This window comes from Schistocerca gregaria, chromosome 3 (assembly GCF_023897955.1).
Source record: "Schistocerca gregaria isolate iqSchGreg1 chromosome 3, iqSchGreg1.2, whole genome shotgun sequence".
Lineage (NCBI taxonomy): Eukaryota > Metazoa > Arthropoda > Insecta > Orthoptera > Acrididae > Schistocerca > Schistocerca gregaria.
The window spans coordinates 240,272,003-240,416,181 of record NC_064922.1 but is presented as its reverse complement, the minus strand read 5'-3'; the positions used below and the strand labels follow the sequence as shown (position 1 = coordinate 240,416,181).

At 43.6% G+C, this 144,179-nt stretch overlaps 1 protein-coding gene across 1 annotated transcript; it reads right to left on the bottom strand.

The window, feature by feature from the left end:
- Window positions 1-41,777: 41,777 nt before the first annotated feature.
- Window positions 41,778-136,242, bottom strand: LOC126355324 (mediator of RNA polymerase II transcription subunit 15-like). The gene is made up of 3 exons (XM_050005618.1): window positions 136,183-136,242; window positions 120,090-120,201; window positions 41,778-50,115 (listed from the first exon to the last, which is right to left on the bottom strand). The coding sequence occupies exons 1-3, from the start codon at window positions 136,240-136,242 to the stop codon at window positions 49,268-49,270; spliced, it is 1,020 nt and encodes a 339-aa protein (XP_049861575.1). The 3' UTR covers window positions 41,778-49,267.
- Between the last annotated feature and the right edge of the window lie 7,937 nt (window positions 136,243-144,179).

Genomic DNA, 144,179 nt, shown 5'->3' with positions numbered 1-144,179 from the left:
TGGTAATCGACATCAGAAATAAAATTAATCTGTCCAAATTTGTGAAACCATCGTTTGTCTCATTAAATGTTTGTTGCGGTTATTTTGTGCAGTGGATGATTCTACAAAATCTTCAGAAGTATATATCCAAGCATATAATTTATTTAATAATGCAGTATCTCCATAAAGATCATCCACATTTGAATTAAGATTTTGCAGCTCTAAATTTTGAACTATGTTAACAAAATGGAAAAATTCAGCATTGCTTTTTAAATTTATATTGCTTAGTGTAAATAATCAGTTTGTGACACTTAAGTTCTATCATTTATTTAGGTACTCTAAAATTTTGTCAATGAACAATAAAAAAGTTCTGTGAATTTTCCTGGTCACTACAAGTGAAGACAACATGTTTTTTTATGTACAAAGAGGACAGCTTGTTTTCTTGTTGTTAGTCCACTTTAAGATAATCAATGACACTGCACACATCCAAGATTGTTATACAGTTGCCTTCCACATAGTTTACAGTTTTATTACATGTATTAAAAATACTGTTACAAAACTGCATGCACGTGTCACTGAAAGATTCACGTTTCTATGAAGAGGTTTACAGAATCTTTGCTTCAATTGGTTATTATCATCCATCGTCACAGATGAAAATAACAGGCGTCTTGTAGACGATAAACTAATAACTGTCATAACTAAGAGTATTGTGTTCATAACGTCGCTATGAATACAAATTTGTTAACCACGCCTATAAAACAAAGTAATCGTTCAAGAACACAAGAATGTAAATATTAGAAAAATTTTATGAATAACGGACGTCTGCCTACACTCAATAATTATAATTTTCCGACCTATACAGAATCACAGTGTAACTAAAATTCAGGAATTAAGAAAATCAGCCTTCATTTGCAAGGTAAAATTTTATTAGTTTACCTAGATTTCGATGCCCCTAATGGTATCTTCTTCAGAATATAAATTAAATTATTTTGAGGGCCAAATGTTGACCATGTCACTGAACAAAATCAAAACAGAATAAAGACGCGTAGTCATAACATTACGTCTGTCAAAACTAAAACCATTAAGACAAACGTAGACGGAGCTAGGCCAGCCAGGATTAAGAGTCACACGCAAGCAACAAGGAAAACTCTGAGGGATGATTTTCTTAATTTCTGAACAATTCACAGTTCCTGAAGAGCTGCATTAAAGATTTATAACTAAGATTACCGCAAAGTAAATTACCAGTAACGCTGAACGTGGCTAAGGACATGATGAAGACTGATACACAAAATCTATACGTATCAGAAAGTCAGCCCCCCACCCGGATTTTTCTCTCTGTATGTGAAAGCTTATCTCAGGAACTGGTGTAAGTATTTTATGCAAATTTGCTGAATTATGTTGAATTAAATTCTCCGCTGCCTTCTTCAGTCTGTACATGAAGGATAATCGCATGCATAGGCATGCGTATTCAAATACACGGATATGTAAACAGGCAGAATACGCCGCTGCGGTGGACAACGCTTATATAAGACAAGTGTCCGACGCAGTTCTTAGATCGGTTCCTGCAGGTACAATGGCAGATTATCAAAATTTAAATAAGTTTGAACGTGGTATTATAGTCGGCGGACGAGCCACGGGACACAGCATCTATGAGGTAGCGATGAAGTGGGGGTTTCCCGGTACGACCACTTCACGAGTGTACCGTGAATATCAGGATTCCGGTAAAACATCAAATCTCCGACATCGCTGCCGCCGGCAAAGGATCCTACAAGAACGGAACCATCGACGAGTGAAGAGAATCGTTCAACGTAACAGAAGTGCAACCCTTCCGCAAATTGCAGCATATTTCAGTTCTGAGGCATCAGCAAGTGTTAGCGTGCAAACCATTCAACGAAACATCACCTAGATGGGCTTTCGAAGCCGAGGGCCCACTCATGTACCCTTGATACATAGCTTTAAGCCTCGCCTGGTACTATCAACATCGAAATTGAACAGTTTAGAAACATGTTGCCTGGTCGGACGAGTATCGTTTCAAATTGTATCGAGCAGATCGACGTGTACGGGTATGGAGACAACCTCATCCATCCATGGACCCGGCATGTCAGCAGGGGACTGTTCAAGCTGATGGTGGCTCTGTAATGGTGTGGGGCGTGTGTAGTTTGAGTGATATGAGACCCTTGATACGTCTAGATACCGCTCTGACAGCTGACGTCCATTGTGCACTCCGACGGACTTGAGCAATTCCAGGAGGACAATGCGACACCTTACACGTCCGGAATTTCTGCAGTGTGACTCCAGGAAAACTCTTCAGATTTTAAACACTTCCACTGGCCACCAAACTCCCCAGACTTGAACATCATTGAGCATATCTGGGATGGCTTGCAACGTGCCGATCAGAAGAGGTCTCCACCCCCTCGTACTCTTACGGATGCAGGATTCATGGTGTCAATTCCCTCCAGCACTACTTCAGACATTAGTCGAGTCCGTGGCACGTTGTCTTGCGCCACTTCTGCTTGCTCGTGGGGGCCCTACACGATATTAGGCAGGTGTACCAGTTTTGTTGGCTCTTCAGTGTATATGTTCTGTTACTTGCTAAGCCAGGGCAGATCGCTAGTGAAGTCATTAATGAAAAAAAAAAAATTCTATGGCACAAGTTCACCCAGGTTTCGATGTGAGTCTTATGAAAAAGAGATTAACTTCTGGTATTAACATTTGTAAACCACTTCCGATGGCACGTAATAGGAAGCAAAGGACTAGATTAGTAATTCCAGACGGGTCGTAGTGAGGGGGAATTAAAATAATCGAATTGCAATACAACAGTATCCTTCCTAACATGTATTCTTTTATACATTTCATTAATTATTTTACTTGTTCTGTTGGACAGAAATCGAAAAGAATATCTTGGAGTGACTTGGAGAAACAACTAGAAATCGAAATTTGAATAGTCGGAAGGGTACTGGTGTCTCGGATCTCCCAGTACGAGACCAGTGATTTAAACGCCATGTTACCTCGCTCGATTACAGAAATGTGTGCTCAAGTGCTAACCGTACGTAGACGACAGTGAACTGTTTCATAGTTGTTACAGACAAGTATTCACGTGATGGACCATGAGGTCGAAACTCAACCCCAAATTGATTTCAGTGAAGTTCAGGTACCATACGAGACGAAAAATGTGAGACAGTAAAATTAAGTACGTTATCTCTGACTCATAAACTGTAAATGAGAGAGAAAAAACTGATTTACAGATATCAAGACGAAGAAATCGTAAACAATTGTACTACATTATTGCAACATTAAGCTCAGAGTTCGAATACTTTACCACGAGTCAACGGAGCAGGGTGTATTCGAAGATTTCATTCTGCAAGCTCAGTTGTTTTCAGGAAAAGCGTTAACAACAATGTATGTGCGGTTCGAGAGAGCCTGAAATCAAACAGCAAAGTTTCTAACATACTCTGTGGTCATAATATAGCCAACGGGAATACGTGCAAATGACTTTAAATTCAAACAATGGAAAATCCAGAATGGAATGCAACGATACGAGAGAAGGAAAGTTGCTACTCGTCATATAGCGGAGATGCTCAGCCGCGATAGGCACAACAAAAAGATTCATACAATCATAGCTTTCGGCCATTAAGGCCTTTGTCAGCAGTAGACACACATACGTACACGCACACGCATACACACTCACGCAAGCTCAACTTGCACACACATCTGCAGTCTCAGAGAGCTGAAACTACTCAGCTCTCTCGTACTGTGACTTTAAATTCTGTATTATGTCTTATGCTATAGAACAAATTATAACCAATCCGTCTTGTATTTTCTTAGTTATAGCTACGAAGGGGACGGTGCGTTAGACGAACTGGCATACCATGGCATGAAAAAAGGTCAGGTATTTTTAGTACGAGTATATGCAGCCACCATGGACAACAGTGTTGGGTTACGATGACAACGGTGACCATAATAATGAAAATGTTAATTATAATAATAATGCTTTCTAATTTTGGACCGTGCGACTGCTGCGGTCGCAGGTTCGAATCCTGCCTCGGGCATGGATGTGTGTGATGTCCTTAGGTTAGTTAGGTTTAAGTAGTTCTAAGTTCTAGTGGACTAATGACCACAGCAGTTGAGTCCCATAGTGCTCAGAGCCATTTGAAACATTTTTGATTTTCTAATTTTGGAAATAGTCTTTCAAGACGAGAATAAGCTGTTTTCACTATCGCAAGTCTCATCTCTAGTACGCTAGAGTGCGTTAGGAGTGAATTTCGAATTTGCTTGCTGTTATGAAGCTGGCAATCGAGGCAGATTTCTGCTTCTTTTAGATGTTATACAATTATACGACTTTGTAGGCTTGGAACTTTTTGATCCAGGTATCATTTATTCGACAGCAAATCAGACTGTATGGGTGGACGTTTCAAGTTCTTTGCCTCCCTCGCGAACGGTACGATCTTGGTTTTCAAATGAGTTTGAAGCTCATGGAAACGATTTCTGTCGCATCGCGGGAAGGAATCCATGGTCTATGTGGATATTTCAGCTGCATATCTTCTAGACGGCACAGTAGGTTTACAAATACTACAACTCAGTGTATTAATATCACCGTCAAAGATGACCAAAACGTGCTATTTCAGTTATAAATCAGTGTCGTCAGTCAAGCAATAATGCATTCGACGGTGCAATTTCCGTCAGGTTGTCGGTGGGTGCAGTTACGTAGCGACTGTTTTCTTTAGAACCGAATTAAGAAGAGACCGGGTTCCTGGTTTTTATCTACATATAACCTTCATTCTGATAAATTATAGCTATCACTAGTCGTAATTTCACTACTTCATAAGTGAGCCCAAAAAACCTGTTGTTTTAAAACGTGGAATGGTAGTAGAGACTTTCTAAAGAGTTACGGCGAGACCACGGGGCCACTGATGGGAGTCGCTGTTTCGACAGTAGTCGCAGGCCTCAGTCGGACCAATAGCTGTTCCACAGTAGCAAACCTAGCCAACCACAGTTATCAGACGGCAGTGTGTTCAATGCGTCTTCGTACCTGTGAACAAAATGTGACCTGACACACGGAGATCACAGAAACGTTACACGCATTTGAATCTGAAATGATTTAAATTTGATGATATGTCCAACGAAGTTACTCTTTACTCCAAAATACGTAGAAGTTAATGCATGAATTCGTAAGAATGATTATTACAAAATTTAAAGATCTATTTTAGGCTGGCTTTTTCCTTGATATGTAGCAGCTCGCTTTTTAGACTGTGCAAGCGTGTGTAGCAGTTTGCTCTGCTATTCTTCAGCGTCGCAGCATTTTGCAACATATAGTATAATTCTGCAAACTTTACTGAGAATCACAGCTCTCTTTCCACGAACAGCACAGATACAGAAAATATCGTCCTTGTGAAACACAATTAGCTCTTTATTCACACGATGTATTGAGTGCTATCGACAGGGGCTCTCAAATAGATTCTATACTTCTATTGTAGATTTCCAGAAGGCTTTTGACGTCGTTCCTCACAATCGGCTTCTAATCAAACTGCGTGTCTACGGCATATCGTCTCAGTTGTGCTACTGGATTCGTGATTTCCCGTCAGACAGTTCACAGTTCACACCAGATGGTGGAACGTCATCTAGTACAATAAAATTGGAGTTCCACAAGGAACTGTTATGGCCCCTCTACTGCTAATAATCTATATAAAAGATTTAGGAGACAATCTGAGAATAACTCTTTGACTATCTGCAGATAATGCTGTCTTTTACCATCTAGTCAACATCAAATCTAATTTCAAAAAGATTTAGACAAGATATCTTTTTGGTGCCATTACTGGGAGTTGACTCCAAACAATGAAAAGTGTGAAATCCTCCACACGAGTACAAAAAGGACTCAGTTAAATTTCGGTTATTCGATAAACCACACAAATCTAAAGGATGTCAGTTCAACTAAATACCTACTAATTACGAACAACAAAAATTGGGAAGATCTAAGGGAAACTATTGCAGGGAAAGAAAACCAAGGACAGCGTTTCACTGGCAAAACAGTTAGAAGAGGCAACGGATCTACTAAAGTGACTGCCTACACTATGCTTGTTCGTCCTCTTCCAGAGTATTGTAAACCGGTTTGGGATCCGAATCAGACATGAATGACGGAGGACATAGAAAAAATTCAAAGAAGGCAGCTTGTTTTGTGTTATAGCGTAAAAGGCAAGAGAGAATCACGGATATGATGCGCAAGTTGGGCTGGTTAGTCATTAAAAGAAAGGCTTTTTTTTTTGTTGAGGTGAGATCTTCTCAGGAAATTTCAATACCCATGTTTCTCCTCCGATTGTGAAAATAATTTGTTAACGTTCACCTACAGATGGCGAAAAGATCAACGTAGTAAAATAAGAGAAATCAGAACTCATACTGTTCGAGAGTGGAACGCCAGAGAGATAGTGTGAAGATAAACTCTCTGCCAGATGCCTAATTGTGAATTGCGCACTAGTCATGTAGACATAGATGTATAACAGCGGTAGAATGAGACTTCCTGGCAGATTAAAGCTGTGTGTCGGACCGAGCTCGAACTCTGGACCTTTGCCTTTCGTGGGCAAGTGCTCTACCATCTGACCTAGCCGAGCACGACTCACAGCTTTACTTCTGCCAGTATCTCGTCTCCTACCTTCCAAACTTTACAGAAGCTCCCCTGCGAACCTTGCAGAACTAGCACTCCTGAAAGAAAGGATATTGCGGAGACATGGCTTAGCCACAGCCTGGGGGATGTTTCCAGGAAGGTCCCGAGTTCGAGTATCGGTCCGGCACAGTTTTAATCTGCCAGGAAGTTTCATATCAGCGCACACTCCGCTGCAGAGTGAAAATCTCATTCAGGAGTAGAATGAGTTGAAGGTGTCACCCTCGACGAAGAAGCATCATCTGACTGATCACTCGTTTTCAACAAAGCAAATAGCTTCACAGGTTCCAATTCGGCAAGGCAAAGTTAATCCGGAAAGAACTGTCTACAACATAAAAGCACACATTATCGGAAACCAAGGGTGGTAGCTAGCGGTAAACAAGGGAATATCGCTCCGAAGTCAAAACAGTCATTCGCCTTTTATTGAAACAGCGATTCCTATCAGTTAAATCGCCCAACTGTTTAGAAGGCGAAGAAGTAGTATGCTTTAGCAGCAGTTTGATCGGTTTTGAAAGGGAATAAATCGTCGATATTGATAGCATGGCACTTGTACGGCGAGAGTAGTTTGTCTCGTGGTTGCCGCAATGACTAAATGACTAGTATGTGGCCTGCGTAAGAGAAAGCTCATTGATTAGTAGCAGCTCTGGGCAGGCCTCAATACCCGCTGCTTTTAAATAGGACTGTCATCCCTCCTTTGTTGACGAGCCAGAAAAATGACGTTGTTGGGTTGGCTACAACTTACTTTTGTTGATGATTCTGTCTTCATCTTTTGCGATGTCCATTTTACATGCTACGAACTAAAAATATTGACCTTGCACCTCTCACAATAAGCTTATATTTATTCGAAGGCATCACATTTATACAAAAAAACTTTGATCTTGCACCTTTTACAATCCTCTTATATCTATTCTAATGAATCACGCTTATACACTAAACGGCCTTTTACAACAGCTGTAGCTTGACACTATGATTAACGAAATATCGCATTCAACGATGCCGGAGCCTCTGCGTTATATTCGTTGAAAGCAGATGCTTAAAAAAATGCCTCTTCGACTTCTACGTTCTGAAAACTAGTTACCGAAACTTCTAGGAAAAGTCTGATAGTAACTGCCTCGCTGCTTGTGGTTTTCAAGTACGTACGATATATTTTGCTAAACTTGTTTACATAGATATCGCACTAAAGCTGTTTTTTATTTTACTACTTGTTGAACCAGTGGACCATCATAATATTCGAATATCCTTATTTGTGTCACAGTTATGTCAGAGATTATTTGCTGCAGCATGACAGTGATCTCTGTTCTACCTGGAGGTTGATCTCCGATCTCACTGGACCGAACTTTGGCGTGCCTGCCGATTCTTGTCAACTGCATAGTCTGCCATGGTTTAATTAGGCAAAAATAAAAAAATGCCGCCAGTCTGTACGTGATAAAGAATTCTTTACGTATTTCTGACATAAAACTGTATATCAATATGCGATGTAATACGCTGATGTGGGAGCAGAATCGAAAAATATTTCGGTTTTAGTTATCATGACCTTTCAAGGCAGCCATGTAAAAACTAGACAAGAAACGAAATTAGAGTGTCCTTGACCGGCACGCTTAGACAGCTGGAGTTCGACACCCAGAAAGCACAGTCACCATAACAGCCGCGGGCAGTCGTTCTTGTTACCTACAGCGACAGAAGAGCGGGAAGCGACGCTTCTGAGTACGGCACCCGATGAGTACGAATACTGACATTTATACTGATTTGTTACAGTTTTTACAACAGGGAATCTATGTAGTACCATAAAAATCGGTAATTCTGTAAAGAGACACCACATTTGTCATTCATTAGTTTCCTTAGGATGCTGAAATGTACGAAACTGTGCGTTACAGGACTGCTTATTTACGATTCTCTTGCAACCCACAGATATTTACTCAGTAATTTCGTTTTCCTTTAATAACAAAAAACTACTAGTAAACATAAGAATGACCTTTTGCCGAAAGACGTTGTATATTTACCCAGCAAACTGGAATTTTGTTCGCTACACTTTCATTCAAATCAGTGAATTTGGAATACAGGAAATCTATACGGAATGTAATACTTAGATTATTTAATGTGCGAAATAAGCCACCACAGGTCTACCTCAAGAGAAAACGACACGGAGATGATAATAAATCGTCAAAAGCAATAAAACAGTTTCCCAACACAGAAGAAACGAAGGCCACAATTGTTGCTAAATTTGAGCCATAAGCGGTAAGAATCTTCAACACATTCGCTTTTGAAGCAAAAGTAACTACCTTTACAAAATTATTCGTCAATTAGAAAGCCGAGTGAAGCCTAAGAATTGGGGAATCATTTGACTCCGCAAAAAATGTTTAAGTGTAAAGCAAAGTGCCTACGATAATAAACAACAGATAACAACAGAAACATAGGCTTCGCATGCATGAAATATATGTTTACATTCTCTTGCTTTCAGCGGAGTAAGCTGCAAACATACACATATTCGAAAGCATTTCTTCTTGAGTAAGTTACAGCTTATGTCATTGTATCAGTGTGATTTAGCTGGTTTTACATGTATTTCACGATGAATCACGATTCTTGGTAATTTACTATCGCATGGAACGCTCAATTAAAACAACTTTTCCGTTAATTAAATAGAAATAATTAAAAATGAACATTATCCTTACGAGGCATATGACTGCTTTCTCGCCGCTTGGAGCGCTAGCGTCGCTCCAGTTGTCAAACGCTAACTTTCACATCAGAGAGTGTCGTGACTGTATTTATTAGACTGTGCAGATAGTACAGAGATCACTGCAGCATGAATATTTTGTCTGAGAATACTTTTCAGTTTTTCCGGAAATTGTGTGCTCTCTCAGATGTTTTATACAACATAGGTTGGCATATCAATACCAGCTCGAAATATATTTCCACATGATCTCATTCTGTTTAAAAATATTTTTAATTTAAATTAGATTAATATTTTAGTTTTTTCTGCAAGTTCACGACACAAATGAGTTATCACAATGGCTTTTCTATCATGTGAGGTACGTGTTTTTCTTCCATGGCTTTCGTGGTACCTAATTTCAGTTATCAGAGATATGTTCAATTAATTTTCATGTAATTTGTTATGGAAGACAATAGTAATTTTCTTATACTTTACATTGTTTAAATAAGATGCTTGTTGGAATTGATGTACTCTTTCAGGATCCACTGTGGCACCGACTACTCGACGATTTTTAAAATATACAGTGCGTAATGGCTGTGTTTAAAGTGACCTTGTGCCATTGTGCGGATATGTCTTGCAAAAGTATTTCACCATCGGAATCTTCTACCACCTACTCAAGGAGAACCAGTGGTGCCCATGAGGTAAGAATAAGTTTATCAAGCACTGTTGTTGCGTTGCTACAAAACATATTCGTTTTCTTAATAGCTTTGTAGACGGTATTCATGTTCTTGATTAAAATAAGGTGGTAACTGTGAACAAGGATTGTACGTCTTCTTTTAAGCTAAAGTCCTTCTATTTTCGAGATGTTCAGTTATGAGATAGAAAATTAGAGCAAACTAATTTTAATTGCTTCTTTCCTGCCGCGACTGAATTACAGTAGCTCATAATCAGGATGCATGCACAATATTCTAGACCTGCCTCTGTCCTTCACGGAATGTTTTTCGGCGATCTTATCATTCTTCTGTCAGTAAAATCCGCGTTACATGACAAAAGCTTACAAACATATGAAGTCGGCTGAAATAATTTATTCTACGGATCTCCTGTAACATTTTCCATATCACATCTTTATTAGTCGCTTTACCGTTGTTATAACTGTAATAACACCCCTATAATTGTAACAACTCTAATAACCTTTGAAAAAGTTACAGTCATCTTTTAACCAAAGTGCTCCAAAGCAATTGCGTGGATGGTTTCTTTTCAATGTACGGAGACACTTATATTACCTCAACTACCACAATGCCAACTTAGAAAATAAATATTCGAGTAACGTCATCCAAAGATGATTCCTAACTATCTACCACAGTGTATGACGGGTAGTTGACGGTTTTGGTGTGTGTCGTATGGGAATCATAAACTGGAATTTTCATGTCAGTTTATCTCTATGCAGAAATCGAGTTTCACTGGAGTTCAGAAAAAAAGTATCTTCTACAGAACATTGGTGACATAGGAAGTGTTATCGTACATCCATCTTTATGCATTTTGGAACCGTATCACATAACGCGTCTTAGCACGTATTTCAGTCTTTTCAACTCATGTATAATATGCTTTCAGTACAGCAAATCTCAGAGCTTGCTTCTCAGTACTTTCATCAAAGATTGTGAAGTAATCCATAAACACAACGTAGATGCTACACTCCAATTAGACTGTTTTGCGTCATTTGCGTTATTGTGAAAACATTAAAAAGTATAGAAAGTACTTTTGCTACCCACGAATTTCTTAAAGCCAAATATTTTCGATTTGTCAAAGTATTAGTATCTTCATATACAACTTAACATCCATCGTTTAGAAGTCCGATTCATAGAATTAGTAGTCTTGATCACGGCTGTCTTTCTTTTTGCCTCTCAGTTTTCTTTCCATTGATTTAGAATATTATTTTGTAACTGGCATTGCTTCAAGCTCTATAACAATCTGCCTTCACTGTGTCAAAATTGGTCCATAACCATAATAACGGTTCGAGTAGCTTTTTCTAATCTTTAATACACTCCTGGAAATGGAAAAAAGAACACATTGACACCGGTGTGTCAGACCCACCATACTTGCTCCGGACACTGCGAGAGGGCTGTACAAGCAATGATCACACGCACGGCACAGCGGACACACCAGGAACCGCGGTGTTGGCCGTCGAATGGCGCTACCTGCGCAGCATTTGTGCACCGCCGCCATCAGTGTCAGCCAGTTTGCCGTGGCATACGGAGCTCCATCGCAGTCTTTAACACTGGTAGCATGCCGCGACAGCGTGGACGTGAACCGTGTGTGCAGTTGACGGACTTTGAGCGAGGGCGTATAGTGGGCATGCGGGAGGCCGGGTGGACGTACCGCCGAATTGCTCAACACGTGGGGCGTGAGGTCTCCACAGTACATCGATGTTGTCGCCAGTGGTCGGCGGAAGGTGCACGTGCCCGTCCGTCGACCTGGGACCGGACCGCAGCGACGCACGGATGCACGCCAAGACCGTAGGATCCTACGCAGTGCCGTAGGGGACCGCACCGCCACTTCCCAGCAAATTAGGGACACTGTTGCTCCTGGAGTATCGGCGAGGACCATTCGCAACCGTCTCCATGAAGCTGGGCTACGGTCCCGCACACCGTTAGGCCGTCTTCCGCTCACGCCCCAACATAGTGCAGCCCGCCTCCAGTGGTGTCGCGACAGGCTTGAATGGAGGGACGAATGGAGACGTGTCGTCTTCAGCGATGAGAGTCGCTTCTGCCTTGGTGCCAATGATGGTCGTATGCGTGTTTAGCGCCGTGCAGGTGAGCGCCACAATCAGGACTGCATACGACCGAGGCACACAGGGCCAACACCCGGCATCATGGTGTGGGGAGCGATCTCCTACACTGGCCGTACACCTCTGGTGATCGTCGAGAGGACACTGAATAGTGCACGGTACATCCAAACCGTCATCGAACCCATCGTTCTAACATTCTTAGACCGGCAAGGGAACTTGCTGTTCCAACAGGACAATGCACGTCCGCACGTATCCCGTGCCACCCAACGTGCTCTAGAATGTGAAAGTCAACTACCCTGGCCAGCAAGATCTCCGGATCTGTCCCCCATTGAGCATGTTTGGGACTGGATGAAGCGTCGTCTCACGCGGTCTGCACGTCCAGCACGAACGCTGATCCAACTGAGGCGGCAGGTGGAAATGGCATGGCAAACCGTTCCACAGGACTACATCCAGCATCTCTACGATCGTCTCCATGGGAGAATAGCAGCCTGCATTGCTGCGAAAGGTGGATATACACTGTACTTGTGCCGACATTGTGCATGCTCTGTTGCCTGTGTCTATGTGCCTGTGGTTCTGTCAGTGTGATCATGTGATGTATCTGACCCCAGGAATGTGTCAATAAAGTTTCCCCTTCCTGGGACAATGAATTCACGGTGTTCTTATTTCAATTTCCAGGAGTGTACTTTTTTGCTGTGCGTAATTATCCTCTGTCACAGAATGTAAGGTGACTTGCAGAGTATAGGTGTGGAAGTGAAGAAAGCCATTCAGTATGCATTGTAGCACTGTCTGAAAGATGTATGATTTCTTGAGTATTTGAACAGTCATGTCATTAACTGTTCTATGTACGGAGTAGGTATGTCTGTTGAATGAGCATAAGGAGCTGCACATTTGACCAACAGCAAACAAAAATAGTCTTGTGATTCCACCACAGCTTTAGTATCGGCGTAATGTCATCCCAAAATGATTACTAACAATCTACCACAGCGTATTATTTATTATTGAAAGCTACGGTGAATAACTGTTGCAGCCATGGGTGCAAATCTAAATAGTCGTTGGAGGAAAAGTTACTTTTCCACAGGTAAATATGAGAAAGATCTTAATTAAAGTTCTCACAATAGTAAGACGCAACTTTATAACGGGCGAACCTTACGCCGTCCCATAGTCACGTGACATTGGAGCTGCTAACAAAAATTCTGTTCTGCGCATTTGAATGCTAACAAAAGCTGGTTTACCCGTATGGCACATACCTAAAACCTTGTGCTTTCGGGTCCTTGCAGATGCGCAGAACATAATTATGTCGCCAACTTGTATATAGCCTCCAATGCCACGTGATTATGGTACAGCATAACGCTTGTCCGTAAGCGGTGTTCGATTCTGAATCTCATTAAATCGCTAGTACGCCGGCCGGAGTGCCCGTGCGGTTCTAGGCGTTGCAGTCTGGAGCCGAGCGACCGCTACGGTCGCAAGTTCGAATCCTGCCTCGGGCATGGATGTGTGTGATGTCCTTAGGTTAGTTAGGTTTAATTAGTTCTAAGTTCTAGGCGACTGATGACCTCAGAAGTCAAGTCACATAGTGCTCAGAGTCATTTGTACCAATTTGAAATCGCTAGTACAAAGACATCTCTCACAAAAGTAATGTGAATTTTGTACACACGTTTTATGTTAGTAATTTAAATTCGATATTTAAAGCGATCTTGGCTAAAACTTTCGAAGAGGGAAATGAAAGGGCTTTTCGCTTGTTAGTGACAATCTAATTTTTTGTTATACGAAATGAAGGGATGGTCACCGCTATTCTTGGGATTTACATTGCACGGGTCATATTGGTGAGTCTGTGTTATAAAGACTATGCTGCGGCGGCATTGCAAAACGAATTCCTAGCACACGAAAATGAAAAAACAATTTGATATTTATCGTATATTGAAATATTTTTAGACCCGATATTCTTCCATCTGAACTTTTTTGTTCCATATGTTTAATCTTTGATCATTCATAGAAAAACTAAAATATTAATGGATCACACCTGTGTCGTTTTTTGTGGGGTAGGGGATTTAAAGTTAGCACTTTTGGATTCAAGTTAACAATTAAACTCTTAGAGTGCAGTATTTTTAAATCACTATAAATAATAGATCACTGACATAACTACGTATTTTCGAACGCTTAAATAATGCATTTAACGTAATTCCGTTTTAATAAACGGCAATTTATGTATTATAAATTGATACAAGACTTTTATTTACATTTTGTTTTCTATTATGGTGCTGCTATGTTTTCTTAAGAACTGGACCCACAATACCGTTGATACCGTGTGCCAATCATGTTTCGTCTATCCACGCTAGGTATCTTCAGTGGCCTCTAACATACAAGAAAATGTTTTAATTGTACATATTTTAATAAAAAATCTGCAGTGTTTTTTGACAGTTCATTTCATTATCTATTTACAAATACTTTTGTTTTTTTACATTCATTTTTATGTCCTTTCCATCTATCCGCATAGTCCTCTGTATGTACTAGATACATGAAGTACAGGTTTCTTCCAAATAATATCTCGCATTTAAACATTTCACTGCACGTAACCTATAAGTACCACCCTGCACATGTTCTTGCTCACAGGTGCAAGAGCTGACTTACTGATCATGGGAGTTGTAGAGGGTAAGAATAGAGTATCAGAAATATGCGATATTAGTTATATTGCTGTCTCTGTGTTAGAACCAGAATTATAGTCATTTATCTTGAAACGGATGCATGTAAATATCACACAATTTTCTAACTTTGAAGACCTACAACTTTCTTCACAAATCTCATGTACCTCTGCAAACTGGTAGGTTTCCGTCTCTTATCTGGATCAATGAATTCACTAAATTTGAAATACATCTGAATAGGGCGGGTTGAGTGATGCGTTGAACTGACATGGAATTACCCTATGATGTATTCCCAGTGTGTAAAATCTTATGAGAAGTGATATTTCACTCTTTTAGTAAATGCTTTGCGTTAGGGGACTGAAATGTAGCAGACGATGTTAAGGAGCGTAGTTGCCAGGTTTGTGCAAAAATTACACTTCAACATACACTAGCTGATTAAAAGTATTCTAACACCCCAATATGATGCAGAGTTGAAGACTAGATGACACGAGAGGTGGGACCACCACTATAAAAAGCAGACAGTATTTAGTTGTCAGCAGAGTAGCAGTAACATTAGAATGTGTCGAGTCGCATAATTGAAAAATGCAGCGCCTGAAAGGCAACAGAATAGTACCAGAACAAATAACTTTTCTAGAAAGTACTCAGAGTACAAAGAAGGCGAAAGGACATTGGTTTGGGCGTTGGTTGGAAATGTTACGTAGACTCAAGATACCACGTGAGCTCATTTGTCACAAGGGTGGCAATGCATTAGCGGTGACCGTATATGATCATACTCGAGGCCTGCAGGGCGGTGTCCGTAAGTGCCAATATGGAAGGGGCAGCGTGCCTGCCGCACAGATAAAGGCCGAGGCGGCGTAGCACATGAGATAGAATTCAGTACAGACAGTAGTCCTAGAGGGACGTCTGTATACGTCAGGTCCGAAGAGTGGACTTGTAGTAATCGCTCTGGCTTTACTCGCGTCCATACTTAGCCACAGTCATCCCTCCATGCGATTTTGCAATCAGGAGTAGTGTGTACTTTCATTCAAATCATTGTAGTTATTGAAGGTTTGCCTTTATGTTCGATTATATCCCGACCGAGTTCCATAACTCTTTCAAATTTCTAGTTAACCATCTCCACGTTAGCTGACTGGACGACTTTTTCCAGTCTCCAATGTCACCGAACGTCTAGATCGCTCACTTGGTGACGATGCGATATTGAAGTGGAAACGTGAAGGAATAAGCATAACTAAACCAAGACCAGGGCAACCCTCTTGCACTGACGGACAGAGACTGTCGAGCATTGTGGAAGGTGGTTCTTAAAAATTGCATGGACTCAAGAGGAAGAAATCACTTGTGAGTTCCAAAATGCTACCAACAGCCCGGCTAGCACAATGGCTGCGCGTCGGGAGTTAAAGAGAATAGGGTACAATGGTCCTCATAAGCCGCACATTTCTACAGTCACTGTAGGACAGTAGACGACTGGAAAGGAGTGATTTGAAATAACGAACCGCGCTACATCCTATTGAAAACCGATGGAAATTGTGTATTGTGTATGAAACTGGGGACGTGGAAACGACGGCGAGGCTACGTCCTGCAGTAGCCCTCAGTGGTTCACAACCCCACAACAGGCCGCAGCAGTCCACCCACCCCACCGCCGCCCCACACCGAATCCAGGATTATTGTGTGGTTCGGCCCCTTGTCAACCCCTATCCCTCCCCCTCCCTACCTGGCAACGTATCATACCAGACGAGTGTAACCCCAAATGTTTGCATGGTAGAGTAATTATGGTGTACGCGTACATGTAGACAGTGTTTGCGCTGCAATCTGACATAGTGTAACTGAGGCGGAATAAGGGGAACAGCCGACATTCGCCGAGGCAGATGGAAAACCGCCTTAAAAACCATCCACAGGCTGGCCGGTAAACCAGACCTCGACAGTAATCCGGCGGGCGGTTTCGTGCACGGGACCGGCACGCCTTCCCGCTCGGGAAGCAGCGCGTTATACTGGACGGGCCACCTGATGGAAAGGTTTGGGTTTGGCAAATGCATGGAGAACTTTACTTGCCTTAATGTGTAATGCCCACAGTGTAGTGCGGAGGAATTGGTGTTACACTATGGAGGTGTTTTTCGTGGTTAGTGTGTGGTCCACTTATTGTCATTACGAAAACTCTAAATGCGGAAGGATATGAACACTTTTTACAGCATTTTGTATTGTGTACAGTAGAGGAGTGGTTCGGAGATTATAATTGTGTGTATCAGTATGGTGACACACCCTGTTATAAAGCAGCATCTCTGAGTCAACGGTTTGTGGACTGTGACTTTCTTGAAATGGACTGGCCTGTCCAGAGCCCCGACCTGAATCCGTGGAATGTTTGTGTGCTGAGTTATAACAACGACCTCGCTCCAGACCCCAGCGTCCAGCATTTCTAACTTCGCTGCTTCCGACTCCTGAGGAAGAATGGAGTGCTATACTCCCACATACGCCCAGAAACCTCATTGAAAATGTCCCCAACAGCGTTCAAGCCGTCATAAAGGCAAAGGATGGACGCACCACATATTAATATCCAGTAGTAGGTGTCCACATATGTTTGATCAGATGACGTAGTCTTCATGATTTTGGTATGAAGCCTAGTGTACTGGGTAGCAATTTTTCCCTAAAAATTTCTTAACATTTAAGTTAAATCTACATACTTACTCCACAAGCCACCCTACGGTGCACGGCGGAGGGTAGCTTGTACCACTGCTAATCATACCCTTTCCTGTTCCACTCGGAAATGGAGCGAAGGAAAACCGATTGTGTGCATTCTTGTGGACCTTGCTTCCTCATATCTTGTCTTTACGGTCCTTAGGCGAGACGTGAGCCTCTACGTTCATGGCAGCAGAATGATTCTGCAGTCTGCCGCAAATGACGGTTCTTTAAACTATCTGGATAGTGTTACTCTGAAAGAACATCTTCTTCGCTCGATAGATACCCACCTGAGTTCACTCATCATTTCCATAATGTGGAAAGAGAAAAGAGAACATGTCCTTTTTTCTGGACGTGCGATAACCCTAGCTTTGGCACTATCCCCATTCTACATCAGTACAATGGCCGGCATATAGTATTGAATACTCGGTGTAAGCAAGTTTCTCTTTTCGTGTTGGTAGAACTTACCGGTAACAAATATGCACCTCTGTGAACTGCCTCACTCACGCAGTACTTCAGAACTGATCACACAAGCGTTCTTTCCTCTATCTTCTTCACAGATGAGCTACACGTTTCAAGAGTGCTTCCCATTAAGGGAAATCGACCACTCACCTTCACTGCAACCGCTTGATAATTAATCGACTGTACTGTGTCAAGCAGTAGAACACTAACACTGTATTAAAGCATTATAGGATTATGCGCTCAAAAACTATGACACTCAGTTTGATGTAGATAGTATTGTTGAATAATAGATAATGGAACAGTGGGTTACCAAAACGATTATCTAACGAAGGATGGTATCAGTAAGTCACCTAAGATTAGAATGTTATTTAGTAGACTTAGAACACGAACTAAATTACTTTTGTTACTATGAGATGGAACATCTGCCCTCACCAGCATACAGTGTCTTGTGATATCTAGTGAGAACCAGCAGACATTATGAGAGTCATAAGACAGATAATCATATGATTTAGACAGCTGTGATTATTCTGCATTTTAAAGGACTAGCTACGGTCGCAGGTTCGAATCCTGCCTCGGACATGGATGTGTGTGATGTCCTTAGGTTAGTTAGGTTTATGTAGTTCTAAGTCTAGGGGACTAATGACTTCAGATGTTAAGTCGCATAGTGCTTAGAGCCATTTCTACCATTTTTAATGGACTACCCTGTCCGTTTTACAATCCATAACAGATTATCTGTACCAAATTGACCAACAGCCGTCGTTTTATTACGATTGTTATACTCGAGCGAGAAACATTCAAACACACAGACTGACAAACACTGTGCAAGGTAGTGCAGTGGTTAGCACACTGGACTCGCACTCGGGACGACGACAGTTCAAACCCACTTCCAGCCATTCAGATTTAGGTTTTCCGTGATTTCCCTAAATGGCTCCGGCAAAAGGCGGGATGGTTCCTTTGGAAGGACAGGGCCGATTCCCTTCCCCATCCTTGGCACCATACGAGTTTGTGCCCCTTCTCTGATGACTTCCTTTCTCAGACTGACAAACGAGTCTGGAAACCGATAACTGAGAAAATACAACACATATGGTTGACCTATATCTTCGCATAACACGTGTCCAGAATTTCCCAGCTGTCAAAATAAAATTCAAACACAATTTCCTAACCATACAATGAAATTTCTTAAATATGTAGAAGCAGACGAACATTGCTTACATAGAGTATTCTGTACTGTATGTCGGCCATTGTACCGATGTAGAGGGGGATAGTGACAAAGCTAGGGTTATGGCACGTCCAGATAAAAGGACATGTTGTTCTCTTTTCTTCGGATTTTGGATATGTCTGGAACGCTTTTTAAAATTCCATAAAATGCCGAGCATTTTTCTCTGTATGAATGTAATATTTAAAACGTTATTATTAATTTTTATTAGCTTTAATTAATTTTTCTCCTATTATGAACGTATGCGTCTGATTGTGTTAACAACGACAAATAATTTCAATTACAGCCACCTTGAAACATGAAACAAACGTCTCCAATCGGTGCATTACCAACATAAAAGACGCGGCTCGTTGGACAGTTGTAGTTGGACCGTGGCGTGAGTAGGAAGGAAAAAATGCTGCTGTCATGTCTCTTTCTGTTGGATAGTATTTCTGTAGCACAAATTTCTGGAGAAAATCTGCAGTTAACACATTTGTACAGTGAACTGAGTGACTACTGGTCCGTAACTTTTATATGTTTACAGTTACTATCTGTAGTTGCTTAAAGTGTCTCCAAAATCGCTGGGCAGTGAAAAGAAGACGAAATGTACATTTTAGAACGACGTTTTGCAATTGAGGCGAAATATGAATTGAGATAGCTATGTGCGTATTTGTTAAAAGGAGCAGTAGGCCTAATTATTAAATATTGCAAGTTTTGTTTCCTTTTTGTAGAAAATAGATCTCCATTTCAGAAGAATTTTCAGGTTGTAGAAGCAACTATAGGATTCCACATAGTACGCCATAATCAGTGAAATGTATCTCAAAATTAAATAAATTATTGTTTCAGACTCTCGGACTACTTAACACGCAAACTGTGGTAGGTGGAAAACAAAATAAAAAATTATTTGTGCACTTGCTCCTCATTTTGTGACACTGGTATACAAGAAGCATTTAATGAAGGTATACCGTATTTCGGTACGGGTAGTGATGCCATTAACCATGGGTCTGAAATTATTTCTTGTAATTATACAATATTTTGATTAGAATAATAATGGTACTAAGACGAAATTCTTTAGTAAAACACTGATGCTCAAGAAATAACCAGAGACCTTAGGAAAATACAAAGATTCCTAAAAATGCATTGCATTTTATGAGGCAATGCAAGTTGTAAGTAGGCTGTTTAGGTTTTCTTATTGGTAACGCCGCTTAGCGCTCGGTATGAAAAATCACTGGCTGTGCTGTGAACAGTGTGTGTTTAGTTTGCATTGTTGTCTGCCATTGTAGTGTTGAGCAGCGGTAGCTGGATGCTAACAGCGCGTAGCGTTGCGCAGTTGGAGGTGAGCCGCCAGCAGTGGTGGACGTGGGTAGAGAGATGGCGGAGTTTTGAAATTTGTAAGAATTGGTGTCATGAAGTGATATATATATATATATATATTATGACTACCAAGGTAAATACATTGTTTGTTCTCTATTAAAATCTTTCATTTGGTAACTATACCTATCAGTAGCTAGTGCCTTCCGTAGTTTGAATCTTTTATTTAGCTGGCAGTAGTGGCACTCGCTGTATTGCAGTAGCTTGAATAACGAAGATTTTTGTGAGTTAAGTGATTTGTGAAACGTATAGGTTAATGTTAGTCAAGGCCATTCTTTCGTAGGGATTTTTGGAAGTCAGATTGCGTTGCGCAAAAAACTATTGTGTGTCAGTTTAAGCACAGTCTTGTATAATTTTTCAAAGGGGACGTTTCAAAGTGTGAACTCCGAGCGTCCATACTCCTCCAGAAGAAAATAACATATTTCCGTTATTGAAATGTAACTTAAGTAAAAACCTCATGGGAGTTGTAGTTCTTCCAAAACTAGATGGTTAAGCAAATTTCCTGCTCTAGGGTGGTTATTAAATTGTTCCCTACTGTAAATTCGTACTCTCTCTCCCCACGATCTAAGTGTGTAACATTAGTGATACAAGCATTCTTTGAAAGCGAATCCGTGGAACTGCATCTTTGGTCCCTTTACTGTGCGACGTTTATATTCCATTACAATATCTCAGCAGAGGGAAAAGCTAATCAGTGTGGAAGCAAATGACAGTTTTCGCTGTCTTCGTTTCTCTAAACGAGAGACTGAAAAAAAGAGTTCCTACCGATAAAAGTAAAGTAACTGTCTTACAGAATACGAATTTTTGCATTCCCCTGAAAATGTGCACAATTTCGATGAGGTCTGTATTGCTTATAAAGGCAAACCGTCCTACCTTGCGGAAGTATTTCAGTGTTTCCAGCTGATGAAATTTGTAAACATAGCAAAATTAACTTACTGGCTATTCTAAGCTGTTTCATGATTTCTGCAATTTACAGCGTTACAGCAGCTCACGTATTTGTGACACAAACTGAACGTCACGTCATTTCAAGTTTAAACATTCACACACTTTGTTATTTGTGACTGAAACCAAATTTTACGTAACGGTATTTCGATGTTAGTGGACAGAAGTCTCAAGACTAGATCCAGTACAATAATTTTCCTTATGTAATTTCAATTTGAGACTTGCTTTTTGAAATGTCACTAAATTTCAATTTACAAGCATTCAAGTCTGGCTAATCTCTAATAATGCATTTGATGATATTCTCAGTATTGTAGTATTAGTTTACATCTGGATTGACTGCCATATGGCGGAGTGTTCTCTAGTGGGGATGGCGGTTATGACTGAAACAACTTATTTTCGATTATTTTTTTCCACGCCAGTTTAACCTGATTGCTAAAACTGATCAACGTAACCGGTGGTAATTGGTTGAATACTAGAAAAATCCACCAGTTCTCTCGTATTGATTCTAATTTTTTAAAACTATGCTAAAAATCTTGTTGTGTTTAGGGATCATATCAGTATTTGGGCGTTACGAACTGGTGTCGAAGAAGTCTGTTTTTGATGTCAGTTTATCCATTTTCAACAGTTACAAACAGATAAAGGCATATTATATAGACGTCGACAGCAGATCAGATACTTGTTGTTTTTATAGTGCTTTGTGAATGAATAGTTGATAAGTCTTTAATTTATTATTGTTACCTTAATCTCCTTCCTCTTTTATTATTTAATAGAAGTGGAACACAAATCTTTAATCTTTCACAGCAAATGAAGCATTGTACTTTATTATTACATCACTTCGCAAAAATATTTCCAGACTAGGGTTGGTGCCATTCTGCAGTGCAACGGATGTCCGGCGTCGACAGCGAGAAACTGCCGTGTAGACCAGGTGGGGGCAAGTCGTACACTCCACGTACATGCATACCTTAAGCCACGACACACGGCAACAGTGACATATTTTCTTAGCAGTGCTGTCCTAATTATCGTGACATGTGTTTGTTGCACGTTTATGTCGGCAATGTTACTAAAACAGCAGTTTTCTGTAATAACAAAGTATTTCAAAATAACGCACATTTTACGGATAAAAATTGCTTTTTAAGAAGGTTTATTTAAAGGAGAAAACTTTTGGCATTGTTGCTGCGCCTAATTGATTAAAAAAAACACTTATTACAACCGAGATTAAACAAATACCGAAAAATGTCCGTTATTCGGAAATAAAATATCAGGAACTAAAATAGCAGTTTTAATCAGTCGATTTTTTCCATCCCAGTTCTCTAAAGGTCTCTTGTGGTAACCACTTTGTTTAGTCAAACGACTGTACAGAAGAAGAGATTAGAGAACCTGCAAGAAAGTTACGTTATGTGGCTAAATTGAAATCAGGCGGCAGATAATGCCGAACGGATAATTCGGATAATTTTGAGCATCATAGAACAATGTTCACAAGGAGACAAGTTGTTCACGTGACAGTGAAATAACAACGAATAATTAATTTATGTGAGGATTGAATACCTCAGTTCACTTCAACGTATTAAAACTGCAGCTTTTCATCGCTCTACCGCATGTAAAGCAATGATGTACAGTCTAATTTAGGTACTTGCTTTTAACTATTTGATAGATAGCAACACGTTGTACTTTATTTTATGAATGCGCTTCCTTCATTTTGCGTCTGTTGTAGTTAATCATTTGTTTTATCTGTAATCCATAAGCGTGATGAATGGTCGCAAGATATGTGAAGGATAGCTACTTACGGAAGTGCATTTGTGGAATGACAACTGAGATGCAGCAGATCTTGAGTGTTTACGTTCCTCAACCTTTTCTACTCCTTTTCAGGAGAAGGAAATAATGCAAGCAGTAAAATGTTGAACTTGCGTAGTAGTCAAGTTTTCAACCGATCTCAGCTTAGGAACGACAAAAAAAAAAAAGAAAAAGAAAGGCTCTGCGCACTATGGGACTTAGCATCTGAGGTCATCAGTCCTCTAGAACTTATAACTGCTTAAACCTAACTAACATAAGGACAAATCACACATCCATGCCCGAACCCGCCACATGAACGTGCGACCGTAGCGGTCGCGCGGTTCCAGACTGTAGCGCGTAGAAGCGCTCAGCCACCACACCACGAGCATAGGAACAGTTAGCTGCCTGTTTAAAACAGCTTTTGAAGCACATCTATCGCAGTTTTTAGCGACTCTTTTAAGTTTACTGTCAGTTCTGCAGTTCAGTGTTACTCTCTTCTGTGACCTCTGCTAGCTTGTACGGTGAGGATAACAATTTCATTAGGTTAATTGTAGTACAGAGCGTCCGCAAAGTCTCACCGCAACGGCAAGCTCCGCGTCCCTCGCCTTGTGGGGCCCGGAAGTTGGCATCACATTCGTGTCGCTGTAAAAGCTAGAAGCCGGGATTTACTGTGTAAGTAGGCTGTTTAGGTTTTTTTTATTGGTAACGCCGCCGCCACGTAGCGCTCTGTATGAAAATCACTCGCTGTACCGTGTGCAGTCAGTGGCTGGTTGGCATTGTTGTAATACTCCCCATTTTGGTGTTGGGCAGCGGCAGCTGGATGCTAACAGCGCGTAGCGTTGGGCAGTTGGAGGTGAGCCGCCAGCAGTGGTGGACGTGGGGAGAGAGATGGCGGAGTTTTGAAATTTGTAAGAATTGATGTCATGAACTGATATATATATATATATATATATATATATATATATATATATATATATATATATTATGATTATTAAGGTAAATTCATTGTTTGTTCTCTATTAAAATCTTTCATTTGCTAACTGTGCCTATCAGTAGTTAGTGACTTCTGTAGCTTGAATCTTTTAGTTAGCTGGCAGTAGTGGCGTTCGCTGTATTGCAGTAGTTCGAGTAACGAAGACTTTTGTGAGGTAAGTGATTTGTGAAACAGATAGGTTAATGTTAGTCAGGGCCATTCTTTCGTAGGGATTTTTGGAAGTCAGATTGCGTTGCGCCAAAAATATTGTGTTTCAGTTTAAGCACAGTCGTGTATAATTGTTCTAAGGGGACGCTTCATATAGACCAATCTTGTATAATTTTTCTAAGGGGACGTTTCAACTGCTACTGGCTGTAGTTACGTTGGGAGATGGGGTTCAACATTATTACAATTAAAACAATGAAACAAATAAATTATACTGATTCAATTAAATACACTGTATTTACCAGTATCACATTACGTGCTGGAAAAGCCCAAATTGCTACAAGAAGAAATGCACAAATTGGACAAATATATTATACTAGAACTGACATGTGATTACATTTTCACGCAATTTGGGTGCATAGATATTGAGAAATCAGTACCCAGAACAACCACCTCTGGCCGTAATAACGGCCTTGATACGCCTGGGCATTGAGTCAAACAGAGCTTGGATGGCGGGTAGAGGTACAGCTGCCCATGCAGCTTCAACACGATACCACAGGTCATCAAGAGCAGTGACAGGCGTACTGTGACAAGCCACTTGCTCGGCCACCATTTACCCGACGTTTTCAATTGGTGAGAAATATGGAGAATGTGCTGGCCAGGGGAGCAGTCGAACATTTTCTGTATCCAGAAAGGCCCGTACAGGACCTGCAACATGCGGTCGTGCATTAACCTGCTGAAATGTAGGGTTTCTCTGGGATCGAATGAAGGGTAAAGCCACGGGTCGTAGCACATCTGAAATGTAACGTCCACTGTTCAAATTGCCGTCAATGCGGACGAGAGGTGACCGAGACGTGTAACCAATGGCACCCCATACCATCACGCCGGGTGATAAGCATGTATAGCGTTGACGAATACACACTTCCAATTTGCGTTCACCGCGATGTCGCCAAACAGGGATGCGACCATCATGATGCTGTAAACAGAACCTATATTCATCCGAAAAAATGACGTTTTGCCATTCGTGCACCCAGGTACGTCGTTGAGTACACCATCGCAGGCGCTCCTGTCTGTGATGCAGCGTCAAGGGAAACCGCAGCCATGGTCTGCGAGCTGATAGTCCACGCTGCTGCAATCGTCGTCGAACTGTTCGTACAGATGGTTTTTGTCTTGCAAACGTCCCCATCTGTTGACTCAGGGATCTAGTCGTGGCTGCACGATCCGCTACAGCCATGCGGATAAGATGCCTCTAATCTCGACTGCTAGTGATACGAGGCCGTTGGGATCCAGCAAGGTGTTTCGTATTACCCTCCTGAACCCACCGATTCATATTCTGCTAACAGTCATTGGATCTCGATCAACGCGAGCAGCAATGTCGCGATACGATAAACCGCAATCGCGAAAGGCTACAATCCGACCTTTATCAAAGTCGGAAACGTGTTGGGACGCATTTCTCCTCCTTACACTAGCCAGCACAACAACGTTTCACCAGGCAACGCCTGTTAACTGCTGTTTGTGTATGAGAAATCGGTTGGAATCTTTCCTCATGTCAGCACGTTGTAGGTGTCCCAACCTGCGCCAACCTTGTGTGAATGCTCTGAAAAGCTAATCATTTGCATATCACAGCATCTTCTTCCTGTCGGTTAAATTTCGCGTCTGTAGCAATTCATCTTCGAGGTGTACCAATTTTAATGGCCAGTAGTGTTTCACGTATAATCGAATGCAGATAATCAGTTATCGCTGTCTTCAGTTCATTTGTTGTCTTCGGATTGTTTTGATACACAATAGCTGAACACTTACCGCTAAGCAAATAGTCGGGCGGAGACAGATTCGGTGAGAGCGGGGCCCAAAGACCTCCTGCACTTTCTCTGTCTCCAAATATTCCATCTAAAAGTAGGAGGAACTGGTGTGCCTTACGAGCAGTAGCGTCGTCTTGTTGGAAAAGCGGATGACAGAATTTCCATTCAGCAGGGCAATAAATGGGTGAATTATCTGGGAAATATAGAAATCGGAAGTGACGGTAGTATCTAAAAAGATCGGCCCTATAATTCTCACTCGCGCTATAGCAACCCACACCACGATTTTCTCTGCGTTCAATGGCGTTTGTCTTAAGACCTATGGGTTTTCTGATGACCAAATTCGTGAGTTTTTGGAATTAATAGGATCAGGTGAAACCAAGTCCCATCGGTGAAAAAGGTTCAGTGTAAAACATCAACACAATGTCAGTTTAAAAGTCGCTGAAACCATCCCCAGTGCTTTGGTTACGGCTTTATGTGTCGTAGGAGAGACTTTAGCGACTTGTGATAATCCTCTCACTGATTTTGTGGACTCTGCAACATGATGTCCGAAATGTCGTCAAGCTTCCGTTTTGTTAAAACTGTGAGCTTACCATTACATCATGTACTGAACCTCTTGTCTGGAATTTGCGAATTAAATCACTTCCAGTATCACGATGTGGACAACTTTAAGCAGGAAAACGGAATCTAAATTGCCGCCTCACATGTCCCGTAAAAGTTTTCTCCCGCACGGAAAACCTCTTCCACTACAAATTCTCTCTCTCCAATAGTAGGTATTTTCATTACACTCAGCCTACGCAAGTACTACACACAGCGCTCATGCAACACTACCACCTCATCCTACCACTGCACGTCCGCAAAACACGTGTAGGCGAGACTCGAATGTGTTGCCAATCTTAAGCGCTCCGCAAGACGAGACATGCGAAGCCCGTCGCTGCGGAGAGACTTTGGGGACGAACGGTGCTTGCGTGCACGTTTCACTTTCTGTTATCTCACCCAGACATCGAGCGTCAATTATCTGTTTATTTGTGAACAAATTGGATGATAAGTGTAATATTTCACTGCCAATAGCGGCCGAACAGTAATTGCGAAAGCTGCTTTTAATGAAGTTTCTCATATTATTTGTTCATATTCAGTTCATGCGTAAATTACTAACTACGATCCCGAAATAAATTATGCAATACACGTCCCTATTAAGTCAGTAAGTCTTGTCATTCAATTACAAAGACATGCGCTGCATCCTTGAGACCATGTAATAGCTGCACAAGTTCGATCACCTCACCGTCCGACAATTAAACTTTTTTCGCAGTTTTGATTATTTTCTGTTGACTGAAGCAAGAAAGAAAAAGAAATTCATCGAAACGAGTGTGGGGCGGAATCTGAAAAATGGGAATACCAGGAGAATGTCAGCCGCACTATACTTTTTTGATGTCGCGAGGCTTAATTGGAACCAGTTATAGTGAGGGGTCCCGTGGCGGTAATGTGCAATAAAATGTTCTCGTTCTTCCAGCTCCTTCTAGTGGTAATAAGGTCACAAGCGTTCGACGAAGTACTTCTCGGTCATTGTCAAGTGGGACTGAAAGTTACCTTGAGTACTGCTCAGATCGAAGTCGGCAGCTTTAAGACTGTATGATGTTGTACAGTAGCTCAGCAGCCGTCCTGTGGATTACGGACTTGCCGAAGACAGCATTATAGTGTCGGGCGGGAGCTTTCGAGGTGCCTAGAAGCAAATTCAGTAATCTCTGCTTTGCCAAATTTTAAAGTAGAAGTAAAAAAAAACGGTATAGGCGTTCATAGAACGGAAGTTCGACCAATTACTATGCGATTATGTATACCGACATTAGGAAAACAATTTTACATAATATTTTTATCTTGAAGTAGCTGCGGTAACAGATAATAATGGTTTTATCTTGAAGCTTGCTGTTTTTCCGTTCACAGGTGTATTTTGATGATTTTGCACCTCAGCCAGTTTTGCAGCAGAGATCTGAATGTATATTTGAAGGCTTGAAATTAGATATCGATAACAAATTGTTATATTAACAATAAAGCATACTCTCAAAGATTTACATTTCATTTTTCGTTGGTTGAAGTTTCAAGAGGTCACAATATAACATTTCTACGCACACATTTCTGGAGACTCTTTCGTCAGTTCACATTCACAGTCATTGTCGTGTGCCTCGTTAGGATCGGATGGATAGACGTTTTCAATCAGAGGCTAGTAGATAGCCATTATTTATATTATGACGCCAGTCCTCACTAAAGTGAATTTCAAGCAAGGTTGTGAAGATTTTGTTGCAGTGGTTGAATGCGTTTTGGAAGCATTTGAGCTATATGGGTGTCTTTTTTTTTGTTTATATATTTAAAGAAACCTGTGTCAAGCGTGTAGAATTTCTCGCCTATTACGAGGATCTTGCGCTTGTTGTTGGTAGATCTTTCAGTATGAATCTCTTGCAGGTAGAAGATTAGAATTTCCAAGCATTGAGAGGCCATTGTTTTTTTGACCCGGAATTTTCTGTGTGCTATTCATTTTACTGTATATCTTATAATCTAATAATAGCTACTACTGTACATATCTCAACAGAAACACCGTTAACACAATGCATGGCAGTGTAAGACCTTGTTGTGGTTTAACAAATGAAAATCGACGGCTGGCAATCACACGGACAAAACGCTGTCCCTGACTGGCCAACGTCGATATTGCGCCCTTCGTTTCTCAAACTGCAACAGATTATCAAGGAGATTGCAATCTTTGCTTCTAATCTCAGCTTTTAGTAGGGAAATAAATCCACTTACAGCTGCTTTTGCTTCTTTCAGCCGCTGAAAGTTGCTAGAAAACACCAAGGAGAATCCATTATTGTCGTAAGGAGACTTCTGAAAAAAAATGGAGGTTGCTGATTTTACTTCGAGCCTCATTTGTACGTTTCAAGAATGTTGAGGGTTATGTCGGCAGTAGAACAGGTAGAACTTCCATTCAAACGCATGGCAAAGACAACACAAAGGAGCCAACATACGACAAGCACGTTTCGAAAGGCCCAAAGGACCCCGACTCCCATAGATAGGGCTTTACACAGAAGATGACAACTTCCGATACTTACCTAATCCTTCAAACGTTCTCACACTCTGCAGAGCATTTTCTTTTCAGAGAGGAGACTTCCTCGGCTGATCGTCTCCCCTTTGCCAACTAGTGTTTCACATATGACAGTTGGTCGAGTCAAGAAAGATAAGTCCAGTTAAACTGATGAATATCAAACCATGATCTACATCTACATTTATACTCCGCAAGCCACCCAACGGTGAGTGGCGGAGGGCACTTTACGTGCCACTGTCATTACCTCCCTTTTCTGTTCCACTCGCGTGTGGTTCGCGGGAAGAACGACTGTCTGAAAGCCTCCGTGTGCGCTCGAATCTCTCTAATTTTACATTCGTTATCTCCTCTGGAGGTATAAGTGGGGGGAAGCAATATATTCGATACCTCATCCAGAAACGCACCCTCTCGAAACCTGGACAGCAAGCTACACCGCGATGCAGAGCGCCTCTCTTGCAGAGTCTGCCACTTGAGTTTGCTAAACATCTCCGTAACGCTATCACGCTTACCAAATAACCCTGTGACGAAACGCGCCGCTCCTCTTTGGATCTTCTCTATCTCCTCCGTCAATCCGATCTGGTACGGATCCCACACTGATGAGCAATAGTCAAGTATAGGTCGAACGAGTGTTTTGTAAGCCACCTCCTTTGTTGATGGACTACATTTTCTAAGGACTCTCCCAATGAATCTCAACCTGGTACCTGCCTTACCAACAATTAATTTTATATGATCATTCCACTTCAAATCGTTCCGCTCGCATACTCCCAGATATTTTACAGAAGTAACTGCTACCAGTGTTTGTTCCGCTATCATATAACGTACAATTAATGATCCTTCTTTCTATGTATTCGCCCACCAAAAGGGCGTTTCTCATAGGGGTTACAATCTACTTCTTGGAGCTAAATGAGCGTTCATGCTCAGCTACTTTGGCATAATGGTCAGGATTTTGCTGCAACAACTTAAATATGATAACACTCCTATTTATCAGTTTAACTGCCGCTGGCAGTGTCATTTCCCTCTTTTGAAGATCACATGAAAGATCAGCTCAATGCGTCTAACATTATTCTTTAAGTTTCTACTAACTCTGCATTATCTAAATATTTCTGTAAACCACGATATTTGTCTCTTTCTTTCTGATCTCTTGTAACCTCATTCTAGCTATGTCAAAATGGGAATATAAACTTTCAAAGTTTTCCCATACATCTTGTATAGTTCTTTTAGTTGATGGAACCCAACGAATTGTAAAAATTTTACCACTACGTAAATTCGTTGCGCCAAATCTTTTTCACAGGTGTTTCCTTCCCTTTGGTTCTCAGGGGATTGATTGTCTGGACATGAGCAAACAGTTTTTTCACAAACATCTGAAAGTAATTTATTCCATGGACTTCCTTGATGGAATCATCAACAATTAGCTTCAGTCTATGGCTGCTAGAATACCAGATTATGATAGAGGGAAGCGAAATTTTTAACTTGTGCTCCTACACAACGGTTTCTGCTTATCATTGTTGAGGCACCATCACGTGAAAACTTCCATCTGAGGTGGGTCTTTTTGCTGAATTTTTGGCACTAGCACTATTTTTATTCCAAAGTTTTGGAATATTAATTTCACCTTCGCCGCTTTCTGCTACTTTAGTAAACTCGTATTGCTTTTCATTTCATGACCACATACATAACATCTAATTCCTAACAAGTCAGAATATGTTCAGTTCTTACTGAAAGTAAAATATTTTTTGTTCTGTGATTGGCTTTAGCATAATATTGTGATAGTACAGGAAGTGTAATGGGAAGGGCAATCGAGATTCAGTTTCAAATTTAACCTAATTCTACATATATCAAGCCTCTTTAACATAAAACATAAATGAAATCTTTGTTTCAGTGCTACGTAGTATTGACTATTACCGATAAACATTTAAGTTCATTTGGTGCAGACAGACGACAATGGATAACGCCAGACGAACTAACACATTATTGAAGCACATTTTTCTTTCTAGTCCTTTGTAACGTGCGACAAAACGAAGTATCGTTCTTCAATATCACCCATTATTTGGTGTATCGTGTGAGATGATTTTTGATTAACTGACCAATTCAGACAATTTATAGAATTTTATACAACTGTAGGATTAGTATTTAACAGCTGGTCTATACTACGATAGGCTTTGGAACTTCCGGTACTCTATTCAGGCAATTCTATAACTATCGCTTCTGAGTGCCGGTGAGTACTGACCCAACTAAGGGCCTGCTCTCACGGGAGTAAACAAACAGTTAACAAAAACAAAAACAAAAATAATATCCATATGCTCCCGATTTCAACATGAGGTCAAAAAGTCCACACTGTAAAAAGGGCGCATTACGGAACCACAAGAAGAGGCTCAGATTAGGGGAGGCTGATGGAACACCAATTTGGCAACGGAAATTTCCAGAAAACAAGTAGCAACAGTATTTTGGAATATACAAATAACGCAGAAGTCCGAAAAGTGAGAGAAATACCTGGAGAGGTCTTGAAGTTTAAGTACAGTCGGATAGGATTGTGGGTCCGCCTTGATTCAAAACACTTTTTGTTTATGTCATTCCCAAAACTAGTTTCAGTGAAATATCGCCATCTTCAGTGCGTTTCTTTATTTTTAAATGCGAAAAATTAACATCGTCAGTTACATTCTGAAAAGAAGCATTATTATATGTGCACTGTTTGGTTCTACATGTATATGTAAATAACTTTATGGAACCTTTTTACTTTGATGTCATTGCATAATTTCTGTTTGTTGCCGTTTTCAGCACAAGGCGTGTTATCTGTAAAGTTCTGAGCGGCCATAATTTACAAATATGAAAATGTGAACTTGAAAAAACCTGTTACTAAAAACGGAATTTGCAACTCTATTGTGATACAATTTTTGTGCACAGTAGGTTGTAATGTTTTCTGCCGTGTAGGCCTGCCCAACTAAGTTGTGCGGCTTTAGTTACTCCGCGAAACACAGAAAAAGCACAACTCCTCACTTTGGCAGTACTAGAATATTACATCATCTTGCTGTAAACATGTGTCGCGAGATGTATCGCTTATTACGTGAAATTCGGAAAGCCGTAGGCGAAATTCTGACGACTTCTGATCCTTACAAATGTCAAAGTGTGGGAGTAGGCGCCTGGCGCAGTATGCATATGTTTGTGTGAATGGGGGTGGGGAATGTTATTTCTGATCTGTATCTGTTCTCTTAAATCAATAAACAGTGTGTTGTTGCAATGTGTTTTACGTTCATTTATTATGTTTTTTGCCTTCCACAAAAGCGTTTTGTGGGTAAATAGTGTTGTAACGGTAAGTTGCGGTGTAAACTGTTGCTGTGTTTCAGAATATGCAGGTCAAATTCAATATTTGCGATATGGTTGTTTTCATTTTTAAGTGTTCCGCGAAAGTGGTGCTCTCATGTGTTCTGTGTACCTTATTCCGAAGCTCATACATATTCGTCCTATTTATTGGGACTGACAGAAATTACATTTGAGTTGGTATTTCACTGCACTGCTGAGTTTGCCTGTAGCTCTATTGTCTGATCTGAGTCTTTTGTGTCGCATTGCTTGTTGTGAGTGCTATCTGATTACCTTGTTTCTTCATTATGCTTACAATTCTATGCACTATTTTATTATTTTATGTTAGCACCCACCATTTATTTCCTTTTGAGATGTGGCATGGTCTGCTGCGTTATCTATGTGTTCTGCCTTCGTGTTTTCATTCTCTTTAGCTGTGCTCTTCCATTATCTTCCATTTTTAATTGTTGTTGACCTTTTTATGGTGTCTGTTGTGTATTCATTAGTTCGTGTGTGCGGTCTTGTAGTTTTCGAAATGTTTTGTTTAATCTGTGGAGCATACGTGTGAAAATGACATACTTACGTGTTGTTAGGTGACTGCGTTATGGATAAAAGAGCTGGTGGATATAGGTTTTCTATAGATGGAAAATTCATATTGGTTATCATTTCTTTTTTTTTACTGTAACCTCCAGGAAATTGTTTTCTTGAGCTTCTCTTGTGAATTATATTTGTGGATGTAATGTGTTGGTTCTATTGCATATCTCTTCTGTCCTACTTTGAGTTACATTTATGAGAGAAATTATATCCTCTGCATATCGGTACCAAAATATTATTTTCTACTCTTCTTATTTCGCAGTACTATTGAACACTATATTTTCGATATGTTCGAAGAAAACGTTTCCTAAGATTTTCGTGATGAGCAAGCCAACGGTTATCCCCTTTTCTTGCAAATAGAAGTTCTTACTGACAGTAAAATAATGTTTGTTCTGTGATTAGCTTTAGCATAATGTTGTGATAGTACGAGAAGTGCAATGAGAAGGGCAAGGGCAGATAGATCCTCTGCATTATAGAAGAACAGAAAGAAGAACAGGCCAGTCTGGAATATGGTTTGTGATTACGAAGTCGAATCTATAGTGATTTGAACCTATAAACGAAAGACTCAGCAGAGTGAGAATAAAAAGTGTAATTCAGGAATAGAACGATAATAACACCATGAACACGAATAGGGAAAATAAAAAAGGAATAAAAGAACAGTTTTATAATGACCTTCACACTACAATTAGTAAAATACAAAAATAATAGCTGTTGCTAGGTTGGCCAAAATGAATGCATACGAGTATCAGTGACGTACATATTATTCGAAGAAAATAATGCTACTTCAGACTGCCGCTAGAAATAATTTACTCATTAAGAGTATCTGTTTCCGCACAAAAGGAGCATTGAAATCTATTGATCACAGAGTGTTAATCAAATTAAACTGTGTGTTACAGGAAGAGCACGTCATGCCTCGTCAGCTACAGATGTACAAAACTGCAGGGGTCCAAAATGTGACTAATACCACGAAGCTCTGAAATCACCATTGAGAGAGAAGTTAAGAAACATAAATAAAATATTACTTGAAAAACGAGTAAACTGGAATTAAAAAATGCTAAACGAGCCTGAAACTTTAAGGAGATAGCTAATAAAAATTAGAGACGCTCTGCGAGCAGACAAGGAAACGATAGGCGAAGCAGAATCCAGAAAACAGTGGAAAATGCACCAGAAGAAAGTTAGGATAAAAATAAACGAAAGAAACGATTGCTTTGATGACGAATGTACACAGAGAACGAAGTATAGAAATACAGCAAGAATGCTGCAAAGAAGACAAGAAGAAATGTAGAAGAGTATAAATAATTAAGATGAAATACCCGAGGAGTATGTACGAAAAAGAAAAAAGAATGCCTGATAATTTCTGGAGTATTTTTGGAGACAGAAGTACTAAAGGCAGTGAACGAACAAAAAAAGTCGGACAGATGAGGAAAAAAATTCAACCAAAATTAAATTCATTTAAAAACAGAGATTTCGTGATAATTAAAGAGAAAACACAAATAAAATTTACAAAAGAGTAAATATTTTAAAGACATTCTACACATCGTCTCAAATCAGGAACAAGAAAATATTAGGACAAGAGAAGAAGATAGGGAAAAAGCCAAACACGATGGAGTCGATGATACACACATTGAAAAATAATCATGCACCTGGAGAAGACAAAGTAGGGCCAGAACTCGTTCAAGAGATCTGTCATGTGAAATCTATAGAGACAAAGATAGCACTATTGAATACTGATTTATAGCAGTGCTGGCTGCAAGGATAAAAGGTGCTCTGAAAATATACTTGTAGAACAACAATGTGGTTTGTCGACTTAGGTCCAATTGTTTGTCACTAGGAAAATAATGGAAATATCTTGTGAACATGACATAGGTCTCCACTTCCAGGTTGTTGATTCTAAACTAACTTCTGGCAGTATTAACAGAACAGCTACGTATAAAGCACTACAAATACTAGAAATCTCAGACAAACTAATACTAGTTAATAGTCTTATTGCTTGGCAGTCTTGTTGTGATGAGCTGAGGTGTTTCCATTTCCGTGGCTCAGCTCATCACAATGACACTGCCACGCCAGAAGAACAAAGTGAGTGACTGTTACAAAACATTTTCATGCAAACATCAGTCCAGCTTCCAAAGTGACATCGCCTCTTACTAAGTTTTCTGTTCTTCCACAGGGTAACCACAACATTTATGAAAAGACTATGTAACATCAGTATGATCTTTTTGTGAAATTGTTCTTGCAATGCCATTTAGCCTGAAGATGAGATATTCACTCGAAACGTGTCGCAAAATAAATAAATAATACAATAGTTAACAAAGTTTGTGACTGGTAGCGGTAAGTAAAAGAAAAACCTGTATGTACAGAAATGTTTGATACAGCACTGAACGCAGTATATCTTCCAGTTTTATTTACAGATGTTCAGTGTGATTACCTTTTGTAACGTGACAAATGGCCCATCTGTTTCAGTTTCCTGCGAATCCCATCTGTAACCAGTTTCGTGCCAAATCCTGTGAAGTAAGCCTTGATGTATGGCGACAACTGCTTCTGTTAGCTGTTGCTGCAGCTCTAAGCGGAGGAACTAACATTCTGTCTTTGCCGGCCGGTGTGGCCGAGCGGTTCTAGGTGCTACAGTCTGGAACCACGCGACCGCTACGGTCGCAGGTTCGAATCCTGCCTCGGGCATGGATGTGTGTGATGTCCTTAGGTTAGTTACGTTTAAGTAGTTCTAAGTTCTAGGGGACTGATGACCTCAGCAGTCAAGTCCCATAGTGTTTAGAGCCATTTGAACCATTCTGTCTTTAAATTAATCAAGCACACTGAAGTCCGTTGAGATTACATCAGGTGATAGTGGTGGCCCCAGGATATTATTCCAACACCTCCAATCCAAGTCGGGAAATTGCTATCGTGATACGCAACAACTTAACGCTCTATCTCGTTGAAAAATAAATTTTGTGTCCTTATCTTGTTGTAATTGAGACATTAGATAATCTTCGAGAATGTCCAGGTACAATATGCTTCTTGCAGTTGACTCGGCGTGAAAGAAAGGACCGTAAATCTCGTTAAGCTTACAGCCCAAAAACGTTTACTTTAGGCGAGTCCAGTAGACGTTCGATTACGTGGCGCAGTTTCTGCTCAGCCCACACTCGAATATTAAGCCGATTCACTTTACCTCGGGTACGAAAGGCGGCTTCGTCACTGAACACAGTTTTATTAAGAAAATCATCTTCAGCCTGCATTTTGTAAACAATTCTACGAAAAGCTCTGCTTATTTTTCTTTGTCAGTTTCTCTTGGAGCTTGCAACAATTCCAATTTGGAGGATTTGAATGACGCGTTTCCATTATACCTTCCGCACTGGAACACGAGACATACTCAATTTTAAACTGGCACGTCTAATTTACCCGAACTTGTTCAATTGCTGCGTCAGAGGCTGCTGACCTAACCTGCCGCGGCGTCCTATATGACACACAGCCAGTTTCAGCTGAACGATTGTACCAATTAATAAAAGTTTGTCTTCGAGGAGGTGGCTTACGATATTTAGGCCTGAATTGCCTCTGAACTCCAATAGTGGCTTTCGATTCATGAAACAATAAATTTCACTGTGCACGCTCTTCTCCATTATACGATTCCACGATGACTGTTGGCATAACTCATTCACGCACGCCACGTAGCGGGAAAATCGAGAACTAACAGTGTTAGGCGGGAATAAAACCTGATGATATACTACACTCAGTGCTGTATCAAGCATTTCTGTAAGTTATTTACCCTTCTATCAATTAAAGGTTACTTTATAACTAATTTAGAAACACCCTGTATCTTAATGAGTAATGAAGATCCTGTTTGCCTCTAGTGTTGCAGTTGTGGACATCACTATTCTTGCAAAATTGTGATGGGTTATTTATCAAGTCTTTCATTATCATGAAGATGCTATCAGAACCTCCAAATTCTTGAAGAGGCGGCCTCGAGATAATTTTAGGTGAACACATTATTCTAACGACTCGCTTTTGAGCAATCAAATCTTCTTTTGTAACTGACGAGTTACTCTAGGAAATGGAGCCATAAGGCGTTATGAATGGAAATAGCAAAATATCTTAAGATCTTGATTCGTTTTAGCTAAAGCCGGCAGTTATATATAGAGCAGAAGGTGTTGAACTTAGTTATTTGAGAAGTTCAATAACATGTTTCCACAGGCTCACATTATTATCAGTATGTACAGCCAAAATTTTGATGAATTTTTCACTGTTTACGTCGTTCTACACGTGAACTATACTAATTGTTAGTGCTATTCTGTTTGTTGTGTACGTATCACCAATGCTATGGATTATTAAATTAGAACAAATCTTCGCGATTCTGTTTGAAACACCCATCAGTTCAACGAGAGTTGTATCACAGAACTTTTGTAGTTCTCTCAGTTTCATTGAAGGATGTTGGTGGCTCCTACTGTTTGTAACCAGACAGCAGAACACTGTGACTACCTGTCTATAAAGCTGAATTTGTATAAATTTTGTTCGCTTATTTTTCTTCGTGTGCATGTGTTGCCTTCTCTTTCATCGCTTCTCGACTCTTCGCTTCCATTTACATTTCTCTCGAAGTACACCTCTCTCATCATAGCTTCCAAGAGGGCTCAAGTGAATGTACCGTAGGTTTAACATTGTCTTATATATGATGATATTTGCAGATTACAAATTTCGTTCAGCACTTGGTTGTAAGTCATGTTTAACTTGAAATTACCTTCTGAAATACAGTTGCGTCAGTTATCAGCACCTGTGTTTACAGTATGCATCTGCAGTGGCGTTCCACATGGGGACTTTCCTCTTGCTACAACTTGCACTAGTAAAAGGGCGCCGAGAGTTCCGGATAGGTACTCATACTTCAGTGGTTCTTCATACAGAGTACGGAACAGTTAGAATGGATCTGTGTCTATTTTATTCTTCATTGTGAATACATTGCCAACAGAATGGGATGCTGCCTTGAACGAAAAGTGCAAGGAATAGACGTAGAACGTCGTTTAGTACTTTGTGTGTATCAAATAGTGACAATATTGCGTTTTTATTCCAGAGTATCAATGTATTCTCGAATCACTTCTTCATAAGCCTGCGTAAATTTTTATATTCAGAATAACTCCAAGAACAATAAAGAAATATAGTTTTAATAACATAACATAGTCGTGTGTTTGGTAACCAGTATTTCCAGATCGAAACATGACAGCTGTAAATCGAGTAACAAGTGTGTTTTGAAACCAAATGAGCAACCTTGTCCCGAAAATTAACCTGTTGGGAAGTATGTACTATCGTCAGACTGTTGACAGTTATTACAGTACTGACTGCGTGTGAACAGAAAGATCAACTCTCAAAAATATGTCTGGTTCTATGTTGTTTCCAAAGACTGTATAACGTGTTGCATTCGGCGAGGAGAAACGTACGAATGAATACAGTGCTTTAATTACTCCAAATTTGATTTCATTTAATTTTGCCCGCATTTTGTGTGTGAAATCTTGCATTTAGTTCTCACGTATGTTTCTGAAAATTGCAATACCCAGAGAAAATTACCATTTTGACAGATGCGTAGTGTTTTCGCCGAGGGCCATTTTAACATGTCATACAATGAGAGCTGCATACGTGTCACACATTGTCATAATGACTCCAAAGTGGCAATCTGCTTTTGCTCAATGGCATATCAAACAAACGCGAAGTGTTAAGGCACGGGACGCGATTATAAAAGCGTTCTCGACTTCCTACAATTGAAGACAATCAGGACGCAAAGTTATGTTAGTGTCGTTTTATAATCAGAGGTAATGAGTCTGTTTTAGACTACTCCACATGCCACATTTTTGCCGCTCATTTTCCAATTACGTGAGGGAGAAGCAGCAATGTTCGAGCATTCTTGGAAGGAAGACTAGTTTCATTGCTTCTAGAGCTGTGCGTTCGCCTGAAGTGCAGCCCATTGAATATGGAAAGAAAGGAAGATTAGGTATTAACGTTCCGTCGACGATGAGATATGTAATGGCGGAAAATGTTTGGAATATTGTAGTTTGTCAGTCTTCCAGTATAGGAAGTCTATGAACGTATAAAGTCAAAGAACAAATACACGCCATCTTTCATTGTATGTTACGACACACAGAGGGTCCGATTGTTACAGTTTGGGGCTTTGCGTCATACTGCGAGGGCTGTTCGGAAAATAAGGTCCGATCGGGCACGAAGTGGAATAGATGTGTTGGGCAATGTTAATATACTGAAGCGCGAAAGAAACTGGTACAGGCTCGTGTATTCAAATACAGAGATATGTAAACAGTCAGAATACGGCCCTGCGGTCGGCAAAGGCCTGTATAAGACAACTCTCTGGTGCAGTAGTTAGATCGGTTACTGCTACTACAGTGGCAGGTTATCAAGATTTAAGTGAGTTTGAACGTGGTATTATAGTCGGCGCACGAGCGATGTGACACAGCATCTCCGAGATAGTGATCAAGTGGGGATTTTCCCGTATGACCATTTCACGACTGTGCCGTGAATATTAGGAATCCGGTAAAACATCAAATCTCCCACATCGTTGCGGCCTGAAAAGGATCCTACAAGAACAGGACCAACGACGACTGAAGAGAATCTTTCAACGTGACGGAAGTGCAACCCTTCCGCAAACTGCTGCATATGTCAATGCTGGGCCATCAACAAGCGTCAGCGTGCGAATCATTCAACGAAACTTCATCGATATGGGCTTTCCGAGCCGAAGTCGTACTCGTGCACCCTTGATGACTGCACGACACAAAGCTTTACGCCTCGCCTTGGCCCATTAACACCGACATTGGACTGTTGATGACTGGAAACATGTTGCCTGGTCGGACGAATCTCGTTTGAAATTGTATCGAGCGGATGGAAGTGTACGGGTATGGAGACAATCTCATGGATCCATGGACCCTGCATGTCAGCATGGGACTGTTCAAGCTGGTAGAGGCTGTGTAATGGTGTGGGGCGTGTACAGTTGAAGTCATAGGGGACCTCTAGTACGCCTAGGTACGACTCTGACAAGCGACACGTACATGAGCATCCTGTCTGATCACCTATTGTGCATTCCGACAGACTTGGGCAATTCCAGCAGGACAGTGCAACACCCCATACGTCCAGAACTGCTACAGATTGGCTCCAGGCAATCTCTTCTGAGTTTAAACACTTCCACTGGCCACCAAACTCCCCAGACATAAACATTATAGAGCAAATATTGGATGCCTCGCAACGTACTGTTCAGAAGAGATCTCCGCCCCCTCGTACCCCTACGGATTTATGGACAGTCCTGCGGGATTTCTGGTGTCATTTCCCTCCAGCACTGCCTCAGACATTTGTTGAGTCCGTGCCATGTCGTGTTGCGGCACTTCTGCGTACTCGCGAGGGCCCCACACTGTTTTTGGTAGGTGTAGCACTTTGTTTGGCTGTTCTGTGCAGTAGGTCCGTTCGTTTCTTACGTCGCTCTATCCAGTACTGAGAGCACAGTGAGGACGTAAGTTGTCTCGAAAATAGCGTATCTCGGTAACTGTGCTTGCTGCCGTAGGATTTCGTCAGATTTCATGCAGCCCACATAACGTAACTGATATGCATTTCCTTGTTCGTGACAATTCTCGGCCGCACAATGCAGGGTCAACGATGACGGACACTCCTGCAGCGTCTTCAATGGGAAGTCTTTTATCACCCACCAAACAGCCCGGACGTGGTTCCCTCTGATTTTCATCTCTGCTCACATGAACCGCTGGATATGAAGACAACACTTTGGCACAGACAACGAGCTGCAGACCAGCATAGAGAAATGGCGGAAAGCACAGGCGGCTGTCACCTAAGAAGAGGATACTGAAGTTGGTGCAACACTGCGACAAATATCTAAGTCGGATTGGCGACTATGTAGAGAAGTTAAGTGGAGCGTGTAGGAAATAAAACGTTTCTGATTTTCATTGCGTGTTCCATTTCGCGACCGATCGGTCCTTACTTTCCGAACAACCCTCCTACATTCTCACAGTCAAAGTTCTGCAATCCTTTCCATTTGTGTATTGCCACACACCTAAGATGTGGCACAACTATCATTAGAGTAAATTGAATCCTTCTATCCTCTTTGATGCAATTTTCACACTGTATATTCGTGAGTTTCTAAGTGCCTCGCTACAGAGCTTAATTTGTTTTTGTTTTGGCACCTCAGATTTTAGTTTAATAGTACATGACATATTTGTTACAAATTTCTTTTAGACATTTTTCAAACGTTTCGTAGCATTCTACTTTATTTAATCTCATGTTTCGAGGAGATTAAATTTGCTCTGAGGTGAAGCAGTACAAGGTCGTCAAAACTGACCTTTCCTGAAAGTTAATATGCTTTTTAAGCACACTGTGGCGAGACAGACACTGATCATTGGAAGGAACTTCTCTCTCCACTATGTCGGAGTGAACAATTTACTGTCTTTTTAATCAACAGCTTGCTATATACGCCGTTTTTAATTTTTGACACAGGAAACCAAAACTACCATCGATCACTAGGTGCCAACTAGTGATGAAGTTCACGTTACAATTAACGCAAATCCATGAAAGATTGCCATTATAGACTGTGTAGCTGTTACAATAGTATATGCTTGAAAATGGCACTAAAATATGGATTCAGTAGTGAGATGGAAAACTGTGACCACAAAAAATATCAGTATGCTCTGTAATCTGGTTTACCTGCGACCACTTCAAATATCAGATAGAAAGGAGAAAACTCTTAAATGAAACACACAAACAAATTATTATATTTTCTGATAAACTAGCAGTTTATTACCATTTACAATATTGAATCCAAACTGATACAATTTGGGTGTGTGAATAGTAATTTTTTTAATGTTTTTGTTTTATTCTGTGAGCCATTAAAAAAAACTTGGCATAATCTTGACCAGTGAGATACTTTTGTTTAAAAGATAATACGTACAGTCTCTTGCAAACATTATAGAGCAGCTTCATTACTTTCACACATGTTCATACTTTCGCGTTCTCTCACATACACCCACGAACATTTGCATTTAAAAAAAGACATCTCCTCAATGTCATGGGCCTTTACACATTAATAATAATTAATAATATGTAATAATATATACATCACAAACATTGCCTTCGTGAGGGGGAGGGAGGAGATTGAGGAAAAATAAATTAGAATTAGTAATTTAATATATTTATATAAAACATTTCATTTTTCTGCCTGGCAAAACGAACAAAATTATACAGCAATAATATGTACTTCGAAGTAATATACAAATGAGACATACATAAGACATGCGTCATTAAGAAAAACTATACACTATTTACTAATAACAAACATACTAAATGACAGTTTGGACATTTCTGCTAAAGTCTCTCACAAATACTTTTACAATAAAAATCACAAATAATTCAAGTCAACAGATATTTCCTCACGGCTTTTACGAAAATGTTGTACAAGCAGAAAAAGAAAACCTTCTGTCAGTGAGAACTGTGAAATTTGTTTAAGTAAATAGATGCTAAGTATCTAAAATATGGTTTTTTTGCACTTCGCAAAACATTTTTTCATTTCAGCATAATAAGGATGAACGTGTCAATCACATATGTGATCAGGTAAACTTAACAAACATGACATGAATTCGTTGAATTTACAAATTCACAATTATAGACTAAGCATGTCAGAAAGGCAAAAGCAAACATCGTTCAATGGGCTTTAAATAAATATTTATCTATAAAATTCTAGATAAATAAACGTTTGGCTGTAGCATTCATAATGTTCACAATTTTCTAAACAAACATTTACTTATTCAAAAAACATAGCAAGAAATGTGTTTTTTCATTTCACCAGAGATTACTTCCATGAGAGAGTCGAAATCATCTGTCACACAAATAACTCAAGCTTTCAGATTCATACACTAACTCATACTAACTACATAGTTCTTCCTACTGCTCATCATTAATTCTGTCTACATTCGGATAACACGAAAACGAAAACAAATAATAAAATGCAAAAAAAGAGAAACAAGTTGTAACAAAAGAAAAAAGATATGTTTCGGATTAGACCTGTCGCGCCCAACAAATTATTTTCAGCGATGGATATCAGAAATCTTGAATTTCATTTTCAAATTAAATGGGTGTAGTAAAAAGCAAAAATGTGAAATCAATATCCAGCACCCACATTTTACTCTATCACAATAGAGGAAATGAAAAACAATGAGGATGCCGAGCATTATGAAGAAGTAACTAAAGAAGTAAAAATAATTATACCTTCATTAACCCTCGAAAACAGAAATGCACAAAAAGGATAGAATAAAGAACGTCATAAAAGTTACTCATGCACATGCAGTTAGTATAGTTAATGCATAAAAAGAAAGGAGGAGTACAGCAGATATCAGTACAATACAGCATTTCAGTTTCACGACAAATTTGGCTGTCGACTGTAAAGTGCGAAAAATGTGTGCACACGAATAAAGGCTGAAACAACACGAATAAAGGTTGACACAACCGACGGCTAGCATTCAGAAATCAGTAACATTAACAGACTGTATAAACCTGAGTTGGATAGTAATCTTCAAAGTATCTTTTGACACTGTACCCACTCAGAGAGTACTGAAAACTGATTTTGAAAACATGTAGCAGTACAGAAGTACAGAAATGCAGATTTCTACATGTAGAACCATATATCAAATTTCTAATTTCTGTGTCTAGTGACGGCACGCGCCTGAAGCTGCATCTAATGTGAGAGGTAGCTTGCTCACACTGGTTTACACACAATTCTAACATAGAAATCTAAATCTAATTCAAAACATTTATAGAATTTCTGCATTCTCGACTATCGAAATAGGTTTCTACACACTCTAGCCACAATTATAACAATAGAGCAGTGAGATCTCTACAGTAATATGACTATATCACTCTTTCATAGTCTATGTAATTCACACACATATAAAATGCTCGTTTTAGTTCACAGTGGTGTACATATTAAATATTTTTTTTACTTTAATGACAACATAGTTCTTTATTTGGACGACTTCAATAGGAACAAAGTTTCATTCTGTCTCGTGTATTTCTTCAAGTAAAATATACTGAGATATAAAATAATTATATATGCGAACACTCCGCAAAATTTTGTGAAAAACTAACGAAGTATTTAAGCAGTGACGTGATGCTCGTAGGTACACGGCGAGCGACAGAAGCTGCTAACCGATCTGCTGTGCTGCTAATGCGACATGAATTTGTACTTTTTAACAAATCTGTTCTCTACCAGACTATGAAAACACATCGAAGGAAAGCCCAAAACCGCAAGGATAGTTTCAGTGTGATAGAACCGACCTGTTCTAAGCATCTAACACTCCATCTAGTGCAGACCGAAATCGAGGCGAGGCCTCAAATGGGTGGGGAATTTGATATATGGCAATACAACAAAATCAGTTTTCTTGTCATAATGAGCTTGCGGGACGAGTAGCAGAAAAATCCTCGTGTTAACAATAATGCTTACAACACATAACAGCTCAAATAATTCTCGTAATAATTAACAAGTTTCAACTGGGTGGGGGGAGGGGGGGGTTTGGAGGAGAGAACTTAGGATGGGGGCGGTTGCGTGTGCCCATGATATGGTAAGTTGTCAGTGCCTCGCTCTCTCGGCCGCGCAACGAATCGCCCACCCGTGGAAGCTACAGCATGCTCTGTACGTTTCCTGAACGTAATGGCGGCTTCATTCCCGGTCAGGATAAAACCACTGAACACAGTGCTCTAGTACCATTTTGACCCGGTGGAATATCGCACTGTAGGTGGCAATCCTTTGGTGAAAGTAGCAATTGGTCTTTTCTCGCAGCAAAAAACACTTTGCTATGCTAATGGAGCTAGCAGTTCTCGCTATGTTACAGGAGTGGCCGGTACAGACAGAAGATGATGGAACGAGGCCTTAGTAGTGGACAGTGTCCAAGAGCGAGAACGGTCCTACTTTGAGGAGGGCCCGGGAGACGGACTGGATAGGGTGGGCGGCGCGCACGCACGGCCGGGAGTGTAGGCTTGCGGCTGGGCTGCATGAGAGACAGGCGGCGAGGAGGTAGTACAGTACATACAACTATAACTTCACTTATGGCAGTTTGCCCCCCTGCACAATAAGTTTAATTTATTTATCTTCAAAGATATGAAATCTACTAGGAACCATAATCAGTTGCATTTAACATGCATCTTCACCACACCATCTTCAATATCATGTACATTTACAAAAAATCTTGTGAACAAAGAAAAACAATTTTTATAGTAATAATATCCACATACGTACACTTACTACAAATATTACTTAAACTGGGCGAGGTTTCGTATTTTGTACGTCATTATTATATTTATATAATAATAAGAAGCTTTGTAGTGCCACACAACATAGCAGTTTTTTTTTACTTCATTTTGCATCTGCCGGGCGCGTTTCTTCGGCTTTTCTTTCTGCGTTTGGCCTGGAGGATTGTTCTATAGTTAGATTTTACGAACGGCGGCAAAAACGAAATTCTGAGCCTGGTGTGCGATTTTTTTTTTTTAAAAAAGAGTCACCTTCCCTGCTGCACACAATTTTCCGAGTTCCTTCTATTACTCTGTGACCGCTCTCTGATTGTATCTCGATCGCGGTACCCCCTTGCAGTTTTCACCCTGCTGTTAAAATTCGTTAAATCTCCTTCAATAAATTTATACAAATGGAACAGCTCATATACGAAAATATTAAAAATATATATCAGCTATTGGTTAATATATAATTGAAATATTTCAATTACGTATTATGATCTTCTTAAGGATACTTGTGTTCTTTCCCAGACCGTGGTCAAAAAATTTTTCTTTCTTTTCCTTTTTTTTAGCAACTCCGCTCGTCGCTAGGCGACATCTGGCCCACAGGGTGCGCGCTCTTGAGGAACTGCGGCGCAGAATTTTGTTTTCGCGATCAGAGAAATTCGTCGGGTGGCGAACCACTGCCTATCCTCAATTTGATGGGTTTCAAACGGGCCCAACTGCCTGGGTGCGTACTGGCGACCCTACAGTTAACGTTAGTTCCGATGTATCGACTGCCGCGCAAGCAGGAGATTGATTTAGCAAATCGGTAAAAAAAAAGGGTCTCTCTCTCTTTTGAGTGAAGGGCTTTCAGGATGTATTAATTTTGCTTCGAAACTGGCAGCAGTTTAGGAGTCGAGGGTCCGAAACCAAGGAACAGCAAAATAGATAACCGCGCGTTTGTGCAGTGCTGTGTACGTCCTTCTCCCGTACTCACATCGGAAAGGAACAGAGACGTTAAAATGTTTTGTTAGAGGAACTGAGAAGAGGAAAGGGCATAGCATTGAGGATGAGCACTAGTGCCTAGGCGAGCGCGGCGGGGGTGGAGCCCCGCCTCCCGGCCCCCGAGCGGCGGTAGCCCAGCCACCCACGCGTTCGCCCGCACACCTTAAAAATGGCGACTCCACGTCCTAGCACACACCGACCACGTCCCGGCACACAGATCTATTAATAGTTACAATTATTAATATCTTATCATTAGTATTATTATTATTATTATTATAGAAAAAGCATTCATAAACAGGAACCTTAGTAATGTTAGCTAAAGATAGGAACCTTGGGTGCTGGGATGAGGCCCGCCGAGGCTGCGAGCGGGCGACTGCGGGGGCGGTTCAGCCCCCGGCGGCCGCCACGCCCACCGCCCCGACGAGCCCTTTTTAAAATCTGCGGAGCCGTCCTCGTCCCGAGCTGCGAGGGCGGCCCGTTTCTTTAATTTCTCATCACTCTCTCTATCTCACTCTTTCCTTCCTTAAAATTTAAACATCTGATTTTATCTTTTGACGAGCGCTCCGAGCCTTCTTTTAAAACAATCACGCGTGACAAGCTAAAGAACACTTCGAGTGATAGTTCTCATAGTACTGGGAGGCCGGAAGTGAGCGCCGAATTTCTTACGCTCAGCTACGAGCCACTGACCGGGCATAGTTGACATCACTGAGAAAGTACCCTGGCTCAGAAAGGCATCTCTGAAGTGGCTGTTCACCTCCCGAGAAATTAATATGGCCTCTGTGGCTACAACTCTCTTTTAAGTTAATAACACACAAAAGTTTTCATACATTGGACCCTATCTGCTGAGCTAAACAGAACCCAAATCTGACAGAACACAGTTTCTCTTTTTTCACATTAGTTTTTAAACTTTTCAAGTGTAATTTTTTGTGTAGACGTGTCTTGGTTACATTTTCGTGTGTGTTTGTATCTGTATGTGTCTGTGTTTGTGTATGTGTGTGTATACATTTGCGTGTGTTTAACGTGTAGAATAATAACATGATAATAGTACAACCAGAAACAAACTGACATATACACAAACAATAAGCTAGTCACTTGTTTTTAATATATGTTTTTTTCTTTACTCATAATTATTTTCTTTTAAAAATTGTCATCTCAGTACTCCAAAGTCACAGAAAGCAGCGAGGTTTGGATTTCATTATCATTAAAATTTCATGACATTTATAAAGTTTCTCCCTCTACAATTTTATAGTAATTTGCAGTTAATAATCATTGCCTTAATATTTACACATGCACGATCAATATACTGTAGCCACAATGCTCAGATTTTGAATAGATTTGCGTAGCTACTGTGAAATACTCTGCCAAATTCATACTTCCATTACGTTACTTTTCATTAAAAATGTAAAGTTGCCCACGAGGCGACAACAAAAGAAGACACATTCTAGTGAAACGTGCAACAGTCTTTCAAGCACAGTTCAGTACGGTTCAACATGTATACACTCCGTGAGAAGAATAAACTCTGTGCCAAACGCTTAGGAATATTTTCGTTAGTGGCGCTGGTCATGCAGCTTTACTTTAGGAACTCGGTACACTCCAGTGGCTGCTCTGTAGGTGCAGTCAACGCCTTAGTAGCTGTTTGCAAATAAGACTCTAGTAACAAACCAGTCAGTATAAATTAGAAAATAAATCCAATGTTTACCATTCGAAAGAAAATAAACAGTTGATAAACGTACTGATGCGGATTGCAACAATAATGATTTTTTTCAGTAAGGAAATTATTGCCAACAGTACACAAAAGTACTTATGAGGGATACAAAAGTAATAGTAAAATTACGTTAGTACAGCTCCACGGTATTGACTATCACACATACACACCTAATCACAACACATGATTTGGTCTAGCCCAAAAATAATAAATCTCAAGTAAACAATTATCATCTCCATTAAGTTTATTCAGATGATAAAACTCATTCCAAAACTATCTTTGTTACATATCTGTAATAAATAGTAACTATGTATGTAGTATTTCTTCCTATGAGAAGTGTTAGGAATATCTCACGTGTGTACGGTTATTTTTTAAAAACCTGGCACGCTTGACGAAAAAGAATCACACAATCACAGTTTTTTAACTGCGACCGTTCCATCGCTTTAATTAATATTACACGACATAGAATCACAAACAGAACGTTTTAGAGTCTACCCTTGACCTACAAACGTCGGATACTAAACTTTCTTTTTTTTCTCCAATGTCTACACCAAACAACATAGATTTTTTTAAAAGCCCAAAATAATAAAAGACATGTCATTTGTCATTACAAGCTATTTATGGAACTGTAAAATACTTCTCCAGCATAGGATCTGCCTCTGTTGCGGCATTATTTGCGAGGAGAGTGAGTAAACTATTACCACGAGTTAACTACGTGTGTCGTTGTACGGTACAGGAGAATAGGTGTCCAGAGTTCGGGCAGTGTCACAGCCGAACGGAGGCCTGGTACGTCGACGGCAGCAGCAGTTGTTTCCAGCCGCGGACTACTTGTCCATACGTTACAATAATTTGACAGGCCAGTGCCGATATTACAATTTTTCAGACATTTCGCGGTTGGTGATCCCATTCGGATCACGCGCAGAAGTTATGGGCGAAATATTCTACAAACATACGTCAGAATGGTTCTCGGTAGTTTTAAATGTTTGAAAGGTTCAGATTTTTTAGGGGGGGGGGGGGGAGGAAAGGGGATCGGATCCCAACTTACGGCCATGAGGTTGGCTATTATGGATTTGCCAATCGTTTTTGCTCCAGGGGGCTAGAGGACTGAAAATATTTCCTGCAATTTAGTGGTCGGTCACGGGAATGTGCGGCGGAGAGACCATCTGGCAGTATGTTTGGTGGAATGTTCCGCCCCAGCATCTGCCAGTGTACAATTGGTCGGGCAGAGGGGTCGATCACCTGCAGAGTCACAGGTGGGTGCTCGAGACTCCCACGCGGAGAGCCGAGGCGAGGGGGTTGTGGCCCCAGAGGGTCAGCTATTGGCCGGTGCTGGGCACGGCGGCAGCGAGCGGCTGCATTGCCGGCGAGAAGCGCTTCTGCTGGGCCGCCGCCATGCCCTTGGCGGCCGAGCCGTCGACGGAGGCCGCGCCGGTGGCGATGTTGGCGTTCGAGTCGGTGCTCTCTGCGGCGGCTCGGGCGGCCAGCAGCGTGATTTGGTTGACGACGTCCTCCATCTGGTGGGAGAGCGAGGGCGAGTCGCGCAGGCGGGCGCGGTGCGGCTCGGAGTCGGCGTGCGCGCGCGCCTCCGCCAGCGAGGCGCCCAGGTCGGCCGGGCACAGCGTGCACTCGAAGCGCTGCGCGCGCACCAGCCGAACGGCGGCGCGACGCTCGGCGGCCGCCTGCCCCGCGTAGCAGGCGACGCGCTGGTGCGCCAGCAGCGCCGCCTCCGCCGCGAACACCAGCCGGCACTTGGCGCACACGAAGCCCGCCTCGGCGTCGACGGCGCGCACGTGCGCCGGCAGCAGCGCCTGGCCCTGCCCGTCGTCCAGCGGCGTCGACACGCGCACCGAGCGCACGCCGGGCTCCCCGGAGGCCGCGGCAGCGGCGGCGCTGACCGCCTGCAGCGCCGACACCGACAGCCCCAGCGCGGCTAGCGGAGTGCCGCCGCCGCCGCCCACACCTCCCAGCTGTTGCTGCTGCTGCTGTTGTGGCTGCTGCTGCTGCTGTTGTTGTTGCGCCTGCGGCGGGGCTGGGGGAGGGGGTGGTGGAGGAGCTGGCTGTTGCTGTTGTTGTTGTTGTTGCTGCTGCTGCTGCTGCTGCTGCTGCTGTTGATGGTGTTGGTCGAAAATGATGCCCGGAGCAGCGCCGCCTCCGCCTCCTGCACCTGAAACACGTCACGACAAGACTTAGCGCCCATTCAAGTTCTCGTCTACAGACATCCGAATAACACACAATTCTTTTCCACGAGACACACAGACACAGTTGTAAACGTAATTTCAAATGTATTACGAGGACTTTTTCTATATGAAAACTTTTAAAGCTTCTTAAATAAACCTGACTTTACTAACATTCTCCATCTTCACTAGGTGTACCGGTATGAAATGAGCGTTTTTTTTTTTTTTTTGTTATTGTGAAAATGAAACACTAATTTTGAATTGAAAAGTAAAAACATTTTATTCAAAGTACTGAACATTGCTTTCTATACATTTTGACCACCTTTCTGCCGCTGGCCGCAGTGGTCTAGCGGTTCTAGGCACTCAGTCAGGAACCGCGCGACTGCTACGGTCGTAGGTTCGAATCCTGCCTCGGGCATGGATGTGTGTGATGTCCTTAGGTTAGTAAGGTTTAAGTAGTTCTAAGTTCTAGGGGACTGATGACCTCAATGTTAAGTCCCACAGTGCTCAGAGACATTTGAACCATCGTCCAGTCACGTTAATGTGACCATCTTTTAAAGGCCTTTGCAGTATGCTCTGCTGCGATACGAGCGGGAAGAGGTTCAATGAGTTTCTGGAAGGTACGGACAGCATTATGCACCCATGCCAACTCCAGTACCGTGGCGAGCTGCATTAGGCGTCACGGTAGAGGCCCCGTGCTGCGGACAGCACGATCAAGCTGGTCCCATAAGTTATCGAATGGTTTTAAATCCGGGAAGTTTTTTTTGGCATGGAAGTACGGTAATCTTATCCTGGTTCTCTTCCAACCATGCTCGTACATGGCGAGCAATGTGACACGTTGCATTGTCCTACTGGTAGATGCCATCGTACCGAGGGAAAAACAAACTGCATGTTGGGAAACATGTCCCTCATGGATAGATAAACATAACGTTCCCTCCTTGTATGGTTCCAGATGTTTCAATCCGTGCACGCTAACGTCCGTCTGATAGGTCATAAAACGTGATTCATCTGAGAAACCCACCTGTGGCTACTCAGTGAGCGTCCGGTTGCAGTCGTATCGCGCAAATTACTGCCTTCGTCGCCGATGAACAGAAGTCAGCATGGGTGCTTGAACCAGGCGCCTGCCCTAGGAGACCTCTACGAAGCAACGGTCGTTGAGGAGACACTGTTGGTAGCCCCTTGGTTCATCCGCGCCGTCACTTCCTCAACAGCTGCACGTCTGTTCACCTCCGCACTCCTGTCATCCATGGCCCGAGCACCACATTTACCTCGGCGACGGGTTTGGATAGCGCCATTTTGACATACACTGTGTACTTTAACCACTGCGGCTTGCGAACAGTTTACACGCTCAGCCGTTTCGGAAATTCTTCTAAAATTGGCCCGAAAACGAATGACCACGCATTTCGTCCACTATCTATCACCTGATGGACCGTATTAGTGCGTAGTCTTACCCAGACGCACGGATAACATCACAGCCCAGCATCCTGTGATCCACCTATTAGATAACTAACATGTTGACGAAGGTGACAGTAGAACTTTTGGTCTAGTCACCGCGTTGGTGCGGGCGTGAAGGGCACGGTTTTCGGCGACCCCCCCCCCCCCCCCTCCCGGCCCCGCACCCGACCCCGCCCCCCCCCCCCCCCCCGATACGTTTTATGTAGCCTCCACTAATAGTGTCGTTATTGCACGGTGAGTTCGAAAATAGGCGCTGGTCACATTAGTGTCAGTGGACCGTCTAGATATACTGCTCTAACCAGCTGCTGTGGCCGAGCGGTTCTAGGCGCTTCAGTCCGGAACAACTCTGCTGGTACGGTCGCAGATTCGAATCCTGCGGTCTCTCCGCGAAAGTTTCAGAAATTTTTATAAATTACATAACTCAGTACATATCTCAAAATATCTCTTCTTATCTTACCGATTCCTAAACTTTAATATACGATGATTATCAATGCAAAGTAGTTTCAAGCCCTATTATTCCTTGGAGCGTCCATTTACTCCATGGAAGAGCTTCTCTGCTATCTACATTTTCTCTTATGAAAACAATGATGGAGATCTTGCGGATTAGCAAGGAAAGAACGAAGATGTATATGTATGTATTGTTGAGGTAGTCGCCATCTTGATGAGATTCTGTATGAGAAGGAATTTAATACATGAACTAAACTAAAGTAATTGTGTTCGCGTATTATTTAACTGATTATTATTGACAGTGTCTACTTACTACGCTGTGTTGCACGGGATCAGTGGGGAACGTCTGATTTACAATGGACGAACCTGCCGTTTTGTATGCTCAAGATATCCAGCTTGTTACTTTCAATAAATAGGCTAACACGGTGTTACCAGCAGATCTCCGGTCTTCTCCATGTGATCACCGAAAGTTAATAATTATTACAAATGTTTTCAGGAGATCGACTGACAATTTTCGTCGCACCGAGACTTCGAAATTGCTTCACTGCCTTATGGAATTTAAGTTAAGCTCAATTTAATCAGGATAGAACAGTGCTGAACTGTCTGAATGTGATAAACCTGCTTTGTGAATGAAAATTCCCTTAATATACGCATGTTTTTTACTATACTGATCAGTGAAGCTGAATCAGGCCGGTGTGAGAGAGGTTTTTAAATTTTAGATTACACACAAAAAAAATATTAAACTGCCTCGGGCGTGGATGTGTGTGATGTTCTTAGGTTAGTTAGGTTTAAGTAGTTCTAAGTCTAGGGGACTGATGACTTCAGATATAAACTCCCATAGTGCTTAGAGCCATTTGAATCATATACTGCTCTAATGGTGAGCAACAAGTTTGTCTGGTTCTCATTGCAGCCAGCACACTGTCCGAGGGCAGTATTTTCATTACTACAGTGATCAAATAGCAGCGAAGTCACAGCGCTGGTCGTTGCGTACACGAGATTCTACCACTGCCGCTTCCTGTACGAGGCGAAGTCACGGCCAACACTCCACGAGAGCGGCTGCCGGCGTTGCGCGCGATAGCGGCCGCGGCCAGATTTCCAAACTGAATCTCCTGTCGATTCGCGCAACGATACGTCGGCAGTGGCAACGCCCACCGGCTGTGCTTTATTATACGGCGAACGCATTAAGAACTCTCCCCTGCAGACAAGGCACCGCTCAAATCGTGACGGCGATATTTAGATGCCAATCGTGTTCTCCGGGAATAGATTTTGAGACACGATTACAATGGGTACCTTCCGTGAGGGCTGTTTCGGTTACTCGTTCTCTTTTTTGCGCCGCACACCTCCGGAGAGCCAGGCGCGGAGCGGGCGCCGGCTGGGAGCCGGTGACGCACGGCCGCGGATCTCATTAGGAGCCGCTATTTACATAAAGGAGGGCGGGTGCTGGCGACATTGTGTTTACACGCCGGTATGCAAATGTAATGTGATAACGAGGATGAGACACGCTCCCCCGCCGCTGCGTTTGCCGACGCAGGCGCCGAATACGGCGGCCAATTAGGCAAACCCAGAACCCACGCGGTCCGCTTGCCGTCGTCTCAGTTGGGGGGAGGGGGGCAGTGTCCGCCGCTCGGGTAGCTCACAGGTACAAATTACTGTGCGCGCACCCTCTAGTACTACGAGACGGCGAGTTTACCTGAGGCAGCTGCAGCGCGGCACAACAGACCAACCAGGGAGCATTACTCGTAAATGAAAATTATTCCGCTCCTCGCAACAGTACTGGAAAACCACAAGTAAACCGTGGAAACCGAGTAGGAACTGGAGCAAATGTCTAGCAGAAAACGGACGAAATCTCCGAAGAAAGTAAGTAAATATTTATTTCTCTACACTGCCACAACAAAAGTTTGCAGACCCTTTTAGAGGTTTCCAATTCACTCAGGATTTACTGTTACAGGATGCACATGGAGAACATGAAATCATGAGATTTACAGAGCAATAGCACAAGCAGTTCTCAGGTATCGACCCATCCTGAAACGCCCATATTAGTTCGTCGTGTAGCTTCCACAGACAGCAATGCAGGCGCTGACTCTGGCGTCCAGTGGATTGTAAAAATGGCGGATACTGTTCTGTGATACACTACACGTGTGTGAGGGAGCATTAACCTGTTGGAACAACACATCATTTCCAATTTGCGAAAAAATCGGACTAAAGTGCAAATGACATTAATCTATGGAAAGAGATATCCCTTGTGGGAGACTTTAACGCTCGAAAAGGAAAGACCGGAAACATAGAGGTTGTACGAAGATACAGGAAGTAAACAAATAACGACAGTAGGAAAAGACTGGTTAATTATTGTGGAGCACACTCGTTAAGAATACAGAACGGCTACTTTCATCTCAAAAAATGGTTCAAATGGCTCTGAGCACTATGGGACTTAACATCTGAGGTCATCAGTCCCCTAGAACTTAGAACTACTGAAACCTAACTAAACTAAGGACATCACACACATCCATGCACGAGACAGGTTTCGAACATGCGACCGTAGCGGTCGCGCGGTTCCAGACTGAAGCGCCTAGAACCGCCCGGCCACAACGGCCGGCTTTTCTCTCAGAGAAAGACATAAATACACCTGGATGCAACCTGCAAGCAATTTAAGATAATAGGTTATACGATACTAAACTGAATAACTCCTCCGGAAGAAGCCATGAAGGCCCAACGGTACCGACCGGCCGCCGTGTCATCTTCAGCCCATAGGCGTCACTGGATGCGGATACGGAGGGGCATCTGGTCAGCATACCGCTCTCCCGGCCGTGTGTCAGTTTCCAAGACCGGAGCCGCTACTTCTCAATCACGTAGATCCTCAGTTTGCCTCACAAGGGTTGAGGGCACCCCGCTTGCCAACAGCGCCCGACAGACCGGATGGTCACCCATCCAAGTGAGAGCCCAGCTCGACAGCGCTTAACTTTGGTGATCTGACGGGAACCAGTGTTACCACTCCGGCAAGACCGTTGGCAGGTTGTACGATACAGCCGCAAAATTAAGAATTAAAAACGCAAGAGGTTAGAGTCTTCAGAAGTGAAGAATGTGAATCAGACCATTTTACGAGTATAAATCAAAGCAAAAGCAAAAGTTGTAGTAAAATCAACACCCATGGCAATAATAGAGAAAACAGTAAAATAGCTGACGCATCCAGATATAATTTGGAAAATTTACAACAAGATCCTGTGAAGTTCCTACAGAATACGATATTGACTTGCAAACTAAATAATGTTAGGGACATCAGCGATCCACGCGACAATAATGTACAATGGAATGAAAGAGTGCATTCAATGTGCAGTATGAGAAGTCTTTGGAATAAAAGAGAGTTCTAAGAATTTGAATCGGGAATGGTGTACAAAAGGTATTGAGGAAATGGTGAAAAAGAAAAAAAAAACAACTGTACCACATGTGGTTAACTCGCAGGGCAACGAGAATAGGAAGTACTATACAAGACAGAACAGAGAGACTAAAAAAGAAATTCCCAGAGCAAAAAAAAAAGTGATGGGCAAAATGTGTGAGGAGATAAACATGTATATGGGTGCTTCCAAAGTAAAATATGCCTGGAAAACAATAAAACACCTGAGAGCTGATACAGTAGAAAAAATAAATATGCCAATATGGGTGTCCAGAAGAGGGACATCACAAAAAGCTTTTGGGCGAGAAGAGGAATGAGTACAAACAGGCAGTATATCGGCTGAAAGATGCAGATATCATAGTCATCACTGAGTCAGCTACCATCTGTGGTTCGAAGTGATGGACTATTATGCAGAAGAACTACAAGAAAATTCAAGTTGAAGAAATGGATTTCCTATGGAAAATAACAAAAGAAAAGATACCTAACGGGTGGAATATAACGCAAACAAATTTTATGATTTGAGCACTTAATGAGAATGGGCAAACTAAGAATACTCAAAATATATCTTAACATAAAGCTATAAACATAAGGAGGGAAATGCATTATCTTACACTTTTACTTTGTTTGCAAATTCTACCATAAGTACCTCTCATCCAAATCTAAATACTTGAAATTTGATTCACACAAAACGTGTGCCATTCACTAATATCGTAGTTTGTTCAAGGAATACGCTTCACAGACTTGTCGCACTTCTATTTATATGGGGCAGTCAAATAAAAACAAAACAAACATGGAAAGAAGTAAAGCAAGCCATATTTCTTTTTTTCAAAAGTAATCGCCATAACTGTTAATTTACTTATCCCACTGTGAGACAAGAGGGTCAATGCCTTCATGGAAAAATGTTTGCGGTTGCCTACGGAACCATGATTGTATCCAGGAGTGCAACTCTTCGTTCGAAGCAGGTAGACGGACCCGAATGTCTTTCTTCAGAGCTCCAAAAATATGGAAATCGCATGGAGGATGTGCAAGAGCTTGCCAGCGAAATTTCTGCAGCGCAGTCGAAACAAGAGGCACTCGGGCTCTGGGAGAGTTACGACGACCTTTTTCTGTGACTTCAAGGGTCCGCTGCTCATTGCTTTTCTGGAACACGGCGTAACTCACAGAGGTACGCAGACACTTCGAAAAAACGGAAGAGCGCCATCAAGTCCAGTCGCCAAGGAATGTTGACGGAACACAGCATTCTGTTGCAGGATAATGGCCGCCCACATGTTGCCAACATTATTTCAACTACGCTGTAGATTTGGCGAGAAGCCCTTATACATCCTCCACACAGTCCCGACGTGTCCTCATGCGATTTCCAAATTTTCGGACCAAGACATGCACGCCTGGGTGCAACAATGGCTCCGTAACTTATGACATAATAAACAGTTTACATACTTTTACCATCTCTATCGTTTTCGTTTGACGGCCCTTTATATCTCCCGGAACAACTTTTCAGCAGCACAGTTACGGCTACGCTAATGCGGTTCTTTAAGTAATATCACAGCGGAGTTGGTGTCATCGTAAATTAATACCTTCACCAAACGAGCTCTCTATTTTCAAGTTACTAATCAGTGTTGGCAACAGGTAGGTGATAAGCTGGTTTTCCTGCCCGAACTGAACCTATAAGGTAGGATTATACTGCACTTTGAGGGAGTATCGTAAGAGGTTTGCAGACCAAGATCAAAACTCAAAACTCAGTTTTGTTAATTCCGAGTATCATCTCCTCCCCCCTTCTCCGAAATATTAATTTTTAACTGAAATCGAGTTATTAATTGGACACATTCTAGAGTGTATTTCAGGGCAAAACCGAGTTCATAATTTTGTATGAATACTCAGGTACAGTTACTAAAGAAGTATTAGGACGCAAATCACTTCTGCTTCAAATGCACGCTATAATGGTCGAGAGAGTATGTTACCTTTGAGATTGCGTGGGGTCAGTTGATGTTAGTTAAGAACACCTTCAAGACGACAAAGCGCCATTGTCAACTCTCACTGAGTTTGAAGGAGGTCATGTAATAGGGGTACGCGAAACTGGATATCCCTTTTGGGATGTTGCATAAACATTTGGTAGGAATGTAGCCACTGTACATGATTGCTGTGACCGGTGGTGACGATAATGTACGATCGCAAGAATACCGGGCTCCGGACGGGCACGTGGTACTATCTATATGGATACACCGTCGTGCAAGGCGTACGAGTTCTGGCGCATCGTACTGCATATGCAGCAGCAAAATTGCAAGGAACTGTTACAAACTGGTGACTTCAAGGACAGCCCCAGGCCAGACGTCTTATAGCGTGCATTCCACCGACCCCAAACCACCACCATTTGTGCCTTCAGTGCTATAAAGTGCGAGTTCATTAGAGAGCAGTTCGAAGTCTGTTGTGAATTCTGATGAAAGCTGGTTCTGGCTCGGCGCCAGTGATGGCCTGCTACCAACCTGTCTGCGTGCTAGACACACGGGACCCACACCTGAAGTTATCCTCTGCGGTACGTACGATTTCATATGACAGCATGAGCCCGCTCGTTGTTATCCCACTCACTCAGACTGAAAATCTGTACGTCAGTCTGGTGAATCAACCTGCTGTGCTGTCATTCATCAACAGCATTTTAGGAGGGTGTTTTCCAATAGGATAACGCTTGGACAAATACCGCTGTTGCAACCCAACACGCTCTGCAGAGTGTCAACACGTTGCCTTGGTCCGCTCGAGCACATATGGGAAACCATTTCAGCGTTAACCGTCCCTGTATTGACCGACTAAGTGCAACAGGCATGGTACTCCATCCCGCAAACTGACGTACGGCACCCGTATAACACATTTGCATGAACGTTTGCATGCTTGCACTATGGTGGCTACACCAGCATTTCACATACTGAATGCCTTATCTCGTGCTTATATTAACCTGTGATCTTGCAGTGTTAATCACTTAACAATTGTTACCTAGACAAATGTATTCGCGGAATTTCATTACTCTACATTAATTATTTTTTGGTGTCCGATTTTTTTTTGTCAGTGTATAATTTAGGTTATCTTTCTTAAGGCACATGAAATATTTTTTCGGCCAGTTCTTTTCCAAACTATATAAGTAGTTTGCGGTACTGACGCTGACATAGTTGTCCGCAAGGGCATGAGGGCAAGAAGTACCACTTGTCGCTCCCCTCTCCCCTGGAATTTGAAATATAGAGTTTTTATTCATTACACAGTTCTTATATACCATGGACAATCATCAGTTCTCTGGATATAATAAGTTGTATTGCACAACTTGCTCGCGAATCAGACCAACTCTTTCAGAGCAATTTTCGAGTCTAGCCTTTGCTGGATATATTTCTGCTATCACCGGTAGTGACCTTACGATATTATTCAAAAACTAAAATAAAAAACCTTCAAAACCCTTGTGTGGACGACGATTTCCTTGGATGCTACAAACGCCCTGTTCTCAGATGTGTCTATATCGCTCCTGTTTCATATTACTGAGCTCTCAATATGAATGACATCGACAGGGAACAAATAAATAATAGTACCACACAGTAATTCGCCGGCATTGCCTACGATCAATCAATAGTTTTGTTCTCACTGGATTATTTGCATGCTCTCTGTGTATCGTAACGTGAATTTCAAGAGACAAATGTCACTTACTCAGTAGCTACTGCTGTACTCTGCCTTCCCATAAATACGTGTAACATTCATGAATCTCCACTTGGTTAGAGTAACGCATTAGATGTTGCTTCCGAGATAAATGGCCTAGCGTAGATGTCCATGTACGTCTTATTTCGAGTGACTTTACAGCATTCAGGCAAATGTTTGGTTAGTCCCTCATTTCACAACAATTATATGAGAACAGCTTAGTAAGGAACCAACACACAATATGCCTTAAGCAGATTACTCGCAGAAGGTTGAGACTTGTCGTCTGCGTTAGCACTAGCAACAGTGAAATGCTTCGGCAGGCGTTTTAGGTGGTTGTGAAGACTATACAGGAGGGGAATGAATTTTCAATATTTAACACAACTTGCGTGACGTGAAGTTGTGTTGTGGTATAACTGGCAACGCATAATAAAAAAGTTTAGAAACCACTAACGAGTTCCGTATTAAAACAAGTCATGTTTCCGGTTGTGTATTTATTATTCGTCAATATTGATCTGTAACAAACTAAAACTATCGTTAGGTTGAGATTTGCCGACGGCGTTACAAATACCTTTTTTTTTTCAAATTGTAAACAGCATCTGCATGAACGTCTCATGGCTGTGAACGCAAACAAAGGGAAAACCACTGAATTGAATACTGACGAAATATTACTCAACAATAAATTGTCAATGTCGTCTACTCAAAGATGGTCGCGTTTTCCATTGCCCATTTTCAGTTTGCAGTTATATACAATGCATTTCAAAGCTTAAAGCCGTTAGTGCGGATTACGTCTGCCTGTCTCTCTGAACTGCAGGTATAAACAACAAGACAACCATGAGCTCATTAGACACAGGCTCTTCATGTGTTTAGATAAGGCTCCGGCAAAGACTTCGGTGAGGAATTCTGGGAGGAACTAGCTTGGTATCTAACTGAAATAGTTTAATAAAACACTGATTAGCAAAGGTTGTAGCCGATCTCAGTATTTTATTACTGCAGTGTATCTCACTCTCTTCCACTTCGTGAAGTTGGCATGATATACTCATAACACGAATGCGTACAGAAAGCACATATGAATGACGGAATTACGACTCATATCTGGCTGATTCCCTCAAAACTGTGAGCCAAGTGCGACGAGCCGGCCGGTGTGGCCGTGCGCTTCAGTCTGGAACCGCGTGACCGCTACGGTCGCAGGTTCGAATCCTGCCTCGGACATGGATGTGTGTGATGTTCTTAGGTTAGTTAGGTTTAATTAGTTCTAAGTTCTACGGGACTGATGACCACAGATGTTAAGTCCCATAGTGCTAGAGCCATTTGAACCATTTTTTGAACCAAGTGCGACGAACTGGCTGTCGCATTCCCTGGTTACTTTTTCCGTGTCTTTATCGTTCCGCTTTTGCTTTCCACTCATCACGTTCAACGGTAACGCTTCAGAGAAGCAGTCAGCGATGCAGATCCCGAAACTTGTAAATCCTCCAATGACACATTTGCAGGTAGGCATTGGTTCAGGAAACGGGCAAATGAACCAAACGCCAGAACGGAAATGAGGTAGAAAGCCGAGGTGTCCGATACTGATGTTCCCTGGAGGTAATGAGCGGGGTGATGATGGGCGGACCCGACTCCTGGCTTAACAGCAATTAACACTGACGTCACTTCCGCTGCTCCGGGCTGCGCGTCAGGGGCAGGGTTGCTTTTTGCGTGGCTTGCCGCTGAGACTAATGATCAGGAAGTTGCGCCAGTCACCTGGCCCTGGGGCTGCTCAAGCAAGATGCTGCACACATCACAGTAGTTACTGAAAGATTATTACTAAAGCAACTTTACAGCAGTAGTACAAAAATCTTCAGCGAGTTACATAGGTAGACGTAGAGATCTGCCTACACTATCTGATCAAAAGTATCCGGACACGCCTAAGTAATGCGGAATTGAACATTGTCAGGACAGATGGATCCACTGGTATAAATGAAGGCGGGGATTATTGTGTTCTCAGTAGAGAAACAGAAACATTAGAATAGAACGGTCTGGAGAGCTTATAGACTTCGAATGTGGACAAGTTATTAGACGTTACTTGAGTAACAAACTTACCAGCAATACTTTAAGCGTTCTAAAGCTGCCAAAATCCATTATTGGTGATGTGTTTGGGAAGTGGAAACCCGAAGAAACAACCACAGCTAAAACAACAGCAGGTAGTCCTCTTGTACTGACGGACTTTGCGGATGGTGATAGTAGAATATCGCATGAAATCGGTTGAAAGAATCACATGCGAATTCCAAAGTGCTTACAGCAATCCAGCTAGCACAATGACTATGCATGGGGAGTTTAAGAGAACTGGGTACAACGGTGGAGCAGCTCCTCATAAGCCACCTATTTCTGTAGTAAACGCTAAGCGACGCTTGATGTATTACAGAACGATGCCGTTGTCCCGACCTGACCCCAAATGTGCACCTTCGGAATAAGTTAGAACGTGATTCGCTCTAGCTCCAGCGTCCAATAGGACCACTTGATCTGGTTTCGGCTCTTGATCAAGAATGGGCTGCCATTCTTCCATATACATTCAGACACCTCACTGAAAGTGTTCTCAGCGGAGGTCAAACCGCCATTAAGGTGAAAGGTGGACATACCCCATATAAATGACCACTAACAAGCATCCAGATTCTTTTGATCAGATAGTGTATATCTAGTAAAGTGGTATCCGTGCCCATAAGTCTCTTTATGCCCGTTTCTGAGATTAAAACTATGTATATCCGGATTGTATGTACATACGAATTATGTAATATCCTAAGTACCATAGGAAAGTTGACTCGGCCGTTGCTGTTTACAATATATATAAATGAGCGTCGGATGCTCTTAAAGGCTATTCGCAGATAACCCAGTTGTCTGTACCAAAGTAACAACGCCAGAAGATAGTAACAATATGCAGAACGATCTGCACAGAATTGATGAATGGTGCAGGCTCTGGCAGTTGGCCCTGGACGTAAATAAATGTAACATATTGCGCATACGTAGAAAAAGAAATCCACTACGGTGCAGCTACACTACTGATGACAAACAGCTGAAGACAACGTTTATCGTAAAATGTCTAGGCGTAACTATCCAGAGAGACCTTAAGTGGAATGACCACCTAAATCAGAGTGTGGGAAAAGCAGATACGGGACTCAGATTAATCGGAAGAATCTTAAGGAAGTTAAACTCATCCACGAAAGAAGTGGCTTATAAGGCACTTGTTCGCCCGATTCTTGAGTATTGTTCATCTATATGGGATCCCTATAAGATATGACTGATAGGAAGATAGAGAAGATCCAAGGAAAAGTGGCACGTTTCGTCACGGGATCGTTTAGCAGGCGAGAGAGCGTTACGGAGCTACCAAACAAATTCGACTGGCAGACATTACAAGAGAGGCGTTGTGCATCACGGAGAGATTTCGTATTGAACTTTCGGGACAGTGCTTTTCAGGAGGAGTCGGACAACATATTACTTACCCCCCCCCCCCCCCCCCCACACACACACACACACACACATACATCTCGCGTATTGACCACGAAGAGAAAATTCGAGAAATTAGAGCCAATACAGAGGCTTACCAACAATCATTCTTCTCACACACTATTCGCGAGTGGAACATGGTTGAAGGAATCAGATAGTGGTACCGAAAGTAACGTCCGCCACACATCAATAGGTGGCTTGTGGAGTATGATTTAGACGTAAATGTAGAAACCGGTGAAATTTGAGACCAGTTACATAGGAACTTATTCACAAAATTTACATTTTAACACTAATTACGATATCTTATAGTGAAATCAGTGGCGGCTACTAACAACACATTCGCAATTATTTGGCAAAGTTTCGTTTGTGAGACTTGTTTACAGAAACATTTTTGCTTCTATTATTATATGCACTCAGCTCTGTCAGATTTTGGTACGAACTATGATGCACAATGGAAAATCAATCGCTTTTGTAACAGAACTATGCAGCTTCTTAACACAATTCAGGAGTCTGTAATACCTCACACCTTCTTTTATGCAAAGTACCACGTACCGTGTAGTTTCGTGGTTTTAGTGCAGCGTTTGGTTTATCATTTTTTCATTCATCTTTCTTTTGATATCGAGTAGTCGCTCACTTGAGCAAACACATCTCTGCTGCTGGCTCATTTTCAGGTGTCATCAACGGCGTGAGGAAAACAAAAAATGATATCTGCCCTTTGTTGTTCTGCTGGTGGTCGTAGCGAGTGGACGCAGCTCCGAAGTGAGCTCACATTTTGTATAAGATTTAGCTCAATATAGTGGTGAGCTGATAAAAACGCTTAGTGTTTCTTACATTATTTCAATTAGGAGCTGAAACTTGGTGCCGCTATATGTTAAAGAGATTGAACAGGAACCAGAAAGAAGAAATGAAGTGTGTAGAGCAGACTCCCAATCTGGAAAGATAGGAGAGTTCAGGTTCGAGTGAGCGAGGCAATAGATTTTTGAACCATACACTATAAGACAGAAAAAAAGCAAGGCACCACGAAGGAATTACCCGAATTGGACGGAAATCGGTAAATGTGATGTGATGTACATGAAGAGATAACGTTTGAAGCATTATGGGCAGGGCACTTCAACTACTTCGGGATTCTGACGATCTAATGCGCCAGCTGGACAGAAACTGGCACCATATGCCTCAGGAGGACATCGGAAAAACCTGTCAATCGGTGAAAAGCCGAATAACTCCTTATATATATATATATATATATATATATATATATATATATATTCTAAAAGCCGTGCGGGGTAGCCGCGTGGTCAAGGGTGCATTGTCACGGTTCGCGCGGCTCCCCCCAGTCGGAGGTTCGATTCCTCCCTCGGGCAAGTGTGTGTGTGTGTGTGTGTGTGTGTGTGTGTGTGTGTGTGTGTGTGTGTGTGTGTGTGTGTGTTGTCCATAGCGTAAGTTAGTTTAAGGTGGATTAAGTAGTCTGTAAGCCTATAAGTAGGCTGTTTAGGTTTTTATGTTGGTAAAGTCACGTGGAGCTCTGTATAAAAATCACTGACTGTACTGTGTGCAGTCTGCGGCTGGTTGGACTCATTGTTGAAATATTCGCTATTGTAGTGTTGGGCAGTTGGATGTGCGTTGCACAGTTGGAGGTGAGGCGCCAGCAATGGTGGATGTGGGGAGAGAGATGGTAGAATTTTGAGAACGGACGATCTGGACGTGTGTCCATCAGAAAGAGTAAATTTGCAATACTGGATAACATGAACTGGTATATATAATGGTGACTTTTGAACATTATTAAGGTAAAAACTTTGTTTGTTCTTTATCAAAATCTTTCATTTGCTAACTATGCCTATCAGTAGTTAGTGCCTTCAGTAGTTAGAATGTTTTATTTAGCTGGCAGTATTGGCGCTCGCTGTGTTGCAGTAGTTCGAGTAACGAAGATTTTTGTGAGGTAAGTGATTCATGAAAGGTATAGGTTACTGTTAGTCAGGGCCATTCTTTTGTAGGGATTATTGAAAGTCAGATTGCGCTGCGCTAAACATATTGTGTGTCAGTTTAGTGTTGATCAGAATAAGTAAAGAACGAAATGTCTGAGTACGTTCAGTTCCGCTCACCTGTTTGAAAATCAAATAACGTAAGAGATCTATCAGCACAGCAATTCATTAATTTTTCTAAGGAGACGTTTCAAGCCTAGAGACCGATAATCTCAGCAGTTTGGTCCCACAGGAACTTACCTCAAATTTCCAAAATTTTTTAATTCTAAGATTGTAGTCATTTGTTTTTCTGCACATGTATACAACATCTACCGGTTTCCATTGCCACTCGGATAATTTCTTCGTGATGGGTCTTTCTTTTTTTTTCGTACAGTGTATTATAATTTGTAAATTATGAAAATATGGAGCATTCCGTTTTAACTGTAGATAATATACGCAGTACAACGTTTCAGTAAACGATGTGATGAATGTGAAGGAAGGAAGTAGAAAATAGTTGGTATAGCACGTACTGCGGTGCGGGAGGAGAACGGCACTTTGCGTGGTAGTCTACAGTGTAGCAGCAGAGCGGCGCGTACCAGCGCTGGGTGCCGTGTTGTGCCGCTCTGCGCGGGGCTCATCTGTCAACGGGCGGCTGCCGGCCGGCTCCCCCTCAGTCACCGCATCTCGTCTCTATGACAACATCCTCTGTTTCACTCGCTTTCGTAAAGAGCTTTAATTAATTAGGATTTCCCACCCCACTGGTTTTATTTAAACCACTCACTAACTCGGACTTCCAAGGGAAGTGTCATTTCAGGCGCTCACCCATCGCACACACGCTCACACACACACACACACACACACACACACACACACACACACACAGCAGTGACGCACACGCACCGACCACGCACTCGCGAGCTGGCTGGCGGCTCGCCCGCCGCTGCTTGTCTGTGAGCGCGTACGAGGGGCAAATTACAAGTAATTATCTCCAAGTTCAAATTAATTAAGTATTCTAAACGAGCGTGGCGGTGGCAGTAATGACGGTCTTCCTGTGTGAGCGGGCGGCGCCGGGCGGAGGCGGGATGGCGTCCGTGAGAACGGCCCGAGCCGAGCCGCGGAGCAATGCGTTGCAGCCAGCGATCGCCCACCAAACTCACCCAACTCGGAACGCTCAAACGGCTCGATGAAATGCCGCTCTGGTTTTTACGCTGGGCACTGAAGGGAAACTTGGGGTTTAACGACCCGTCAACGCCGTGGTCTTTGGGGACGGATTGCCGGCCGGAGTGGCCGAGCGGTTCTAGTCGCTTCAGTCTGGAACCGCGCGACCGCTACGGTCGCAGGTTCGAATCCTGCATCGGGCATGGATGTGTGTGATGTCCTTAGGTTAGTTAGGTTTAAGTAGTTCTAGGGGGACTGATGACCTGGGATGTTAAGTCCCATAGTGCTCAGAGCCATTTGGAGACGGATCACAAGCTCCGACAGGAGAAGGTCCGAGACGGAAATCGGCCTTGTTCTTTTCAGCCCCAGCATTTGCCGTAAGGCGATTTTTAAACGGGACAGAAAACATAAATCTTGACATTCTTCTAAATGGTTCAAATGGCTCTAAGCACTATGGGACTTAAAATCTGACGTCGTCAAGCCCGTAGACTTAAAACTACTTAAACCTAACCAACCTAAGGACATCACACACATCCATGCCCGCGGCGGGATTCGAACCTGCGACCGTAGCAGTCGCGCAGTTCCGGACTTTTTCTTTTACTATCGAAGAAGTGGGGAGGACAGAGTGATCAGGGGACGTAACCCGAGGCCTGGCCACAGTGTCCCCCTCGCCCGTCAAGGAATCAGGGATGGTAAGGGGAAATCTTTTGTGGGAATTTTTATTTATTTATATTTATTTACTGTTTTTGATATATTTTTAATTTGGTTTTACTTTGTACCACAACAAAAATAAATGTACCTAGCACCTCATCGTGCTCTGAGTAAACAAAACAATATCTCGGCACGTCGTACACCGAGGTAATGTATATGGGGAGAACAAAAAAAAAAGTGCCGCGTACATGATGCAGTAGAGTGTGTCCTACCCTCCTTACGCTTCATCATCCAGGTACGTCTTCACGTATATCATGTTATTCCACAGAGAATTGAACATAATCTTGTCAGCTCACTCAGTGCGTGTCTTCTCCTACCAGTTGATGATCCAGCTGCGTGGAGGGTCGCGTGGGGCACTCCCTAAGTAAATAGAAAACTACTGTCCGTATTTTGGGTTCCGTACGATCTTGCAAACACGTTCTTGTAGGTAGTTCCAAAAGTCGAATACATCTTTAGGTCCATCGTGAAGTAAGTAGCGTACCGCATGCGCACGGATCCACGTGACTGCGTTGGTCTTGGTGCACAGGAAATACTGTTGATCCGGAAATAGTAGAAACCGAGGTGTAATGTGTTCCCGAGTCGCTCGTAGAAAATACGACAAGATTTGTCGCACCAAGCGCCATACGTCTTCTGCCGCTCCTCATGTGAGACGGTGTTCGTCCGTGTCTGGCATCCCGCAGTCTAGGGCTGAAGGGCCTAGAACCGCTCGGCCACAGCGGCCGGCGGACAAATTGAACTGGCTGGAGCATTATCGCACGATTCAGTAATCATTATTCCACGAATGCCTACACATCAGTAACGATGGTGCTCACCGCTGATGGCTATGCACAGTCTGCAGCTATACGAGGGTTTGCCCAGTGACACCCTAAGTCGGATTGTAAAATTTCGACATAATGAAAATATTGTTACAAAAAGCACGAGAATCCGTTTTCGGAACGTTGAATATTACGTGGATGCTTCAACAGTGGTGACAGATCATACATGAGAACGTAAAACTATGTCAAGGGAAGGAACTTGAATCCGGATCTTTGCCTTTCACTGGCAGTGCGCAACCACTTAAGCAATCCAAGTACGCCCCACGGGCAGGGGCTTTCCTTCCACACTGTGGAGGCTCTCGTATGGTGGTGTGAGACCAACACCTTCCAAGAAACGATGAAGCAGAGAGACTTGTATACTGCCGTAAGGTTGGTGCTGAGAATGAATTCTCTTACTCTGCTCAGGCCAAAATCTGAACTTCTTGTATGTTACAAACCCGCATGCAGTGCTGGGATTTGAGCCAGGATCCGTACCTTCGTGATCGGTGCGGTGCAATGGAGAGAAGAGCTACGAGCAGAACTGAGTCCTTTAGGGTGGGTCTTGACTCGTGCTTGGATAGCTCATTACATAAGAGCACTGCTTATCAAAGGGAAGATTCCGGGTTAAAATTCCTACTCGGCACACAATTTCGACCTGTCACAAAATTCCACAATGTTTCCAATTTACGCAGCAACTACTGTGAATAGATACTGAGAATTCATTGTGAAGAGAGGTAGGTAATAAAATCGATTTGACTGCGCCTCAGTAGCGGAATTCTCGGTGCCTGTAATCCACAGAGAGTATCCACGCATTCTCAAGACAGCCTATGTGTGGCGCACATGAAGAACATATCATTTGCGTGTCAGGCTCCTCCGCCGTCTAGTATCTCATCAAAGTTGGCTGTTATACAAGAGACGGTGTTGCCATTGCCGCGCGGGATTAGCCGAACGGTTTAAGGCGCTGCAGTCATGGATTGTGCTGCTGATCCCGGGGGAAGTTCGAGTCCTCCCTCGGGCATGGGTGTGTGTGTTTGTCCTTAGGATAATTTAGGTTAAATAGTGTGTAAGCTTAGGGACTGATGACCTTAGCAGTTAAGTCCCATAGTATTTCACACACATTTGAACACTTTTTTTGTGTTGCTATCAATTGAAATAAGGGAAGAAACTTCTTCATGATGTTGATATTAGAGATAAGACATAAAATCAATTGAAAAATGTGGAGAAAAATAGAAGACGTGACCTTTTTCAAGTCACCAGTTGAAGTAATTATGAGAAACTATGCAAAAACTATATCGCAGTAATCGTAAGGAGATTTATATTCTGTTGTAAACGATTGATACAAACAGCGCCACTTTGCTATGCGTGAAAATGAAGTTAAGATAAGCTGTTGTGGTGTTCTTTAACCTGAATACTGATCTGATGGAATTCTCAATACTACTCTATCTTGTGTAAGCCTCTCCATCTCTGCGTAAGTATTGCAACATGCATCCACTTGAATCTGCTTACTACAGCCAAACCTTGGTCTCCCTCAACAGTTTTTATCCCCTATATGTCCCTGTATTACCAAATGTAAGCTATATTGATGCCTCAGAACTAGTCCTGACAAATGATCCCCCCTGTTCAATTCTGTAGATATACAAGCTGTCCCAGAAATGTTGCAACAAACTTTGAGGAGTCGTAGAGGGTGTCTTGAGGAACAAGTCGAGGATAGGAATGTCGAGGATAGGAATCCACGTCCGGATATGTCGTCCAACGACGGTACAGAGCGTCGTAGTTGTAGGCGCCATCACCTGCTACTATTCAACCCTTTTGGCAGCAAACGTGACTTTGTACGCTGACGACCAGTAGGCGGAACTTATTGCAACGTGATTGTTATTCAGTGATCGCGACTGATTGCCAAGATCGACAGTGAAGAAGATGGAGCTAGCTGTTAAGTAGAAAGGCTTTGTCTGCTATGAATGCAAAGCTCTGTTGCCTTAGTGGATGAAGGTTTCAGATACGGATTTCCATCTGCAGTTTATTTTTCCCTTGGATACCGAAAAGAACTGGAGATTTTAGAGAGTTCCAGGACAGAAATGAAATGCAGATGGAGCCTACGTCCAGAAACGTCTTCCACCGATGCAACAGAGCATCGCAATCATACGAGACATGGCCATTCGACACTGCACCGAGCGAGGTGGCGCAGGGGTTAGACACTGGAGTCGCATTCGGGAGGACGACGGTTCAATCCCGCGTCCGGCCATCCTGATTTAGGTTTTCCATGATTTCCCTAAATCGCTCCAGGCAAATGGTCCCTTTCAAAGGGCACGGCCGACTTCCTTCCCCGTCCTTCTCTAATCCGATGAGACCGATGATCTCGCTGTCTGGTCTCCTTCTCCAAAACAACCAACCAATCTACACTGCAGCGAGCTTCATCTCCAACGCCGATGGTCGCTATCAATCGTGATCATTGAATAACAAACAATATTACGAGTTGTTCCACCTACGGTCCACCAGTGTACAAAGTCACATTTGCTGCTGAAGGGGTGGCCTAACAGCAGGCGTTGGCGCCTATAACTTCGATGCTCTGTAACATCGTTGGATGACGTTTCCGAGCACGGATTCCTGTTCTCGGTTTGCTCCTCAAGACACCCTCCACAAAACTTTGAAGTTTGTCTGAACATTTCTGGGACATACTGTAGATTATTCGTCTGTTTATAGAGGGTTATTCATTAGCACATCCTAGGTTTCAGAAGACAACTGAGGGATTACTGCAAGACATGTATTAGTCGAGAGAGCATGTCTCCAAGTTTTTAACTTACTTTACAGGTGCTCGATGTGGGCACCGTTAGTCACACTGTAGCAAATTTCAGTACGAGCGTGCAATTTATCCAAGTCGCTGCAACGAATTTTGAGGGAAGCTGCGACAGCAGTTTGCTTTCAAAATCGTTTCATTTGGTTACCGATTTGCTGGCGCGAGCTGCTTCGATCTGACATTACGGAATGAATGATTTGTCTACACTTTCTGATACGCCTGAGCCCTAGTGCAGCTACCCCACAGCACTTCTTACGAATTGAAACTTAGAGAGGTATTCCGTTTGCTAACATGAACCATAGACCTTGCCGTTGGTGGGGAGGCTGGCGTGCCTTAGCAATACAGATAGCCGTATCATAGGTGCAACCACAACGGAGGGGTATCTGTTGAGAGGCCAGACAAACGTATGGTTCCTGAAGAGGGGCAGCAGACTTTTCAGTAGTTGCAGGGGCAACAGTCTGGATGATTGACTGATCTGGCCTTGTAACACTAATCAAAACGGTCTTGCTGTGCTGGTACTGCGAACGGCTGAAAGCAAGGGGAAACTACGGCAGTAATTTTTCCCGAGGGCTTGCAGCTTTACTGGAGAGCTGCATCAAACCAGTCTCAGGACTGAAGACCACAAGAACAACAACAATAACATGTATCATTTTTTTTGTATATCTTGTACATTTGGCGCAGTCGCCTGCTGACCCCCTGGCAGTACTTACGAATTACCATGTACAGTTTAGCCCAAACCTTGTAAGGATTTGGAACATCTAAAACCATCTTACAATGTGTAAGTGTTTCTCTACGTACGCATATGCTCGAGCTTATCCTGAGTTTTCTCTAATAAACTCGTCACCGAAGGGCCCTTAAACTCTAGCTTTCCTTTCTTTTATTTCTGCGTTACGTCGGACGGGTTTTGTGATCAGCTCATACTTGCAGCAGAGGCAAAAGCGAGCTTCTACAAATCTATACGTCGGCTTCCCCCGGAAGTAATGGACAGGCGATCGCCGCCGATTGCTCGGCGGCCGATCAACAGCGAGCCTCATGCCGCACCGACAATGCGTGTAGACGGACAGAGATTCGGGCCAATTATAAGATCGCCTTCGGCGCCCGGTCAGCGCCCGGCGGTCTAAAGTTAACAGCGGCAGATGCGCTCATCGCCCAGCGAGCAACACGCACCGCTGAGTGGCCCAGTATCTGATGCCTGCAGCAGTCGGGACTTCGGCTCGACAGAGCCCTGCTGTAATGAGCGGTTCGGCCCCGTTTCCGCACGCTCCGCCTTCACGGGGCTACCGGAGACACTGCCGTGCCGGGATGGCCGTTACACCAGCCGATAAGGAGCGGGCTGCGTCGCCCACGCCTCGCCACACCTACACTCGCGTGCCGTCGGGGAGAGCGTAATTTTGTAACGCGGCCACGCCGCAGAATGTCATGCAGGCAAATCCGTTTAACAGGGTGGGAGCCTTGACATTTCATATGACAGTAAATCACTTTAACGAACTTCTTGCTGCGGAACATTGTACTTATTCCCAAGGATGCAGGCGCAATAACACCGAAAAGGGGAGCACCGCCGTCCGCTAGCCTTCGCTAGCGGAACAGAAACGTGAGTTGGCGGCTTTTTTTTATTTTGTGAAATATCCGCCAGATATGTGATTCCGTTGTGATCAGAAAACCTTGTCCTGGAACTGAGGAACAAATGTGTCCCAACAAAACTAGTGCACGATTCCGTTAAGTTATTCCAAGGAAGCAACAATTTCCTTCATCGGGACATGTCCAACTCTCTAAGTGATGTAAGAATTGCAACAGCAGTGTTTGTTCCTCCGCTGTATTTGTTACAAAATTTTTGTGCTGAAACAGTACTGCTTGTTAGAATTCAACTGGCAACGTGAGATAGTGTACTGTACCGCGTGATTCAAAACAGTCCTCACATAATGAAGGAGTTGATAACGGAGTCGAAATGAAACAACTTTGAAATAACAACTTACGATCTTGGAAGTGACGCTGTGTCAGTGAAAGCTTCAGAATTGGTACAGTCAATGTACACGCACCTCAAGTTCAGCGAAGATAATACACTTTTATATGAATGAGTGGCGCCTGGCCGAAAGAACAGACACCACGCTGAATCCGCAGCTATGATACGTATTAAGTAAATTGGAAGTAGACAGCGTTTATCCAATAACGTTGTACATTACAGATGGTGTTCAGACTGGCTACCACCACAGACATAACATCTTAGTAGAAAATTCTAACGTATAACAGGCATCGCATGTACCCTATTGGACGCTGCAAGAGACCTAACCAGAACTGTTTCGTCCTCGGAAACTGGTGTCTCATAAGCCACACAAAAAATTCAAGAGGCTGCAGTTCAGGGGAGCGAGGTGACCATGCAATTGGAGCCACCTTTCCATTCCAACGTCTGGGATATGTGGCGATGAGTACGGCGTGTACTGCGCAGAAAAATATGCAAATTCCCTAAGTAACTGCGTACCACCGTATATACACTGAAAAAGTAAATCATCTCCGCTCATGTCACAGATGTTCCTTGTTGTTCCTGACTTTCCAAAGCTTTCACTGGCTCAAGATTACCGCCAAGAGCGTAAGTTCCTATACAAAAGATGCTGTCTTTCTAGTCCTTTTTCACCTTCTTTAGTATGGCCGCAACCTCCTCTCTAAATCGAAAAAAAATTTACCACTAAAGATCCTTTAAGTAAAGTGAAATAACGTCTCTGGTCAAAATAAGATCTTATGCAGTTGCAAAAGAAGGAAAAATTCCCACATAACGTGTAAAACTCAGTTTGTAAAAAAGAGGCCCCAAAACAAAAAGACCTCATGTGCAAGTGCTTTGGTTTCTTTACTCGGTATAGTAGAAACTTGTACTGGTATTCACAGGATGGCGATGTCATGATGTTACGTGGCACTTGGTAGCAATGCAATACTCGTGTGAATAAAAAGATGTTTCGGTCCACTGGCTCGATTTCATGTCGTCTAGGAGATTATGCGGTATTCGGTATTTTGCCAGTTATCGCTTTGTGCATGGTTTTTCTAAATGTGTGTAACTAATTGGTAAAAGCTAAAATCACAGTTAGAAAAAATACTTCCCTTTATTACCATTATCACTGCACGCCAGGCTGCCCCCGACGAAAAGATCACTAACAGCATAAAATTTACGTGCATATTGGCATTTTAAAATATTCTTAAAATCTGAATTTACTTCGTCTTCATGAAACACAATTATTCTACACTACTTAGAGCTGAAAATTCTCCTCAATGTGTGGTGAATGCATACAATCACCCTCAAGATGTCTAAGAAGTCGGAAATTCATGTGTAAATAACTGATACGCACAAGTAATATCTTGGAGAGAGCTTTAAAGTGCGTAGTGGTGCCGTCTGCTGGAAGATGTTGATGCATTATAATGTTTTAACGGTAAGCTTGTATGTCGTGGTGCCGTGTTTTGAGAATACTGTATTAGGGACAGATGTCGCATTTAACGATTTTCCTTGTTTCATACCGAGTTAAAAGTGTAGCTGCAGGAGACATAGTGCGCTCTGGGCCTACATACTTCATCCTTAATGTTTCATTTCTCCAGAAGGAACAATAATACCGACATGAAGGTTTTATATTTAGCAAGGTACTATTCATTTTGCCTGCGTACCTTTACCTCGCATTAGTGAGTTCATTATTGCCGCTTGTCATCATCTGTGTGTCATTCAAAAAATGGTTCAAATGGCTCTAAGCAATATGGGACATAACATCTGAGGTCATCAGTCCCCAAGACTTAGAAACACTTAAACCTGACTAACCTAAGGACATCACACACATCCATGCCCGAGGCAGAATTCGAATCTGCGACCGTAGCAGCAGCGCGGTTCCGGACTGAAGCGCCTAGAACCGCTCGGCCACAAGGGCCAGCTGTATGTCTTTAATAGAGACATTACTTATGAAATCCTTTCCCAAGTACAGTTTATTTCAAGTCTTAATGTGTGTGATTCCGACAGTACCGGAACTAAATTAAGACTAGAAATTAAACTTCTGATTATTTTCAGCGTGGCAATCAAGCGTTTCCGATATATGCACATTATGTATATAATCTTCGTCGCACATGGCAAATGGAGGTTCCCCTATCACCAGGTCCGCAACCTTGCCTCATACAGTAGCAGCACAGACGATATTACGCTGGCAAATATAGGTTTCAGGCCACAGTGGACTAATAAACGCAGCTGAATGAGATTTTCTTGTTTGTGGTCGATACCAGTAATTATAATAGTTTTTTTAGAGGACTTCCTTTTAACTGACATCATCATAAGATCATCCTCTACACCAGGCAAAGGACATAAAATGCAGTTAAATAAGTTTCATACTTTGTCTTGAACGTTGTAGGATAAATGCAGAGACGACGACATAAATGTTTTGGTAATAATCGAAGCGTGATTACGTCAGAAGAGATTAAAGCGGAGAACACATTTTAAAAGGGGGTACACAGCTGAGTACTTGGCGTTGCCTGGGTATGTATTTATTCCCATCCTCCTTCCCCCTCTCTGTGTCCATCTGTCTGTCTCCTTCTGCTCCCTCTCTGTGTCCACTTCCTCCACTGTTCACTCTCTGCACATCTCTTCCTTCATCATCTCTCTGTCCATCACCACTTCCCTTATCTCTATGTGCAGCTCCTCCACATCTCTATCTATCCATTTCGTCCTCTTTCTCTGTCCATCTCCTCCCCCTCATCTCTCTCTCTCTCTCTCTCTCTCTCTCTCTCTCTCTTCCATCTACTTCTCTTCCCTTTCTCTGATTATTTCCTCCTAACACTTCGTCAATCTCCTCCTTCCCCTGATTGTGTCCATCTTCTCCTTCCTCCTCTCTGTCTGTCCATCTCTTATTCCCCCTTCTCTCTCCAAATTATCACCGCCAGGTAAATAGGTTCCTCGCTGCTACCCCATTAGTAGTTCTTTCGAGATGGTAAGTAACATAGGCATCAAGTCTGGTCGAAATCGATACTGGGACTACAAGGAGCTTTCAACCAGCGGCTTTGCCGCATACGCAAATATCACATATATTTCACAGATATTTAACATATTTCACATATATTTGTATACATATTTCACCCGCATCTCTAGCGAATTTCGCCCTGCAGCTTCGTTTTCAAACATCTTAATGTTTGTTACGTCACAGCTCCTGAGCTATGCGTGGCACAGTGCTATAATTTTGCAGGTACATCGAGTGGTTTATGTGGACACTTCTACGAAATGTGTTGGGGATAGAGCCAGAAATAAAAAATTAATAAATTAAAACGTCATGCATAAGGCAATTTTTCACGCATCTCAGTGTTTATAGCGTCACATCTCCTCAAATATACTATAGTAAGATTTTGCAGGTACATTCAGTAGTGTATGTCTATACTGCTTGCGAAATGTGTTGCGCATAGAGTTAGTAGTAAAGAAGTAATAAACTGAACCGTCATGTCTGATGCGGCTTCTTTACTGCACGAAGCGATAAATTTTTTTCCCGTTCATCATTTTGTGGGGGATGTAAGGGTGAAAAAGTCTCGTAAAGGTTTGAAGTTACATGTAAAGTTGGTTGCAACTCATTAAATGCTCTCAGTCTGAGCAGAAGCTCATTCTGGGAAGGTTAGAGAAGAAAACTGGCCGTGTCCCTTCGAATGAACCATCCTGTTATTCGCCTTTAATGATTAAGGAAAAATCGCAGAAAGCCTAAATGTATATGGTCGGATAGGGATTTGAACTGCCAAATACGAGTCCAGTGACTGACCACTGCAACACCTCGCTCTGTAATAAGCAAAGGGGACGTTGTGAATTACCCTAGAATATTGTACAAATTCTGACAGCGAGGAAATGTAAAATATTAGATTAACCCATCAGAGGACCAGAAGAGATTGTTTATTCTACGGAAAAGAAAACGCCGTAGTAAAGATATTCTAAGTTCATCATGATGTTTTGTCCCTCAACACAAACGGTGAGGAACTGGGGAAGGAAGGCTCGTGCGTCGGCAGGAGCAACACGTGCGGAGCGAGGAAGGTGGAATGCGGTGCACCAGTAGCTTGCTCGCTGTGCAGCGTGTCATCGCGAACAATGGCAATGGGTCCACACGAGGCCGTGGCGCGCCCGCTCGCCTCTCGCCTTGAATGGCAGCGTCAGCATCAGCGGCAAATGCAATTAGCACCGCTTCCGCGCAGAAACAAGGCCGCTCCTATGGCTTTGCCATAAATCCTTTTAATTGACACGCTGCCACCTCGCGTGGCGGGGGTTGCCACCGAGCAGGGATGCCAACTGCGCGGACGGCCGGCTGGCCGGTCGGCCGGCCTGCCGCGTAGGTGGCTGCAATGAAATGGAAATTAAAGCAGTGACGTAAGCGCGGCTTACGGCGCAAAAGTGGATGAGGTCGGGGATTATGAAGCCGCACAAGCTACCAATTAACAGGTTCTAACGCGCACTCGGACGTCAATACCGCCGCGGGCTTACACGAGCTTCGTGCCGGTGAAATATGGAACACGCGAGAACGGCGTTTCTGCGCCGGGCTTCGCTTTCCGCCCAAGCCCGGGAAACACTCGCAGGTAGTCTGTGATTAGTGCTTCGGCAAGGGGTGCGCTGTCTTATGCGTCCAGATTGTTTCCTTTGCAGTCTACTACCACCCGATAACGAGTTCGGCTGTTGCCTATCACAGCTTAATAAACAAACTCCGCAGCTGATATCGCTAACGAAGGAGAAAGTAGGCAGCTCTCGACGCGCTAGGTAGACGGTTCGAATCTCGGAGGGCAAATAAATTTTCATCGCAAATATCAAGCCAGAAAGGGGGTTGTTCAAAATGTGTGTGAAGTCTCATGGGACTTAATTGCTAAGGTCATCAGTCCCTAAGCTTACACACTACTTAGTCTAAATTATTCTAAGGACAAACACACACACACCCATGCCGGAGGCAGGACTTAAACCTCCGCCGGGACCAGCCGCACAGTAAAGGGGGTTGTGCGACAAATTTTCCGCAGTGTTTCACACAAACTTTTGATGGCGATCCGTCTGCGGGAGGGCATATTAAGCTTTTGGATACCTTTATTAATATTCGAGAAGAGTAGATACCAACCAGGACCGCCTATTTGCTCCCCTTCCCCCAATTTCTGTCTCTCTAATCATCAGCATCATCATTAAAAACAACACTAACACGACTGTACACGCTATCATCATATCTAAAACACAACACTTATCATTCATGGCGAAGAGTGACCTACGAATTTTGAATAAGGTAAAAACTCTTTACCGATTTAAGTGGTTGAATGCATAAGAGTTTTCCCATGTAACAATACCATATACGTTCATCCCACTCAGTAAAAATAGGTCACCGTGTGTCTACACTCATGTTTGAGCAGACGACATCATTATATGACTTAGCGGCTGAGCCGGACGTTGTGGTCGAACGGTTCTAGGCGCTTCAGTCCGGGACCGCGCTGCTGCTACGGTCGCAGGTTCGAATCCTGTCTTGGGCATGGATGTGTGTGATGTCCTTAAGTTAGTTAGGTTTAAGTAGTTCTAAGTCTAGGGGACTAATGACCTCAGATGTTAAGTCCCACAGTTCTTAGAGCCATTTGAACCATTTTTGAACTTAGCGGCTGCATCTATAGTTACGTGTCTCACGGAGCCTCTGGTGTGTGGTTTGAACAACGATCCCCTTTGTCCAGTTCTTGATGCGATGTCACCTCACGATGTACGCGTAGAGTGCACACACGCTCGTAAGCAATGACTTTTCCGGGTCGCTGCAGCAAGCAGACGTGTATGTGATGCGCACATAACTTTGGAGCCAGACTGAGCTGTGTTATCCCATTTTCTAAAACAATATTGGCACTAATTCGTATTTCACATGTACATCTACGTCTATATGGATACTCTGTAAATCACATTTAAGTGCCAGGCAGAGGGTTCATCGAACCACCTTCACAATATCCCCTATTATTCGAATCCCGTAGAGCGCGTGGAAAAAACGAACATCTATATCTTTCCTTGCAGCTCCGATTTCCCTTATTTTGTTACGATGAGCGTTTGTCCTTATGTACGTCGGCGTCAACTAAATATTGCCCTCGTCTCATGGTCGTGCGGTAGCGTTCTCGATTGCCGCGCCCGGGTTCCCGGGTGCGATCCCCGGCGGGGGATTTTCTCTGCCTCGTGATGGCTGGATGTTGTGTGTTGTCCTTGGGTTAGTTAGGTTTAAGTAGTTCTGAGTTCTATGGAACTGATGACCATAGATGTTAAGTCCCATAGTGCTCAGAGCCATTTGAACCATTTATTTTATCTAAATATTTTTTCATTCGGAGGATAAAATTGGTGATTGAAATTTCGTGAGACGATTCCGCCGCAACGAAAAGCTCCTTTCTTTTAATGATGTTCATTCCAAATCCTGTATCATTTTAGTGACACACTCTTTTCTACTTCGCGGTAACACAAAACGTACTGCCCTTCTTTGGACATTCTCCGTCAACCCTCTCTGGTAAGGATCCCACACCGCGCAGCAGTATTCTAAAAGAGGACGGACAACCATAATGTAGATCTGCTACATTTTCTAACACTCCTGCCAATAAAACGCAGTCTTTGGTTAGCCGTTCCCACAAAATTTTCTATGTGTTCCTTCCAATTTAAGTTGTTCGTAATTGAAGTTCCTAGGTATTTAGTTGAATTTACGGCCATTATATTTGACTTGTTTATAGTGTAACCAAAGTTTAACGGATTCCTTTTAGCACTCATGTGGATGACCTCACAATTTTTGTTGTTTAGGGTCAACTGCCAATTTTTGCACCCTATAGATAACTTTTCTAAATGTTTTGCAATTTACTTTGATCTTCTGATGACTATACTAATCGATAAACGAATGCATTTTCTGAAAACAACCTAAGACGGCTGCTCAGATTATCTCCTAAATCGTTTATGTAGATAAAGAATAGCAAAGGGTCTATAACGCACCCTCGTGGATTCTTGGTAACTATACGATTTCTTTTGTTGTCCTGTTCTATGTGGAGGTGCCTACGGGACGCGTGTGCCTTGTTATTTGGTAGAACACTCTCTCTCTCTCTCTCTCTCTCTCTCTCTCTCTCTCTCTCTCTATCTATCTATCTATCTATCTATCTATCTATCTCTAAATCTTTTGTGCATTCTGTGTGCTTTATGGTCTTGTTACGCAAATGGAATTAGTTATGGTACTATACTAAATAATTGGATGAAAGTCAGACAGTCCTCTTATCCGTACCACAACAAGTTTTAACGTATTTTTGAATAATATTTTAAGCATGAGACTTCATCTCCTTGTTGTGACTATTTAGCACTTTGATGGCTGCCGGAAATTATGAAGTAGGCTATGTATTTCTGTAGCAGTACCCAAAGGAGCACAGCAGGTTCAAAGTTCGTATGAAACGAAATATTTATAAATTCAGAGTACTACACATTCTGATTTAGGACTGCTATGACCTCCATTCCATCTTGTTCGGACATCCCCTTTGAGTTTTTAGCTTCATTATTTCCCAATGACTCACAAGAGTGTGTAAAGACAAATGATGAAGACGAGAATCCGACACCTACCGTGCAAATACATATTATCCACCCGCCCTACAGACACGTATTAGTCGCGAGGAGACAGCAAGCGACATTCACAGTACTGCGGCTACACAGCGAGGGAAACAAAAAAAATCTCTAAACTCGTCCCGACAGAGAAAATTTCACGTAAATTAGATTTGACACGTAATTAAATCAGAGATCATTACGTTAGCAAACTGTGGGCAGAGTCTGTTGCTAAGAAATTTGTAAGTTAAATTTGAGAAGTCGACATCAGCCTGCTGCGTTCATTAATGACGCCATTAAGTTACAGGTGCAGCACGCCCAACTAATTCTTTACTTTAATTAAAAACCTGGCGCCCGCAGGTGGCCGAAATGCGCGCCTCGAGTCACCCCGCCTCGGGGTCGGGCAGGCCGGATTTCCCATTCCTCCAGCCGAGAGGGCAAAGAGACACGACGCCCGGCGAGGGTCACGCAGAAAGAGGGTCGGCCGCATGCACCGTCGGAGAAACGCGCAGAAAGAGGAATTAACAGAGCCAATTTAATTTTTCGTGGGGGTGCTCCGCCGACGTCTCCGAGACGGCGAGCAGAAGGAGGGCGGGAGTAGAAGAAGCGGGAGAAGAAGACGGCGTAGGCTGTGGCCGGGGTGAGGGCAGGCTGGAGAGCCAGTGGGGTAGTCCGACAAGAATTTCAAAGTATTTTTTAATTAGGAGCTTTGCCGAGCATTATGATTTAAAGAGGTTGTCGGAGCGTATGCCGCGGGGGCGGTAGGCCAATTACTGGCCTCTCGACTGCTCTGCGGCCGGGACGGGACGGGAGGAGCCGGCGTCCACGTACCGAGGAGCGAGGGGCGAGCACTCTCGACGCACAGCCGGTCTCGCGGGCCAGGTGGACCGTTACTTCCCGCCATACACCCGGACCATTCGGTTCGAGCGTTCCATAACAAACCCAGGCTTTTGCTCCGTGATTTACAAAGCGAGTCGAGGGGAAATTCCTGTAATGGCTCGTGGTGAGCCGGCAGTTATCTCAAGAAATGACGGCTTGCGCTGAGCATATTGGTCTTGCGCAGCAAATCCGCTGACGAACCTCGCTTTTCTTTCTAGCCGCGAATCTACTGGAGAGTGTGTGGCATCATCATCTTTTTCTAGAGCACACTGAGTTCTACAGCTGATTTATATTAACATTAATGACACAACCACCACACTTATTCTTCGTTAGGACATTTTCAGGTTGTCGAATTGTGCCAATATCATGACGTAAAAGGTCTATAGCAGGGCCGGCAGGTGTGGCCGAGCGGTTCTAGGCGCGTCATTCTGGAACCGCGGGACCGATACGGTCGCAGGTTCGAATCCTGCCTCGGGCATTGATGTGTGATGCCCTTAGGTTAGCTAGGTTTACGTAGTTCTAAGTTCTAGGGGACTGATGACCTCAGATGTTAAGTCACATAGTGCTCAGAGCCATCTGTACATTTTGGACAGACGGGGCACATCTCGCTAAAATACAATGATAGTAACATTAGAGAGATTCGAGTTTACTCGGAGGCTTATCAACAATCGTCGTTCACGCGTACCGTTCATGACTGGAACAGCTAAAAGCCAAGTGACAGTTGTACCTCAGTACTCCCCCACCACACCCCATAAGGTCGCTTGCGTAATACAGATGTAGATGCAGATGAAGATGTAGGCACCCTTCTGTCACCAAATTCGTCAGAAAATATGAGGGAGAAAAATCGTCTCCGTCATCTTTCTGTGAACCGTACGTCATTTATTCTATGTTTATTCACAGTTGAGTGTGCGTTACAAAACGGTTCAAGTGGCTCTAAGTACTATGGGACTTAACGTCAGTGGTCATCAGTCCCCCAGAACTTAGAACTACTTAAACCTAACTAACCTAAGGACATCACACACATCCATGCCCGAGGCAGGATTCGAACCTGCGACCGTAGCAGCAGCGCGGTTCCGGAATGAAGCGCCTAGAACCGCTCGGCGACAGCGGCCGGCGGTTGCGTTTATGAAGCAGAGAAGGAACTGACAACTAACGAAATATTCACTATGTATGCAAAACAGCCTAGAAACGGCAGTAGGACTATCATTTCTCGGAGCGTTTTTCCGGGCGTTTATCCAAGTCGACGGTCACAATATGACGACGAATGGCCTAGCTGCGTCCATTAGCTGTTGCGAGCTATATATATCGGTAGCAATGTGTATTCGATTAGCCATTTCAGCACAACAGTTGCACATGACTGAACAGCTACATCTATACAGTCTCCGAACCTTTAGAAGCAGAAAAGATCGGTTTATTTAATCTTCACATGTGACGCGCTTCACCTGTTCTAGATATCATCAGACAATCGATGAAACTCTTGCTAATTGTGACCGAAGCATCTAACGTAATTAAAAGTTCCACAGAACCTGGAGGTAACAGCTAGACAGCCACAGTCAATGCTTCAGTACATCACCGATAAAATTCTTCCCACTCGTAAACGAAGCGTTAAATCTGATTAAGAGTCCCAAAGAACTGGAGGGAAACAGCCACACAGCCACTGTCAGAACTTCATTACATCACCCATGAAGGAAACGCCTGATATTTGCGTTCATCTGTATGTTACCTCCAGGTTCTATGGGACTTTCAATTACGTTCGACGCCTCGGTCACGATCAGCAAGAGTTTTTATCGATTGTCTGATGAAGCCTAAACAGGCGAATCGGGTCACATATGAAGGTTAAATACCCATCTTGTGCAACCAAGGCTGTCTTTCGCACATCTAAGGATCAATCACGGTTGCTTTACCAGTGCCACGGCGGCAGTTATGGAGTGGACTGATTTTCGTCTTTGAACCTGGTATGAGACTCGATTCGCCCATTATGTTAACAGTTTCGAGGGATTTTGTCTTTCACGAACTCGAAGCTAATTATCCCCATGGAAGGATATGCACAGACGCTTCGAAGAACGAGGTTATAACACGATGCGATTTTTCTGGATTCTCATGGGCAAGTAGAATATAAGCACAATCTAGAGAAGGAAATCATTATAATGGTGGTTGAAATCACTCGATTTTGAGAGCCCTTAAGTACTGTCGTACAGTGTGAGAGTTAAACAGCACCGACTTGTTGAAGTAAAAATTGGCCTTCACTCATGTTAAATATTTTGATAGAGGCGTAAAAACTACCTGACAGTGCACGAGATAATAACATACACAAACAAGCTGGAAAGGAAGAACTGCACTATACCTGTGTTCGAGATTAAATCCCACAACAGCGCACGGGAAAATAAGACTTCTTACTGTCTAACTAAGGAAGAAGTGATCGGAGGTACATATAAACATGTTGCAACGGATAAACTTTTAATGAAATAAATAAATAAGATTTGTAATAAAGAAGAAGACGTTATTAAGCAACCGACAAGGAAAAGAAAATAGCTGGATCAAATTTAGCAAATTACTCACACGCAGAAAGAGAAGTCAAGTTTGGTTACGCTATTGGAAAGGAGCTCGTGAGCAATGAGAACGAGTTAAGTGAAGTAATGGTCACGAAATGGCGGAGACGGAATAAATGGTGAGTACCTCTCACAGCAAGCATTCGTCTGAAGAGTGGGTGGTGTTGAGTTCTTTAATTCAGAAAAATGCATTTTTCTTCACCTTACTTACAGAAAATTCATGACACTGCAATAACTATCCTTGCAGGAAACCCTGAAAGAGAGACTGAAGCAGAGCTAAAATTGAGGAAATTAAGGAAATTTGATCAGACTCGAATCCAGAACGTAGTCTGTCATCTTCAGGTCCGACTACACTACTATCGCAGGACTTTCTCTACAACGTATGGGATAAGTCACAGGTAATGCTGAACAGGTGTTACGTTCTACATACACGGAAGCAAACAGTATACGAACGTGAAGAGTTTTCAAATTTTCCGGTGAGCTGTGGGCAATTGCAGGGAGAAAGTGGAGCAGTGTGGTAGCATTTTATTACTGTTCTTTTTTTCTTTGGACATCGTACATTGAACCAGTTCGACATGTGGAGTATAAACCCATTTCCCATTCCCATTTTATTTAAAGGAAGTTTTCATTGGTATGCACACAGAGTACGTTTGCATTTGCATCTCTGTTCATCTATGTACCACATATATGTTACAGAGACGGACAGATGGAAGACTGGAACATAAAGTTTTTCGCGAAGTCACGCATATAGACATAAATTTAAATTAGAACTCTAACCATCATCCACAACAAATTAGGGATATCGTTAGAAGTATTGCCGACAAAGCCAAAAGAATTTGTGCACTGGAGCATCTACAAGCCGAATTAGAACACCTGAAGCAGGCTTTTCAGAAAAATGGTTATTGAGGAAAAGAAGTAAATAGATTTACGCAACCAAACAACCGTAGTACGAAGGACAGGAATGAAAATCGACAATGGAAGAAAACAGTTTCTGTCCCTTTTATTGAAGCAGTAACACATGGAATTAATAAAATTTTAAAGAAACATAACATCAGACATGTCTTAAGACCAAAAAAGAAAATACGTCAAGCCCTCAGGTCTGTAAGGCGTAAACACTCTCCTCTGTCAGCAGACATGTAGTAAGGTCTATACTGGAACTACAAATAGAAGCGTGAATACTCGTCTGAAACAACACAAAAGTCCTTGACGAGTAGGGCAGCGCAAGAAACGATGAACTGAAGTTTTCCGAAACCAGAATTTTATCTAGAATAAAGAGCTATTATCCACGGCTACGTAAAGAAGCCTTCGAAATAGATAAATATGGGGACAATTTTAACGGGAAAGAAGAAGCCATGAGAGTTAATGATACATGGACAGTAGCTTTACAGATCTAATAGATAAGTTTTATCTCTGACAGATCATTCGATAGTTGAGTTTCTCAAGGAACATCTCTATAGGTCACATGTAAACTTCTACCACGCCTCCTTTTTAAGGTATTTATATCACTCTCCGATATCCGATCTGCCAGCCGCTACGACTCAGCGAAACTAGGAGCACGTCTGACGGGTGTCCAACACTGTTCTGGACGTAACTTCAAGAACGAAAATGTTACGTGGGCCAGAACCACACAACGCGCAAGGTTCACCAGGAAATAAGACAAACGGTTGTGAAAGCCTTTGTGTGAACAGATGGCTCTGAGCACTATGGGACTTAACATCTATGGTTATCAGTCCCCTACAACTTAGAACTACTTAAACCAAACTAACCTAAGGACAACACACAGCACCCAGTCATCACGAGGCAGAGAAAATCCCTGACCTTGCCGGGAATCGAATCCGGGAACCCGGGCGTGGGAAGCGAGAACGCTACCGCACGATCACGAGCTGCGGACTTCACGAGACAGCGAAGCTTCCCAAATCCCGTGGCGATATTTCTGCAGAAATTTTATCTTTCATCAGTGTAGACAGTGATAAACAGTCGCTAAAGTGAAAGAAAAACTCTGCACGCGTTACAAAGGCGTAATAGTTAGTCCCGTGTTGGAAAATAAGAATCTTACGAATCAGGGACGTTTTTCTGACCACTAATTCAGTTCTGCGACTCCAGTATTTTAATTGCAGCCGTAATTACAGAGGTAGCGTATTTACGAAACAGAACTGGTACAAGCCAGGAAGTGTGTGCCGCTAACTAGTGTCAGAAGCCTTTAATTAGCGGTACATAAATCAAACAAATCCGCGAAAAAGAGTTGTTTAAATGCTTCTGCGGCACTATAATACTGTCGGTGTCGTAATTTATCAGCGGCGGCGTGATCGCAAATTAAATGGAATTAACTGCAGAGAGAAGTCAGATTATCTGCGCAGTCTGCGAAACTGCTATTAAGATGGAGGGAAATCAGAAGGAAACAAAAAGGTGGGATTATCGGAGCTAAATGAGGAAGCGGGGCAAGAGCCAGACGGTAGAGGAGTGGAAATTAGAGGGCTGGCGTCGCACTCTTAGATCAGCTGCAGTGTCTGAGAATGCAAATGCCCGGCTTAAGCGCTAAAAGGCAGCCGAGGTTCACAGGTCGGCCCAATTGGCAATTCAGAGCGACTGCCGCCGCGATTTCTCAGAGAGCGAGAGCTTCTCGCCGTCGGAATTCATTAAGGCAATTCATTTAGCAAGCCGTTAAGACAAACGAAGTGTTGTAGCGAGGGATTAGTGTAATTTTGAGAGGAAGAAGAGGGAAAGGGGAAAGGGCCGAGCGAGGACTTTATAAAGCATTAGCGACGAGGCCGAGGAAATTACTGCGGGCGACGGAAGGAAGCGCAGGAGGGAGTGTTTTCATTAGGGCGCCGGCCTCGCGCGCCTGCAAAATCGCAATTAAAAGGCTTAAAACGCAAAGGCTGCCTCCCCCACCGCCCCCACTTCCCCTCGGCCGCCGCCGCGCCCCTACTTCCGGCCGGCGGCGCGCCGCACGCCCCCGCCGCCGTTTGCGGAATAATTAAGTAATTAACATTCACGCTGTGTAAAGCCGGCAAGTGTCTAATTTAACCCCTTGGCTCCGGCGGCACGCCGCCATTGATCTCGGCGGCAACAGCCTGTTGCTTCAGGACCGCAGCTTCCGCTCACAGTAGACACCGTGCCTGGAAGCTCGCCCGAGGGGACTGCGGCAAACTCTCGCACCCAGAGGACGCTTTACCGGTCGAGATACGACTTAACGCGTTTGGTACCGCAAACTAATGGCGTCTGCATAAATGGTACACACGTCAACACCTCTAACAATACGATTAACACTGCTGTCTTATTTTGGCAAAAATTTAAAATTTGAGACACGGATAGTTACAGAATACACGTGTAAATAAACATCTTTATTAGCAATGGGCGGGTGATGTTTTCTTCTTAGTAAGAATTAACTTCATTAGTTACACCTGTAGACAGGCAATGGCAAGGAAAGCGTTTTTGAAAAAGAGAAATTTGTTAACATCGAGTATTGATTTAAGTGTCAGGAAGTCGTTTCTGAAACTATTTGGATGGAGTGTAGCCATATATGGAAGTGAAACACGGGCGATAAATGGTTTAGACAAGAAGAGAATAGAAGATTTCGAAATGTGGTGCTACAGAAGAATGCTGAAGATTAGATGGGTAGATCACATAACTAATGCCCGCATCTCGTGGTCGTGCGGTAGCGTTCTCGCTTCCCACGCCCGGGTTCCCGGGTTCGATTCCCGGCGGGGTCAGGGATTTTCTCTGCCTCGTGATGGCTGGGTGTTGTGTGTTGTGTGTTGTCCTTAGGTTAGTTAGGTTTAAGTAGTTCTAAAGTCTAGGGGACTGATGACCATAGATGTTAAGTCCCATAGTGAGCAGAGCCATTTTTGAATATAACTAATGAGGAGGTATTGAATTGGGGAGAAAAGGAGTTTGTGGCACAACTTGACTAGAAGAAGGGATCGGTTGGTAGGACATGTTCTGAGGCATCAAGGGATCACCATTTTAGTACTGGAGGGCAGCGTGGAGGGTAAAAATCGTAGAGAGAGACCACAGATGAATAAGCAGATTCAAAAGGATTTAGGCTGCAGTAGGTGCTGGGAGATGAAGAAGCTTGCACAGGATAGAGTAGCATGGAGAGCTGCATCAAACCAGTCTCAGGACTGAAGACCACAACAACAACTTACACCTCCATACTTTTATAATCTACTTGCTCAAGCGTATGAGGGGTACCCATAAAGTTTTAATTATTGTCTTATAAAAAACATTAACTTGCCTAATTAATTTTTTCCCGCGTATATATCTGCAGTCCTAGTACAGACTGAAATCCCTACGTCACAGTACCGTAGAATGTCACAAGAGGATCTAGCACAAAATGGTGAGCTCATTAATAAAGTGGAGTATTGTGCGATAATTCATTTTCAGCATGGAAAGGGAGAGGAAAGGAGGGCGCAACGCTGCAGCAAACAATGCTTATTTGACGTAGGTGTACGACAACAATGCACCACCATATAACCACTACTGAACAATTGCACTATTGATGGGAATCTGCTGTAAACAGAATCTATTGTAAAATATCTAGCGTAAAATATCTAGGAGCGGCCTTAAGTGGAATGATCACTTAAAACAAATAGTAGGAAAATCAGATCCTAGGCTGAGAGTCAAAAGAAGAATCTTAAGGAAATGAAACTCATTCACGGAGGAAGTGACTTATAAGGCGTTGTTTGCCCGATTCTTGACTACTGTTCATCAATGTGGAATCCCTACCAGGGAGGAGTGATATAAGAGATAGAGAAGATCTAACGAAGACCATGGTGTTTCGTCACGGGATCGTTTCAAAAAAATGGCTGAGCACTATGGGAGTTAACATCTAAGGTCATAAGTCCCCTAGAACTTAGAACTACTTAAACCTAACTAACCTAAAGATACCACACACATTCATGCCCGAGGCAGGATTCGAACCTGCGACCGTAGCGGTCGCGCAGTTCCAGACTGAAGCGCCTAGAACCGCTCCGCCACACCGGCCGGCACGGGATCGTTCAGCGCGAAAGCGTTATCTACATGCTCAAGAAAACTGCAGTGCAGGCGCTACACGAGAGGAGTTGAGCATCACGGTGAGGTTTCCTATTGAAGTTTCGAGAGAGCACTTTCCGGGAAGAGTCGGACAACAAATTACTTCCTGCCACATACAACTCGCGAAATGGGCATGACGAGAAAATTCCATATATTAGAGCCAGACAGAAACTTACCGACTATGATTCTTCCCACGCGCCATTCGCGATTGGAACAGGGTGGAGGTATTAGTAAGTACTACCCAAAGTACCCTCCGACACACACCATAGGGTGGATTGCTGAATATGATCTGGATGTAGAACACAATGGTTTTGTGGGGAAAACGCGTTCAAATGTGGTCTAACAAATCTGAATGGAGAAGGGCGAAATGGCAGATCAGCTCTCAGTGAAGAACAGTAAATCGCATGAGAAATGGAGGATCTGGTGTTCATAGACAGGTGCCTCACAATCGAGGCAATAATGGGAAAGTGAAGATCTGTCACTGATCGTTTTCCACATCTTGCACGGCATTTCGAATATGTCAAAGGTTGCCCGTTGCCTTCCTCGACCATTCCAGTTCAAAAAGTCTTCCGAACCGAGACAGAACTGCAAATGTCACTGTTATGTCCGGCCATTTCGGATGAATTTGTCGTAAAACTAAGACCCCCTAGACTCACTAGCTGTGGAAACATGTGGATTTACCACCTACGAAAAAGGGGAAGACCCATTCGTCTTCGGGCACGTGTTTTTTGGGACCGCCATATTGTGGCGCTAACAATTTACGGTCCTAAGGAGTAAATCATCACGGGAATACACTACCAAAATCTAGGTTACGGCAGGCTGACAAGAGGATGTTTCATGGGTAGGCGAACAATACCTCAGCTCATTCTGCAAATTTGCTTTTGTGGGCTATCGAATGTTGCCTCCCTCCAGACATGACATCCAGTGACCTCTTCCTTTTTTCTCAATTGGGGAAAATATTTCGAAGCAGGCATTTCTAGTATGATGTCGAGCATAATTCTAGAGCACCTGGAGCTATGTGGGGTGTTCAACAAGTAATGCAAGACTTTTTTTCTCGGCCATTTTCGTTTGAATAAATTAGGAATTTGTTACTGGACAAGTTGAAATATTCCCACTTCAGCCCCTATAGTTTCGGGAAGTTCCGAAAGGCGGCGGTGCTATCCGTAACCTTCAAAATGGCTTCTGTAATGGAGGTGTGTTCCAAGCAGAGAGGTGTCACTGAGTTTCTTTTGGCGAAAAACTAGAGCATCCAGATATTCATAGGCTTCTGCAGAATGTCGAGGGAATCAAGGCAGTAAACAAAAGCGCGGTGAGTCGTTGAGCGAGCCGTCCGTCATCATGGAAACAACGTCGTACAAAGCTGTTCGATCTCCACAGTATCACCCGGCCGCACACACCTTTGACTCCTGCAGCGATGCAGTTCGCGGACACTCATATTCGAGGCGATCGACAGATCACAGTCAAACACGTCGTTGCTCAACTGACACGGCAAGGCCTCAAGCAGGTATGCGCACATGACGGGGGCTCACAAAATTTCGTTGAACTGTTCTTCCTCATCCACCGTACAGCCTTGATCTTGCACCTTCAGACTTCATCTCTTTGTCCCAATGATCGATGCACTCCGCAGAAAGCATTACTTGGATGATTGAAGGTTACTGATGCAAGATAAGTTGCTTCTGACGGCGGCAACTTCAGTGGTAGAACAAAACCAACTTGCTTTCAGAGAAAATTGTTACACTACTTATTGAACGGCCCTCGTATTTCAGGAAAAGTCAGTACACCTACGACTTCCTACCTGGAATAAGACATCTCTATCATCGTTTGGACTAAGCTGGGATACGTAGTGGGTGAAATTTGAAAAATAGTGGAAAATTATAATAGTGTTTAATTCACTGCTTCCTAACCGAGGTTGTCGTCCATCTCCAATGACCTCGTCGTTAGTGGGGCGTTAAAGCCTGAGCTGTCTTCCTTTCGAAACAAAGGTTAGAAGAGAAAAGTAGTTGTTAGAAGACGATAAATTCAGTCTTTAAAATAGCCTATTCAACGGGAAAGACCAGTTAGTGGTCACAGAGTGTCCCCTGTCGCAGACAGGCGGCGGCGTAGGCATAAAAAAGCTGAACGAGCCGTCGCTCTGAGAGGCGGCTGCAGAAATGACTCCCGACAGCAGTATTAACCGCAGACAAAACACACTATAAACGTCAGCTGCGGCGATACTGCGCCGGAATGTGTCGCATGATTACCACTAATGGTACGTATACAGTAAATGCAGTGCCTCTAACAATCGTAAAAAAAAAATATTGTTTTCTTTTAGAATACATGATTGGTCACTTGATTTTCGCTACAAATGTTTTAGAAAGAAGTCAAGGTAACAAAAAACTGATGTACGTAAGGTAGCAGATACAATTGGTTAAGCAAGGTAAGATGTGAGCAAATATGTTTGACATTTTCGATTTGTCAAAAAGACTGGGTTCGATATCAATCCATACAAACAATGCCAAATTTCTCGAAAATAATGCATTCATGTGCTGCGAGAAACCAAACGGTGTTCTGAAGTATGATAGAGGAAAGAGTAATACTGTGATACAACATACAAAGAAGAAATAAGAAGAACTTCAAGCTCGAAGCATATTATACGAAGACTACAGCGAATAACAAATTGAATAAAAAGTGAGTATTGTCATACATTACTCCGATTGTTAGTATATGTCATCAGAGTTCTAAAGAATTGAATGATACCAGATGACTGTTTTATTACAAGAGCTACCAAAGAATAAAATGCCGAAGGCTCCTAAACACTAATACCTACATTTTTTCAGTGTATAAGGAGGCACTAGGTGTTCGTAATGCTGTAGCATTTCTTTTCTAAAATGGATGTGAAAGAGCAGCTGCCATCCGCTCTTTGAAAAAAAAAAATGGTTCAAATGGCTCTGAGCAATATGGGACTTAACTTCGAAGGTGCTCAGTCCCCTAGAACTTAGAACTACTTACACCTAACTAACCTAAGGACATCACACAGATCCATGCCCGAGGCAGAATTCGAACCTGCGACCGTAGTGGTCACGCGGTTCCAGACTGTAGCGCCTAGAACCGCTCGGCCACCCCGGCTTCAATATCGAAATTAATCGGCCAACTAAACATACTAATTGTAACGTACCAGAGCAGCTAGTCGTCCCCTGAACTCTTCCCCCCACTTTCACCACCGTCGCATAAATGCGACAACAATAGGAAATTTATTTCAGTAGACGGTAGTGTTAGAAATAAGGGCGGAAAAGTTGCATTGGAAGCCCTAGGCCAGTAAAAGGGACTCTAGTTTTGGCTGTCAGATGAAGGAATACTGTACAGTCCTGAGACTAAGAACCTCGAACACTGTATTCCTCTGTTGCCTTCAGCACTACTTGCCCACATTTTCCCAACTGCAAGAGATGTTCATCTTAGCGTATACTGCGGAAGAATGGGGGACGGTTTTTCAGGTCACTGTCAATTGTCATCGTACCTGGGGCCAAGAGGTGGGGGCTTCGATCAGCGATAAATTCAATTGGCGAATCTACAAAATCACCGGTATCCCGTTGCTCTACCTCATTTTTGAGCAGTTTTTCGTCGTTATTTGACTTACATGGCCGTCCGCAGTCCGTCTCAACTATCGCCGGCCCTTGACACATGAGTAGCTTCCTTCCAAGAAGTATGCCCTTGCGGCATACTACATCGGTTCCATTCGGGTTCGGCCTTTCTTCAAGTGATTCATAGAGTGATTTGCTGCAGCTAGACATATGCCGTATCTGGTATTTCCTGAACAATGTATAATGTGTATGCGCGCTCTTTTGTATTGGTTCATAAATTTCAGAACATCCTCTGCCCACAACTAAGTGCTAACGTAACAGCGAGAATATATGGTTCTGACAGTCCAATGATGCACTCTTTGCTAGCCTCCGTAGTAAACTTCTGGTAATTGTTTATCAATTACGGATTTGTCGTATTCTTGAGTTCAGTAACGATGGTAAGGAGGAGTTACCTTATTCGTTGCAAGACACAGTCGCTATCAGTTAAATTACAGGATACGAACCTCTCATTGACGTAAAAAAAATCCGCATTGCCTATACACGGAACTAATTTAACCAAATTAGTTCCGTGTGAATTGCTTTAACTTGCATATGACAATATGACATCTTCATCAACTACTACCAACACTCAATCGGTCTCCAACTCATACCATCCCCCCCTCCCCCCCACTATAGCAACACGAATACCTAACAGTACTGGAGTACTGGAACATTTTTTTTTTATCAAGTAGCCAACGTTCATTGCGATTTTAGTGGATGCGTTTGTGACACCTCATTTCCGTCTGATTTTGTATTTCAGTTAACTTTGTACACTACTAGGGAATCAGTCCGTTATTCTACCAAACAAAAGGGTAAAAGTGAGCAGGAATCACACACAGGTTGTACGGTATGCAGTACCTGCTCTCGTCGGTGGGTACAAGTAAGCCATACAGAACGAATGTATCTTCTGTCGGGGAAGAATGCGTGCAGTAAATTGCGGAAGACTCTATATTTCGGCTGAGATTGTAGCCTACCAGAGGCTAGGATGCAGACCTAACTTTTCTGTTATCTATGTTTGTGAGTGACTCACTCTCTCAATAAAAGAGTGTGTATTGTAAAAAAAATTCTGACAGACTGAAACGTGTTGCTGGAATGGGACTCGAAAAAGTATCTCTCCCTCTGTCAGTAATTGTCGTTACCGACTGAGATATTCACATATGTCACATGAAGCGACTCAAAAGCTTCTATCTTCGAAAACAACTCTACTACTTTCCTAGCCTTCACATCTTCTTGGAACGGTGAACCTGGGAAAGAGGACTTTGGGCAGAACGGTTTCCCTACAGCCTACGGGTTGTTCTTATGTCGAATAGTACACTCTGTAAAACACTGTACCTTGAAAAGCAACTTTCTGAGGGATTAAAACCTCGCTCCGTTGCTAAGAGTTTTGCCAATGAAAGATTTGGCTCTCCCTCCAGAGCATAACTGTAATGTGATGGTATTTAAGTTTCTTCTCTGATGCTGGCTTTGTCTTCTAAATATATTACTTTTTCCTTTGTGGTGTTTTGCTAAATTAGCACATAAAGAGAGAAACAACTACCATAACAGACTACACTTTTCAAATTAGCCGCACTGTATAGCGTACGGGTACCCGCTTTATAGTCATGAGGCAGTTGGTGATATTCGCTGGTTTCATTTAATTGGTCTGAAGAAGGCAGAATTTCGTGAGAACGTGTCACATCAATTGTGATGCTATCCTGCCTCGGGCATGGATGTGTGTGATGTCCTTAGGTTAGTAGGTTTAAGTAGTTCTAAGTTCTAGGGGACTGATGACCACAGATGTTAAGTCCCATAGTGCTCAGAGCCAATTGTGATGCTGATTTAGTGATACTCTTATGTGTAGCCTCAGAAATCTTCAACTTAAACTTGTGAAACTTGCCAAGTTAAGGGAAGCGGTAAGTGGAACGAACATATAATATGCAATATAGGTAAATTTCATCTTTTATTTGGAATGCGTGCAGTAACACAACAGTTTTTTTAAGGACACACCACCATTTGGCTGTATTGTTGTTTATTTAATTAAGACCCAGATTTCGGCCTTTTGTGCCGTGTTAATTACAGTATATGTTAATAACATAAACTCAAGTCACTTGGAAGTAGCATAAAAGGCCGAAACCTTTGTCGTAATTAAACAAACAACAATACAGTCAAATGACGATGTATTCATTTAAAAATTATTGTATGACTGTTGCTCGGCAACGTCAAAAACTAAAACTCGTGACACAGTGTAAGTATTATGACTATTTTGTTTTAAATAAAGTTGCATTTTATCTAGCTTTGCATGCTGCAAATACCCCACAAGCCACTGTATAGTTTATAGAAGTAGGTACTGCGTAGCAATAACGGCGGTTTTGTGCCGCGTTCGATTAGCGTGTTGGAAGGAGAACTGATTGCCTAGCGCACCCAGTCCTTCCTATTCTAATGATCCACACATTTACGACAGTAGCACAAGAACTGTCCGAAAGTCTTCGTCGCGAAACGGTTCTATAATTTTACTCAACAGGGTCCCACGCGCCTCCTTTCCCCCACAAATCCCCATTTAACTGTCATGGACATTTCTCATGGGCCATACCGAACCATTTCACATAAGAAAACAGGTGTACGTTAAAAACGAAGATGACTCAGAAAGCAACATGTCTTCTCGCAATGTTAATCCTTAATTTACCCTGAGATAATTAATTCAATGGGTTTCTTTATAAGTAACTTTTGTGCTACCAGCCACACACATACACGATACAGGAGACCTACTTGGAACTAGAGAAAAATGACAAACTACTTCACCGACTAAATAAAGGGCATTAAATGGATTTGTTAAAAAACTGGAGACATATTCACATTACAGAAAATATGAACATAAAATGTTGCACAAAAAACGTGAAAGTGGGTAACTGAATTTGTGCAGATATATATATAAGTAAATTTTGATTCAGATTTAAGATAAATGCCCTCTGTACAAAAATTCATCATACTTTGTGGAAGACCTTTAACGTTATCTCTGTGGACTACATCGAAAAACTTTCTTTATATAAGTTATTCTCAATGTATATTGTGCACAGAAAATTGTGTGTGATGTTTAACATTTGTGAGACTCTGCGCAGGTGGACCGTAAGAAAACTGTAATTAAAAGTGCTTCCAAATGTTGCCACTAAGTATGTTTCCCAGATAAAAATCGATAACCAATTGAAAATTGCGGTTTTTTTTATATATTGCAGTAAAGTCAACAAAACAAAGCAGAACCTCACACATCAAAAATACCGCGCAGAAAGGGTATAGTACACAGAGAAAAAGCACCTGCAAATGGGAATCAATTTCCGAAACGCATCTTGTGAAATATGAGTAAAACAAAATTATGACTGGCAGAAGAAAAGTTGTTTATAAACCAACCACTGTTTTGACAGTTGAAGGATCTCACAGAACCATTCATAATGGAAAAAAATAGATAATTACTTCAGTGATAATGATATCTTAATAAACATTTGAATACACAGTATAAATGTTTCACAATATTATTTATTTAATAGCTCATTATGGACTGCATTTCGCTTTCTTCAGCCGTTTACACATTATCTAACACTAAACAAATTGTGCGGACTGTCTGTTTAGTATTCAGTTATCGGCGATGGCTTAAGAAGCCGAAAGCTAGTTCTTAACCAACTATTAAATGAATATTAATGTGAAACACTAATCATGTGTATTCAAGTTTTTAATATGTCTGTGTACTTCCAAGAACCGACAGAATATTCCATAAACATAATGGTATCTCTTTACTGAAATTTCTTCTGTAACAACGTAGTCGTCGACATCACTGTAAGAGGCGAACTGAGTAAGGTGAGTGCGTCAGGAAGGAAAGCAGTGGCATTAACGGAGGAGCCACAGTCGCCGGCAGTTATTGCGGTCCAGCCGGGCTGCAACAAGTGGTGGTGAACGGGGAGCGTACGGTGCGGTGCGGCCGAGCGAGTGATGGCCGGATTATCTGCGCCGAGCGCTGACTTAATAAAGGGTTGAAACAATTTTGTATAACGAGTCGCTGAGTAATTAAACACGGGGGAGCGCCTTGGAGGGACGGAGAAGGGCGAGGGCGCAAATTAACCGGCCGGCCGGCGCGCCCCGGTTGCCTTCATTACGGCACGCCACGCCACGCAGCGCAGCGCAGCCGCCGACGGCCGAACTGATTCACGGCTGCCAGCCACACCATGCTACGCTGCCTCACTCGCCGCTTGGTCCGAGATTTAGCTCAGCCCAACAGCGCAATGCGAGCGGGATAGTATTTTGAAATAAATGTAACGTATGAGTGCGTAGGCATCCACGGCAGGTGTCATTTTCATAAAATACTTTTGGATATTGGGCCGCGTCATTGTGAACTATTAAACCAACAAAGCCGCTGACGTTTCGACCGACTTGCTGCAGTTCTTCAGGTTGGTTCACTGCTGTATATTCCTTTTTTCCCTTTATTGTCATTTCATCCCCATCGCCCGACATGAGCGGCTGGTGGTCTGTCAACGGATACACCGTTCTTCAGCCATATCGCAGTAAAAATTTTAAAACATAGTATGAAATTAAACATGGTGGTTGACAAAATGAATGTTTGGCACAAAAAAAAGCCAGCCAGTAGCATAATTAAAATATGACAGGCTGATTGATTGATTCACTAATGTATTAGCACACATGACGTTGAAAATGATTGCTTCACAAAATGTAAAGGACAGATGGACAGCTGCATAAGTTAAAAGGTAAAAGCCGATATGCTGCCTGATAGACACAGACGAGTGAAATGGTGAGTAGGCGTAGATTGGCAGGGAGAGGGATAAACGGTAAACGTGGTAGGCGGAGTAATGCGTAAGAGGATGTTTGTGTGGCCTAGATGTTGGTTCAAAATGGTTCAAATGGCTATGAGCACTATGGGACTTAACATCTGAGGTCATCAGACCCATGGACTTAGAAGTACTGAAACCTAACTAACCTAAGGACATGACACACATCCATGCCCGAGGCAAGATTCGAACCTGCGACCGCAGCAGCCGCACGGTTCCGGACTGAAGCGCCTAGAGTCGCGTAAGACGTAAAACCCCCTTTATTCCGAGGGCGATTGCACGTAACGGCATGTGGTTTTCGACGAATCATAGCGGACTATGGAGCACATGCGTTGGTACATACACAATGATCACAACGTTTATATTATCCGAGATAATGAGGCAAGTACATGTTTTTTTAAATGGGACGCTATACTTTTTTAACCATCATTCGAACGCTCTGGAAAAGACGCGTGTAGTGATGCAACGCATGGTGCTATTGTGATTGAAACTTTGCTTAAAAGAGAGCGGATGAGAATTTACCTACGTAAGCCGTGCATGCTGCATAGAGCACGGCAACTCGGCCAGCCGTTCGCACGAGCCGTGTTTATCGTCTGCAGCCGCTTTCGACCGCCTCGACCTTCATCGTACAATATTTGCCAGCGCCCTTTAAGCGATGTGTGAATCACAATAGCAACATGTACTTGCCTCATTATCTCGGTCATTATTGTGTATGTACCAAAGTATGTGCCCCATAGTCGGCTATCATTCACCCAACACCGCTTGTCGATACGTGCAATCGCCCCGGGAATAATGGGGGTGTTAGTCTTACGCGACTCATCCCGTATACCAGTGCGGAGTTCATGGTCGGGTAACGGAAGGCAATTAAAGTTTCGTTGGGAAAGTGGTCAGCATACTGGTGATGTCTTCTTTTATAATACTGTCATTTTCGGTTACATGGTGGCTCCCAATGTCATCTGAGATGTCATTGAACAATAAGAAGGCGTTGTTATGTAGCAGGTGGCTGTGCTACTCCGATGGCTGATTGGGTGGCAACTTTAGCATGTGATTGGTAGAAGGGAGCGTATCGGCTGTCTGTTGCCTGTGCCAATCTGATAGGTGATTGGTAGACAATCCCTCGTTGGTGACTGGAAGGTAATAGCAAATCGGCAGCTTGAACGCAGGGGATGGTGTTTAGCAGCGAAGCGTTAAGGAAGCATAGCCATTCCCTTGCGGCCGCTCTTTACACTGTTAAACCTGGGGAAGTGATGCTTCTGGGTGGCGAACAAACGCCGTCCACCGGGCTGTAATCCCTGGCAACCAGGCCATAGGTAACTTGTAGCCATCCTGCTCTTCATGTTGTTAGGGCGTTTAATTATTTCAATAGCCCCTCTTATCTCTTCCGTTGCTACATACATGGCTGCCGAACAAGCACGAGAGTTTCTTGAAAACTTATAGGACGGCCACGTTCGTGGTAGTATTCTGCCCCAGCTCTGTTATTTTGTCCTGGTCGTAAGCAACGTTTATGCTCCGAAACGCGAGTGCCACCAGGGTAGCACAGGCAACAGCGTTCCGTACAGCCATCCCCTCCATAACAACTTCTTCGAATCGTCCAATGACCGCTGAGACACGTGACGTCGGAAGCCACCAGCAAATCGAAAATTATGTTACATAAAGAAAGATTCATCAGTATGCAGTAGTGAACCAACCTGAAAAGAACCGGAGCAAGTCGGTCGAAATGTCAGCAATTCAATTGTTTAGTATTTTACAACGACACAGCCCAACCAAAAATATTTTATCCAAAATGTAATGCTTTTGTATGTCCATCCTTTTGGCAGGAGGTCTCTGGGACGACGGTCGTTTTCTATCGTGACAAATAAATAAAAACACCTACAGCCGTCCTTTTTATTTTATTTTGTCGCTACCAGTTTCAACGCTTCAGTGTGTCATCTTCATGCTGCTTTTGATGCGATACAGGTTGATATGATCCCCATGCATAACACATCAGTTGCCAGCATTAATGGACACGCAGATGATGTGTCAGCAGTCAAACCATCAACTGCCAGCTAAGTTTCAGTTGATGGATGGAGTGCTGACACTATCCATCCCGTTCAACTGCTCTTCCATGTCCTTAGCCGTCACTTACAGAATTACACTGTCATCTCCAAACCGCTCAGTTTTTATTTGTTCTCCCAGAACTTTAAGTTCCTTGCCAAATTTTTTCTTGGTTCCTTTCACAGTTTGCTCGATATACATATTGAATAACATCGGGAATAGGCTACAACCGTGTCTCACTCCCTTCAGAACTACGGCTTCCCATTCGTGTCTTTCGACTCTCATATCTGCAGTCTGGTTTCTGGACAAGTTGTAAACAACCTTTCAGCCAGTGTATTTTATACCTGCTGCTTCAAAATATCTTAATAGAAACAATATTTCCTGTGTTATTACGAGGGTGATGCTTCGTCAATAAAGAAATTCATAATGTCTTAAATTCCACAGCGTATCTCGCGAAAGACTTCATCTGCTGTCTCACGATACAGCGATACAGGTTAATATGATCCCCATGCATAACACATCAGTTGCCAGAATTAATGGATACGCAGATGATGTGTCAGTACTCAAACCATCAACTGCCAGCTAAGTTGCAGTTGATGCAAACAAAATCCTTACAGAACGTTACGAAAGTAACGCTAAGTTTCTGTCAAACGTTGGAGATTGCGATCGAACCCTTACGTAGATGTTCAAATGTGTGTGATATATTATGGGCCTTAACTGTTAAGGTTATCAGTCCCTAAGCTTACACACTACTTAGCCTAAGTTATCCTAAGGACAAACACACACACCCATGCCCGAGGGAGGACTCGAACCTTCGCCGCGACTAGCCACACAGTCCATGACTGCAGCACGGCCCTTACGTAGATGGCAGGATACGCTGCATCTTAGACATAATGTAGGAAAAGTATGCCTATCAACTGCAGCTTCATAGCGCTGTACTTGTGGAGCGTCCTACTAGTGGTGTGCTAACATATCGTTTCCTCTGGCCGCACAGCCAGTTCGTTCGACCTGGCAACTACCGCGAGCACCAGAGCCGATTTCCCATGTCCGGGGCATGCGATCTTTTAGTCAGAGCGGGCGTTATGTGCCTGTCTTTCTCTGGTCCTACGCCCGAGTGGGCCGTAGTGTGAACCGACCAGACTGATTTGAAGGCCAAGTAATTTTCCTGCGGCGGCCAGTAATTTCTAGCTTCGGATGGAAATGACCTTGCAAAAGAGAGCTATTAGCGGGAGCAGGAAATGGCCAATCAAAATGTCCACATTCTGATCGAGGGTTTGATAAGCTGAAATGGCTAAATACTCTGGTGGAGCGGTTAGGAGTTTGTGAAACCGAGGGGGGGGGGGGGGGGATATGTTTTAATTGTTGCGTGTAATACGAAGTCGGAAGGGAGTGGTACTTGAGTTACTGATCAGTAAAGTTGATCTGCCACTATGCAAAAAGTACTACAATCGGAAGTGGATTCCCGTGTGCGGGCGCGGAATTTTGATTACATTTCCTCGGTTTTCTAGGCGAGTGTTGCCTTTTAGCGACCGTGCAAGATCTCGATTACTCTAGACACAGATGACGTACACACATTCAGCCTACATCTACGCCAGTACCCCGCAAGCCATCTGACTGTGTGGTGGAGGGTGTTTCTAGTTCAAAAATGGCTCTGAGCATTATGGGACTTATCATCTGATGTCATCAGTCCCCTGGAGTTTAGAACTACTTAAACCTAACCAACCTAAGGACATCACACACACCCATGCCCGAGGCAGGATTCGAACATGCGACCGTAGCAGCTGCGCGGTGCCGGACTAAAGTGCCTAGAACCGCTTTGGCCGGCTGTGTTTCTAGTACCCACTAACTGATCCTCCCTTCCCTGTTCCACTCGGGAATGACGCGTGGGAACAACGATCATCGGTAACTCTCTGCACTAGCCCTCATTTCTCTCATTTTCTCGTCGTGGTCCCGGGCACAGTGGTGGTGTCAGGAAGGCCACTCGGCCACGATCTACCACTAACAGTGCTACAACCTGCATAGCACTGTCGACGCCGTAGACGTACGTCGAAGGACAAAGAAGAAAAAAAGTTTTGGGGGAATTTCACTACTTGTATGAAGAACCGAGGTGTCATCCCTTGCGATTAAAAGAGTATGCTCGAATGTTACCTACAGCGTTTGGTTGTACCATGGACACTTTAAAACCTTCAATTCCACGGATCAGAATTTCAGAGATTATAACTTGATATACAAACTGCAAACCGCATACACTTCGAGTGAAAATGTGAAACTTTGTCGCAACGCACGTCGCTCAATGCTCCGCCCATGTGCGCACACGTATGACACTTCAACAAAAAGTTTAAATGTGTGTGAAATCTTATGGGACTTAACTGGTAAGGTCATCAGTCCTTAAGCTTACACACTACTTAACCTAAATTATCCTAAGGACAAACACACACACCTATGCCCGAGGGAGGACTCGGACATCCGCCGACATCAGCCGCACAGTCTATGACTGCAGCGCCTAAGGCCGCTCGGCTAATACCGCGCGGCTGACACTTCAATAGCTGGCGACTGTTCGATATGCATGGTGTTCAAAAAATTGTGGGTATTATGGAGGTGACATTATCCACCGCAGCAAGAAAAAAAGCTCAGTAAACACGGGCTCAAAAATGCTCACCTTGAGAGGTGTAAGCAATTTTTCATCTTCGCTGCTGTGAAACATTTGTCTTGTGTTGAAAAAGTGCTCTAAGGTATTATTGTATTGAATCGTCTGTTAACCGGGGACCTAGAAACGACAAGGAGCTCCGTTCCCGCCGCAGCCGCAGTGGTCCACAACCCCACGACGACTACTGCAGTCCACTTCACCCCTCCGCTGCCCCACACCGAACCTAGGGTTTGTGCGGTTCGGCCCTCGTGCCCCCCCCCCCCCCTCCCACCGCAAACGTCTCACACCAGACGAGTATAAGCTCTATGTTTGCGCGGTGGAGTAATAGTGGTATACGCATACGTGGAGGACTTGTTTGCCCAACAATCACCGACATAGTGCAACTGAGGCGGAATAAGGGGAACCAGCGCGCATTCGCCGAGGTCAATGGAAAACCGCCTAAAAACCATCAACAGACTGGCCGGTTCACCGGACCTCGACACAAATCCGCCGGGCGGATTCGTGCCGGGGACCAGGCGCTCCTTCCCGCCCGGAAAGCCGTGCCTTAGACCGCACGGCCAACCGGGCGGGCGCTCTAAGGTATTAAGGTATTCATTTTAGAATCCACGCTTACTCGGCATTTCTTCCTTGATTTAGTCCCTACTACCTCCTCCCAAAACATGGAAAGCAAAGAGATTTCCTTCACAGTATCGAAGATGAATAAGTGCACATAGCTCTTGAGGAATGAATCTTACATCCCCTTTACACTGGACTTCTTTTTCCTTGTGTAATGCGTACTACCACCTCTCAAAATATTCGACAGCTATTTAACATCCTGTAGACGCGCGGTTGCCGCGAAGCATTCTCAACAGATCGGCGGCGCGGGATTAGCCGAGCGGTTTTTAGGCGCTGCAGTCATGGACAGTGCGGCTGATCCCGGCGGAGGTTCGAGTCCTCCCTCGGGCATGGGTAAGTGTGTTTGTTCTCAGCATAATTTAGGTTAAGTAGTGTGTAAGCTTAGAGACTGATGACCTTAGCAGTTAAATTCCATAAGATTTCAGACACACATTATTACATTCTCAACAGATCGTTCACGTAGGACGACGCCTTTGGATTCTGGCCGCAGTAGCCGCGCTATGCCACGAACTCGGAGGAAGGACGAAAGGAACGCTTCAGGGCAGATTGCCCACTTGGTAACTGTGCCGAGGAAGATATGCAAGAGACGAGAGAGGGCTGCGTCGTTGCGGCAGTACGCGGCAAACAAACCGCTGTGTGTTGCCAGCAAGTTGCAGAGCAAGTGCCGGCGCGGCCCCCAGCCATTAGGGGCACAAAGCGGCCCGGCAGAGTGTTTACCGCACGGCACGGCGGCACCGAACGCGAGCTTCTAATTGAAGCCCACTGCCGCGCGTCTAGTGTGCTCGCGCAAAGGCAGCCGACGCCGCTGCTGGGCTCCTCCTTTAAATTTTTCCCTTTGCGCCGCCGTCCTCATATCCCTGGCTGCGCGGCGTCCCCCAGCTCGGCCGGTTCTCCCCTCGGCACTTTTCTTTTAAAAATTCCTCCATTATCTTTATTTTCTTCCCTCTCGCCTCTCCCTCGCAGCCCGCACCCCGCCTTTATATTTGCGATCTCTCTGGCTAGCAACGCGCCGTCTCGGGGGAGGCCCGGCAAGCCGTCCGCTAGCTGCGCGTGTGTGCGAGCGCCTGTGTACACAATTTCAATCTTCAGCTGTCTGAATCATCCCTTCTCCAGTTGCCGGCCGCCTGCCTCGCCTCGCCTCGCCTCGCCTCGTCCTCATCTCCTGGCTCGCCTTCATTACCCGGCTGTTGACATTGCAGCCTCCAGGACATGTAACGAACGCCAACTCTCTCCTCTTCCTCGTTTCTTTAAATATTCGACGGCGCCGGCCCGCCGTCCAATCGATATTCGCTTTTCGTCTCCTCGCGTCTCCCCTGCTGTCGCCTTTCCCAGACTTATTCCTATTTTCGGGAGTTTCGTCCTTCGCTCTCCAAGCATATCACTCACTTCTTCGTCTCCCAATTCCTTTCTCTCTCATTTTTGTGTCCCTTACGTGCAAACTGGCGAGACTTCGAATTTTTGCGTGTGGGCACGTGTGATTAATTTAACTTCGCTGTTTCCGAGAATAGCTTCTCCACCATCCCTGACGGCGTTATAATACACAGCGTGTTTCTAAAAAAAAATGGTCATTTGACAACTCGTATAATGAATCGTTACCGATCGTAGCAGCACGATCCAGTCTCTCGAGCTGTGGGGAGAAGAAAATGGGGGAAGTCACACGCCGAAAGTGACAGATATAGTCTGGATGTACTGAAGAGATCAGCAAGGCACAGCAAAATTATATACCATAAAGGCTTTATTCTATTCATAGATTGCCCCATTACATGGGTGTAACAATTTGCAGAGACATACAATAAAAGTCTCGCATAGGCTCACTCGTACGTAAGGCAGGCGACAGGCTTCGATTCATTGTCAGCATGCAGAGAAAATGCTGTCAGTCTACAAGGGAGAGTGCCTGCAAATCATTTGTGCGTCCTACGTTAGAATACGGCGCAAGTGCTTGGGACCCGTACCAAATAGGATTAACAGGTGATATTGAAGGTATACGAAGAAAAGCGGCACGAAGGGTCCAGGGTTGTTTAACTCACGTGAGTAATACACGGGAAAACTAAACACTCTCAATTGCCGCTCTTGAAGACACGTGAAGAACGTGAAAACTTCCTGGCAGATTAAAACTGCCTGCCGTATCGAGACTCGAACTCGGGACCTCTGGACACTCCGCTGCAGAATGAAAATCTCATTATGGAAACATACCCCAGGCTATGGCTAATGTCTCGGTAATATCCTTTCTTTCAGGAGTGCTATTTCTGCAAGTTTCGCAGGAGCTTCTGTAAAGTTTGGAAGGTAGGAGACGGGGTACTGGGAGAAGTAAAGCTGTGAGGACGGGGCGTGAGTCGTGCTTGGGTAGCTCAGACAGTAGAGCACTTGCCCGCGAAAGGCAAAGGTCCCAAATTCGAGTCTCAGTCCGACACACAGTTTTAATCTGCCAGAAAGTTTCACATCAGCGCGCACACCGCTGCAGAGTGAAAATCCCATTCTATTTCAAGATCCTGTGTTAAGTGAACAATGCAGATAAATGTTTGCGACCCTAAGTACGCTCCCTAAGCACCTATTAAAAAAAGGGCGGAAAGAGATCCGAACAAGTGGTACAATACTAAGTACGATCTGGCATGTACTGCACAGTGACCAGAAATATATGTAGATGTAGATCTACACATTGAAAATTAGTGAAAATGAGAAATTTATTGTAAATATTATGAGAACATATAATCAAATAATAGGCAACTATTTAAATAAAGAAATTTAATTTCTTTGCCTGTTTCGGGCACTTAAGAGTCCTTATTCAGACGATTATACTCGTACCTATCGCATTATTTGCAAGTGTCCACAATAAGGTGCATACAGCAAAATGCCAAGGTCCTAAAATACACAACAGCAATAAGTAATACAACACTGAATCCATTAAAACAATAAGAGCTCTTAGATGCTTAGTGTATTGATCCAGTATTGTATTACTTATTGCTCCTGTGTTTACATGTAAACACTCCTCGCATACTGTAGTTTTTCGATGGGTGGCGCCATTTTGAAAGGTTACAGAACAAAGAGACGTGGTCGCTCGGCAACAAAACGCTGCCCACAGAGACGGGTAACGAGCTAACTGACACACCTGCGATCTGGCCGAGCTGTTATGGCCGCGTCAGTCCGGAACCGCGATGCTGCTACGGTCGCAGGTTCGAATCCTGCCTCGGGCATGGATGTGTGTGATGTCATTAGGTTAGTAGTCCGTCCCCTGTAGCTGAGTGGTCAGCGCGACAGAATGTCGATCCTAAGAGCCCGGGTTCTATTCCCGGCTGACTCAGAGATTTTCTCCGCTCAGGGACTGGGTGTTGTGTTGTCCTAATCACCACCATTTCATCCCCATGGACGCAGTGGCGCCGAATCGAAAGACTTGCACCCGGCGAACGGTCTGCCCGACGAGAGGTCCTAGTTGCACGACATTAGGTTAGTTAGGTTTGAGTAGTACTAATTCTAGGGGACTGATAATCTCAGAATTTAAGTCCCATAGTGCCCAGAGCCATTTTTTGAACACCTGCGATCGCGGTGGTGGGAGGATCGATGCAGGGCATGGTGAGCACTCGTTCTTTACTTTCTGGACGACCCTCGCAATTACACGACTATTTTTTCGAGCCGATAATTGAAACTTTATGACTACCACTCGTGTCGCCATATCACCTGCGCCTCCCGTGGTAGTCTAGAACGGAACGGGCCAAGCAACAGCTCGAGACAGAGCTCCGCAGCTGGCGTCATCTGCTTGCCGCAAGACGAATTAAAGAGGGACGGCGCTGCCTCGCGGCTGATACATAATTAACGGAAAAATGGCATTGCGTGCTGCATTAGTAGAATAAACCGGCGACCCCCTTTTATTCGGCGCCTGCCTCCCCCGCGGTGCATATTTGATGCGCGGCGCCGGGGAAGGCGGCTGCCCGGCCGTCGCGGCTGTGACGTGTGCGCCCGCCGCCGGCTCCTCACAGAACTTACTTACTTACCCGCGCCACGCGTTCTGAAAAAATAATTTAAAAACTTGTGAGGCGGGGCCGCGGCACGGAACATGTTTATGGATTACAAGTTTCCGGACTGAATCACAAAGGGCGACGGAGAGAGAGAGACGGCGAGAGGCACGGAAGGAGAGACGGGCAGAAACAGAGAAAGAGGGAGGAACGGGGAGGAAAAAAATGGGGGTACCGACACCACGCACGCCACACACTGCTCTGAAAAAATCATCTGCCTGTCTAGAACTTGCAGCGGTTAGCGCATGTAACTTTAATTCGCTAAGAACGATACCTCGCGTGTTCTCTTAGGCGACACGCTGCGAAAAGTTTGGAGGTTAACGCCTACTTCCCGTCTGAGACGTTCTAAATGTATTTTCACTTCTAGCAACAGTGATATCTGAACGCTTTAACCAGAACGAGTTCCTTACTACGACTGTATGGTCTGCAGGTCGAATACTCTGCTTGCTTGCGGATAAGTGTCTAGGCCAGTGGTGTCAAACCTTTTAGCTTGCCAATGCCACACTGGAGGAAGACGAGTACTTTCGGGTCGCACATAATATACTTAACACTAACAATAACCGCTGAAAGAAAAGCAAGTGATTTATCAATGACCAACAACAAAAAGCCATCGTGTGGCGGGAGTTTAGCCGGCCGGAGGGGCCGTGTGGTTCTAGGCGCTACAGTCTGGAACCGAGCGACGGCTACGGTCGCAGGTTCGAATCCTGCCTCGGGCATGTATGTGTGTGAGGTCCTTAGGGTAGTTAGGTTTAACTAGTTCTAAATTCTAGGCGACTGATGACCTCAGAAGTTATGTCGCATAGTGCTAGGAGCCATTTTTTGGCGGGAGTTTCAAAATATTCAATTTATCATAAATTTACGTAAACGGAATTCCTGAAGTGTTTTCACCGATCGTGTGATAGATGCCTACTCCTTGAGACGCAATGATACTCGCCGTGGGCTGCATGCGGGTTGCACACTGCTGGTCTATACAGTAACCCATGTATCTGTCACCTACGTTGGAGCTACACATGCACAGGGTGTCTCAGGACGAATGACCAGTTTTCAGTGTTACGACAGGAACGATCATTCGAAGCAAAAAAGTCTAGTAAACATGGACTTTAAAGCGTACAGCTTAAGAGCTATGAACACTTGTTCAGTAGAAGATATGTGTAAGCGAGTGCTCATACCTCTGTTTACAGCATCATGATGGTAGCATCAGTGTTTGGCGACATAGCGGTGAACGCACATTGGAAGCGTGTATTCGTCATCGCCAGACTGGCGTATCACCCGGAGTGACGGTATGGGGTGCCATTGTTTACGCGTCTCTGTCATCTCTTGTTCGCATTGACGGCACTTTGAACAGTGGACGTTACATTTTAGATGTGTTACGACCCGCGGCGCTACCCTTCATTCGATCCCTGCAAAACGCTACATTTCAGCAGGATAATGCACGACCGCATGTTGCAGGTCTTGTACGGGCCTTCTGGATACAGAAAATGTTCAACTGCAGCCCTGGCCAGATCTCCATATCTCTCACCAACTGAAAACGTCTGGTCAATGGTTGCCGAGCAACTGGCTCGTCACAATACGCCAGTCACCACTCTTGATGAACTGTGGCATCGTGTTGAAGCTGCATGAGCAGCTGTACCTCTACACGCTATCCGAGTTCTGTTTGACTTAATGCCCAGGCTTATCATGGCCGTTTTTATGGCCAGAGGTGGTTGTTCTGGGTACTGACTTCTCAGGATCTATGCACCCTAACTGTGCGAAAATGTATACACACGTCAGTTCTAGTATAATATATTTGTCCAATGAATACCCGTTTATCATCTGCATTTCTTCTTGTTGTAGTAATTGTAATGGCCAGTAGTGTATGATGATTTCCCGGAGACCGGAAATCTCCTGTATTGTAATCAAAATGAAGTGCACGAACAACGTTCTTCTAAAACCCACCTCCCTCTGGCTGTTTGGAGATCCGGTGCCCAGGGTGATGCTGTGATCGTTGACTTGCACCTCACAAAAATAAATAAATCTATTTTCCTTAGGTGCACAGCAGATGACACGACGTCTCACATTGTCGAAGCAGCCGCGCTAGATACACTACGACAACCGAGTACAGTCGGTTGCGTGGATGTAGCGCGTGGAGCCTTTAGCAGCTTGTCTGTATTCTTTAAAGGTTACGGTTCGTCGCATGCGCATGCGATGCCTTTTAGTTCACGAGAACGGATACTTGGTTCCAAGAAATTTTCGCTTTTGCTCCCCACTAACTGGACTTACCAGATTGTCAGAGCGGGGCTGCGACGACCTCACAGAACACCTGTGCCCTTTCTGGGCTTCGGAATTGAAAAGGGCGACCGGCGAGCTCTTCTCGACGCGAGCCGCCTTGTCACTCCGCCGGGACCTGCCCGCGGTGCAGGATCAAAATTCATGAGCCAATGACACGCCAGCCGGCCGATGCACCGGATTAACGCATTTGCATAGGGCTGCGCCGTATAAGAATTGAGTAATTACGGAGCAGACGGCGAGGGGACGGATGCGTCGCGGCTGCCTCCTTACTGCTGGCCTTAAAGTGCGAATAATGGACTCGTGGCCTCTGACTCACACCGACCCTCTCTACCTGCTTCCACCAGCGCGTATGAACCTGCAGCACCACCGTGTCATCGAGTATCTTAGTGCACAGCAGAGTTCAGAAAAAATATACGACCGCGCCCGCATAAAAATCTTAGAAATTTGCACCAACTATTATTTGAAACTACCTGCTCAATAAGACACACAGCCTTCCTGTACCATGAGAGTCCTCATCCAACGGAAACGTTACCTGTATCTGCAGTGATGTTCTGAGCCATGCAAATGACTAGAAATGTAAACATGCTGCTGCCGGCAGACGAGAAGTTCTACGAGGGTCACTCCAAAAGAAATGCACACTATTTTTTTTTTAAATCCATCATTTATTCTACATGTTGGAAAGTTTTACAGTGTGTAGATACATCTTTTAGGAACAATATTTTCATTCCTCCACATAATTTCCATCCTTCTCAACTGAATTACGCCATCTTGCAACCAGCGCCTGTATACTCGCAATGTAAAATTCTGGACCAACCTGTTGGAGCCACTGTTTGGCACCGTGCATAAGGGAGTCGTCATCTTCAAACCTTGTTCCAGGAAGAGAGACTTTCAGCTTCCCAAGGAGATAATAGTCACATGGAGCCAGGTCAGGACTGCAAGGCGGGTGTTTCAGTGGTGTCCATTCGAGTTTTGTGACCGCTTCCATTTTTTTTTTTTTTTTTTTTTTTTTTTTTTTACTGACATGTGGCGGTGATTGTCGTGCAACAGCAAAACATTCTGCTTTTGCCGATGTGGTCGAACACGACTCAGTCGAGTTTGAAGTTTCTTCAGTGTCGTCACATATGCACCAGAATTTACAGTGGCTCCAATTGGCATCATGTCCACAAGCAAGAGTCCTACGGAATCGAAAAACACCGTAGCGATAACTTTACCAGCAGAAGGTGTGGTTTTGAATTTTTTTTTTGTGAATTTGCATGAACCCACTCCATTGATTGCCTCTTCATCTCTGGTGAAAAATGTTGAAGCCATGTTTCATCTCCTGCCACAATTCTTCCAAGAAATTCATCTCCACCATTCTCGTACTGTTCCAAAAGTTCGCTGCGTACCGTTTTTCTTGTTTCTTTGTCAACACCCTTAAAACCCACCTGTCACAAATCTTTTTTAACGCCAACACTTCCAGCATTTTGCAAACACTTCCTTCCCCTATCCGAACGTAGCGTCGCGATTCGTTCACTGTGATGCGTCTGTTAGCAGTCACCAATTCGTTAGACCTCTGCACATTGTCTGGAGTGTGTGCAGTACGAGGCCTGCCGCTGCGAGGACAATACTCAGTATTGCCGTGCCCGCTTTCATCACGTAACCTGCTTGCCCACCGACTAACTGTACTGCGATCGACACCAGCATTTCCATACACATTTTTCAACCCCTTGTGAATGTTTCCCACTGTCTGGTTTTCACAGCACAGGAATTCCATGACAGCACGTTGCTTCTGACGAACGTCAAGTGTAGCAGCCATTTGAAGACACGCTGTGACGGCGCCACTCACGGGAACAGGGTGAACTAAGTTTGAAAACAAGCGGGAAGGCTGTATCTACACACTGTAAAACTTTCACACATGGAAAATGAAAACTGTATTTTTACAAAAATAGTGTGCATTTCTTTTGGAGTGACTCTCGTAGTGGTTTCAACGTGCAAAAGTTATTTTTCTTTCTTTTACACTGGTGTGAAAAACTTAAGGACGAAAGTAACTTCCATATGGTGTGTCACTGCCAGGGAACATAGTTCGATGAAACTCGGGATGTACAAAAAACGAGCTTCTGCAGTATAATATAGAAGTTAACAGAAAGAAATACTCAATGAGATGAACAGAAATGGCACTTTTATTAAAAGGCAATAAATACACTACATTCACCGCGATTCATGGAGGTCTCCTGGACACTACAAAAGGCGGAATATAGTTCTTGATAGAGTGTGCGATCATCAGGGACGGCAGTGTACTGCAGACCACGTGCTCACGTGCAGACCACAAAGTTGGCAAGGAGTTCTTGTGGTAAGTCGTTCCATTCGTACACCAACGTGATTGATAACTATCTGGTGGTCTTTTGTGCATGTGGAGATGCCTGCAATATGTCTTCCCAATGCATCCCACACGTATTTGATGGGATTTAAGTGTGTGTGTATGTGGGGGGAGGGAGTGGGGGGGGGGGGGGAGAGACAGGTAGGTCAATCCATCCGAGATTAACCTCGGTCTCTAATGACCTCGTCGTCGACAGAACGCTAAATCCTAACATTCCTTGCTTCCTTTTTGACCTCCATCAACTATTCTGTTTTGGGAAACCACACGCTGTTCAAATGGATTGATAGTGTAATACACGTGTATAGATAAATGTCGTAAATGAAGATCGATAATGACAACGGCAAGTGTAAGACGCAGCATAGATTAGGAAGGAGTGAATGAAGGAATTGTAAGAAGGAAGTATTTCATGCATAAAAGCAATCGTTGCAGATCATCTGATTCTATACAATGTGTCATAAAAAGAAAACTCACATGCCACAAATACGAAAGTAAAAAGCTAGCAATACAGCGTTATAAAATGCATTATTGGCCACAGATAGTAAAACTAACAGAAGCAAACAGCAGCAAACAAAAGCGTTAATGCAGCTGCACACCATTCAAGATGCAAACAAAAAGTCAAAATTGTTGTCGTTGATGTTACTGTTATGGCCTTCATTCCAAAGACCTATCTGATGCAGTACTCGGCGCTATCTTGTTCAAGTCTTTACACTCTGCGTGAACAAAATCACAGTAAATTTATTTCCGTGTACCGAGTGAACGATTCCATTTTTTTTGCGCAGTATTTCAACGAAAGACCTAAAATAGTCCTGCAAAAGTCGTTAACCGAGGCTATTTACTTTTATTTGGATGTAATTATAGTCAAAATCCATAAGACTAACACAGTAAGCTGATATTTTTCTTTGCCTCTATGGTGATTATCAAGTCATCGATAAGTAAGCTAAGTCAGAACAGCCAGCCGGAGTGGCCGAGCGGTTCTAGGCGCTACAGTTTGGAACCGTGCGAGGCTACGGTCGCAGGTTCGAATCCTGTCTCGGGTATGGATGTGTGTGATTTCCTTAGGTTAGTTAGGTTTAAGTAGTTCTAAGTTCTAAGGGACTGATGACCTCAGAAGTTGAGTCCCATAGTGCTCAGAGCCATTTTCGAATACATCGCGTAAAGCGAGGAACAAGCCATCTCCTTTTGGATACTTGCTGCGCTAATGTTTAGTAGGTTTTTGAAGTGATCAGCCAGCCTCAGATTCCTCTGAATCTGTTTTAGTTTACCTCGCAGTTACTTGGATTTACTTTGTTTTTGAACATATTCTAACGTTATCTTCCATGATATCAGCTATTGTGCTTGTGCAGGTGACCATGGGCGAGACTGGAGGAAAGAGAGTGCTGTTTTATCTCAAATTCCTTTTTATGTTTTTTGCACATTTTCTGCGTTTTATCCACATTCGTGTCTACTAATTTGGCATGAGCGCTGATAACCTCGTCATTGAGCGCCAGTAAACTACAAACAAACACACATTAGGGCTTCCTTGTGAGAGTGGCAGTGTTCAAAAAAATGGTTCAAATGGCTCTGAGCACTATGGGACTCAACTGCTGTGGTCATTAGTCCCCTAGAACTTAGAACTACTTAAACCTAACTAACCTAAGGACATCACACACATCCATGCCCGAGGCAGGATTCGAACCTGCGACCGTAGCAGTCGCACGGTTCCGGACTGCGCGCCTAGAACCGCGAGACCACCGCGGCCGGCGGCAGTGTTCTATTCCACCTCTTCGTGGCTCAAATGGCTCTGAGCACTATGGGACTTAACTTCTGAGGTCATCAGTCCCCTAGAACTTAGAACTACTTAAACCTAACTAACCTGAAGACAGCACACACATCCATGGCCGAGGCAGGATTCGAACCGTAGCGGTCGTGCGGTTCCAGACTGTAGGGCCTAGAACCGCTCGGCCACTCCGGCCGGCTCACGTCTTCGAGGTCGGTACGCTGTCTCACAGTGCGAACATGGCGAGTTGCGCGTTTTTTGAAATGATCGTCTGCAGCAAACTCGACTACGCCGATAGCTGAGCTGTCCGGAGCGGCGCGAACCGAGACGGAGGCTAGGGGAGTGATCTCGCCCGCCGTCTTGGGGTGTCGTTCGAGGGTCGTCCGCGGAGGGGCGGGGGTCGCTTTGCTTTTTGTTCATTACCGGGAGGGAGTGACGCTGGAACACCAGGGGAGAGGCCAGGAGGAGGGCGTAGGGACAGAGCGAACGCGAAGGGAAAAAAAAGAAACCTCCATTAATGCGCGAGGCTGAGACCATAAATAAATGCTCCCTCTTTATTTTTTGGCAACCACGGCCGTATTCTTTTATATCCAGTGGTTATTATACGTGTGGCGCCGCGGCGCGCTGCGCGAGCCTCGGCCGTGGGGAGGACGGGAAGGGAAAGTTGCACAGTAACAATGCGGGCGCCAGTTAACGAGAAACCCGGCTCGGCGGGGCGCAGTGCAGATCGCGCACCGCTCGTTATTGTAGGCTGCGCTGCGCCGCGCCGCGCCGCGCAGCGGCTGCAGAGGCGAAGGCAGTGGCCGGCCGACCGAGGGAGCTGCAGGTGGCAAGTGCCACGCGCGCCGCCTGCCACGAGGGGTCGCGAGGCACCGAGCCACGCCGGCTCCTCGGACTGCAGAGGCGAGGTCGATGAATGTCGTGCTTCCGCTTACTGCAGCCGGTCTCCGGCGCACACAGCCCAAGAGTCATCAGATGTACCGTGCCGCGCGAGTGCGTGCCCCTGAAGTATGATGTCGATGACTAAGATAAAAATACACTACTGGCCATCTAAATCGCTACACCAAGAAGAAACGCAGATGATAAACGGGTATTCATTGGACAAATATATTATACTAGAACTGACATGTGATTACATTTTCACGCAATTTGGGTGCATAGATCCTGAGAAATCAGTACCCAGAACAACCACCTCTGGCCGTAATAACGGCCTTGATACGCCTGTGCATTGAGTCAAAAAGAGCTTGGATGGCGTGTACAGATACAGCTGCCCATGCAGCTTCAACACGATACCACAGTTCATCAAGAGTAGTGACTGGCGTATTGTGACGAGACAGTTGCTCGGCCACCATTGAACACATTAGGAGAATGTGCTGGCCACGGCAGCACTAGAACATTTTCTGTATCCAGAAAGGCTCGTACAGGACGTGCAACATGCGGTCGTGCATTATCCTGCTGAAATGTGCGTTCACCGCGATGTCGCCAAACACGGAGGCGACCATCATTATGCTGTAAACAGAACCTGGATTCATCCGAAAAAAATGACGTTTTGCCATTAATGCACTAAGGTTCGTCGTCGAGTACAGCATCACAGGCGATCCTGTTTGTGATGCAGCGTTAAGGGTAACCGTAGCCACGTTCTCCGAGCTGATAGTCCATGCTGCTGCAAACGACGTCGAACTTTCCGTGCAGATGGTTGTTATCTAGCAAACGTCCCCATCTGTTGACTCAGGGATCGAGACGTGGCTGCACGATCCGTTAGAGCCATAGGGGTACGATGCCTGTCATCTCGACTGCTAATGATACGAGGCCGTTGGGATCCATCACGGAGTTCCGTATTACCCTCCTGAACCCACCTATTCCATATTCTGCTAACAGTCATTGGAAAAAAATGGCTCTGAGCACTATGCGACTTAACTTCTCAGATCATCAGTCCCCTAGAACTTAGAACTGATTAAACCTAACTAACCTATGGACAACACACACATCCATGCCCGAGGCAGGATTCGACCTGCGACCGTACCGGTCGCTCGGCTCCAGACTGTAGCGCCTAGAACCACACGGCCTCTCCGGCCGGCAACAGTCATTGGACCTCGACCAACGCGAGCAGCAATGTCGCTATACGGAAGCGTGATGGTACGCATTTCTCTTCCTTACACTAGGCATCACAACATCGTTTCACCAGGCAACGCCGGTCAACTGCTGTTTGTGTATGAGAAATCCGTTGGAAACTTTTCTCATGTTAACACGTTGTAGGTGTCTCCACCGGCGCCAACCTTGTTTGAATGCTCTGAAAAGCTGATAATTTGAATATCACTGTATCTTCTTCCTGTTGGTTAAATGTCGCCTCTGTAGCACCTCATCTTCGTGGTGTAACAATTTTAATGGCCAGTAGTGTACAAATTTCCGAGTTCTTACCCCATACCAGCAAATCGGGCCCGACCGACTACCATCATTAGATGCAGTATGGAGGTGTACGTGGTCATCAAACCACTCTCTCGGTCTTTTTTGGGTTTCTTGAACTTCATACTGCTACTGATCGGACGAATAGCTCCCAAGCTGGCTTCACTAGGCTGAGTGCACCCCATACCATTCCTTACACCAAGAATGATGTTGATATTTGGTTTGTGGGGCGTTCAACTGCGCGGTCATGAGTAACTGTACAAACTCACAATTTCTTACACCGTCCAATTTTTTACACAGTCTAACCTAGCCACTGTCACGAATGATGATGATGATGATGATAATGATGATGATGAAAAGGTGAGGACAACACAAACACCCAGTGCCTGGGCAGAGGCTGGGAATCCAGCCCAGGACCCCACGATCCAGAGGCAGCAACGCTAGCCACTTGATCATGAGCTGTGGACTCCCACCAAGGAAAAATCGCTGGTAGTTCTGGGAATCGAAGCATAGCACTCAGTTGTGCTGACCACTCAGCTATGAAGGCGGATGGGCTCCTGATTTCCTGTCAGAGAGATCACAGGCCGCAGTAATAAACTGAAATATGTGAGGTGTCACAAGGATCCGTTTTCGGTCCTCTGCCTATTCCTGTCTGAGGTTCCACAAGTATGAGGTGTAGGTCCTCTGCTATTCTTAAAAAACATAGACGATTTAGGAGACAACCTGAAAAACTCTCCTAGGTTGCAGATGATGTCGTCGTTTATCGACTACGTAGTCATCAAAAGATGAACACAATTTACACATTCGTTTAGAGAAAATATCTTCAACGTACGAAAAGTCGTATATATATATATATATATATATATATATATATATATATATATATATATATATATATATATATATATATATCTGAAGAATAAGAAGTCAGATTCCCCTGCATGCATTGCTCCGCTTGCTAAACCAGTCTTCGAGGCAGAGAGCCCGTATCTCGTTCACTGTAGCTCAGCGTTCTTCACAAGCGAGTTCCAATAAAATTGCTTGCCTATACAGCCATTGAACTGGATTCCTGACTTTGTGTCAGAAACATCACAGTCTGCAGTAATTAATGAGAAGTAATCTAATCTGACTGAAGTTGCACCCAGAGTTCTACAAGGATGCTTTGTAGGTCCTCTGCTATTCTTTTTTGGGGGTTTCCTGAGATGCGTTGCAAGTCCTTCGCTGTTCATCATCTACGCAAATGATTTAAAAAACAACTTCAAAAATTCTCTTAAACTGCAGATGATGTCGTCACTTACTGTCTATACTGGCAGATCAAGAACACTTAGAAAGTGCAACAAATCTACTGAAGACACTCCCTACATTACACTTGTCTGTCATCTTTGGAGTACTGCTGTGCAGTATCGAATTCTTGCCAGACGGGACTGACTTAACACATCAAAAAAGTTCGAAGAAGGGCAGCTCGTTATTACTACTGCGGAATATGGGATAAGTGTCATGGATATTGTCCTGGCGTAATCTGTTGCAAGCACACCGGGCGGCAAAGCGGTTGCGAGAAGATCGATAGAGCTCAAAGACAGACTCGCAAGAAACTAGCCGCCAACGCACTCACGGCCGCCAGTTTTTAGATGGCCGCTGCGGATCGGATGGCCCAGTCAGTCAGTGAGTCACCAAGTCGATTCTTCAGTCACAGTTAGCTCTTCCTCTAGCTCAGAGTCAGTCAGTACCTAGCGACGAGAGTAGTTTACATAAGGGACTTGCATTTCACCAGCAGTGTGGCTAACGTAGACTATTACGGAATAGCTTGTACCACATCAACTAGCTTAAAGATAAGTAATTTCTTATTCTTGTGTGCTGTTGTGTTATAGAAAGAGGATAGCGGCAACAAAACAACATCCTTTCCTTGCTTCCCATGTTACAAGCCTACAGTGACAATGAGACGACACAGAAGATATGACAATCGAGCTGGAATGGCAGTCATTAAAACAGAGGTTGTTTTTCGTTGTGGCGAGATGATGTCATTAAATTTCATTGATTAACTTCCTCTTCTGAAAGCTTAAGTCTTTTTTGTTAATTCACTCTTACATAGGGAGAAATGATCATCGCGATAATGTAAGAAAAATCACAGTTCGCAAGGAAATATTTAGGTGCTCATTTTTCCTTATGATCTCCCAACTGCATTCCTGAACTGCTTCTATTTGCTTCCGATCGTAACTGTCGCTATACTGTGGTTGACAATATGTAAAAGTTATGATTCCTTGTTTTGCATCAAGACGAGTTTCTGGGAAAAAATTGTCGATACGCTTGCATTTCTTACGCTTTGTTCGCCAAGCACAGAGTTTTCTTTGTCATTACGTGTTGCTGTATGAAATAAGCGTGTTATCTCGACACAAACAAGACAAAAAACACAATATCAAAAACTATAAAAAGCTGTAGATTGCATAGCAGACATGCAATTACTAGCATGAAATTCCAGTAGCTGCATGTGAGAAGAAAGGAAACAAATCCACTGAAGGTAGCACAAAAAGTCGTGAAGTATGTATGGCTGAAGACAGAACTACAAAGGTGGAATCCCTCTCCAATACTAACAGTAGTTTGGCAGACTACTTCGTCAGCGGACCTGGAGAACGCTAATGGCAATATTCTCGAGTGAAAGATCAAGGAAGATAATTTGTAGCTGCAATATAACGTTACATACGTTTATACAGTAACGAGTAGTTGTCTATAATTGTCTTCTTCTGTAATAGGAAAATGTGAAAATCGCTCTTATACAGGATGATTTTGCTAAATGGGGACAAGCCACAGAAAAGTATCCCTGAGGTGACAAGGAGCGGAAAAGGTCATATAGACACACAGGCGGAAATGCGTTCCAAGTGTGGGAAACCCACTTGGAGTTTTTACAGCGTTTTTTCGGGATGGAAAGCACACACGGTAAGAAGCCAGAGAGGTGACAATGTTCTGCCTGTACTGTCGTTTTAGTTCCATACTCAAGAGGGCAGTAATGTTCATGACGGAGGCGCACTCACAAACCGGTGGTAGCCGATGAAGTTTAGATGCGTGAGCGCATCGCCGTCATGAACATTACTGCCCTCTTGATCATGGAGCTAAAACATTACTGCAGCAGAACATTCTCATTGTCTGGCGTGTTCCCATGTGCGCTTTCCATCACCGAAAGTACACTATAAGAGATATTTTACATCCACTTTCAAGTGGGTGTTCCTCACTTAGAATGCATTTCCGCCCATATGTCCATATAATCTTTTTTCCCTCTATCGGCTCAGGGACGGTTTCTCGTGGATTTTTCCGGTTTACGAAACTCAATCCGCATACAATTGTAATAAACTTTCAGTGATGACAGAAGCTAGTGTGATCGTCAACGGGCGTCCTGGATAATAGAACGGAGTCGGTGACACAAAAGAAGTTGCTTATTTAATAAGAGGAAAGCTGCATTTCAATGGTACGCCATTTTGATGATACATTTTTAAAATGAGAACTAGACGAAATAGAGAAAACCACATCTATTCTTATAGTATTTCGAGCTAATTAAAACCTTACTAGATTTCTCCCATACTATCTGTTAGCAGTAGTTCCCACACCACTGAGGGGTAACATAGGCCTAGTTTTTACCTCTCAGAAAAATTACAAGTATGATACAATGTGTGGTGAAGGTTACCGCTTGTGACGCGAATGTAATGAACATCTCTATCACTTAGTCCACTCATTACACACATAATTCGAATAATTAGATATAGGTTCCGCCGTTTATGCAAAAAACACTGCTTTTACTTGCTATCCAAACATGTCTTGGCACCTCTGTGCCATCATCAGTGGGTTTTGTTTATTTTTGTACGGTTTTCAGGACCATCTGTTTGGTGTCCTGCACTGATAGCAACATAGTGCTCACCGCGTGCGAAGTGAAAAGGGCGTTTGTAGAAACGAAATTACACAAAGTACATTAATATGTGTGTGCAGTGCCCTCAGAACCTAACAGAAGAAGCATCAGCCACAACTAAACATGACAAGCTGTCATTGCAGGACACTATGCAGAAGGTATTGCAAAACCATATAACGTAAAATCACGTTTTCAATAAACAAAACCCATTGATGATGGCACACAGGTGCCGAAACATGTTTGGGTAACAAGAAAAAGTAGTGTTTTTGCATAAAAGGCGAAACCTATATCTAATAATTAAACTGAAAAAACGGAAAGAAAGACAAGAGCTGCAGATCCAAAAGATGAACATACTTTGAACTTTGTATCATGAACAAATGACAGCAAAATTGAGGCATGTACACTATGTATTCTTAAATATCTGACGAAAATGTTTTCTCTGAATTGTACTCTGCGAAGGAGTTGCAGGTGCACTTGCGTCTCACAGACAATTGTTTCATCATTGTATGAAAAAAAGAAATTGTTAGAAATAAGCAGTATCAATTGTCGCATCGACTCATTACCTTGTCCTTTAATAAAACACCAGCGTAACCTAAATGTAATTTATATTTCGTAATTTTAAAAATGAAAATGTTCAAACAATATTCTTGTGCAATCTAAAGATTAGCTAAGAGCTAATCTTGATGATGATGGTGTGGGAACGGGGGGGGGGGGGGGGGGGGGGCAGTTGCTAATTGGGAACCACTGTGTTACAGCACCAGATGAAAGTTCCAAAGTAAAGAAGCACAATATTTTTTTTAATGCCTGCACTGTGCACTGATCTAATTGTAACAAAATCACAAATGGCCCATACGACAAATAATTTCATTTTGTGATAGGGCTTCAGAAGGTTTATGCCTCACTACAACTTATAAAACTACACAAAGAAGTACAAAATTAACAAAACTGTTGATTATAATTCGCTTGCATCACTCTCAAACCATAATTGTTGCCATTGCCAGCCAGAGACTAGGAAGAGCAATTCATTTTCAATTAGAAATACGCCGACCACATATTCTCGAAAAGTAAATAGATTACGTAGTGTAATTTTTAACAAGACTGGTAGTATAATTTCCTTGTTAATTCAAGCCCAGTGCCTGGAGCGCTTTCATCGCCCACAGTGCCTTTTCTCACGAGTGAACTTTAAGAAACGGCAGTTTGGAAACCCTTTACGCTAAAAGTACCACAACTCTGCCTGCAAACAAGAGAAACTGCTTAGTTCAATGGACTCTATAGTTAAATGCTTCTGTACCGTACGGTCACTCACCAAAACGGAGGATTTAAAGTGCCTTCTGTCATGCTATTGATGAAATGGAGGTGAAAACAGTATATCAAGTGTGATGACCGTAAATATCAATCGATTTCGAAATAATTAAAGAAAAGATACTGGAGGAAACAAAGCACGACGCAAAAAGAGTGCGCAGACTGTTGTCAAAGTTGAATAATGATGAAAATCTTTGCAGCACAAGTAACGTATAGATATGTCTCGTAAAATGGATTTTTGTAACATAAATCTGACATACTCAAACGAAAGGCGTTGGTATAGCCTAGCAGGCTTTTACTGCATATGATCAGTAATACAGAAAATAAAATCACGTTTGTACAAAGAGGCAAAAGTACGCAAGCGGAACAACTGCTCACGAAATATTACGATACTACATTAGGTTCTAGATATTAGGAAAACTGTAATTTTTTACGAACCTCTGGAGCTGACAGTATTCCAATCTCGTAGGGGGAATCGTACACTGAAAGCATGGAAAACTGTATTAGTTCCAGTTGGAACATTTGTTCTTTGGAAATTACTGACCCGCAGCTTTTGGTATGAGAGTCTTTAACTGTTTTCTAACATAAACATATAAATATATACAAGAAACGAATATAAAACTATGGTCTTTAGAAATCAATGGTCCCTGTTTTACATCTGATGGTGGATACTAACAATATTTCTACATGATTCAAGTGTACTAAATTTTTAATACTGATGTGTTGTAGGGAACACCTAATCGATGAAATAGACAAGGAAATCTCAGCGCTCATTTCTGATGCACACACAACCCGAAGAATCGCACTATATAACACAGATCATTCGCCTGCTGAAATGATGTGGACATCCTACTGTTGCTGTTAGCAGAAAGAAGTGAGCCTTTCTTACCTGAGTGGTTTTCGTGTATTAGATGCAATCATAGCAATTACGTGATGCTTCTGACCTGCCATTTTCAGATAAGCAGTGCTACTACGTCATATGCAACATTCCTAGGTGATCTTAATAGTGTCAGGTAATATGAGAATAGTAACACGTTGCGCTGTCGAAATAAGGGGTGATAATACAATTTCACTTGGAAGAAGACATGGAAATCACTATTGTCTGCAATAAGACGGAGAAGTCGGAGTGCTTCGGTTCGAAAAGCTGGATTTCATTTATGCAGTGAACTTGTCTGTTATATATATTGTATGAAACGGACAGATAATTACCAACGAACTTTCGGGAGACCCAGTGAAGGAGACAGTAATTCTAAAAGGAATCTTTCTTCTCTACGAGCTGCCTGTAAAGAAGTTAATCATATCGCAAAGTTCTCGTATGGCATGGAATGAGGCAGACTTTGATAATAACGAACTGGAAGCGAAGAGGCTTCCATACATCTCTAAATTCAGCCATTCAAGTAATGACAGCTATATTTAGGACCAATATACATGTAGGACAGTGATGTCTGCATTCTTATGACACCATCAGAAGTGCGATGAGTTGAAGTACTCATCTCCAGCATAAGTATCTACATCCTGTGGCTTGAGCTACAAATTTCATGTGAGTTACAGAGCATGCGCGCCGCATGAGATGTTGAATATCCTCTCGCCTTGTTATGCTTTCGTTAACATCAGAAAGTTCACCTTTCCTGTGAGGCCAACGAAAGAATTTTGGACCCTTATGCAAAAACTAATTACGTTTCCAATTCGATCCAAACTTAGCCCTTACAAGCACAGTCATCTCTTAGTATGAAGAACATAGTTACGAAACTATTTGATTGTTAATTTCACAATGCTAAAATTCGTAGAATTGTGGGGTAAACCAATAAAGAAAATTTTTGCAATTAGTGCATACACGACTAAGATGATGGTATAAGAGAGCAGAGTATATTCCAAAATCTCGCACAGTGCACACGCTTAAGGGGTGTTTATAGGTCAATTTGAGGTTTAATCCTGGCTTGACGCCGGCCGTTGTGGCTGAGCGGTTCTAGGCGCTTTTGCTACGGTCGCAGGTTCGAATCCTGCCTCGGGCATGGATGTGTGTGATGTCCTTAGGTTAGTTAGGTTTAACTAGTTCTACGTTCTAGGGGACTGATGACCACAGATGTTAAGTCCCATAGTACATAGAGCCATTTGATTTGAATCTGGCTTGACAGACCATAAGTGACCTTATTGTTCATCTCGACTTCCCCTACACCATAGTGGTACGGTGCAAGCCACTGTAGTATGTAGCAAACAGTTGTGCTACATTACAAAAAACAAATACCTTTTATACTCTTTAACAGATATAGGTGCAGATACTTCTTCTGGTGTCTGGGGACAGTGTACTGAAAAACATTACATCAATATTTGCTTCATTTGTAGACTAGTAATTACAGCCATTAGAAGTAGTATTCTTTAGGTTGGGTAGTACCGCCAAGTACGAGTCAAGATTAGCCATTGATTCTTACTTTCCCCTAGGCAGCAGGTCAGGTGTAATGTGGATGTATGGATGCAGAACGGTTAGTCTACAACAACAGACGTAGTCCAGTTAATGGTGCAGAGGCAACCATGAAAAAAAGGTCAGGTTGTAAATTATGGGATGCATTTGCAGGAAGACTGTTTGATGCAGAGAAAGAAGAACTAACATGTTGATGAGTGTACATATTTAGGTACCACGTACAAGAATGTCTGTATTTACACAGATTACACCCGGAATATATATAGGATGTTACGGGTATAAGAGCGGATACTGTGATGATTGGTACCATAATATGTACCCACCTCAGTGTGTTAGTTTTTTTTTTTTCTCTACTTCTAACAGTCGCCGGCCGCGGTGGTCTCGCGGTTCTAGGCGCGCAGTCCGGAACCGAGCGACTGCTACGGTCGCAGATTCGAATCCTGCCTCGGGCATGGATGTTTGTGATGTCCTTAGGTTAGTTAGGTTTAACTAGTTCTACGTTTTAGGGGACTAATGACCACAGCAGTTGAGTCCCATAGTGCTCAGAGCCATTTGAACCATTTTTTTCTAACAGTCTTCCCGCGAACGTATCACATAATTTACTGCCTGATGTTTTCTGCACGTTCGTAAGTGCAACACTAGGTGGACTATGCCTGTCAGTATAGATTAACCATTTTTTGTCCATGTGTTCAAAATTGAACATCTGACCTACTGTCCAGGGGAAAATAAACATTGCTGGCCGCGGTGGTCTAGTGGTTCAGGCGCTCAGTCCGGAACCGCGCGACTGCTACGGTCGTAGGTTCGAATCCTGCCTCGGGCATTGATGTGTGTGATGTCCTTAGGTTAGTTAGGTTTAAGTAGTTCTAAGTTCTAGGGGACTGATGACCACAGATGTTAAGTCCCATAGTGCTCAGAGCCAAAATAAACATTAATGGCTTGGTCTTGCCACATGTACTTGGATGTGCTAACCAACCTAAAAACATACTACTCCTAATGGTTATAATTATTAGTCTATGTTGTTCAGTACACTGTTGTCAGTAAACAATAAAAATATTTACACTTTCGCCCCTAACACCTAGTAGATAAATAAGAAATGGAAAGCCTGAGTTTCTGATCATAGTAAGTATATACATCTCCTACAAATAACCGAGTTTCTGCAGGTCTTCCATGACTCCATCTATTCATTTGGTTCTTGGTCGACCCCATCATCTTTGACTCCCTGCATTTACCTCTAACATTCATTCAGCTACTTCTGTATCACTCATCCATGCCGCGTGATTCGCACATCTCAGTCTACCTGATTTCACGATTATCCCCCTCCTCCTCCTGTAACTTCCTCTTTCACATGTTGGGCACAAATCCTTCGAAGTACCATACTCTCAGAGGCATCTACCATTCCAATATATGTTCATGTTAATGATCAAGTTTCCGAGGCACATGTAAGCACTGGTCATATAAGTGTTTCATAAACGGTTTAGCTTGGTGATACGAGTTAGCAGCCTTGAGAAAAATGCAAAATAGCCTCTGTTGGCGGCTATTAATCTCTGTTCCATTTCATAAATCTCAGGAACTCTGGGTAAATTACACTTTTGAGTTAGGAGCACTTTAAATATCTGGAATCGACAATAAAACATTCGAATCACGCCTCTTGTGAATACACAGGGGCGACAAAAAAACATGGGACGGAAAATATTTCACGCACCTTACGACAGGCAACCCAACTAAGATAATCTGTATAGGAGGCAGATGACGTAAATTGATTGTTTGGTTTGGAGATTAAAGGGAGTAAACTGCAACGTTATCAGTGTCTCAAGGAAGTCCAATTGCTTATGTTAAGGAGCATGAAATATTTTCTGGGCCAGTTTCATTTTCAGAAATTGAAATCTATTTGAAAGTGTCCAAGAACTGTCATTATCACATGACACCGTAGCTCAAATTGGACTTTATGTCTGTTTGCCATAGATTCTATGAATTAACGGTGCTCACCCTTTCCTCTTATTATACACCATCATCATCTTGGAAAACATAAAACTTACGGTATGCGCTTTTCTCAACCATACTTAATTTTTTCACTAAGCTATAGGGAAAGACGGTTAATATACAGGTTGTACAAGAACCAAGTGGGAAAAATAAGACTGGAAGACCAAGAACGAAGAGTTCGGTTTGAAAAGGGTGTAAGACAGACCCCGCTCTTCAATGGATACATCGAAGAAGCGAGGACGAAGATAAGAAAATGGTCCAAATGGCTCTGAGCACTATGGTACTTAACATCTGAGGTCATCAGTCCCCTAGAACTTAGAACTACTTGAACCTAACTAACCTAAGGACATCACACACATCCATGCCCGAGGCAGGATTCGAATCTGCGACCGTAGCAGTCGCGCGGTTCCGGACTGAGCGCCTAGAAGTAAAGAGAACAGCTAGAGACTTAACTTCAGAATTTGGGATCACGAAGTAGACCAAGTTACGGAATTCTGCTACGTAGACAGTAAAATAACCCATGATACACGGAGAAAGCCTCGTGGGATTAGCCGAGCGGTTTGCGGCGCTACAGTCATAGGTTGTGGCTGGTCCCGGCGGAGGTTCGAGTCCTCCCTCGGGCATGGGTGTGTGTGTTTGTCCTTAGGATAATTTCGGTTAAGTAGTGTCTAAGCTTAGGGACTGATGACCAAAGCAGTTAAGCCTCATAAGATTTCACACATATTTGAACATTTTTTGAAACGGAGAAAGGTAGACATGATAGGTAGACTAGCATCGGCAAAAATGTGTTCCTAGTCGAGAGAAGTCTACAAGTATGAAACATTGGCCTTGATTTGCGGAAAAAAATTCTGAGAACGTATGTTTGAAGCGATCATTGTGTAGAAGGGAAACAAGAACTGTGGAAAAACCAGAACAGAAGAGAATCGCAGCATTTGAGAAGTGATGGACACATAAGGTAAGGAACGAGGAGGTTCTGCGTAGAACTAGGGAAAGGAAAATGTGGAAAACATTGACAAGGAGAAGGGACAGGATGATAGAATATGTGTTAAGACATCACTGAATACCTTCCGTGGTACTAGAGTGAGCTACAGAGGGTAAAAAGAGTAGGGGAAGACAGAGATTGGAATACATCCAGCAAGTAGTTGAGCAAGAAGGTTGCATTTCCTATTCTGAGATGAAAAGGTTGGGACAAAAGAGGAAGCATGAATTTATTCGTGTTTTATGACTGGTACCAACATTTTATCGTACTCTCTGTCACACGGCACGGCAGGAAAGAGTATTTACTTTCGCTGTTTGTAGAGGGTAAACGAATGGCGTTAATTAAAACTGCTTTAGAGCGGTATCTCGCGGACCACATACGCTGTTGGTGTTCTCCTATCGGCAGATACGCGATATACCCCGTGCGGCGACAGTGCGTGCGCGTAGCGAAGAAGTCACGAAAATGGCGGAGAGAGGACGGAGATAACGGCAGTTAGCGCGCTTCCGTTTTCACAACAGGTCGGAAAAATGTGCTGGAGATGGGATGAGGCGAAAATCGAAGAGTGTGAAACGGACGCGTGAGCGCTGAGGCCCTCTGCGCATGCGCACACCGGGGCCACCCTCGTCCCCCACCCCCTGCCCCTCCCACCGGCTAGCTATTCGGATGATAACGCGCCTTTATCATGCGACGGTACCAAGCACCCTCTGGCCCAGACACAAAAACCTCCGCCCGCACGATTTAAAAATACGCCATTTACAATGCGCCCCCCAGCCCGGCTACGGAATGAGAGAGGAGGACGTTATGGCTTCTCCCCGAGATAAGCTTCCAGTATCAGATAGGGGGGAGCAAAAGAACACAGGTACTTCTCCTGGCTTCGCGTCTGCAAAAGGGGAGAGGGGGAAGGAAGGGGAGGGGGGAAGAGAGCGGGACGTTCTCTTGATTTGTAGCAAACGAAGTGAGAAGAAATGGAAGAAACGGTCACTTACAACTGCCAGTTCCTGAAAGAACCATTCGGACAACTTACGTAATGGGCCAACAGCCTAATCCTATTATTGGGAATGTGGGAAGCTCCTCACAGCAGTAATATTGGAGCTCTGTGATGGCACTCGCGGAAAAATGATCTGGAAACTTCTAAAGAAAGGAAGGACGATTTGTAACTTTCTGCATACAGACAACGTCATGACAAACTCGGCACAGTCGCAGTATACCGAAAAGAGGCAGGAAATCGGCGATGCCTCGTTGTGGGAACATCCCTGCATTTGTCTGAATCTATTTATGGAAAGTACATGAAACTTAAATTAAGACCATACCAATTCTTCACTCACTGCGTCCCCTGTCTCTTGATAACGCGTGGAGTGAATTTAGCAAAATTCGTTGTGGATAGAATTTAGCTTCATAGTAAGCGTTGCACTTGTGTATCGGAGAGGGAGCAGCAAATAAGGTCTTTATTTTTTGTTAACGTCTTTTGTAAACACCTTCAGTCTGAACAGTGTACCAAGCAGCATGATCAATGGCGACGGGGGTGGCGGGGGCGGTTATGAGTATACAAGATGCGAATGGTTTGGCGTTATATCGATAGTTATAGTTTCTCCGTGCGAATAAACAAAGATTAAACAATATCTTCAAAGAATCCCATCTGAAAGGGGATGTATAAGTAAGTGTACAAAATAGTGTTACTAAAACATTTCATGTTCTAAATGACGAGGCTAGAATAATAACATCAGACTTTAAACTTGTAAATGTTAACGTCTTTAAAATGAATTATGAAAGAGAAGCCCAACAGAGATGAAATGCTCTAGAGAACATGAGAAAACTAAATGTAGGACAGTACAACTTCAGAGGATCACCACTATTCGTCTATGCTACAAACACAAGTACTCGACTAAACCACGTAGAAAGTAAAAGGTTTAGCACATGCTTACGTAAAAGTTCTCAACAACAATTAAAATAAACTGTGGGAGTGAGACAAAGAGAATTTGCTTCTGCGTCAAAGATTGTGAAAGGAAAGGAGCAGGAAAATCGGGTGGTTAAAAATTGGATGAAAAAACTAAGCAAAGGTGTCAAGATCTCCACTCATAAAATCTACTACCGTATGAGAATATGGCTAATACCGTATATCGTAACTGCTGCACTAGAAGTGGAAAATGACGAAGAAGAGAAGGGTAATCGATGGTTCAGCTTGTTTGAGGATGGGACGCAGAGACGCCAAATACTGCAGGAAGATAGTTAACAACGTGATGGCCACAGCTTTACTAAACCTCGAGCCAAGATTTATTGGAGGCTATAGGGTATTCGACAAGAAGCGTAACAGAAATTTTAAGGAAGGAAATATCCGACAAAGGCGTCATTCCGAAGGCTCGCTGCACTTTACGTCATAGTAAAAGATTTAAAAAATATATTACGGATGACATATTTGCTTAGAGCAGCATGAAATGGAGAAAGTGCGTATCTCTGACACAATGAAAATGACAAAGAAAAAGAGATGGAAAACTAACTTTAGGAAGGCAGCTAAAACCGTGGCGAACAAATTAGCGCCCCGTTGTCATATTTTAACTTCTTTGTCCCGCAGGGTTACTCGTCCGCTGTATCTGGATACCGCATTGTATAGAGAACCGTAAACAATTTCCAAGAATGCACGATTATGAAAAATTGTGCCCAGTCCCCACTCTTTTCCAGCTAGGCGTGTTTGTTAACGGTTCATCAATCAATAAAGTAAGCAGGCACTATTCCACCGTAAGCGTATATATCAGCCGTATTTACAATGCTAGCTTTCCCGACGGTCGTCAAGCTCCAATAAATTCTGCCACATGGTGCACAGAACGAATTCTGGAATATAAAGAACAGCCCTTCGGACCGTTCATTTGAAAACGAGAATTCGAACGCATTTATGTAAAATATTAAACAAGAAAAATAATAAAAAAAGAGAACCGTGTCGTGATAAATGAACCGCTGTTCCCTCTGCCGAAGATAAAGAATGACCGCTAAGAAAAATTCAAACTAATGTGAAAGAGGGGCCGAAGAGCGTCCATTTTTTTATTATTTGATTTTCCAAAGTCATAAATAACCAATGAATGGTGTACTGCTCGGCTTTACAAGCACTTTTATGTATATAGCAGTGAAATATTCCCGAAATACATGCCGCGTTGAAGCGAAATAGTTAATTTTACAGCGAAGGGTGCAAATATAAAAACCCCTCTCTTGCGAGGACAGGCAGTTTGGCAAAGCGTCCCCCTCTCTCCTACGCCTCACCCTTCGCCCCCCCCCCCCTTTCCCGAAATTCGCGACCGCATCCGTGCGAACGTGTTGCGGAGGGAGAGAGAGGCGTAGAGGGAAAACATCGAGAAAGGAGAGAGTTGACAAAAATAACAAATGAGAGAGGACGTGTGGCGGCGATGAATAACACATAAGTTATCGACGTGTGCGCCCACAAAGGCCCTAACTAAGAGCGACCTTTCCTCACTCTCCCACTATCGTTTTCTCCAGTGTGCCTTCCAGCTAGACTGTAGGATACAGCATATACTGTTGTGTGCAGCCTCCGCAACGAGCATTAGCCGCTGTTGCTCCCGCGATTCGCCCACTTCTTAATTCATGCAGCTGCATTTGCTCATCTGAATAAGTGGATTGTGGGCGCTGTGACGTTAGGTATTCATCACTCCCCAGTGCCGAAGATTTGAATGACGGCTTCGATCTATTAATCATGTAAATGGATTGAGAGCGAAGGGGGTACAGTGGAAAGCCGTCAAGAATTAGTCAATCAAATTACACACAAATTTTCTACAACATTGTTCAACTGTGGCGCGAAAGAGTTCGTCACTTCGATCGCCCATGTTAATTCGCTGTTACTGAACAGCACCTTTAGCGTCCGGTAAACAGGACGGTACGGACTGCTGCTCCAGTATGCGCTGCAGATGACGTGAGCGGCCGGGACTCAGGCTGGAGTAACGGGTAAATGGGTTGGGCTCGAGATGAAGATAAATGGAAAAACGAAAGAGTGAAAGGAAAATGAAATATAATGAACAGCACGAGAAAAAAGGGGGCGAAATAGCGGCGCCTGCACAAAAGACTTAGATTTATATGTACCCTACGCACGAAATAGAATCGCCTCTTTCATGAGAGCGCACGCTCGCCCAGTCGCGTTCGCGGGAGTATTTCTGATGGCGACCATTCCTAAATCACCCGCTAGCTCGCGATATTGTTCTGCTGGCGGGGAGGGCTTTTCGGAGCATTTGCTAAGCGGGCCCGCTGCCGCTACTGCGCTTCTCCCATTTCCCGGCACAGCCGCCGCCGACGCCGAGCAATATTCGCGCGTTCTCGCAATTTCGCCATGAGCGATTTAACCCCCTGAATGAGACCGGCACGGTGCTCTCAGCTGCGGGGAAAAAAAAAAAGGAAAGGGTCGTGATGTGCATGAATCACTGCCTCGTTTTCTCCGGGAAAGAGGCGTAATGAAATTAGTCACCATCTGGTGGAACTACAGTCACATTTGAGAACAGCTAACTGTGATCACTATCCTGTACTCAGAATAGCAATCGCTTGGGTTTTGGCCGGCCAGAGTGGCCGAGCGGTTCTAAGCGCTTCAGTCCGGAACCGCGCGACCGCTACGGTCGCAGGTTCGAATCCTGCCTCGGCCGTGGATGTGTGTGATGTCCTTAGGTTATAAAATTATAAACAGCCGACCAGTTGCAATGGATAAAGAATTATTTACCTACGTTTCGGCAAATATAAATTTGTCTTCTTCAGAAATTGGCAATTTTACATTAGTAATGACTAATGTACCATCGCCGTTTTTACAAATGTTGGCATAGACCCATTTGTCAAAAATGAAATATAGCCCTAGAATTAGGGTTTGTCACGTAAATATAAATTAGTACATGGATCTTGCAGAGCTCACAACCTAAGTAAAGAATTCTTTATCCATTGCAACTGGTCGGCTGTTTATAATTTTATTACGTGGAACCGTTGCTGTTGTGCAGCTATGTTTAAAATATCGAAGTCCTTACGTTAGTTAGGTTTAAGTAGTTCTAGTTAGGTTTAAGTAGTTCTAAGTTCTAGGGGACTAATCACCGCAGAAGTTGAGTCCCATAGTGTTCAGAGCCATTTGAACCATTTTTGAACTTGGGTTTTCGTATCGCGTCATTCCTTCCAGATTCTTCAGAGCCAACATTTGGAGCAAGCCACCGAGAAGTGCATAATGGAGGGACCTTGTACAGCTGCAAGTCATACCTTTTTCTGTTCCATACGCAAATGGAACGAAGCACAAAGAATGTGTATATGCTTCCATTCCCTGGTTTCTCTTACGGGGGTGGTTTGATATCTCTCGTAAAAAAAGCAAAAAATAAAAAATGTTTCTTTCGTAAACTACTCACCTTACTTTTCGATACAGTATCCTTTGACTGATGTAAGTTACACTTCGTCCAGAGATCCTCCAGCTTTTTCATCCCATCGGATAAATGGTTTCTGACGCACTCCGCGAAATAGTCATTAATAGCGACATTTGATGAAAAGTTTGTCCTAGCAAGGCAAAGTTAGGAAACAGGAAGAAGTCATTGAAAGACATCATGTTTACGCCAGTGACTGTTAAACTTTTTATTTCCACTATTGCAGTTTCGGTCTTAGGCCATTGTCAAGTGCAGATGTCTTGGCTTTAAGCCATGTCTGCTTTATACAAGCATTTAAATGTCGTTGTCATTTGCTCTTATATACATTCGAAACGCTGCTAAGTAGTGGGCTACGGATGTATGTAACAGCAAATGACAACGACATATAAATGAGTCACCTCGTATACAGTAGACATGGCTTAAAGCCAACATATCTGCGGTTGATACTGTCCTAAGGCCGAAATTGCAATAGTGGAAATAAAAAGTTAACAGTTACTGGCGTAAACATTATGCCTTCAAGAAATGACTGTGAATCCCAGTTATGAAAAGTTAAATAAGGAAGAAGTCACTTGGGGCTAAGTCTGGTGAGCAAGGTGGATGACGAACCAATTCAGAGTCCAATTCATCCACATTCGCCCTGGTATCGCTGATGTGTGGGGCATCATCTTGGTGAAAGAGCACTTTCTTGCGTGCCATTCTTGGTCTTTTTTCAGTCAACGTAAGTATCAAATTTCTAACATTGCAGCAGTAAATGGCCAAGTTATGGTTCTGCCTTTTTCCAAATTATCTATGAGGATTCTTCCTTGGGAATCCCAAAAAAACAGTAGCTATCACCTTACCAGCTGACAAAATGCTCTTTGCCTTCTTCGGTGGACATTCACCAGCCTCTTTCCATTCGTTTGACTGCCGTTTTGAACCTGGTGTATAGTGATGGATCGACATATCATAAACAGTCACAAATTGGCGCACAAGTCTTTCGGATTGCGATTAAACATTGCCAGGCACTGTGTTGAAATTTGTGCCGGATGGGCTTTTGATCGACAGTACGAAATCACGGCACCCACCTCGCACACAGCCTCTTCATAGCCAGTTCTCCATCCAGGATACTATGCACTCGCTCAGTTGAGATAGCTAAGTTGTCAGCATTCTCGTTAATTTTTGTTCAGCGGTCTTGCATTACCATATCACAGATTTTTGAACGCTTGTCCGACTACGTTTAAATTCATTAATCCAGAAGTAAAAGTTCTTCAATGATGGTACAGACTCCGTGTGAACTTTATCCAGTTCTGTTTTGATTTGTGTGGCAATCCAACCCTTCAAAAGAAATTGTTTATTAACAACACGAAGCTCGGTTTTCTCCGTTTTCTATCGTAGTCGATACACTAACCAATTCAAACGGCTAGCAACAATGAAGTGTAAGCTGTATGTTGTTGAAAGTTTTTATGTGATCCTTGGAATAATCAAGCTTACCAACTATGAAGGCTCAACAGAAACGTTCCATTCTTTTACGGAAATTTACCAGATTTATCGAATCCCTTCACGTCTTGTCTCCGTGATCCTTATGCAAGTTGCTGGTTGTAGGCTCGTTCCGCAGTCTGTTGCAAATCCCGGTTTCCTAAACTTTCTAGATATCTTTCGCGAAAACAATATCGTATTCCCTCCAGAGATTCCGATGTGGATTCACGGAGTATTTCATGATGCTGGCGTGTTTATCTAACCTGCCGATAACAAATCTAGCAGCACGATTTGCTTCGATGTCTTCCGATAATCCGAAATGATGGGGATCCCCATCACTCGAGCAGTGCTGAAGAGTGGGTTGCGTAAATGATCCATATGCGATTTCCTTCGTAAGGGAGGAGGAGGGGGGGGAGGGGTTGGCGTCACAGACCGTGGTTGCTGAAAAAGGCAGCGAATGAGGGAAATGAAAGTACGTGTGCAACGCGTTTTCCGTTTAAAGTTTCGCGAGTTTTCAACAGCACAGTGAATGCTGCAAAGTTCCACCCAGTCTAGCTGTCGTGTTGGTCCTAAGTCATATAGCCCTCAGCCAATAGAGTGGAAAACCCTTCGTAAGCGATCAAGAGTAAAGTGAAATTTCAGATCCTGCAAGCCATAAGCGAAGACGACAAATTGCGCCGTCTGGTATGCAGAACAGTCTTGAAAATGATGACTTTTCAACCAAATTAATCTTCAGTGACGGAGCCAGTATCATCCTTTGCAAAGGATCAGCAGGAAAACACATGCAATGGGAGATAGAGAATCCCTAGGGAACTGTCGAACACATCAGGGATTCCGAGAAAGTTAACGTATGCTGTACCGTGTCCAAAAAGACAGTCTACGGGCCTTTCTTCTTCGCTGAGAGGTCAATGATATCACTAGTCTCGACAAGCTACAACTTGAAACTAATAGCAGGGATTTCATCTTTCAAAAAAATGGTGCCCCCCCACAATTCTGTAATTGAGCACTAAATATTCAGGGAATTTCTTACACAATTGTGGAAATGTTGCCACGTCGCTGGACAGTCTTTATTACGCCCACTGACGTGGCAGTACTCGATTCCCGTCGTAATACGTAAAAGAGACGTTGGAAGTTCGATACGGAAAGCCCTGAATCCACCGATATAATTTCGTACGTTGTTAAATGATATTTTCTGAGTATTTTGGTATAAGGGAGCCATGGGCTCATTACATCTTAATAGAGCATTGATGACTTTTTAGTTCCGTTATTCTAATTCCCTTTGTTTCTGTAAGAACATCTTCTCAGCACCGGAAAAGTGGCGGAATCATTGAAAACGTTGAAGGATCCGGTTTCTCTCAGACACCTATGAACAGATGAGAAAGTACTGTGATGCGGTTGCTGTCGCCGTGAGAACAGATCCGTACAGCATAGGTGTGCATACAATAAATCCACACACGGGGTGCATATCCACGAACTCTTCGCCAGTTAATCTATTCATACTGTTCTGTATCACTGCTGAAGTAGTACTACTACTATCTCACACGGAAAGACAAACCAGGGCGGCACTGAACTCAAGCGCGAGGACGAAGAGGAAACTGGATATGACTGTTGTCAAAAGGGTGTATTAGTCAACCACAATATTATTGCACCTGGGAATGAAAGCGCTTCGGTAGGCTTATAGGGAATTTTTATCGTGGTACTTCACGAGGACACGATGAACCACATGATGGTATAGAAACAACTGTCTTGCGATCATTCACAGTTCGAATTTGGATACATTTTAACAATTGTTAATCATTCAATTCGCTGTAACCTTAGAGAAATCTTTATATATTATGTTCAGTATAATATTTAAAAAACGCATTAACAACTGTATACCAATAAGATTGTAACAATGAGAAGTCTTTGCTATTAGATTCAGAAGCATCCGACCCACCTTATATCTCAAGGCGGTGGGTTACTCTGTACTGTTAATGAAATAAATAAACTAATGGTGCGATGCGCTTCTCTTAGTCACCATTGTGCTTTTTTACCGTAACGTCACCGCCTGTGTTTCCAGTAACGGCTACGGGAGGCCAAGTGCAATAAAACCATGGACGGGTAGTACTATAAGTCAATGGAACAAATTAGTTACCTAAGAAGACACAACAGGATACCCAGTCTAAGTTTGCAATGCAGTTCAGTGTGATACAGATATACATCATCCGACCAGAAAGTTCCGAGACTGATTTTGTTCGTGGTGTGTAAGGGACGTCAGCGCAGGAACTACAGTGGCAGCTTGAACTAACGGCTATGAGCAACAGATGTGCGTTCGACCAATCAGCTGTGAGCAGGCAATGGTTGAGCAGTGGACGTTCGACCGTAGTGCGTCAGTGTAGTGGCGTTACGAATCGCAATGAAGCAACGAGTGGTCTGAGTCCATAAAAAAAAGGCTTACTGTTTAATTCATGCACGAGTGTTTGAGTGGTTTAAACGTTTTGAAGAAGGGCAGGTGTCGCTAGAGGACAACGAGAGATCGGTGTGAGCCGGCCGTTGTGACCGTGCGGTTCTAGGCGCTACAGTCAGGAACTGCGTCACCGCTACGGTCGCAGGTTCGAATCCTGCCTCGGGCATGGATGTGTGTGATGTCCTTAATTAAGTTAGGTTTAAGTAGTTCTAAGTTCTATGGGACTGATGACCAGAGATGTTAAGTCCCATAGTGCTCAGAGCCATTTGAACCATTTTTGATCGGTGTGAGCCACCTCCAGTTCGTGATCTTCTGAAAACAGACCGTCATCTCTCGCGTAGAGCTATCGCTGAAGAATCGAACATCTCAAAATCAATATTCAAGACGTTCTGCGGAATGTTTAGATCAAGAGGGCACTTGTGCAAAGTTTGTCCCGCACATCTTAACTCCCGAACACGTGGACGCCTGCCGCAACTTGAAATGAAAGACGCAGACAAATCTTTTGTGAACAAAAATAATCACTGATGACGAGACTTGACGTTATGAATATGAAGCTAACACTCAATCACAAAGTGCTGACTGTGTCTCTCGTGGTTCGCCAAGTGCGAATAACAAAATCAAAAGTGAAGACTATGCTTATCGCCTTTTTTTGAGGCTCACGGCATTATCCACAGGGAATTTGTTCCCATCGGCAGCACTGCAAATTCCCAGTATTATTTGTATGCCTTGGATCAGTTGTGCAGGAGGGTTGGTTCTGAGCACTATGGGACTTAGCTTCTGAGGTCATCAGTCCCCTAGAACTTAGACCTACTTAAACCTAACTAACCTAAGGACATCACACACACCCATGCCCGAGGCAGGATTCGAACCTGAGACCGTAGCGGTCGCGCGGTTCCAGACTGTAGCGCCTAGAACCGCTCGGCCACACCCGCCGGCTGTGCAGGAGGTTTCAGAGAGTTTCCCCGCGGCGATGGAAGGGAAGAGATCTGTTACTGATGCAAGAAAATACGCCCGCTCACATGGCTGCAGCTGCAGTGTAGTTTACATCATAAAACAAGCGCCAATTTCAAACCACCTTCCTATTACACCCGATTGGTCACCAAATGACTATTTCCAACTTCCAAAAATAAAAGTTCACATGAAGAGTCAAAGCTTTGACTACATAACCGACATTTTGACGCGTGAATTGAACAACATCTCAAAGAACGACTTTTCTCACAGTTCAACATAGTTGTATGAAGTGCTCTGCGAGTTAGTCAGGTGGGGCGGAGAGGGATCTATGTAGTACATCCGAAGCACTAAAACCACTATCTTAACTTTCCTTTGTGTTTTCTTAATAAACTCTTGAAACTTTTTGGACTAACGGGCTAGATATAAAACTGGGTAAGAAATGAAATGACATGCTATAAACCAGTAATGAGTCGCCGAAGATCACAGGTTTCTCACACCAAGATACACAGAAAATATCCCTGAACAACTTCAGAACTTATTTTCGGTGGAGATCAGATTCACTCTACGCACAAATAGAGAATCAATTTGCACGAAGGTTCGACAGGAGAGAGACGACGGTGCAGGGGGTTCAGAAACGATGGCCGCACTATTTTTCGTGGATTTCCAGTACAGCGGCTTGTGGGAAACTAGAAGGGCGGTGGACTAACTGAACCCGGCGATGGCAGCGACGCCGGGGGGTAAATCGCGTGGCGCAGGGGGTGGTGTGGGAGGAGGGGGCGGAGACGGGAGAGGAGACGAGAGGGCACGACGGGCCGGGACGAGACGCCAGTAAGAAAATCTATCCGCGAATTCAATTTCCCCCGTCGCTTGTCAAGCCCGCCCAAGGGTGCGATAGGCGGGTCTGGGGCCCGGATTAAACGCGCCGCGCCGCGCTGCTCCGATTTCAGGCGCGCCATCGCCCGCGGCACGGCGCAGCCCAGCATAGCGCGGAGAACTGCTCGCCCACACACAGCCTCCAGCTCATCACGGCTGACCGAGTTTCGTCTCATTACCGCAGCCGGTACCGTCACTCACATCCCTCGTCCGACATTACTTCAGGACGTGGGAGCTTACCTCTACATCCATTCCTAACGAATATTGTCCACACAGACTCAGACACTACAGCACGCCGTCACTGGCGCCTCATAGAGTCAGCTGTTTTGTTTTACATCATACGTCGAGTTTGTCCCGTAAAGGTAGTGTGTGCTACGATTCCTTTTCCCTACGAGCCAGCCTCAGAATACAGGGTGTTCCAGAAATATTGCGGTAGACTTCCAGGAGCACTACAGAGCGTCTTGCGGAACAAAATGAGGATAGGAACCCGATGCCCGGAAACGTCATCCAGGTTGCAAAAAAATGGTTCAAATGGCTCTGAGCACTATGGGACTCAACTGCTGTGGTCATTAGTCCCCTAGAACTTAGAACTTCTTAAACCTAACTAATCTAAGGACATCACACACATCCATGCCCGAGGCAGGATTCGAACCTGCGACCGTAGCAGTCGCACGGTTCCGGACTGCGCGCCTAGAACCGCGAGACCACCGCGGCCGGCACTGCGGATGCAAACCCCTGTCTAAAACCATCATCCACTGAAATAACAAAGCATCACGTTCATATAGGATGTAAGATCTACCTAAGCAGTAGCTAGTTCCATCTTCTCCACTGGCGATCAGGGCAATCAGTCGCGATCAGTGAATATTAAACATTGCGAGACGTTCCGCCTACAGACCGTCACCGTACAGAGTCACGTTTACTGCTGAGGTGGTGGCGCCGGCACATATAACTGCGACGCACTGTAGCGTCGTTGGATGACGCTTCTGGACACGGGTTCACAACCTCGGTTTTCCCGCAAGAGACGCTCTACAAGCCCTCGAAGTCTGTCGCGACATCTCTGGGACACACTGTACACCATCACAATCAATTCGTAGACATGATTGCCTACCAGGAGAGCCATAGCAGTTGTCAGCACACTGGAGTCTCTTGGGCTAAACTCCTCATGTGACCACCTAGATACAGGTTTTCTGCAGTTTCCTTAAAACGACAAATGGGAATGACAGGTTGATTCCTTTGAAAAGGTCATTGTCAAATTCGAGGCTAATTCGATAGACGAAGGCAAGCAACATTTAACTTCCAGTTTGCCTCCAGATATAGCACTGTAAGCTTTTTTTTCATTTCTTTGGGTATGTTCCTTTATCTTTTGGCAGTCTCATATCCTACCAAATTGTGCATGGCAGCAGCTACATCCCAAAAACAGATGCAATGTCAATCAACAGGTAGGACAAGAAGGTGAAAATAAGGCTTAAAGAGATACAGGTGCAAGAAGTACCCGTACAAATTTTCTGGTTGAATCATTTCAAGTCGAACGCAAAAATGCAGCTCTGTCATCAAGTTCGGAAGCTAATGTAGAACGAACAGCTCCCCTCAAGATCAACACACACTCTCCTTCAGTCATACTTTGTCCCCGTCAATAACGTATGGCCTAGAAACGTGCTCAACAACCAGACATGTCGACAAGAAACTGCAGCACGCAGCAGAAATGCAGTTCTTACGAATCGTGGTCAGTAAACTAGGAAGGGTAAGTAAGAAATGTAAAAAAAAAATAATAATTAAGAGACTGTAGTGTACACATTCTTGGAAGAAAATGTGACAATGGCTACAAACAAATTTAAGAAGACCGAGGATGCATTGGTGGGGACAAGCGAAGAGGATACAGCATCAAGAGAATTCACGTGGGATATAGTCCTCAGAGAAGAATGGTACAGGAATAGGCACAAGTGGCGGCGTTCGTAAACCACACACGAGCAACTGGATTTGAAAACAGACGATGATGATCGAATTTCTTCCCCATTCTTATCCAATACAAGATGGTTATCTCTAATGACATCATCGTCGGCGGAACGTTCAATTCTATATTTCTTTCTCCATTTTCCAATGATGTCGACATCGTCGGGACATTAAACCTTAATCTTCCTATTTTTCATTTTCTCATGTGAAGTGACTCTTCATCTGGGTATTTCGGAACTGCTGTTCCCTTTAGTGTTTGTTGATACATCAGCGAAACCTGCAAGGAAACTTCTTGTGCTGGTGCTTTAACCGTCAATAGTATCTTTACCAACACAGTGGTCGCATCTTTTACTCTTTCTGAGAGCAGTTACGTCACTGTTACATGGCATTTACCGTTGCTCTTGGACGAATAATTATTTTAACCTCTCCTCACGCGTCATACGGCGGCTGACGCCCTTGAATAATGTGTAGCTGGTGTATCAGCGTCGAGAGTTGATCCGCTTCTGCAGGTAAAGGTAACCTTTGGTAATCAGCGATATAAAATTGCAGGGAGTGTGTGAACTTCAGACTCCGATGTGGATGAGACTTAGCGCAACGCGACAGGTTAGCTTTTTTCTGTGAATTACGGAATCTAGTAAATTAGTGTGCGACTTCAACAATTTACTTCAGCAGTGTTAGTTAAATATGGCCTAACTTTTTTGTTATGTTTTCCAGAGTCAATTTGTTGCAAACAATGGCAAATTGCTTTAAATGAGGAGAAACGGAAAATTGTGAGCTTCAAAAATAAATGAAAACATAGTTTCCTATGTGTCATAAAACGAATCATTTAAATCAGAAATATAAAAAAAGTACTAAGATGTAACATTTTTAAGAATTTGAAACGGAATGATCAAAAACACTAAATCGAAGGTGAAGTACGTAGATACTGGGAAAACGCCATCAATCTACAAATGAGATTGCTTACTAAACAGAGTTGTGAATCATTCTGGAATCCAGTTCGAGTGTAGGACCTGTACCAAATAGAACGAAAACTTACGAAAGAACAGCACGTTTGTTTGACTCATAGGAGAACTTCAGGATACGTGAAAACCAGAACTGGTAGACGCTTGTAGAAAGACATGAACTCTACACACGGGGAAATATTAGCCTATGACTATGGCCCACCAATGGTATCCATACGAATTGTAACCAATTCTATCACTTCTCCAGCACTAACGCGTGAAAACTCCCCTTTTATAAGAGGACGCGACACTCGTCTCTGACTGTGTTCTGGCAGTAGTGGACACCAGAAGATGCTGAGGAAGATCCCAGCAGAGGGGTCGTAACGTCGATCATTTTAGAAGAAACATGTCGCGGCGTAATAACCCAGAAGATTTTAACTCCAGGGACAAAGGCCACGAAAGCCTGCAGACTTACATACTGGGTTATGTTATTTATTAAGTTTTCAAGGCACTCACATATCTGTCAAGCTATTCCATATGTTTTTAATCTTCGTTAATAGTCTGAAACGGGGAACAATGTCAAACACTTTTAGGAAATCCAGGAATATGGGGGTCCGCCTGTTGCTCCTCATCCATAGTTCGCAATATATAATGTGAGAAAAGGGCAAGCTGAGTTTCAAATGAGCGACATTTTATAAAACCACGCTGTTTGGTGGAATTCAATCGATATCTTTAAATTTGTAGGGTTTATCGTATAACAGAAATCTAACGGGTTCTTTTTGATTCTCATGTGGAGGATCTCTCAATGGACAGTGGATGGCGGAGGGTACATGGTACTAACATTTTTTTTTTCCTGTTCTATTCGCGAAATGAGCGAGGGAAAATTTCTCGTGTTTATGCCTCTGTCCGTGTCCTAACATACACTCCTGGAAATGGAACAAAGAACACATTGACACCGGTGTGTCAGACCCACCATACTTGCTCCGGACACTGCGAGAGGGCTGTACAAGCAATGATCACACGCACGGCACAGAGGACACACCAGGAACCGCGGTGTTGGCCGTCGAATGGCGCTAGCTGCGCAGCATTTGTGCACCGCCGCCGTCAGTGTCAGCCAGTTTGCCGTGGCATACGGAGCTCCATCGCAGTCTTTAACACTGGTAGCATGCCGCGACAGCGTGGACGTGAACCGTATGTGCAGTTGACGGACTTTGAGCGAGGGCGTATAGTGGGCATGCGGGAGGCCGGGTGGACGTACCGCCGAATTGCTCAACACGTGGGGCGTGAGGTATCCACAGTACATCGATGTTGTCGCCAGTGGTCGGCGGAAGGTGCACGTGCCCGTCGACCTGGGATCGGACCGCAGCGACGCACGGATGCACGCCAAGACCGTAGGATCCTACGCAGTGCCGTAGGGGACCGCACCGCCACTTCCCAGCAAATTAGGGACACTGTTGCTCCTGAGGTATCGGCGAGGACCATTCGCAACCGTCTGGGCTACGGTCCCGCACACCGTTAGGCCGTCTTCCGCTCACGCCCCAACATCGTGCAGCCCGCCTCCAGTGGTGTCGCGACAGGCGTGAATGGAGGGACGAATGGAGACGTGTTGTCTTCAGCGATGATAGTCGCTTCTGCCCTGGTGCCAATGATGGTCGTATGCGTGTTTGGCGCCGTGCAGGTGAGCGCCACAATCAGGACTGCATACGACCGTGGCACACAGCGCCGACACCCGGCATCATGGTGTGGAGAGCGATCTCCTACACTGGCCGTACACCTCTGGTGATCATCGAGGGGACACTGAATAGTGCACGGTACATCCAAACCGTCATCGAACCCATCGTTCTACCATTCCTAGACCGGCAAGGAAACTTGCTGTTCCAACAGGACAATGCACGTCCGCATGTATCCCGTGCCACCCAACGTGCTCTAGAAGGTGTAAGTCAACTACCCTGGCCAGCAAGATCTCCGGATCTGTCCGCCATTGAGCATGTTTGGGACTGGATGAAGCGTCGTCTCACGCGGTCTGCACGTCTAACACGAACCCTGGTCCAACTGAGGCGCCAGGTGGAAATGGCATGGCAAGCCGTTCCACAGGACTACATCCAGCATCTCTACGATCTACATCCAGCATCTCTACGATCGTCTCCATGGGAGAATAGCAGCCTGCATTGCTGCGAAAGGTGGATATACACTGTACTAGTGCCGACATTGTGCATGCTCTGTTGCCTGTGTCTATGTGCCTGTGGTTCTGTCAGTGTGATCATGTGATGTACCTGACCCCAGGAATGTGTCAATAAAGTTTCCCCTTCCTGGAACAATGAATTCACGGTGTTCTTATTTCCAGGAGTGTATATTATCTTACTCTCGTGATCCCTATGTGAGAATTACTGTAACGGCAGCATAATAGTCTCAGAGACGTCTTAGAATACAGGTTCTTTAAATTTACTAATTAGTATTTCGCGAGTTCTAAGTGTTTCTTCGAATGGTCCCCAATTCCAGTTCCCCAAGCCTTTCTGTTACCCTTTCTGTCGCTTCTCATGTTACCGTCATTCATCCTTCGGCAGCTAACCGAGCACAAAGGAAAGTCATTCAGGTGTCAGGGGTGTAGAGTCAAAGACTCGCTGACAGTGGCCTCGATGAGTGTCGCGGTTTGGCGGACGGGTTCCGCACGTCTGTGGTGAGCCTCGCGCAGAACCAGCTGGCTGGGCGCAGCAGCGGGAGCGTGAAGAATCGGCCGCAGGGGGCGTCGGATGCTGGCGGCTGGCGCGGCACGGGCGTCACCGCAGCCTACCTGCCGCCATCACTCATCATTGCGGACACATTGTTACCGCTGTCCGACCAGAAATTTGTTTGCTTACCCGGCGACAATGGCGCGGTCGGCTCCCCGCGCCGTGCCGCGCCGCGTCTCCTTCGGCCGTCCCTCGCTCATTCACTGCGATAATTGATCACCCGTGGCGATTAGGCGGAGCGCGACAAAGCCCTAATGGTGCGAGGACGCATTGTCTAAGCGCGACCCACGATCCGCGGCCGCCATTCGCGCCGCTGCGCGTTCATTCTGCCCGTGCCTTTACCGTAAACTGCGCAAACCGAGGGGTCCGACGATGAAACCAGTCATACACTACACCAACTGCCGAAATATCAAAGATCATTAAGGCTACGCTTTCCCACTCTTTGGCGGAGTGCGTACTGTGCTGGACGTGATACATTATAACCAGGTACAAGATCGGTACTCGAGCCTGGACCACTATCAACTGCAAGAACTGTTCATCCAATTTGGGCCATCCGACTACGTATCACGGGTACAGCCACTAGAAAGTTTCTATCCATAACAATTTGTCCATTTTATTTGGACTGTTGAGCTCCGTGGCCGTGGATAATGATATTTCACTGAAAAAATACGGCAACCAGCCACTTTTTAATGCGTTTTTTTATTTACGCCAATATGCATTTCGGGTTTGCACCCATCTTCAGCTGGCAAATTACATGGATCTTCAGTTACTACAGTACTACAATCTCGACAGCAGTTTGGATGCTGCAGCGGGCCTGTGCAAAAGCAACGACTCCAATCATTTATTTCAATTTCGCGAGTTTAAAGTCACACACTATCAGCTGTTCATTTTACTTAAGTAACGCATTAAAAAGTGGTTGGTTGCCGTATTTTTTCAGTGAAATATCAGTTTCTATCCAGTTGTGGCCGAGTGGTTCTAGGCGCTTTAGTCCGGAACCGCGCTGCTGCTACGGTCGCAGGTTCGAATCCTGCCCCGGGCATGGATGTGTGTGATGGCCTTAGGTTACTTAGGTTTAAGTAATTCTAAATCTAGGGGACTGATGACCTCATATGTTAAGTCCCCACAGCCATTTGAACCATTTTTGAGATTCTATCCCACGGCGCTTATCGGAGAATTATTAGTGTCTCCTCACAACTCCGGCTAGTTTTTAACTTATAAACTCTCCTCTGGCGGCGACACTAACTTAGTGGATAAAGCCGGAAGCTTCACGAGGCTGCTGTTTTATACAAGGTGATTTTGCGTAGATGTTCCAAAGTTTCAGGGACGATGTATCATATTGAGGTAAGGAAGCATGTCCAGAAAACACCGAATGGCAAGTTACATGCGAAAATCATACTGGTACATCTAACGGTGGAATAGTTCTGCCTGCACTGTTGCTGCTAATACTGTAGGACAGGCAACCCTCAGATTAGGTATTAAGGACCAAAACGAGGAAAAAGTTTCTAATAAATTTGTGCAGCCGGTCGTTGTGGCCGAGTGGTTCTAGGCACTTCAGTCCGGAAACGCGCATGGATGCGTGTAATGTCCTTAGGTTAGTTAGGTTTAATTAGTTCTAAGCCTAGGGGACTGAGGACTTCAGATGTTAAGTGCCATAGTGCTTAGAGCCATTTGAAATATGTGCACTACAATGCATGCCTTAACAGCTACTGAGCACTTTCAAACACATCTCTTCTACTATAAGCTCTTTGGATTCCATATTTCTGGAGGAGACAGTAAGAACCACGACAAGAAAAAAGTCTAGTAAATATGAGCTCTAACATGTATACCTTAAGAGCTACGGCACTTGTTGAGCAGAAGAGATGTCTCACAGTAGTGCGAAAATGAACAAGTTTACATAGTTTTTGAGGTATACATTTTAGTGCCGATATTTACTGGACTTTTTGTTGTTGTTGTTGTTCTGATCCATACAACCTCCTTCCAAAATATGGAAACCAAATAGCTTGCAGTACATAAGATGTGTTTCACACTATCGAAGGTAAACAGGTGCTCATAGCTCTTCAGGTATTCAAAAAATGGTTCAAAATGGCTATAAGCGCCAGGGGATTATCTGAAGTCATCAGTTCCCTAGAGTTAGAACTACTTAAACCTAACTAACCTAAGGACATCACAGACATCCATGCCTGAGGCGGGATTCGAACCTGCGACCGTAGCAGCCGCATGGTTCCGGACTGAAGCGCAATCCGAATGGAAGCACGTATATTTGAAAGAGCACGCGATTCACTGAGAAGAAAGACTCAAGAAAGAGTGAGTGGTAGCCCGATGTAGCACTATCTATATGTCTAAATTCAACCTAGCAGACAGGTGGGAATAAGAGGACGGACTGATCCATATCTCAACAGATACTGATTTCCGGACTTTTGACCAATA

Excerpts from the sequence above, each read along its gene's own strand:
- LOC126355324 (XM_050005618.1), bottom strand. The coding sequence starts at position 136,242 with ATGCTGGGCTGCGCCGTGCCGCGGGCGATGGCGCGCCTGAAATCGGAG. Across the intron at positions 120,202-136,182 it reads AATCGGAGCAGCGCGGCGCG|CTGCGGGTCAGTAATTTCCA; the intron begins GCGCGTTTAATC and ends TCATACCAAAAG. Across the intron at positions 50,116-120,089 it reads GAATACTGTCAGCTCCAGAG|GTGCAGGAGGCGGAGGCGGC; the intron begins GTTCGTAAAAAA and ends GACGTGTTTCAG.